The sequence below is a fragment of the Lepidochelys kempii genome, chromosome 1 (genome assembly GCF_965140265.1).
Source record: "Lepidochelys kempii isolate rLepKem1 chromosome 1, rLepKem1.hap2, whole genome shotgun sequence".
Taxonomy (NCBI): domain Eukaryota; kingdom Metazoa; phylum Chordata; order Testudines; family Cheloniidae; genus Lepidochelys; species Lepidochelys kempii.
In genome coordinates this window covers 285,953,443-286,070,815 of record NC_133256.1, presented here as the reverse complement: position 1 = coordinate 286,070,815, position 117,373 = coordinate 285,953,443, and the positions used below count along the sequence as shown (strand labels likewise).

Here is a 117,373-nt window from a genome sequence, read left to right as displayed (position 1 = left end):
TGAATAAAAGTGCCTATGGGGAGTTATACTGGTATAACTATATAAATTTAAATATACCAGTATAATTGGTAAACCTACCCCTTGTAGACTAGCCCTGGGAGATGTTGGTCAACAGGTTAATAAAATAAAAGATGGATTTGAACTTAAGTTTTCCTGGGTCTTTACTCAGGGTTAATACTTTTATAAGTCACTCTGTGCTTCTCTAGATTTAATTGATACAGAATTACAAAAGCCTTGAATGTAGAGCTGTTATTTTGACTTAAACTGTTTATAATATACCAATAAATTTACCTAGTGAGGTGTGTTAATTGTATGAATTTTGCTGAGTAGAAAAATATATGTATATTTAGTACAGATATTTATTAAAGGTTGGAGTTTCATGTTCCATTCAAACTGAGAAAATTACATTATTTCCCACAGGTACAATTTTTTAGTTTCTGCAGGGAAAAAAAAGGGCTATATTAAACTCTTGGCTTCTGTTTTCAGCAGCTGCTGCTATAATTGCCCCCAGTTTCCCAGGCTTACATTTTTCCAGGTGCTGAAACACTGCCATGGCTATGCCAAAATGTTTTCAATCATGCATGTGATTTTAGAGGCTGTGCTGAGGACCCTTTCAACATTCATCGCTCACTGTATTAATTAATTTACTTCTGAATACGTGATCAAAAAGGAAATATGTGGAGGAATTAGGTGCTGAGTGAATACACTAGTGAGAGAATGGGGTTTAGGGAGCTGTATCTTCCCACACCCTCCACAGCATCTGGGCAGGATTTCAAATTAATGTTCTATTCATCACTGGGGAGGGGGACTGGCTACCAGGATGGTCTGCACGCCACAGCCTCAAGGCAATGCAGTCTGCTTAGGAGGTGTACGGTCACCTGAAGTGTGTGCTGATACCTGCAGCACGTGATAGGAAAGGCAGCACACTGCTCCATTGGGACATGATCCAATGCGCATTGAAATCAGTGGGATTTCTTTCCATTGACTTCAATGAGTTTTGGCTCAGAACCTACAAAGGAGCAGCAGTGTGCAACTCACAGCATTGGTGCAGTTTCATGCTTGACCTGTACCAGCAAGATAGCTCTTGGACATAACATCTAGTTGGCATCATTTTGCTCCCCACCTGCAACACTTCTCCTATTCATGAGAGTAAACTTTTATCTAAATCCTAATGGCTATTAACGGCATGTAATAGAAGGTGTCATGAGATAAAAACGAATACAGCTTAAAACTTTGGACAGAGCTTTTCACCCCATCTAGAGTATACAGCATACATGTGAACATGCTAAGCATTTCATCCCAAACTCCAAAGCTAATGGAAAGCGCATGCTGTGGCTTTGCCAAATTAACATAACAGATAAACCTAGTTTTGTATATGAGTATTTTATTATTCCGTTTTTTTGCTGTGTCTTGGCTTTGACTGTAGACAGAATGATACACAGATTAGTGCAAAGAAGAGTAATGTGTTTAGTTCTGGCCTTGGATAGAAAATCAAATCCTCATGGAATATTCATAAAAGATCTGGAGAAAGGGGTAAATAAGTGTGGTGGCAAAGTTTGCAGATGATACTAAACTGCTCAAGATAGTTAAGACCAAAGCAGACTGTGAAGAACAGGATGTTAGTAATCATTTAAAAAAGGAGAGAGAATAAGATGGAGAATATCTTATTGCCCTTCTATAAATCCATGGTACGCCCTCATCTTGAATACTGCGTACAGATGTGGTCTCCTCATCTCAAAAAAGATATACTGGTATTAGAAAAGGTTCAGAGAAGGGCAACTAAAATGATTAGGGGTTTGGAACGGGTCCCATATGAGGAGAGATTAAAGAGGCTAGGACTTTTCAGCTTGGAAAAGAGGAGACTAAGGGGGGATATGATAGAGGTATATAAAATCACCCTGATATCTGCTGGGAGAGCAATATAGCAGTGCACAGACAATTTCCAGGAAGTTTTTGGAAAGGGTAGGGGACAATTTCCTGGTGCAAGTGCTGGAGGAACCAACTAGGGGCAGAGCTCTTCTTGACCTGCTGCTCACAAACCGGGAAGAATTAGTAGGGGAAGCAAAAGTAGATGGGAACCTGGGAGGCAGTGACCATGAGATGGTCGAGTTCAGGATCCTGACACAGGGAAGAAAGGAGAGCAGCAGAATATGGACCTGGACTTCATAAAAGCAGACTTTGACTCCCTCTGGGAACTGATGGGCAGGATCCCCTGGGAGAATAACATGAGGGGGAATGGAGTCCAGGAGAGCTGGCTGTATTTTAAAGAATCCTTATTGAGGTTACAGGGACAAACCATCCCGATGTGTAGAAAGAATAATAAATATGGCAGGCAACCAGCTTGGCTTAACAGTGAAATCCTTGCTGATCTTGAACACAAAAAAGAAGCTTACAAGAAGTGGAAGATTGGACAAATGACCAGGGAAGAGTATAAAAATATTGCTCGGGGATGCAGGAGTGAAATCAGGAAGGTCAAATCACACCTGGAGTTGCAGCTAGCAAGAGATGTTAAAAGTAAAAAGAAGGGTTTCTTCAGGTATGTTAGCAACAAGAAGAAAGTCAAGGAAAGCGTGGGCCCCCCCTTACTGAATGACGGAGGCAACCTAGTGACAGAGGATGTGGAAAAAGCTAATGTACTCAATGCTTTTTTTGCCTCTGTCTTCACGAACAAGGTCAGCTCCCAGATGGCTGCACTGGGCCGCACAGCATGGGGAGGAGGTGACCAGCCCTCTGTGGAGAAAGAAGTGGTTCGGGACTATTTAGAAAAGCTGGACGAGCACAAGTCCATGGGGCCGGATGCGCTGCATCAGAGAGTGCTAAAGGAGTTGGCGGATGTGATTGCAGAGCCATTGGCCATTATCTTTGAAAACTCATGGCGATCCGGGGAAGTCCTGGATGACTGGAAAAAGGCTTAATGTAGTGCCCATCTTTAAAAAAGGGAAGAAGGAGGATCCTGGGAACTACAGGCCAGCCAGCCTCACCTCAGTCCCTGGAAAAATCATGGAGCAGGTCCTCAAGGAATCAATTCTGAAGCACTTAGAGGAGAGGAAAGTGATCAGGAACAGTCAGCATGGATTCACCAAGGGAAAGTCATGCCTGACTAATCTAATTGCCTTCTATGATGAGATAACTGGCTCTGTGGATGAGGGGAAAGCGGTGGACGTGTTATTCCTTGACTTTAGCAAAGCTTTTGACATGGTCTCCCACAGTATTCTTGCCAGCAAGTTAAAGAAGTATGGGCTGGATGAATGGACTATAAGGTGGATAGAAAGTTGGCTAGATTGTCGGGCTCAACAGGTAGTGATCAATGGCTCCATGTCTAGTTGGCAGCCAGTATCAAGTGGAGTGCACCAAGGGTCGGTCCTCGGGCCGGTTTTGTTCAATATCTTCATAAATGATCTGGAGGATGGTGTGGATTGCACTCTCAGCAAGTTTGCAGATGACACTAAACTGGGAGGAGAGGTAGATATGCTGGAGGGTAGGGATAGGATACAGAGGGACCTAGACAAATTAGAGGATTGGGCCAAAAGAAATCTGATGAGGTTCAACAAGGACAAGTGCAGAGTCCTGCACTTAGGTCGGAAGAATCCAATGCACCGCTATAGACTAGAGACCGAATGGCTCGGCAGCAGTTCTGCAGAAAAGGACCTGGGGGTTACAGTGGACGAGAAGCTGGATATGAGTCAACAGTGTGCCCTTGTTGCCAAGAAGGCCAATGGCATTTTGGGATGTATAAGTAGGGTCATTGCCAGCAGATCGAGAGACGTGATTGTTCCCCTCTATTCGACATTGGTGAGGCCTCATCTGGAGTACTGTGTCCAGTTTTGGGCCCCACACTACAAGAAGGATGTGGAAAAATTGGAAAGAGCCAGTGGAGGACAACAAAAATGATTCGGGGACTGGAACACATGACTTATGAGGAGAGGCTGAGGGAACTGGGATTGTTTAGTCTGCGGAAGAGAAGAATGAGGGGGGATTTGATAGCTGCTTTCAACTACCTGAAAGGGGATTCCATAGAGGATGGATCTAGACTGTTCTCAGTGGTAGCTGATGACAGAACAAGGAGTAATGGTCTCAAGTTGCAGTGGGGGAGGTTTAGGTTGGATATTAGGAAAAACTTTTCCACTAGGAGGGTGGTGAAACACTGGAATGCGTTACCTAGGGAGGTGGTGGAATCTCCTTCCTTAGATATTTTTAAGGTCAGGCTTGAAAAAGCCCTGGCTGGGATGATTTAGTTGGGGATTGGTCCTGCTTTGAGCAGGGGGTTGGACGAGATGACCTGCTGAGGTCCCTTCCAACCCTGATATTCTATGATTCTATGACTCTATAAAAATCATGAGTGGTGTGGAGAAAGTGAATAAGGAAAAGATATTTACTTGTTCCCATAATATAAGAACTAGGGGCCACCAAATGAAATTAATGGGCAGCAGGTTTAACACAAATAAAAGGAAGTTCTTCTTCACATAGTGCACAACCTGTGGAACTCCTTGCCTGAGGAGGTTGTGAAGGCTAGGACTATAACAGGATTCAAAAGAGAACTAGATAAATTCATGGATGTTAAGTCCATTAATGGCTATTAGCCAGGATGGGTAAGGAATGGTGTTCCTAGCCTCTGTTTGTCAGAGGGTGGAGATGGATGGCAGGAGAGAGATCACTTGATCATTACCTGTTAGGTTCACTCCCTCTGGGGTACCTGGCATTGGCCAATGTGGTAGACAGGATACTGGGCTGGATGGACCTTTGGTCTGACCCAGTATGGCCGTTCTTATGTTCTTATGGAATGCAAGTCCTTTTTGTTAGGACAAATAGTATGTTTTATTCTGCTGCTGCTCTTTGGGACTCAACTCTGTGATTGCTTTTTATATCTAGCTTTTAATGTGTTAATATGGGGAGGCTAAATCCAGAAATACTTGCTCACACAAAACTCTCACTGAAATCAATGGGAGTTTTGACAGAATAAGGAATGAGTAAAGACGCCAGGATTTGGTTCATAAGGCTCAAGGTGAGAGCCTCACTCTTATCTCTGGCCTCTTGATGCTGTTTAAAAGGGCAAAAGCAGCATAAAAGGGCCCTGAAAGCTCCATAATTAAAAGGATTCCTCTGGTGCACACATTGTGAAAGACAGATGCAAAAGCTGCCTTCTGATGACCCCTTTGCAAGCCTCAGCAGAGGGCACTTTGGGGGTGGGGCTGGAGGTGGGTGCAGCGAGGGGGTGTTAAGAATGGGGCTGCAGCGGTTCTGGGAATTGCTGCCCAGGGAGACTGCAGTAACTTAGACAGGTCCCCAGGGCTCCCTAAGTTATGCAGCACAGAATCTCACCCTATGAATTGTAAAACAAGTAATGTCCAACTGTGAAAGATGCAGGTTGGCCAATCCTAGAGATATATGGGCCTGATTCTCACTTACACCTTTACACTGTCAGTATAAAGGAGCCAAAGCACTAGTATAAAGCAACGTTAGTGTAACTGAGAATTCAGGCCACAGGACTTCAGACTACAGCATAACAATAAGAGCTGTCTCACATTGCCCCTAATGTAAAGCCCCAGCTACTGGAGTCATGAGATTATGTGACACTCTCAGCTTTCATTTAAAATAAAGTAAGTTTCTGGCCCTCATGGTTATAGAAAAAAGCCTGAAAATGTGAATCCTAAGGACTCAAAATCCAGAAGGCAAATAAATGTCAGGTCTGATTCAAGATTTTTGAAAGCTTGAGGTTGGCAATACTTCTCAACCCTGACCTAGAGGTGAGTGTGTTGTTCAGTCTTTATGTTCTCCTTGATCTGTCTGTTGAGGATACCAATTAGTGTCAATAATGGTGATAGTTTTGTAATTGGGACACCTCTCCAATAAGAACTAGAATGAGACCCTCAACTCATTTAATGTATTATAAGTAAGAATACATTTTAGTCATGGGTATTTTTAGTAAAAGTCATGGACAGGTCACGGGCAGTAAACAAAAATTCATGGCCTGTGACCTGTCCATGACTTGTACTATATACCCCTGACTAAATCTGGGGGCAGAGGTGGCCCAGGGGTGCTGCAGGTGCTGGGCAGGGGAGGCCTGGGGGCACCATGGGTGATGAGGGGTGGGCGGCCCGGGACCTCTGCTGCTGCTACTGGGGAGGGGGGGTTGACGGGGCTGGCACACCTCCTGGCTACCTACCTGGCTCCACACCTCCCTGGAAGTGGTGACATCCCACTCCCTCTGCTTATAGGTGGAGGCGTGGCTAGGCAGCATGCCTCCACCTTGAGCACCGCCTCGCAGCTCCCATTGGCTGGGAACCGGGGTGGTGCCTGCAGACAGAGGCAACGCACAAAGCCCCCTGGCCACGCCTCCACCTAGGAGCTGAGGGATGTCGCCACTTCTGGGGAACCCCCCCCCCCCCGAGGTAAGTGCCGCCCAGAACCCTCACCCCCTCCCATGCCCCAACCCCCAGCCTTGAGCCCTACACCCAAACTGCTGCTGCTGCTTGGGGGAAGGGGGACAGTGGCACAAGACTGCCCCAGCAGCGGCCAGTGTGGCTGGCCCAGGGGCTGCCTGCTCAGGCAACCCCCGGGCCAGCCGAAGGGCCGCTGTAGAAGTCACAGAGGTCCCAGAAAGTCACAGAATCTGTGACCTCCGTGACAAACTCGCAGCCTTAACTATAGGTCATAATATAGCCATCTGATGATATGGGTTTCAGTCTGCCTTTGATTTTAGTCAGCTAGATATTGGGTAAAAGACGTTGTAGTTTATCATCAATCCTGTGATACATATTAGCTATTGGAACTCCATACAATGTGCTTTATGCTTTTTAACTGAAGTGTTTGTGATAATTTTAACTATTTTTTTTAAATAGATTTGTAACTGTCTCAGACCTTAGAAAATGGACACAATACACAGATTTTTACAAAATACAATAGAATAGATAAATGTGGTGGTTGGTGTCTGTTTTCCTCTAAATGCACAGGGGATTTATGGTAGTTGCTGTGTATAACATTACTAAAAGTTCCTTCTGCACTGATAAGTGTATGGACACCTTTGATTGTACAGGTACAGTATATAGTTGCCTACTCTTTATTTACACTAAATAATCACAGTTATGGAAGTATAAAAGTTATAGAAAAGTGAGTTAGAAATGAGAGAGAGACAGAAATGAGAATACACAGAAGATATATAAGCACATGTATGGCACGAATAAGCAGAAGAAAGAATGTTAGGTGTTCGGCTGCGTGTGTGCGTTCTCCCTGTGTCCTGCCCCAGCTTTGCGCAGGCAGCCACACAGCAGACCTCGAGTGCACCACCTCATGACCACAAGATTCGTTAAGGTACGAAGGCACCAGGCCAGGTTTATTGTTGACAAAGCACAGTAATAGCACCTGGCAGACTTTACGAGGATACTAAAATGTGTATGCCCATGACAATGGACGGATCTCAGTGAATGGCGGGACTTTCCATTCCCCCGTCGGCTGGACCAAGATACTCCCTCTGAGTTACATCTTTATACCCTGATACAAACAAATTAGTACTGCCTCTGACATAGTTAGTTACTACCCCCTGACATGGCTAGTTATCACCCATCACCTTGTACATGTTGGTTCAATCAAAACATCTCTATTATGTACTGTCATCCTGACCTTATCTTTTAGGAGGGGTCAATGTGTTCCTGTTATTCTAGGGGAATGCTTTTGTGCCATCCTTGATATCAGGATGTTCTGGTATCACTTGATATCAGGATGTGTTTGCATGAATAATCTGTGCCTAGCACTTCTTAGGAATGTGTATTTCTGCAATATCAGCCCTGTTTTTGCCAGATTCTGTGAGCAAGTTCTGCCTCATACCAGGTCTCTGACACAAGCGCTTATGTCTCAGGCTCTCTTCCTATTCCATTCCCCTGCTTTTTGTCTTTTTATGGGGAGGATGTTTACCTGTCGAGGAAAAGCATAATGCATGGACTGAAGGTGGCCCAGTGGGCTAAACACTGTTATGTGGCCACCTTACTTTCCCATCCACACATTCTGCCCCATATGTCCCTTACTCTGCACATACCCTCATACGACTGATGGACAGATTTTATTTTTCAATTGTTTTTAGTCCCTTATAGTGGACCTGGGAATGTTAGGCCTAGGATCATGACAGAGGCGTAGGGTGTAGAGTTGTGCTTTGATAACCTATGGGTGACATAAGGAGGCCTTTATACTTAGTTGGTGGTTGGTGAGATGGGCTTTGGTCAGGATTATAATATACATATGTGTATATGTTTGTACCTTAAACATTTCTTACACGACACACTTGGTTCAACACACCTCACAGAGTATCCAAGTATACAGATGTCCAACAGCCCTTACAAACTGTATAAGTACAAACATTTGCTTTTAAAACATTAATAAGCATTTGATTATTCCTTATAATGATTACTCATTACTATGGCAGTGTGGATAGCTAGTTCCATGCCCAAAGTAGGTGCAGTTGTTCCCTGGAGCTTGAGGAGGGAGAACTGGCCACCTTGCAGGAGGAAGAAAGTTAGCACCCTGGACAGAGCAGTGCTGGGCAGGATCAGGGAAGTGAGAGCGAGCTTCTGGCTGGCTGCTAAGACTGGCATGCTGAGGCCATGAGATAAGGGCAAAGAAGATGCTGGGGCGGCGGGGGAATGGCCCAGGGAAGTAGACTGAGAGGTTGGAGGGGATGCAGCATGTGGCTGCCATCTATAGGTCTCTAGGCCAGGACCTGGGGTAGTGGAAGGGCCTGGGCCCCGCCCTCCCTCACCTTTGAGAAAGTGGCTGGCCCAGTGGACTGCAGTACTGTCCCCTAGAAGTGGGGAGCGCATAGTGTGGGCACAGATGGAAGGTTGTGTCCTGAAGAGGATGCCGCAGTTCTTGGATGCCGCAGTTCTTGGGTCCAGGAGCAGAAGTGATGGTGGGTGAGACACCATTGGGAGTCAGTGTACTGACCTGTGGAGCTAATCTGCAAGATGTTCAGCAGGAGGCACTAGCATGGTGAGTCCTACCCCATCACAGAGATACACATATTTTCCGGTGAAATTTGAAAAGGGATGGACAGTTTCTGAAGGGGAGAAATGCAAGAAGGCTGAAAAGCTTATATGCAAATACATGTTTTCATACATTTTCCTAAGAAAACAGTTTGATCTGAAAAATCCAAATTTTCAAGGTTAAAATGTGGACATAATCTGGATGTTTGCCAGATGCCTAATCCTGTAAACATTGTGAAGGGTCTTTAGTCATACAAAGAGTCCCAATGACTTCTGAACTAATCACAGAATTAAGTATTTGCTGCATCAAGCTTTAATGCACAATTCAAATGGTTTGGTTCATTTTGCTTAAATGATAGTGCCATCTAGTGTAATACCAGCATAAAACAATCCAGCAGTGTTACCAAATCCATTCTCCTCGATCTCATGTTCCAGCTAAGGACCTTTCTGCATTACACATACAATTAAATCCAGCCAAGCATTTAGTTTCAGACAAAATGTACTGAGTCATGTGTAGGTAGCCTGGACAATGCCTGTCATGCAGTCCAAAGAACGACAAAGATTAGTCAATAAGAGGAATCTTTTAAAAAATGTGAATGCAGTGGCCATGAAAAGCATCATATTGGCAGCCTGTGATGGGGTGCACGAGACCCACACTGGTGAACTACGGGTTAATGAGCAGCTCTGGGTCCAGAAGGCCCTGCCGAGTCACCCCTGCTGGGCATGCTCACATTGGAGGCTGAGCTCAAAAGGGAGCAGCTCAGTTCAGAGAAGGTGGACAGCGAAGTGGAGCAGTTGTGTGCTGCAAGCTTCTGCAGAGAAACTGCCAGGGCTCCACACGGCTGGGACCAGGTCCCACTGCCCAGCTGCTACAGGTCTGAGGGCCAGGACTGATAGGCTGTGACTGATAGAGGAAAATCCTCCAGAGCATGAACTCCAGGGGGAATCCAAATGCAGTCCAGTGGCGCCAGTGGAGGATCTGAAACCAGGGTAGGAAATGGCCCAGGGAGCCGGCATGGGGGGAGCCACCAATCTGGCAGCACAGTTAAAATATTACTCACATGGCCCAGGGTCAGAACCCAGTGGAACAGGGAGGGCCTGGGTTCCCCTACCCCTGGTCATTGTCTCCTGCCACTGGGTGGTGTTGCCAGGTTCAGACTTCAGTCCCCTGACAGAGCCTTAAATTAAAACAATGAGGAGTCCGGTGGCACCTGAAAGACTAACAGATTTACTTGGGCATAAGCTTTCGTGGGTAAAAAACCCACTTCTTCATCTGTTAGTCTTTAAGGTGCCACCGGACTCCTTGTTGTTTTTGTGGATATAGACTAACACGGCTACCCCTCTGAGCCTTAAATTAAGGTGCCTCATCTATCTAGGGGACAGCCACCGCTCATGTAATCCTTGACCTCTTTGCTCACAGTTGCCAACTGTGAGGCAGACATCCATCTGCTAGAAAACTGACCGAAATCACCAACTCTAGTAACATAGGTGACCAAACAGACATCAGATGGTAACAATTTATAGCCCTTGCCAATCTAGCCTTGATTAGAACTGTAGATCTGGAGGTGAAGGGCTCTGGAACCCATTACTTATCCCCTGAGTCACAGATTCCCTTAGTTATAAATAAAAACTGAACAAAATGATATAATAATGTATAGTAAAGACCATACTATCAATATAACATTTCTACTTAAATAAAATCTCCTCAGGGATAGTTCTGCAGTCATCTGTTTTGAGTAGCTAGACAGTGCCAATATTATAATTTTGAACAGAGCATCAGAGGGGTAGCCATGTTAGTCTGTATCCACAAAAACAACGTGGAGTCTGGTGGCACCTTAAAGACTAACAGATTTATTTGGGCATAAGCTTATATGGGTCAAAAACCCACTTTTTCAGATGCATGGAGTGAAAATAACAGATACAGGCATAGATATGTATTGGCACATGAAGAGAAGGGAGTTACCTTACAAGTGGAGAACCAATGTTGAGATTTTCGAATGCGGAGATCTGAGCAGGCTTCATGGCTATGGTGCCTGCATGGGTAATCCTGGAAAAAGGGCGCGAAACGTAGGAGAGCAGAGTGGCAGCGGAAGAGGTGCTGCTCTGTTCACGATAGCTGAAAAACAGTAGGGAATGGTTGTCTTCTGTAGCTTTCACGGAGGCGGGAGCTCAGGACAGACAACATGGAGAAGGTCGGTAGCGCAGCAAGAGTGGGAGAGCAGAGTTGGCGGTGGAAACTATGCTGCTCGGTTCATGATGGCCAAGCAGAGTTGGCAGAAGCGTTAGATGAGGAAGAGAAAGAGTAGATACTAGAGATTACATAGGAAGATGAGAGGAAATGCGAGGTTGATTCATAGTAGCAGGAGAGCTCCGGCTGGGGGTGCGGGCTCTGATGTGGGGCTGGGGATGAGGGATTTAGGGTGCAGGAGGAGGTTCCAGGCTGGGGTTGACGGGTTCGGAGTGCAGGAGGGGGATCAGGGCTGGGGCAGGTGGTTGGGGCACAGGAGGGGGTCAGGGATGCAGGCTCCAGGTGGCACTTATGTCAAGCAGCTCCCGGAAGCAACAGAATGTCCCCTCTCTGGCTGCTATGTGGAGGCATGGCCAGACAGCTCTGCGCACTGCCCCGTTCACAGGTGCCACCCCCGTAGCTCCCATTGGCTGTGGTTCCCAGCCAATGGGAGCTGCAGAGCCGGCATTTGGGCCGGGGCAGTGTGCAGAGAGCCCTCTGGCTACCCCTACGTGTAGGAGCCAGAGGGGGACATGCCACTGCTTCTGGGAGCCACACAGAACCACAGCAGGCAGGGATCCTGGAGAAGTGAGGAAAGAGATTGACAGAGCAAGACAGGTACTCAGAAGTCACCTACTACAGGACAGGCCTCAAAAAGGAAAATAACAGAACACCACTGGCCATCACGTACAGCCCCCAGCTAAAACTTCTCCAGCACATCATCAATGATCTACAACCTATCCTGGAAAACAATCCCCCACTCTCACTGGCCTTGGGAGGCAGGTCAATCCTTGCTTACAGAAAGCCCCTCAACCTGAAGCGGATACTCACCATCAACTACACACCACACCACAGAAACACTAACCTAGGAACCAATCCCTGTAAGAAACCTTCAAGGAATTAGTCAATATGTGTGCAGCATTATCAATTTATGAAGAGCGACATGAGCATTAAGTATTATTTGTAATAAACCAGTTTCTGAGCTTCATATTAATTTCTTTAAAAATGGATGTAGTAACAAAAGATGGTTGCAAAAAATTGGTATATTTGGTTGTATCACACACATGCTATTAATGAGGCACATGATCTCATTGGTGTGTGCTGTGGAATAAAGACATCTGCAGTAAATTATTTGAAAAAGAGGCAGCAATCCCCCTGTTGGGGTAACAAATGCCTATAGGGCATGGTCTTATCTGGGGAAACAATGTAGGAAGACGTGCTCATGAGTCCCACGCTATTAAAAAAAGGGGCATGATAAGAAACAAGTGTGGAGGAGTCTGTCACAAGGAGACATATGTTGTATGATCCTCCAGGAAAATCATGGGAACAGTAGAACTAACTTTACAAGTTTTGTGTGTGAAAGAAGCATAGCGGAAGAGGGAAAAGGCCTACTCAGTCACACCAGTGTGCAACACACATCACCAAAATAGAGGGAGCCAAGGAGAAGCTGCTGAGGAGGTCAAGTTAAGATGGTCCACAGAGTTTCAGTGGTATGAGTCTTTATGTGCATATAAAAATGGTGCTGTTGGATACAGTTATGTGGGCTTGCCTAGCCTTACAGAAAAGGCTGTAAGTGTATATTTTTAAAAAGTTACCATAGGGAAAATTACTCCAGCCAGGACAGATTACGCATTTTAGAGCTCACTATTCAAAGAGTTAAATTTAAGTGTAAGAGAGAAATAAAAATTATGAAATGCACAGACCAGTCAAAAAACTAAAATAACATACTTTGAAAGAATAAAATTACAGAGAATATATGTGCATTGCAAAAACTACAAAGAAGTACTAACAACAAACACCACCACCAGAAGTATGTGTTGGGAGGTGAGTGTGAAAGACTGTGTGTGTGTGAGAGAGAGAGAGAGAGAGATTGTGTGTGCTTGGGAAGTCTCTGAGAGACCGTGCGCTGTCTCTTTAAGGTAAAGCACTCACTCACCCAGCGTTCAGACTCAGACCCTCTCCTGCTCGAAGTCCTCCAGAGCTGGGCTATCCCATCTCCCTTGCTGGAGTACAGAGGTGGGGGGGATACCCTGACATCAGCACTCCCCTCTCTGCAGGAGGGTTCTAGGAGCAGCAGGGACTCCAAGGCAGAGGGCAAGAGCAACGTGAAGCAGTGGTGAGGGAGGGGCACCTGAACACATGCTGTGGCTGGATGTGGGCGGCTCTGTTAATCAACTGCAGGGCACTACAAAACATTCCTGGGCAGCTGCCCCAGCGCGCAGCTTAGAGGGAACACAGCATAACATTTGGTGTTTTTCATAAAGCCCCAGCTCCTGGATACTTGCTGTTAACTCTCAGCTTTTTTTTTTTTTTAAGCTTTTTTTAAGTTTTTCATTCTCATGATTGCAGAGAAAGTCTTGAAAATGTGAATCTAGTATTGTCAGTCACAAACATCTAAGAATTGTGAGTCTGGCCCTCCAAATTATGAAATTGTCTTAAAAATCATGCGATTTTTTAAATGTAATAATAAATTTTAAACAAATAAATAATAAATTGTGTGTTCTTTTTATTTGCCTTCTGTTTTTTGAGCCTTTATTGTTCACTTGTCACACTTTCATGCTTTTCTTTGTAATCACAAGGGCTAGAAACTTGTTTTTTAATTGAAGTTGAGTCTTGCATAATCACACTTGTCTCCAGGAACGTAGGGCTTTAACTAAGCAAGACTGATAATAAAATCATGAGAGCTGGCAATACCGGGAATCCTAATGCCTCAAAAACCAGAAGACAGAAGTACAAAGGCCCAGATCCTCTAAGGTATTTAGGCACCTAGTTCCTTCTGAAATCATTGGATTTAGGCACCTAAGTGCCTGTGAGGATCTGGGCCAAAATGTATTTTTTTAAATCTTATGTTATTTAACACAAACTCATGATTTTTTTGTATCTGACGTATGCTATGTTAGAATGGGAAAAGGTACTGAGAAGGGCAGCAAAAATTATGAGGGGTATGGAACAGTTTTCATACAAGGAGACATTAAAAAGACTGGGACTATTTAGCTTAGAAAAGAGACCACTTTGGTGATGGTATGGAGAACAGGGAAGTGTTATTTAGCCCTTCACATAAGAACTAGGGGTCACCCTATGAAATTAATAAGCATCAGATTTAAAACAAACATAAGGAAGTACTTCACACAATGTGGAACTCATTGCTGGAGATCTTGTGAAGGCCAAAAGTGTAACTGGGTTAAAAAAAGAATTAGTTAAATTCCTAGAGGATAGGTCCATCAATGGCTTAGCCAAGATAGTCGGCGAGGCAAATCCCATGCTCCAGGTGTCCCTGAATTTCCAACTGCCAGAAGCTGGGACTGGATGACTGGCGACGGGATGCATCTCTCAAAATTGCCCTGTTCTTTGCATTCCTTTGAAGCACCTGGATCACTGGTCTGATGCATGATGGCCATGCTTATGATTTTAGAATGCTGATCATGGGCAATTTTATTCCGTCACATGGAGGTTCTTGTACCAGGCCTCATTACCATAGTATCTGAGCACCATCCAGTAACACACTAAGCAATGCCAGGTTTCAGAGTAGCAGCCGTGTTAGTCTGTATTCGCAAAAAGAAAAGAGTACTTGTGGCACCTTAGAGACTAACGAATTTATTTGAGCATAAGCTTTCGTGAGCTACAGCTCACTTCATCAGATGCATTCAGTGGAAAATACAGTGAGGAGATTTATATACATAGAGAACATGAAACAATGGGAGTTATCAATGAGACTAATGTCTATCGCATTTGGTTCATTTGCTCTCTCATCTGCTTGCATACTCCTCCCCCCCCCCGCCCATTTGTTTGACTGTAAGCACCATTAGCTCATGCTCAAATAAATTTGTTAGTCTCTAAGGTGCCACAAGTCCTCCTTTTCTTTTTGCGAATCCACATGGGCCCACGCTAATGCCCAGGGCTCCTTGCAGACACTGGGTCCTGCCTGCGCCCAACTAGTTACAGGATTAGGACCTGAGATTCAAAGCCCTTTGGGGCAGGATCTGCCCCTGACTTGCAGTCTGGGAAGCCCCTCACCCCAATGGGGCGCCAGGCTGGGGCCTGCGAGCACTGCAGTATGACGCAGAATTCTGGTTACAATGGTGGGTCCCCAATGCCGCCCCCAAGAGTGGGGGAGCCTGGTCAGAGAGCAAACCTCCAACCCGCGTCGGGAGAGGCTGCAAGGACCGCGGGTATCGCTGAGAGAAACTCCCCAGCCGGCCTGCGTGACACCCCCTCCCCCCTAGCCTGGGGCGGGCTCAGGCGCATCCTGTGGGGGCAGCAGCAATAGCGGCTGCAGTAACCGGAAGGTCCTTGTCTCCTTCCGGAAGTGACGTTGGCTCCCCCTCCCCGGCGGCGGCTCTAGACCCGGGCGCGGCGGGCGGTGGAGGCGGCGACGGCGGCCCGAGGAGCGGGCGGGATCATGGCGGACGGTGTGGACCACATAGACATCTACGCCGATGTGGGCGAGGAGTTTAACCAGGTACGCGCGGGCGGGACCGATCCCTGCGCCGCCGGCAGGGCCGCGCGACGGGGAGGAGGAGGCGGCGCAGCCTCCGCCGCCGCCGCCATTGTTGGTGTAGGCGCCCGGCCGTGGGTTTCCCGCGGAACGCTAGGCCGCTAGCGCAGGCCGCATGCGCGGGGCCCGGCAGCAGGGGGCCCGCGTGGGGGGGAGGGGAGGTCGCGCCGCTAACTCTGAAGGGGGTAACGGGCCTCAGCTCGGAGAGCGAGAGCGGCCTGCACCGGGCATCTGCCACCGGCAGCCAGCCGACTCGCTCCCTCATGGCGCCGCCCCTCTCCGCCTTATGGGGGCGTGCGCAGGGGAGAGACCGTAACGCGCCTGGCAGCAACCCCCCCCCCCCATCTCCGTCTCCCCCGAGAAACCGTAACGCGCCCGGCAGCAACCCCCCCCCCCATCTCCGTCTCCCCCGAGAAACCGTAACGCGCCCGGCAGCAACCCCCCCCCATCTCCGTCTCCCCCGAGAAACCGTAACGCGCCCGGCAGCAACCCCCCCCCCACCCCATTTCCGTCTCCCCCGAGAAACCGTAACGCGCCCGGCAGCAACCCCCCCCCCCATCTCCGTCTCCCCCGAGAAACCGTAACGCGCCCGGCAGCAACCCCCCCCCCACCCCATCTCCGTCTCCCCCGAGAAACCGTAACGCGCCCGGCAGCAACCCCCCCCCACCCCATTTCCGTCTCCCCCGAGAAACCGTAACGCGCCCGGCAGCAACCCCCCCCCATCTCCGTCTCCCCCGAGAAACCGTAACGCGCCCGGCAGCAACCCCCCCCCCATCTCCGTCTCCCCCGAGAAACCGTAACGCGCCCGGCAGCAACCCCCCCCCCACCCCATTTCCGTCTCCCCCGAGAAACCGTAACGCGCCCGGCAGCAACCCCCCCCCATCTCCGTCTCCCCCGAGAAACCGTAACGCGCCCGGCAGCAACCCCCCCCCATCTCCGTCTCCCCCGAGAAACCGTAACGCGCCCGGCAGCAACCCCCCCCCATCTCCGTCTCCCCGAGAAACCGTAACGCGCCCGGCAGCAACCCCCCCCCATCTCCGTCTCCCCCGAGAAACCGTAACGCGCCCGGCAGCAACCCCCCCCCATCTCCGTCTCCCCCGAGAAACCGTAACGCGCCCGGCAGCAACCCCCCCCCATCTCCGTCTCCCCCGAGAAACCGTAACGCGCCCGGCAGCAACCCCCCCCCCACCCCATTTCCGTCTCCCCCGAGAAACCGTAACGCGCCCGGCAGCAACCCCCCACCCCATTTCCGTCTCCCCCGAGAAACCGTAACGCGCCCGGCAGCAACCCCCCCCCCCATCTCCGTTTCCCCCGAGAAACCGTAACGCGCCCGGCAGCAACCCCCCCCATCTCCGTCTCCCCCGAGAAACCGTAACGCGCCCGGCAGCAACCCCCCACCCCATTTCCGTCTCCCCCGAGAAACCGTAACGCGCCCGGCAGCAACCCCCCCCCATCTCCGTCTCCCCCGAGAAACCGTAACGCGCCCGGCAGCAACCCCCCCCCCCATCTCCGTCTCCCCCGAGAAACCGTAACGCGCCCGGCAGCAACCCCCCCCCCCATCTCCCTCTCCCCCGAGAAACCGTAACGCGCCCGGCAGCAACCCCCCCCCCATCTCCGTCTCCCCCGAGAAACCGTAACGTGCCCGGCAGCAACCCCCCCCCCCATCTCCGTCTCCCCCGAGAAACGGTAACGCGCCCGGCAGCAACCCCCCCCCCCATCTCCGACTCCCCCGAGAAACCGTAACGCGCCCGGCAGCAACCCCCCCCCCCATCTCCGACTCCCCCGAGAAACCGTAACGCGCCCGGCAGCAACCCCCCACCCCATTTCCGTCTCCCCCGAGAAACCGTAACGCGCCCGGCAGCAACCCCCCCCCCATCTCCGTCTCCCCCGAGAAACCGTAACGCGCCCGGCAGCAACCCCCCCCCCATCTCCGTCTCCCCCGAGAAACCGTAACGCGCCCGGCAGCAACCCCCCACCCCATTTCCGTCTCCCCCGAGAAACCGTAAGGCGCCCGGCAGCAATCTCCGCCTCCCCCGAGAGACCGTAACCGGCAGCAACCCCCCACCACCACGCCCCATCTCCGCCTCCCCCGAGAGACCATAAGGCGCCTGGCAGCAACCCCCACCCCCACCATCTCCGCCTCCCCCGAGAGACTGTAACGCACCCACTAGCAACCCCACAACTCTGAGGGACTGTAGTGCACCAGCAACAATGCTTCATCTCCTCTCCCCCCCCCCCCCGACTGTAGCGCACACACAGCAACTGTTCCATATTCCTAAAGAGAGAAAGAGACTGTATTATACACCCAGCAACAAATCCCCTCCCTCATCTCTATATCCCCCCGAGACACTAACCCACACACAGCAACCGGGGTGGTGGGGCTCGGGCTTTGGCCCCCCTGCCTGGGGTGGTGGGGCTTGGGTGGCTCAGACTTCATCCCCCGCCCCCCCGTGTGTTTAGTGTAGTTTTTTTTGTTGTCAGAAGGGGGTCATGGTGCAATGAAGTTTGAGAACCCCTGCTCTAGAGCAGTACCCAACTCCTTTATCCCCATGGAAAGAGAGCAACTGTAACACAGATACAGAGCAAATGTCTGCTCTTATCCCCATAGAGAGAGGTTGTAACACACACATAAACACAGCAATACCTTCTGTATCGAGAGAGAGAGCAACTGCAACTAACACACACATACGCACCCTCCCCTGGCCTCTGGATATCCCCAGAAAGAGCAGTTTTAACACAAGCATAACAGACAGAGAGCAATGCCCCCATATTCCTGTAGAGCAGGGATTCCCAAACTTGGTTCTTGGCTTGTTCGGGGTAAGCCCCTGGCGGGCCACAAGACGCTTTGTTTACCTGAGCGTCTGCAGGTACGGCTGCTGGAAGCCCCCAGTGGCCGCGGTTTGCTGTTCCCGGCCAATGGGAGCTGTGGGAGCAGCCCCGGACCAGGCAACTGTTTCCTGCAGCTCCCATTGACCGAGAACAGCGAACCGCGGCTGCTGGGGGCTGCGAGCGGCCGTACCTGCAGACGCTCAGGTAAACAAAGCGTCTCATGGCCCGCCAGGGGCTTACCCTGAACAAACCGCAAACCAAGTTTGGGAACCCCTGCGAGTGTAGAGTGTTATAAAACACAGAGCACCAGCCCTCTGGGTTATTGAGAGAGGAACTGTAACACATACATATAGTAACAATCCCTGTAGAGAGAGCAACTGTAACACACAGCACAATACCCCCATCTCAATAAAGAGAGAGGCTGTAACAGACAGGAACACCCCGACCAACTCATAACCTGAGAGAGACTGTAATATCTACTTAGCAACAACTCCCATCTCCATATCCCCAGAGAGAGAGAGGGACGGATGGACGGACACACACACACACACAGTAACAACCCATCCCCAGAGAGACTGTAACACATAGCACAATCTCTGCCATCTCCATGTTGGAAACCTCCTTATCCCTTGGAAGTCTGTAAAACACACGATTCCCACCAGCACCAAAGAGGGGATAGAGATACTGTAGCATATGCATGAAAATCCTTAATCTACAGATGGATAAAGAAACCATAAAGCAAGCACAATTTCTTGCCTTATCCAAGGCCTCCTAGTAGGAGAGACTAAAATGTGGCAAATTTATCATCCAGAGAGAAGGAAACTAAAATATGCACTGCATTTTCTTGCACACTGCAAAAATTAATAAATAAATATTAGGAGAGAGACTTGAACTGAGCAAAATTTGTCCAGTGAGTCTCCAGAAGGTGAGAGTTGGACCAGTCCTGAGACATGTAGGGTTGTTAAAATATATACTCCTTTTGCCTCCTAATGATAGAGCTTTGTGGAAACACATCTACTTTTTTCCTGTTTTACAGCCAGTAGATTTTTAGCTATTTACTCTTTTTCTCCTTTTTCATTCATCTCAAAAAGTCTACTTGCCCTTACCAAAATTAATGTCCTGTTCTTATCAGGTTTGCTGTAACCTAGTTACCATCTGTATTTACGTCAAATGGGCTCTGGCATTGTCCTAGGTCATCATACCCCAGATTGCATTGTTTCTGCCCCAGAGCGTGAGAAATTAAATAAAGCGGCCACCCTCCTGCAGACACTTCCAGTCCTGCAGAGCTACTAATGCTCTGCAGTTGGCATTTGAGCACATCTTTTTTAGCAGGGGGAGGTTGGTGTGTGTCAGAGAGGGAGATAGGTGGTTGTGTTTGGGAAAAAGTTCTGTTTTATTTGGGTGGTGGATAGAAAAGGAACAGAAGAGTGATTATCACAAATGTTTATTTAAACATTTAGACATTTGTGATTTTTTTAAATTAATCAGTTAATCATTTTGGTGAGACTGCATGTTACATAGTGACATACCATAAAGTAAGCAGGCAATGGAGAGGACTGGTTTGTTCTCTTAGGCCTTGTCTACATGGAAAAGTTGTACAGATATAACATAAGGTGTGAATTTAAACTGATATAATGCAATTGGTGCAAACTTTTGTAGAAACACTCCAATTCCAGCATAAGAGTGCTTTCTTTGGTGTAGTTTAAGTTGGTTTGGAACTGGTTTAAACTAAGCTGAAATACTCCTACGCCAAAAAAAGTGTCCACGCAGTATTTGCACTTAGTTAACTAAGTCAATTTAATGAAACCAGTGCAAGTGTGTGTGTAGAGAAGCCCTCAAAATGGGAACACTGTGGCTACAAATATGGTGCAGATACCTACTTCCTTCTTGAAGCCATTGTTGCAAACATGGCTGCCAAAGAGAAGATGACTGAGAATATGCTGTCTCTTGCGATATGGCATTGTGATCCGGGGCTACCCAGTGCTGGGCATTCTCTAAAATCATTTTGGTTGTCAGGACAATGGCACCAAAGAATATTTGTTCAAGCTTCTTGTTTAGATATCAGTTTGCCATACCACTTTTGTTAGACTTTGTCTATAGTAAAAAGAGTTTGCCAGTATAGCTATATCAGCAAACCTTCCTAGTGAAGATACAGCTCATACCAGCAAGAGTTCTTTTGCTGAGACTGCTTAGTCCAGTTCCCCAAACAAAATAAGCTATAACAGCAAAAGGACTTTTTTGTTGGTATAACTGCTTCTACAGTAGGCCTTTTGCCAGCATACTTGAAATGTGGGACTCCCCTCCCGCCCACCACTGATGTAGCTATGCTAACAAAACTTTTAAGGGTAGGCTAGGCATTAGTTTTGACTGTCATCTTTCTTTCTCTGGCAGATTATTTTACAGCAAGGAAGAAAAAAAGCTATTTTCCCAGTGGTTTTACCCTTGGTGATGGTGTTTCCAAATGTCTCTAGAAAAGCACTTGAAGTTTGTGACATATATAACATTTCAGTGAAGAACTTCATAGAAAGCAGACAAAACTTATCGAGCAGTTTCCACTGTGTGCCTCTGATCCCAATAAAGTGGCAAATGTCTAGAATCCCGTTTGATTTTATTCTGTTTTTTCTGGATAGTACATATCCTCTCCTGTTAGGAAAAGGTTACATACTTAATTACGTCCTACCTTTCTTTCTTAGCATCTAATTGAGTCAACAGTGCACAAATAGACACTAGCTATAAACAAATCCTGCCAAATGAAAAGTATTAAAAAACAAAACAACCTTCTCTGTAAAGGCTGTGGTGTTTTTTTTTTTTAATGTGGTTGTAATGCTGAAAATTTCTGCTGTGACTAATTAGATGTGGCTCTCAGGCTTCTGGCAAGTTGCCACGTGGCCCAGGTTGTCTGCTTTTCTCTTTGCTTCAAAAATGCACACAAGCCATTGCTGTGCAATGGCTCATGTGCTTAGTAAATTTCAGAGATGTAGTGGGGTTCAGGTTGCTAACTCAAAGCTGACAAAGAAGGTCCCACCCACAGTGCACAACTCCTATAGCCAATTGATGATCCTGTTAAAGATCTGGTAAGTAGATGAAATTGAGATAATAAGGAGGTTCTCCCCAACAAAGTTTAGTTAACTTGTCTTATATTGACTACTTAGTATAAACACACTCCAGAACACTGTGCCTTTCAGTCGTTGTCTTTGTGTAATTTTCTCTAATCCCCATTTTTTTGGGCTTTGTTCATCTCATTACATTCTTGTTTGCATTTTTTGACCTTGTCACAATGCTCATTTCACTTCCTCAGACTTTGCTTATTTTTATTACTTTTCAGACTGCTTTTCTTATAAGGTGGGCAGTGGTAGTAGAACAGTAATACTTTAAAATGGAAAGCTGCCAAGGAAAATACTGATCACCATCTTATTCACTTTTCCATTTCAGTTCTTCCAGATGTGAAGTACTTCTGATTATCCTTCTTACTTCTACTACAATAGTGCCTAGGTTGTCCTAATTGGGATTGTGACCTCATTGTGCTAGGTGCAGTAGAAATTTGTGTGAAATGGTCTTTGACCCAAAAATTGTACAAGATCAGGGTGATGACTGGAAAATCCATTGCAGCCTCAAAGTTGTTAGCATTAGTCAGTTCTCCTCTGTAGCAAGCATTTTACACAGGAGCCAACTGCAAAGGGAACAGCTTGCTGTTATATAAAGTGCTATGCTGCTGCTGCCGTTGGTTTACATCACCCCGATGCTACAGGAGCCACTAGTTTAGGATGGGGAACCGAGAAATCCTGAAAGGGTTTGCAAATCCATTAAGTAAAGGGCAACTCAACTTGGATATAAGTAATTTCATTATATACCTCTCATTTGTATCAGAGACATTCCAAAACAGGTCTTTTAAGACTTCTGTTATGGTGAGCCACTATCACTTTCCCTTGTCCTCAGCTTCAGGATTCCATGCTGCTCCTCCCAATGCTGGTTGTCAAGTCTCCTCTTCTACCCTAGGCTGCTTCCATTCTACATATACACTACAGTACAACTGCCAAAATCCTTGTCCAGATTGAGAGAGCCCCCTTGAGTGCATCTTCACTAGGGAAAAAGACGTATTCTTAACTCTTGTTGGCCAACACATGGTAACTGAGGCAAAATTCTATTGAAGACAAGGCAGTTTGTAGTTTTAACAAAAGGTAGCAGGGTTTATCTCAACCTAACCCACATAAGATAAGGCCCTTTAACTTTTACTTTGCCCCCTTCCATTCTAGTGGAACTCACTCATCAGTTCCACCTGCTGATGGAATTATTTCCAGTTTCTCTCAAATCCCTTTATTAGCTTACCTTTGCTATATATGCATAGTACTCAAACTCCCTGCCCTTGCATGTAAGGCCCTTCCCAATATAGTTTTTATGATTTTTCTATCATCATCATGCCTATGAGGACCCCATAATGCCAGGCACTCTTCAAACCCAGAAGGAAAAGACTGTTGCTGCCACCAAATTGCTTAAAGTCTAAATATAAGACGAGACAGCAGATGGAAACAGACCAATTGTGGGGGACAACAAGGAAACAATGAAGATAATATTGCTCAGTATGATAGGCTTTGGCTAGTTCCCATCAGTCTTTCTGCTCTTCTCTCCGTTCGGCCAAAACTGCCTGCACATGTCATTTTGTTCAACTCAGCGCGTCTTCTTAAATGTCATCCTCTATGCCTGACTCCATCCACCTTCAAGTTTCTCTTGAAAATGGATTTCTTCAAGAAGGTTTATTAAAGCCTAGCCTTCACCTCTAAATTAAAAAACAAAAGTAATCCACAAGAAGCATGCATTCACTTAATAAAGGCTCTAAAAAAGTTGTGAATTTTTGTTGTTCAGAAGTTGTGGCCACAGTTTAAGTTGCGGTTTTGATGCTTTCAGTTCAAGTACCATAATAAAACAAACAAGAAGAATGAAGAATAAAGACCTCCCATCTGAATACCCCCACAAGGAGTCCAGTCCTGGGTGTACACCCACACACAAGCTCCAGCCACTTTTGAATGAGTGGCTTTGCCACCTGTTGCACAAGGTTGCAACATCACTCAAATTTCGCCTTACTGCTTCTCTGTCATGATGAGCAGATGTAGGTGTTTGTAGAGATGTCCTCAAAGTAGCGTGCTGTAGGATTAGAAGGTAAGGGTGCCATTAGGACAGAGTTGTTTGTAGAGTCTTTTAATCTCCAACATAGGTTGGATACCCCCTCCTCCCGAAGCTTTCAGTCCAGGTTGTGTGTGGGGCCTGAGCCTCTGTGCCCTGAGCTGGCCCCAACTTGGAGACCCTTAGAAGCCCTGTGAGGGGGCTGGCACTGCCAGGGCATCAAGATCTTTGGGAGGCTTAAGTCTCAGCTCCCACCTAGCCCCCTTACTGGGGCCTCCCCAAATTGGTTCCTCAGCACAGTTGTGCTGCTGAAGAAGGCAAAGTCCTTGAGGTTGTCTTCCTCATGCACCACCATAGCCCCATCTCATGCACTAGGTTGCGTCGGTACTTACCCAGATTTTTCTTGGTTGCCAACCAAGGTCTCAATGCTAGTCACTAAAACTTGCCCTGGCCGCCCCTCCATCATGATGGAGGAGGGGCACTAAAAGTTGCAGTGAGTATTACAAATTACAGTTTCTGCAACACAGTTACAGCTCACAATTTTGACAATGACTGAATGCGTCCAATGAAGTGAGCTGTAGCTCACGAAAGCTTATGCTCAAATAAATTTGTCAGTCTCTAAGGTGCCACAAGTACTCCTTTTTCTTCTTGCGAATTTTGTTACTGTCTTACTTATAGTCAACCTTGTCTGACCTTCTGCGTTCCTGCAAACTTGTGGTTCGCTCCGTTCTCTTGATGTTAAAACTGGCCATGGAGAGAGACCTGCACTGTTAGTAAGAACTGTTGTAATGTTTTTTCCTGCAAAAAAGGTTTAAAAAAAGATTTGAGAAAGTAAGGAAACTGTTTTTGTGTTTGTTTCATTAAATTGATGGTTAAAAGTAACATTTTTCTTCTGCAGAGTAAAGTTTCAAAGCTGTACTAAGTCAGTGTTCAGGTGTGAACTTTTTGAAAGAAGAGCCATAACATTTTGTTCAGAGTTATGAACATTTACGAACCACCTCCATTTCCAAGGTGTTTGTAACGCTGAGATTTTGCTGTACATGGACAATGCTGTTATTATCATCAACCTTTTTGATAAAATCTTCTCTAAAAAGCTTTGGGTAGCCTTACTAGAGTGCCATCATTTTGCCGTCAGGGTGCTCAATTCAGACTCTTTCCTGGCAGTTTTGGAAAACTCATTTATACTTTCTGACATTCTTTACTGCATTTCTTCACCTTGTTTCTGCCAGTATGATTCCTTTTGAGAGTTCTTTTACACCCTAAAACCTATCTTGAAGAATTTTCTGTGGTGCAATGTGTTGGGCTATTTGGGAGTGAGAGTACCTATAAAACAGGGGACAACTGTGGTTGAGAGACAATTGGGCACTAAAAATCTAATCAGAGTTGCATATTTACTAAATAAAAGATGTTTTACAATGCCAACTAACATATCTGGTAAACTTTGCTATTGGTGTGAACATTGTTTAAGATTTTATTGCTAAGTTATGACTATGGTGGGCACATAGAAGTTCCTTTATGCTCTCAGTAGGTTAAATTCATTGTTGTTCTTATTCAGCTGACATTTTTCCAAAAGCTGAATTATGAAATTAAAGCAGGAAGCTGAGCTTCATCTTCAGGAGAGGAAGTTATGGTCCTTCCTATTGTAGAGATGAGATTTCCAGGTAAGTTGGAGAGCGTGAGATTGTCTTTGTGTTCTTTAGTGCCTCAAATTGGAGGAACTGCTAAGGGGAAAGGAAAGGGGAGAAAACCTCAGTAGTCTGTGTTCTCATTTTCTCTTTGACCTTGATTCTGCAGTGTCTGGGTTGGTGGATGCAGCAGGTCACTATCACAGTTTTTTCTACAGCAGAGCCTGGTGGCATATGTACCTTTTTTGCATTTTGTGTCTGAAAATATACTGATGACTCTAGTCTTTTAGAGAAGTAATTAGAAGATAAACTTGAAAACAAGAAATAGTTTTGAGACATACACACAGTTGAATAATAAAAGTAATTAGGGTAGCCAACTTATGCTAACCATACAAGAGACTACTATAGTGTTATGAAGTAGGTGTTGAGCCAGCTGGTATTTACATAGTCCCAGGCCCCTTGTAGTTATGTAGTCCATGGGAACATGAACTTTTTTAAAAGAAAAAACACCCTACTCTCTTCCGAAATCGGCTGTCTATCATGTGACAGCACACCATAGCTTTGCCTAACAACTTGCTGCAACTTTTTGGACTTCCTCCAGAGAGTACAGTGGAAACTGAAATAGAGAAAAAGAATGTGGTAAATTCTGTACACTTTTTAAGGATTTAGATTGGTTTACAGGTAAAGATGTTTGCTTTAATATTAAGATAAGGCTGTGTAAATCAAATATGGCTTATTGGAAAATAATTTCTTTGAATTTGGAGGGCAATTCACCATGTTATTAAGGTTTTGCCCTTGCTTGTAAGGGGTCTTGGGCACAGACTGCCTGTTACTGAGTGTATGTATAGCACCTATCACAATGGGGCCTCAGTCCCTGTTGGGCCATCTAGAGTAGATGCTACCATAATACAAACAAGATGATAATCACATAAGCTCTTAGCTACATGTGGATTTTTCTTAGTTATTCCACTTGTACATTGTTTTTGGCCACTTTCTCAATTTTGTAATGTAATATTCTCCATTGTATACTGTGAGCTGAAACAGTTGGATGTGTGATGTAAACTGCAAGAACCTACAAGTTGTGCAGGATCCACAAAATCTTGTCCACCATCTTGGATGGTTCTCCTTGAGGAGGGAGTCATCGACTACTGTATTTTAGTAGCATCAGAAGGCCTTTTCTTTTGTTAAAGCGCTTGAGTATAGGTACGCTAGTACGTGAAGCTATTTCAGAAGCTTTAACATCTGAGGATTCATTCCCTCCCCTGAAAAAAGGTTGATGACACTGTATTGGTTGTAAAGGACTACACAGATCTTTCTATTTGTGATCTTTTAGGACCTGCAAATCTTTTCCACAACACTGTGTGTGCATCAATAGTTTGTATACACAGCAGGATGAGTTAGAAGAAACAAAAACAATAGTGGAAACTTAGACATTTGCCTCTGTTCTCTTCCCCCCCGCCCCCCCCGAAAAAACTGCAGCACATTTTCTTATGGGGGGGTGTCACTTATTTGTGTGAATGATTTTTCTATTATGCATTTTTCTGTTAACTTGATGTATGACTATGGGTAACAAATGTGCACAAAAATAGTAAATCCCATAGCTCTTCATACAACCTACAGTAATTGGCCAGTGGTAATTCAAAAAAATCTGTAAAGACTGTCATCCAGCCGGCTCTTCCATGTGGATCCATAACAAAGTCCTTGTAATTCTGGATGGGCATAGGGGTCTGTCTGCATAAAGTAACTTGCAGCCTTGAGTACTAAAATGAGACACATTGAGCAAGGGCATGTGAAATGGCAGGTTTAGAAAATATTAAATGAAATAATGTCTTGCTTGTTGTCCTGCATGGAGGCTAAACCACTCTGCCACGTCTACACAGGAGAACAGATTTTTCTTTGCCTGTCCAGCTCATTCTTGTTTTTGCCCTTATTTCTTCCTTCTCTGTTCAGTCAAGTGAATGTGGTGGTAAAGTCCTACTCTGGAAAATAAGTGGGGAGAGAAAAAGCTGTTTTGTTTGGAAAAAATGGAGAGGGGATGGTATGTTAAAAATGGTAAAGCAGGAAAAATTCCTAGATTTTGTCAAGCATTTCTTAGATTATTTTATTTAATATCTAAAAAGTCCCAGTTATTATGTGAAATAAACATATAATTGAGTTGAAGGGAGAAGGATGGAATTTCATATCTCTGTTGCTACTGGTTTGGTGGGCTGAAATGTTTTCCACAAAACTGATTTAAGGGGGCAACATTGTGTTTGATTTGTTGACTATTGGGGCAAGAAAATGTTAAAATTTTAATTTGACATTTTAGATTTTTGATGAGGAAAGGAAAAATGTGATATAGAGTTGCAGCATCTGATTGGCTTTATCATCCTGTCTGTCATGAAATACAGCAGTCATGCCTTAGAGATGTTTTAGGGGTGAATGGGAATGCACTGAGACTACTCTAATTAATTTCAGTTCCAAGACCAAAGTGCTTAGGTGAACAACAGCTGTCACCTCTAGGACCATCTCTTCTGGAGTTCCAGGAGACTTAATTCTTCTTTCACCCTGTTTAACATGCAAAGTTCTTCTTTGATTGATTGCACAGGTGTGTGTGGTCCCAGTGTACTGGAGCCCAGAGTTTTCTGCAGCAGTACCCATAGGGATGGCACATCTTCATGGTCCCTCCTGAAGCTGTATAAGTTGTTGCTGCCCCAACCCCCTCAGTTCCTTCTTGCTCCCAGTGGTCTGAGCTCCTGGGGCAGTTTGCTGCATGATTCTTCTTCTGTGTAGTCAGTGAGTTTAGCTCTACCTTTTCTGTAAATAGAGAGACAAGGTGAGTGACATAATATTGAACCATCTTCTGTTTGTGAGAGAGACAAGCTTTAGTGGTTACTATCCAATAGTTGTTTCTTTTCTGTTTCTTTTCTGTTTCTTTTCTGTTTCTTTTCTGTTTCTTTTCTGTTTCTTTTCTGTTTCTTTTCTGTTTCTTTTCTGTTTCTTTTCTGTTTCTTTTCTGTTTCTTTTCTGTTTCTTTTCTGTTTCTTTTCTGTTTCTTTTCTGTTTCTTTTTCTGTTTCTTTTTCTGTTTGTTTCTTTTTCTGTTTCTTTTTCTGTTTCTTTTTCTGTTTCTTTTTCTGTTTCTTTTTCTGTTTCTTTTTCTGTTTCTTTTTCTGTTTCTTTTTCTGTTTCTTTTTCTGTTTCTTTTTCTGTTTCTTTTTCTGTTTCTTTTTCTGTTTCTTTTTCTGTTTCTTTTTCTGTTTCTTTTTCTGTTTCTTTTTCTGTTTCTTTTTCTGTTTCTTTTTCTGTTTCTTTTTCTGTTTCTTTTTCTGTTTCTTTTTCTGTTTCTTTTTCTGTTTCTTTTTCTGTTTCTTTTTCTGTTTCTTTTTCTGTTTCTTTTTCTGTTTCTTTTTCTGTTTCTTTTTCTGTTTCTTTTTCTGTTTCTTTTTCTGTTTCTTTTTCTGTTTCTTTTTCTGTTTCTTTTTCTGTTTCTTTTCTTTGTTATTTTAGTAATTAGTCTTTGATTCTAGGGACTGGTGGCATGCAGTGCTCACTGGGCCTTTAGCACTGCCTGTTGTGTGGGTTGTCTGTCCTGATGGAGACCTCCACATGGGTTGTCTTTTGTGTCTCAGCAAGAGACACATTAAGAAAAGCAGTATCTGGCATTATTTCAAGAAAAGAATGCAGATTTCCAGAGATCTGCAACTCAGATTACTCATGGAGCAGGCGATGAGTGCTTTCTCAGCCTCCGAGCCCTCGACCACACACCCTGCCACCTGCCTGCAGTTTGCTACTGAGGCTGCAGTGATCTCTGGATTCAGATCTCTTTCCATGAAGAAAGAGGGTTGGTCTTGCTCTCCAGAGCTTCCCTGAAAGGAGATAGGCTGGAGCTACTTGAAGTTGAAAAAAGACTCTTCTTCTTCAAAGGACATGGAACATAACTGGGACTGTTCAGGTACTCAAGGTAGGGTTGGCCATTGACCTGCCTCCCTGCATAGTACTGGGGAGAAGATGTTGGTGCTGTACCATCAACTCCACTCCTGTTCATGGAACAGCCATTGAGTCTAATACCAATGGATTATGTTTTGGTGCCAACATTATTGATACCAATGACCCCACAAGCTTATGAGGCAGCAAACAGTTAGAAAAGGTAGGTAACCGTTTTTTCGAAGTCCTCCAGCACTTTGCCATCCCATTCTAGGCACAGTTTGTCTAGAAAATGTTTTAGTCTGCCCCCAAAAGGAGAGCGCCAGTACCAGGAGTGGGATTGGTTATACAGCAAAGAAAGCATTGTGGACCGGTACCTACTGGCTTCCCATGCCTTATGCTTTCCTGCATTGGCATTTTTGGAACATGTAACCCTATCCCCCAGGTCTCAATCACTGGCCCAGTTGAAAGGAACATTGCCATACCATAAGCAAAGCAGCTTCCAGAGCCACTTTGGTTGAAAGCTGGACACTGAGCAGCTAGTGCTGCAGGAGGAATCAATGCAGGAAGAATGGGTTTTACCTCAGGAGGATCCATCAGCTCCTGTTGGCCTGTCTTCCTTCTCACTTGATGATTCAATGATTCTGGACTCCTCTTCTCTCGTTCCAGAAGATTTTAAGTCTTACATCACCAAGTCCCTTTTGAGGATTCCTTTAGTCATGCAAGTTGATCTAATACAATTGAACACTCACAGGCTTTTGGACTTCCTTGAGATGACCCCTTTGGGGAGGGATGCCCTCCCATTTAATGACGATCTTCTAGAACTGGAAAATGCTTTATGGTACATGCTAGCCTCCTTAGCTCCTAAGTGTACAAATAAACATCATATTCCAATAAGTTGGTTCAAGTGCTTTTATTCCCTAAACTCTCTTATAATTATGGCTGCCAATGAGAGAGCATGTCAGGAGATTTAAATCAGCTCCCAAAGAAAAAGAGCCCAAGAGATTTGATTAGTTTGAGAGTGAAATGTACTATACCTCTTCTCTCCAGATGCGTATAGCGAACTAACAGGCACTGTTAGCTGGATATGACTTTGTAAATAGGAGTTAATGGCCAGGTTTACTGGCAAACTACCAAAGGATGCAAGGGAGGACAAGACCTCACCCAGCCTGCTCCTGACATCATGGGCCCTTGTTCTAGGGCAGTGATTCCCAAACTGGGGTTCGCAAAATGTTACAGGGGATTCTTGGGTGGGAAAATTCCCTAATGGTAGATAGAGATGTCCCTAGGAACCCCGGACACCCTGGGGCCAGCAGCCCGGAGCTCCTAGACTTCCAAGAGCTAAGCAGATCAAAACAAGCATATCTATCACACTAAGGAGATTTAAACTTCAAGACTCCTTATAAAAAAAATGGAAAGGGAGATGGATATTTTTTGCTGTTTTTAAAATTAAATAGGCAGCTACTATTGTTTTTAAAATTATGATGAAGAACAAGTTTAAGCTTTGTTGTAACATGAGTTGTTTGCCTGGACTGCTCAAGACCTGAATGCTTGTGCAGGAGGAACTCTTTGGGTTGGCTTCTTAAATACCTTCATGCTGTTTCACATCTGATACTCCTTGATGAAACCTAGGAGCCTTGTCTTACAACAGGCTTATTCAAACTGATACAAGCTACGAAATTGAGATCTTGGAAGAGTGTTGCCGTTTTCATAATGTAATAAAAATACTGTAATGATTAATAATAATAATAAGAGCAGTGATCTTGGAAATATAAAATTTATTTTTGTGACATGCTTATTTATACTCGGGTAAAGGAGAAAATATTTTTAAGAGGGGATTTGCGAGACTTGACATTTTAGTGAAAGGGGTTCACAGGTTGTTAAAGTTTGGGAACCACTGTTCTAGGGTGATGCCTTCTGCAATAACAATGAGACTCCCCTGGTTACATAGCTTTGGACATCCAACAAACTATAGAGAACCTTCTGTTTGATTTGGTGTTGCCTGAAAACAAGAACTGACAATGAAACTACTTTCATTTAAAGACTCTTGTGCTACCCTTTTTGTCAGTATAGACCCTCAACAGTAATATCCCTGTCAATTTTTATATGCAGTCTTGATATCCACCAAGGCAACATGATTTTTTGAGTGGGAAGCACAAACATCAGAGACAGAGGTCCTTCAACTTCACTTTGAGTCAGCCAGCTTATCCTCAGTCAGCTGTGTGGAAGCAGCCCATTTGAGGACAGCGATGCAATTGTCAACGATCTTCCTGTCATCTCCTCACCCCCTCATTTAGGGAAAGATTGTCCCATTTTCTCAGTGCTGGGAAGCCATAATGAGAGCCAACTGGATCCTAAACACTACAAAATTGGGATATTCTATCTATTTCCTCTCCATCCACCTACCCTTTTCAGGGACTCATCTCACGAGTTACTGCTTCTTCAAAAAATGCAGGTTTTAGAGTGGTAGCCGTGTTAGTCTGTATCAACAAAAGTACTCCTCATTTTTTCAAAAAGTTCAGACTCTGTTCACTTTAAGGGCCATACAAGAAGTTCCCCATCAACACTGGGGAAAGAAGTTTTACTTATGATATTTTCTGATCCTCAAGTTGAAGAAAAGTTTGAGACCCATATTGTACTTTTGAAATCTCAAAAAGTTCATCGTGTACGTGGTTTCCCTGGCATCAATCCTAGATCACAGTTACTGGTTTGCTTTCCTTGTTCTTCCATGCGATGATAGTGCCAAGTAATGGGAAGTTTCTGGGATCTGTAGTAGCAGGCCAACACTATCAATACACAGTACTTCCGTTTGGCCTGTCAGTGCCACATATGTGCACCAAGTTCATTGTAGTGGTGGTGGACTACTTGAGAACAGGAATGCACGTTTTCCCTTACCTAGGCAACTGTTAGTGTGAGGGAGATCTGAGTATCAGGTTCTCCACCACATTGTTTATCGTTTTGTCTCTTTGACTATGTGGGACTCAGCCTGGAAAAAAAGGAAAATCCAGATTAATCCTAACATAGAAAATAGAATTCATCTGAGCCCTTCTCAGTTCTATAGCTCACACCTCTCCTCCACAACGACAGTCAGCCCATTCAACTCAAGCAACTTCATTAGCTTTTCTATGGGATGTCCCCATGCTAGACATTTGTAGGGCTGCTACTTGGTCCTCTGTGCATACCTTCATTCCTTATGCCATCATGACTGCTTCAAGATCTAAAGCAAATTTTGGGAAAACAGTATTGCAGTTCCTATTTAAATAGACTCTGCGCCGCACCTCCTAATGGTACTGCTGAGAGTTATCTGAGTGGAACACACGTGCATTCACTCAAAGAAGGAAAAAATGGTTACTTACCCATCTTGTAACCACTCTGCACCGGAATCCCGAGTCACCATATTCTGGTGCAAAGGAACTCTAGGGGATTGGGGCACCATTTCCCTTATATAGCCTTGAGAGGAGCCATGAAGATGTGCAGTGTGTGTGTCTCCTTGACAGGTACAGCTACAGAAAACTCTCTGGCTCTGACATATTGGGTGCACTCTCCTCTGTGGAATATGTATGTGCAACCACATCTCAAAGAACATCAGTTACAATATAGTGGAGTCGCATCTTATGCGGGGATTAGGTTCTAAAGTCAGTGTATAAGGCAACAATGGCGTATAGTCAAAATGACCCTTGAAAATCTCTTAATTGCCCATAAAGTACAGTATACTGTACATGGTTTTGTGTATACGACCCAGTACAGTAATATGTATACAGTAATGTACAGTATAAATAAGTACATATGCAAAATATAATGTTACAGTACTGTATTTTTAATTACAGGGGTAATTACAGGGGGTCGTCAGGGCTTGATGTCGATCCAGGAGATGGAGGTGACGGAGAGCTTGGGTAACGGAGCGGGAGTCGTAGATGAAGTGGTTGGCTCTGGTTCAGCTCGAGAAGTTGATTGCGTAGGCTCATCTGCTGCTGGTCGTTTTTCCTTGAAAAACGTGGTGATCAGCAACTGTTGCTGTTGTCTCTTGAGCGGCTCAAACCTTTCTTGATACAGTCTCAAATAGTCCGTAATACTACATGTGATTTTGAGGCTTCATTCCACGGAGGGATGATATTCAGAAATTAAATCATTGAAGTGTTTCGCTGCCTGGAATACTTCAGCAAATTTATAAAGATTCCAACTTGCTGGCTCTTCCTGTTCGTTGTCGTCATCTTCGTCTTCTGTAGGCGATTTTATCAGTTCCTCTAACTTTCGTTAGTCCATGTTTCTCTATGGCTCTCAATTATTCAATTTCTTCCTCAAGGATGTCGACGAAGCCATCACCACCCACTTGCCTGGCCACCTGAACAATGCATTTCACTTCTTTGTCACTGGTTGGGAAACCCTTAAAATCATTCACACATTCTTTCCATAGGTTTCACCAACATGCATTGACTATTTCAGGCTTGATTGCATACATTGCCTGTTCAACATTGCCAATTGCATCACTTATATTAAAGGACTTCCAGCACTCCATCCCATTAAGATTGGGATCAGCATCTATAGCGCTACATATCCATGAGAATGTAAGCCTCATGTACGTGGCCTTGAAACAGCGAATCACGCCTTGGTCGAGAGGTTGGAGGATGGAGGTGGTATTGGTGGGGGAGAAAGACGTCTTCAGTGTTGTTATGCGCAAAGTGGAGTGCCGCAAGGTGACCAGGAGCATTATCTATGATCAGCAACACTTTAAAGTCAAGTCCTTTCTCTTCGAGGTACCACTTGACCTCCGGAATGAAACACTTGTGGAACCAATCCAGAAATAATACTGCCGTCACCCAAGCCTTTTTATTTGATTGCCAGAACACAGGCAGGAGATTTTTTTTCTTGCCTTTTAGGGCACGGGGATTTGCAGCCCTGTAGAGCAAGCCTGGATTTATTAAATGTCCAGCTGCATTGCCACAAAACAACACAGTCACACAGTATTTAGCTGCTTTGAAGCCAGGGGCTTGTCTTTCTGACTTTGAAATGTAAGTGCGGTTGGGCATTTTTTTCCAGAAGAGCCCAGTCTCGTCAGCATTAAAAACTTGTTCTGGAAGATAGCCCTTTTCTTTTTTGATTTTCTTTAGTTGTTCAGTGTACGCTTTTGCTGCCTTTTCATTGGCAGATGCAGCTTCACCAGTAGTCTGCACGTTTTTGAGGTTGAAGCGGTTCCTAAAACTGTTAAGCCAGCCTTGGCTGGCTTTGAATTCCTTCTCATCAGAAGGCTGTCCCTCTTCTGCTGGAGGTTTGAACAGCGCGTAGAGGCTAAGAGCCTTTTCTTGTAACATGTTGCCATCGATAGGCACACATTTACAGTTCATGTCTTCCAGCCATTAGTGAAGACTAAAAAGGCATTAAACTTAAGTCTTATCATGCACCTGGCTCGTCACCGTAGCAGTTATTGGATGCCACGGTTGACGAATTTCTCTCTCTCTCGAATCTTGATAGCACAGATGCTAGATTTGTTGCAGCCATATTTACGCACCACATTGGAGACTGACATACCGTCTCTCAATAAGTCCAACACAGCAAGTTTTTCCTCCAGCCTTGGAACGGATCGCTGTTTCTTCGGTTGAGCACCAGATGAAGTAGTTGGCTTGCGTTTAGAAGCCATGTTATATGAAAAATACGTGTCTTTAAACACTAGAATCACAGTCGGCGTGGCGAGATGCTCACACTGAGAGGCACGTGGAAACTGAGACCGACTGAGGGAACAGCAGATTCATGTCTCCCATCTCACGCTCACTCCAGGGCATACACTTATTGAGTGGAATGGTGGGCAGAATTGCCCGCACTATTTCCAGGTATCTTGTTTTTATTTTTCTCTCTCTTTTTTTTTTTTTTTGCGCCAAGTGTGTATATTTGAATTTGCATAAGTTAAATGATGCGACTCACCTGTACAGATAAGTAATCTTTTTTTCCTGGGGAAGATCTTGAGACAACACACAGATTCATATGCCAGTAATACATGGACAACACCATTATGTCAGATACAAAGAGTACCATCCCTTAGCTGTTTTAGGGTATATCTGCATAGCAAAAATTGTGCAAAGACCAGCCTACTAGATCTAGCTTGAATCTAGCTAGCACAGGTAATATAGCAGTGAAGGTAGTGCACTCTGGGCTTCAGTACATGTAGTACAAGCCTGGCATGGATCCTGGGTTTGTACTTGGCTTGTTAGCCCATTCAGAAGCTCATGTTGCTTCATCGCTAATGTTACCCACACTAGCTGGATTTAAGCTAGCTTGGGTAGGCTAGTCCATACACATCACTAGCTCAGGTATGTTTGTCAGCGCGCAGCTTTTGCTGTGTAGACATACCACTAGTGTCAGCGAAGAGCAGATGACTGATACTAAATGTGAGCAATACAGGGTGATGCTGGTTGAGAGAAGATAATGCTTCAAAGAACTCAGAACCACATTAACACCCTCCCTGGGGTGGGGCCAGCTGGAATCTTCATTGTTACTGGATGCCCAATAAATATGGCTGCTGGAAAAGAGCTCTTCTACCTGAAGCTGGCCAGGAGACTGCACCCCCTGGTCTCAGTTTTGGACTAGGCCACAATGATCCATGCGTTAATGACTTTCTGCATTTATTCTTGCAACACATTGTACGTGATTGTGGAGCACTGATGCATGTTGGTACCTCCTGTTCTCTGCCTGTGACACATAATCTAGTTTCCAGTGGGTTATAATATTTTGGTCTAATTTCAGTTGTGTTTAGTGTGCAGGTGCTGGGTAGCGTACGTGGCATATTAAGTACAGGAGGTCCTTTCTGGCCTAAAACTCTTGACTCTCCGATTGTACCACATTGTCCAATTAGTTAAAAGTGAAACAGCTTACCTACTTAATAACATAGATTGCTTACAGCGTATCACCCCAATGTTCTGCTCATTTCACTGGCTACCCAGTGAACCGAGTCAAACTTGGGGTTACAGTACTGATCCTCAAAGCCTCTCATGACATTGGCATGAGCTGGTTTAAAAGCTGCTTCTCAGTAATTATAAACTTCCATGTCAGCTGCATTCCTCAGGAACTGTGGAACTACTAAAACATGTGAAGGCTTATAAATGCAGGTGACAGAACTGAAAGCTGCTGGCCTAGAAATGTGAAACTTGTTTCTGCAGGAATTTAAAATGATCTTGAACCCAATTTTCAGAACAAAGTGCAAAATTCACCACTTTGATTTAGCTTTCCTGCAATTTAAAATAGCAATCAGGAGGGAAAGAAACAGACTCTTTTTGACTTTTAGAATTTGTAAGACCGTTAATACTGTGGTGGTGCATGCAGCCTTCATATATTTACTGACTCAATATGTGGGTGAAGTAAATATTTAAAAACAAAAGTTAAGATACAACAGAATTTTACATAGTAGAAAGGGGTTTATGTGGGGGGGATCTTGTTGTAAAATACAGAACTTCGGGTAGATGGAGATTTGTTTTGCCAAGAGAATTTTGGAGGTTGATTTCACAAGGGAGAATATGGGTGTTATAACTTGGTATTTTTAGTAGTTGTGCAACTGACTCCTTTACAGAACACCTGGAGTTTCCATAAACCTGGAAATCCTGGACGCCCCATCATCTCAGGCATTGGCACCTTGACAGCAGGATTGTCTGGCTACGTAGGCTCCCTCCTCAGGGCCAACCTACCAGCACTCCTAGCTATCTTGGAGACGCCACTGACTTCCTGAGGAAACTAGAATCCGTCGGTGATCTTCCTGAAAACACCATCCTGGCCACTGTGGATGTAGAAGCCCTCTACACCAACATTCCACACAAAGATGGACTACAAGCCATCAGGAACAGTATTCCCGATAATGTCACGGCAAACCTGGTGGCTGAACTTTGTGACTTTGTCCTCACCCATAACTATATTTCACATTTGGGGACAATGTATACCTTCAAATCAGCGGCACTGCTATGGGTACCCGCGTGGCCCCACAGTATGCCAACATTTTTATGGCTGACTTAGAACAATGCTTCCTCAGCTCTTGTCCCCTAATGCCCATACTTTACTTGCGCTATATTGATGACATCTTCATCATCTGGACCCATGGAAAAAAAGCCCTTGAGGAATTCCACCATGATGTCAACAATTTCCATCCCACCATCAACCTCAGCTTGGACCAGTCCACACAAGAGATCCACTTCCTGGACACTACAGTGCTAATAAGCGATGGTCACACAAACGCCACCCCATACCGGAAACCTATGGACTGCTATACTTATGTACATTCCTTTAGCTTTCATCCAGACCACACCACACGATCCATTGTCTACAGCTAAGCTCTACAGTTCAACTGCATTTGCTCCAACCCCTCAGACAGAGACAAACACCTACAAGATCTCTATCAAGCGTTCTTACAACTGCAATACCCACCTGCTGAAGTGAAGAAACAGATGGATAGAGCCAGAAGAGTACCCAGAAGTCACCTACTACATGACAGGCCCAACAAAGAGAATAACAGAACGCCACTAGCCATCACCTTCAGCCCCCAACTGAAACCTCTCCAACGCATCATCAAGGATCTACGACCTATCCTGAAGGACGACCCATCACTCTCACAGATCTTGGGAGACAGGCCAGTCCTTGCTTACAGACAGCCCCGTAACCTGAAGCAAATACTCACCAGCAACCACACAACAAAACCACTAACCCAGGAATCTATCCTTGCAACAAAGCCCGTTGTCAACTTTGTCCACATATCTATTCAGGGGACACAATCATAGGGCCACACTATCAGCCACACAGAGGCTCATTCACCTGCACATCTACCAATGTGATCACATCTATCAATGCCATCATGTGCCAGCAATGCCATGTACATTGGCCAAACCGGACAGTCTTTACGTAAAAACACAAATCAGACGTGAAGAATTATAACATTCAAAAACCAGTCGGAGAACACTTCAATTTCTCTGGTCACTCAATTACAGACCTAAAAGTGGCAATATTACAACAAAAAGACTTCAAAAACAGACTCCAACGAGAGACTGCTGAATTGGAATTAATTTGCAAACTGGACACCATTAAATTAGTCTTGAATAAAGACTGGGAGTGGATATGTCATTACACAAAGTAAAACTATTTCCCCATGTTTGTTTTTCCCCTCTACTGTTCCTTACACGTTCTTGTCAACTGCTGGAAATGGCCCACCTTGATTATTGCTACAAAAGGTTTTTTGTTTTTTTTTCCTCCTGTTGGTAATAGCTCGCCTTACCTGATCACTCTCGTTACAGTGTGTATGGTAACACCCATTGTTTCATGTTCTCTGTGTATATGAAATCCCCCTACTGTATTTTTCACTGCATGCATCAGATGAAGTGAGCTGTAGCTCACGAAAGCTTATGCTCAAATAAATTTGTGAGTCTCTAAGGTGCCACAAATACTCCTTTTCTTTTTGAGAACATCTGGAAACACTCTCCTCTTATGAAGTGTATGTAACCAGCTTTTCCTGCCCTGTGGTCTAGAATCCTGAAGTGGGGGAAAGCATCATGGGGAGTGGTTTAAGGGGAACGGACGTGTTATGCGAGGGTATGAGGGGAGTTTGTTATGGCAGGGCCCTAAGGCAGTGGTCTAGTCCCTTTTAAAATAATAATAATTGTAGCACAGGTAATGCCAGTGTGTTGTCACTCTGATTTTGCAGGTGAGGGACCAGTAAGTCAGATGCTAACTTCATTTGCCAAGTTGTCCGTTTATACGACTGTAAATGGAGATTAAAAAATGTAAATGGCTGCATCAAGAGGAGTCTTCAATTTAGATAAAATACTCTGGGTTAAATCTTTTCATAAATTTATTACTAGAGCTATAGCTAGGAATTTTTTTTAATATATGCTCGCTAATTGCAAAGAAGAGTATATTGCCCATTTTAATGTTAAAATGTCTAAACTTAAAGTGGACTGATAACGCAATTAAAAATGGATTTGGTTTTGCTCCTCTTACTCATTTCCCATTTCAACTCCTATTGTGATGACATGGTGGTACCAGAAAGTGGGATATAGCTGTCTTTGGAAACAGACAGCGTTTCTCTTTTATATTAAGTAGGATCATTAGAGTATGAAGTTCTCCCTTCCTGACCCTGTATTCGAGAATCAGGGATCAAGTTTAAGATCCAATCTCTGAAAAATTTAGCTGCGTGTTGTGTTCATTGCCAGGACTCCTGTAAAAGCTCAAACCACTTTCCATACCTGTTCCTTTTAATATAGGAAAATATTTACTTTTGTTTTTGCATAAGACCTGACGTTAACATGCTGCTATTTTGCTTACCAGCATCATTAATGTCAGCAACATTCTCAGAATAAGATTTGTGTTCTCTTGTTTGTCTCTATCAGTAGAACAAAATCATTGTAGGATTAAGCAGTAACTATAGGCTTTTTGTTAGTTTTCTGTTTGGTGGAATTTTTTTTAAAGTAGAAAGCAGAAGTCGTAACATTCAGATTTATATACATTCGAATGTAGATCAAATTGGGATGTAAACTGTTTCACAAGGGAGGGGATATACTGTTGCACTTCAGGTTCAAATGTGTCTGTCTTACCTCGTGTGATAATTCTCTGGGACATTTTAGAGCAGTATTTGTTTTGAATAAATATTAAAAGTATTTTAGGTAATATGTAATCTACAGCATATTTTTTTGTGTTTTAGGAAGCTGAATATGGTGGACATGATCAGATAGATTTGTATGATGACGTCATCTCTCCATCTGCAAATAATGGCGATGCCCCAGAGGACCGTGATTATATGGACTCTCTCCCACCATCAGTTGGAGATGACGTAGGTAAAGGAGCAGCACCAAATGTTGTCTATACATATACTGGAAAGAGAATTGCGTTGTACATTGGAAATCTTACTTGGGTAAGTGTTGGAATTCAGCTACACACATGCTTTTTTATTATGGGCAATCTTACACTGATCAAATAAACTTATTGTAGTTGACAGAATTTTACTAAAATATTTAACTTTTTGGCACATAATACAAGAAAAATAATTTATAGATTCATAGATACTAAGGTCAGAAGGGACCATTATGATCAGCTAGTCCGACCTCCTGCACAACCCAGGCCACAGAATCTCACCCACCCACTCCTGCCAAAAATCTCTCACCTATATCTGAGCTAATGAAGTCCTCAAATCATGGTTTAAAGACTTTCAAGGAGCAGAGGATCCTCCAGCAAGTGACCCATGCCACAGAGGAAGGTGAAAAACAGAAAAATTGGAAGAGGCCCTAGAGGACAATTCCTTCCCGACCCCAAATATGGCAATCAGCTAAACCCTGAGCATATGGGCAAGATTCACCAGCCAGATACCCAGGAAAGAATTTTCTGTAGTAACTCAGATCCCACCCCATCTAACATCCCAACACAGCCATGAGGCCTATTTACCATGAATATTTAAGGATCAATTAATTACCAAAATCCTGTTATCCCATTGTACCATCTCCTCCATAAACTTATCAAGTTTAATCTTAAAGCCAGATAGATCTTTTGCCCCCACTGCTTCCCTTGGAAGGCTATTCCAAAACTTCACTCCTCCGATGGTTAGAAACCTTCATCTAATTTCAAGTCTAAACTTCCCAATGACCAGTTTATATCCGTTTGTTCTTGTGTCCACATTGGTACTGAGCTTAAATAATTACTCTCCCTCGCCGGTATTTATCCCTCTGATATATTTATAGAGAGCAATCATATCTCCCCTCAACCTTCTTTTAGTTAGGCTAAACAAGCCAAGCTCCTTGAGTCTCCTTTCATAAGACAAGTTTTCCATTCCTCGGATCATCCTAGTAGCCCTTCTTTGTACCTGTTTCAGTTTTAATTCATCCTTCTTAAACATGGGAGACCGGAACTGCACACAGTATTCCAGGTGAGGTCTCACCAGTGCCTTGTATAACGGTACTAAAACCTCCTTATCTCTACTGGAAATACCTCGCCTGACACATCCCAAGACCACATTAGCTTTTTTCACAGCAATGTCACATTGGCACATGTCACAATGTCACATTCCTGTATGATATCCCGGTCCTTCTCTAAATTGGCAATACTTCCCAGCTTTGTATCATCCACAAACTTTATTAGCACTCCCGCTTTTTGTGCTGAGTTCAGTAATAAAAAGATTAGATAAGATTGATCCCAAAACTGATCCCTGAGGAACTCCACTGGTAACCTCCCTCCAGCCTGACAGTTCACCTTCCAGTAGGACCCGCTGTAGTCTCCCTGTTAACCAATTCCTTATCCACCTTTCAATTTTCACAAGTGATCCCCATCTTTTCCAATATAACTAATAATTCCCCATGTGGCACGGTATCAAACACCTTACTGAAATCGAGATAAATTAGATCCACTGCGTTTCCTTTGTCTAAAAAATCTGTTACTTTCTCAAAGAAGGAGATCAGGTTGGTTTGGCACGATCTACCTTTTTGTAAAACCATGTTGTATTTTGTCCCATTTACCATTGACCTCAATGTCCTTAACTATTTTCTCCTTCAAAATTTTTTCCAAGACCTTGCATACTACATATGTCAAACTAACAGGCCTGTAGTTACCTGGATCACATTTTTTTTTCCTTTCTTAAAAATAGGAACTATGTTAGCAATTCTCCAATCATACGGTACAACCCCTGAGTTTACAGATTCATGAAAAATTCTTGCTAATGGGTTTGCAATTTCATGTGCCAATTCCTTTAATATTCTTGGATGAAGATTTGCCTGCTCCACCCCAGCCCCCCTGCGCGCACGCAGTTTAGTCCTATTAAGCTGTTCGAGTTTCTCTTCTACCTCCGATATGGAAATATCTACCTCTCATATCCTCATTCCCATTTGTCATGCTACCATTATCCCTAAGATCCTCTTTAGCCTTATTAAAGACTGAGGCAAAGTATTTGTTTAGATATTGGGCCATGCCTAGATTATCCTTGACCTCCACTCCATCCTCAGTGTTTAGCAGTCCCACTTCTTCTTTCTTCGTTTTCTTCTTATTTATATGGCTATAGAACCTTTTTACTATTGGTTCTAATTCCCTTTGCAAGGTCCAACTCTACTTGACTTTTAGCCTGTCTGACTTTATCCCTACTTGTTCTGACCTCAATAAGGTAGCTTTCCTTGATGATCCCTCCCATCTTCCACTCCCTGTATGCTTTCTGCTTTTTCTTAATCAGCTCTCTGAGATGCTTGTTCATCCAGCTTGGTCTACAACTCCTGCCTATGATTTTTTTTTTTTCCCCTTTCTTGGGATGCAGAATTCTGATTGCTTCTGCAGCTTTGATTTAAAGTAATCCCAGGCCTTCTCTGCCTTTAGATCCATAAATTCTTCAGTCCAATCCACTTCCCTAACTAATTCCTTAATTTCTGAAATTCAGCCCTTTTGAAATCAGAAACCCTAGTCGCAGATTTATTTTTGTTTAATCCTTCCGTTCAGTTTGAACTGAATTAGCTCATGACCACTTGAACCAAGATTATCCCCTACAACCATTTCTTCTAGGAGGTCCTCACTACTCACCAAAACCAAATCTAAAATGGCATCCCCTCTAGTCAGTTCAGCAAATACTTGATGAAGGAATCCATCAGCTATCGCATCCAGGAAAATCTGAGCCCTATTATCATTACTAGCTCTTGTCCTCCAGTCTATATCTGGGAAGCTAAAGTCTCCCATGATCACACAATTCCCATTAGCATTTACTTCATTGAAAAGGGCTCTATCCAAATTAGATCCCGGAGGTCTATAGCACACCCCAAGCACTATCCCAGGGGAGACTCTAATAGTTTTCTTCCCAAATGTAATTTTTGCCCAGACGGACTCTGTCTTATCCATTCCATCGCTTATTTCTTTACATTCAACCTCATCATTGATATACAATGCTACTCCACCACCTTTGCCTTTATTTCGGTCTTTCCTAAACAGCACATACCCCTCAATACCTGTAGTCCAGTCATGACTGCTATTCCACCATGTTTCTGTATCCCTATAATATCTGGTTTCAATTCCTGCACCATTAGCTCTAGTTCCTCCATTTTGTTACCTAGGCTCCTCGCATTGGTGTACAAACATCTTAATTTTTGCTGTTTGGCCTCGCTCACATTCTTTACCCGATTAGGCACAGACATTCTTCTGCCAGTATCACCTATTAGACTGGTATGTATACTACCCTTCCTCCTTATGTCCATTCTCCTACCACGGCTGTATCCTTTCTTACTTCGTTTTCTTCCCTCTCAATGCTAAAATCCAGCGTGGAGATTACCTGGACATCTCCCCCAAATTCCTAGTTTAAAGCTCTCTTGATAAGTTGTGCCATCCTCCATCCTAGAAGTCTATTTCCTTCCCTACTCAGATGAAGTCCATCCCGAGAGAACTGTCCTCCTAGTGGCCATACATCCCCAAAGTCCTCCTTATAGCACCACTGCCTGAGCCATCTGTTGAGCATCATAATCTTGTCATACCTTTTGTTGCCCTTCTCTAGGAACAGACAGAATCCTACTGAAGATCACCTGAGCCTCGATTTCCTTAAGCGTCTTCCCCAGCATAACATAGTCTCCCTTAATACTTTCCAGCAAGATCTAGCTGTATCATTTGTTCCCACATGAAGGATAATTAGGGGATTCTTTCCTGCTCCCTTTTAGGATCCTTTTAAACCTCAGGTCTACATCCCGTATTTTAGCACCTGGAAGACAGCATACCCTTGTGTTCTCTGGATCAGCTCTTGTTACAGGCCTATCTATTCTTCTCAGTAACGAGTCCCCGATCACATAGACCTGCCTTTTCCTGGTGACGGTGCTATTCTCTAGTCTATTCCCTGTTCCCTCTGGCTGCAAGTTCTTTCCATTCCTATTCTCCCTTGTAATCCTCTTCAACCCATCCTGTATCCTTCTGGGGCTCATATTTGGTGTAGTCTCTATTGACTCTTCCCCTTTTGTATAGGACTAACCTCTCTTCTCTTCTTCAGTGACTACCTGCTGAGCCCCTTTATTTTCCAGCTCTGTAAACCTGTTCTTGAGGTCTGTTTGTTTCTCCTTCACTAGCCCGTCTTTTCCTCTTCCTTTTAGTCACATGCTTCCACTGACCACTTTCCTCACCCAGTCTCCCCATAGAATTCCTCAGTCCTACTTCCATCAGCAAACAGAGAAGCAGGTTTTCTGAGCATTTTAGTGAAAATCTTGGGGGAAGAATATAGTTTTGAGATGTTCATTAAAATGGAGGATATTTACAATATAAACGTTCAGTTGTGTCTTGTAGAATAAATTAAAGGTGAAAGGGGAAGCTTTCTGGGAAAGCATGGTAAGTTTGCCACCCTATTAGGGCTTTGGGGAAACTCCGAAGAGAAGTAACAGAATAAATTTATTACTATCCTAGTGCCTTATGCCTATAAACTGATCTATTTTGAATAATCCGTTGTTGAAGCTTTTACTTTTAAAAGAGAACTGTAATGTTCTTCGAGGTTTCTTTGAGAATTAATCCTCAAAGACTGTGACTTGCAGTGACTTCCCAGGCAAAACTGTTCCAAGCCTCTGTTTTAAGAGTATTTTCAGGTACTGCAGATCTAGGAACCAAAATACAACCAGGGAAATACATATTGTTGACCTTCAGTATGCTTTTTAAAAATAAAAATGTGTAAAATGCTAAATCAGTAGCTGAACTAATTAGCCTTTACTGTGACAGTTAATCTGAAAACCATTTTCTCACCCCCTTCCATGCAAAATTCTGAGTTCATGGTTGCTTCCTCTGCTAAAACCTATACTAGTACCAAACATGCAGGAAAATGCTTCATACTTTAAGTGTTTGATGTCGTTAAGTGTTGCAGTATCCTGATTTCAGGCACTTTCCAGGTAAGTAAAGTAAAGGAGATACTGATTTATCAAACACTTCATTTAAAAACTTATTTCTAGAGATTGGATTTTCAAAACACAGTGCTTCCATTGAAGTCAATGGCCAATTGGCCAATGCTGAATGTTTTGAAAGTCCATATGTAACTTTTAAATCTGTATCGTTACTACTGACGTGGCATCTTAAACAGAACTGTCTACAAAATTTTGTGTTTACCTTCTTAAGGATTGTCAAATTTCACTTTTTTAAGTGACATGAGATTCAGCAATGTATACTCAAGCTGGTATGGGTGGGGGGAATGGTATATAGGGAATTTTAAAACTTGCACACCCAGTTTCCCCTCTCTCCTGAAATTTAGGGGGGTTCTGGAGTTAAAGGTTTTCTTCTTACGCCAGCTCCTTTAGTACCAGTACATACTTATGATCAGGGTGAAAGTGTTTAACTTCAGAAATGGATAATGTTCGACTTAGACGTTTGCTTATAGCACAGTCAGATGTTGATGGATGTCACGTATCCATGGGCCACTGAAGTGGCTGATAAACTCTGCTTTTTTTTTACTCTTTTTCTGTTTTTTTCCTCTGCCATCAGTAAGTAAAACAATACTACTAAGAATCTTGCTGTCTAAAGCTTAAAAAAACCAGCAGTTCATGGTTTGGGATTTTAGTAAATGAAATTTCACTTGGGCCAGTTTTGGCACTAGTGTAGAGCGCCATGGATAAGGGGTACAAGCGTGCTAACACATCTGAAAGTAAAGCACACTATTGAAATGGTCTCGAAATTTGACCTTGTTCAGAGATGTAGGATTTTGGGCTAATAGAAACTGAGTAGTAATCTGCTTTAAATAGGAAAAAATTGCAATCCTTGAGGTATCAAACAAACAAAAGTGACTACTGAAATTGGTCAGATTAAGCCTTGCAGCCTTGAAAGTATGCTTTTGTTTTTCATAAAAACAAAACTTCTTCAAACATAGCTTTCTTTAAGATCGTGCATTATGTAGTAAGGGTAGTAATACATCATGTCAGGTGCTGTTAGTGCCATATGTGTTGTATTACACATCATTTGTCTGTTCATATATTTTAGTAATGATCTTTTTGAGAAGTAACTGTAAAGTGTCACTTAAAATACTTGCTACAAACCACCACAGAAAACATCCAGTGAGATGTACTGGATCATTTTCACAATAAAGTAAAAAGCAATAGTACAAACATACAGGATTAGACTGCTGTATTCATAGTGAAAATTGGCATCTTAATGTGTTTTGACATTTGAATATAAAAATATTTTGCAGTGGACAACAGATGAAGACTTAACTGAAGCAGTGCATTCACTGGGAGTAAATGATATTTTGGAGATAAAATTTTTTGAAAACCGTGCTAATGGCCAGTCAAAGGGGTAAGAATTTGTAATCCACGTTTTCTGCTGTTGGTCATTGATCTGCTACAGTGAGGGTGAGTGGTCCGTGTTTTCCACAGCTAGCAATGAGATGTTTACTTTTGTTGGACAGCTAACTTCTAGCAAGGGTTTTGTACCCTATTGTTTCACATTGACTACTAATTCAATCGCAGAAATAAGCTATAAAGACAATACTATAGGTTTCACTACTCCCTGAATAGGATTGCGATATTGACATTCCTTATACATTCATTTTCCTAAATTTCAGACGGTTTACTCTTAATTTTTTTAACCTCTCATCAGTGTGAATGCCTTCTTATTCTGCCTTTTGTCAAATCCCTTTTTCAAAACTTGATTTGTTAGCCTTTTATTTCTCCATTTTTATTTTGCATAGCTCTGCCAGTGCCTCTCAGTCCCTACTAATAACACCTCTCAGAATCCAGTAAATGGTTTTTTGTTTACTATAAATTGTCAATTGTGTGAATTTTGTGATATGGACAAACGGACTATTTCAATTGTGATTTAAACTATATTTGATTTAAGGTCTTCATGAGTGCCAGATTAACCCCACCCCGTGCGGGAGGGGTGGGTGGGTGGGTGTGTGTGTGTATATATTGGTTAGTTTATTTCTCACAAAAGAAACCCAACCAACCAACATTCAGAATGCAGTTTTGATTCATTTATAATAGAAAAGAAGAATCAGTTGCCTTATGCCAGTTTTATCAAATACAGCTCAATGGTGGAAGATCACATCCTTCGGTAAAATATGGATTTTTAAAAAAAAAAAAAAAAATCCTTTTAAGCTTGACTAAATTTGAATTAGCTTGTTATAGTCTAGTTTAGTTATCTAAAGCCTAAAATAAGTTTCCTTAAGAAATCCTAATTTGTAGAGGAGGAAATATTCATTCTTTACCTTTGAGCTGCTTTGAAAGTCTCTATGAGAGAGACAACTTTCCTTAATCCATTTAAGTTTATCTTTGCAGTGATTCTTTCCTCAATGAGGCTTTTTAGTTACTAGAAATGTGTTCAAAAATTGGAAATTGAAGTAAAGGGTTATAATTTTGTGGACATGCCAGCTAAATGGGCATTTCAAATTGAATGGTGAGAAAATTGTAATTCTCATGTTCATATTTACATTTTATCATTCTTTTCTCATATCTTTAGAGTTTGCGTTATGATTTTTTAAGTATCTTTAAGACTGAATTAACCAAGTTTGTGGGGAGGTTTTTTGTCAAATGTTCTTTTGCTTGTCCTGTATTTATCCTTTCTCTGGAAGGCCATCAGATTTTTCTGGTGCAAGAAGTTGATGCAGCTTCCCCCCTTCTTTTTAGGTTTGCCCTTGTAGGTGTGGGATCTGAAGCATCCTCCAAAAAGTTGATGGATCTCTTGCCTAAAAGAGAACTGCATGGGCAAAATCCTGTTGTAACTCCATGCAATAAGCAGTTCCTGAGTCAGTTTGAAATGCAGTCAAGGAAAAGTAAGTTTTCTCTTCTTAGTTGCATCGTAACTTTAAAAAACAAAGGTCCATTTCAGGAAAGGTATTGCAGTGGGCAGTCAGCCCATGATAATGTGTATGGCTCCAAATAGTTATGAAATGTTTACGGTTAGAGAAACTTGTCAAAAGATGTCTGGGGCTAATACCTTTATGGATCTTTTCCCTATAGTTCTTCAAAAAATACTATGTGCGTGAAAACATTCATACAACCATATTGAACAAAATGAATACATTAACAACTTGGACATTTGAAGACAAAATGGACTAGATTCTGATATCTGACTGAGCTCTGCTTGTTGCAGGACCTGGAATGAGATGGATGTCACTGCTCTGTCCTTCGCACAGCAGTTGGGCCATGGCATAGCTTTGAGCTGTCTGAGGGCTACTATAACTGGCTTCTGAATGCAGTGAACCCAAGGGTCTCTTCCATAGCATGAAATACTTCTTTGTTCTAGCCAAACCCCTTTCCTCAGCTGAACTCCCTATGATGGAAAATGGAAGGGAAAGAAGGTTTGATGTGCGGCTGGCTATGCCAGTCTGATCACACCAGGGGAATTCTTGAATAAGTGAGCTTTGCTGGGGCTTTGTTCTGGTGGACCAATGTAATGCAACCAGAGCAGGGGCCAGGATTTGACCCATTATATCCACTTCACTCCTTTTGAAAGGACGGAAATTATCAAGAAATAAAAACTGCACAATGGCAAACACATTTTTACATGTAACGAAATTATAAAAAATTATCAATGAACTTCTGATGTGAGTAAAAATATGAATGAACTTTTTTGTATTGTACTTTTTATTCAGATTCTATGCTTGGTTCCCTTCTCCACATGCAGGAAGAAAGGGAAAAAGGAACCAAGCATAGAGGCAGAATAAAAACAGGTATGATTCACTCCCTGGTCTTCTGGTCTGGACATGCCTCTCATTGGTGGCTGACAGCTCAAATTCACTTGTGGCTCTGGCCCAGAGAATGGCTTCTGTTTTCTCTTCTCCTTTATTATGTAGCAGCGAGTCCCTAAAAGAGTTAGTTCGGCAGGCGCCTCCATGTTTCCAGGCTTCCAGGCGCTCGCTCTCTCTCTCACTCTCACCCCCCCCCTTCCCTTTTTATCTGTTTAATGGAGAGTGTAGATATCTGTTGTAGAAGCAGCTAGACATAAGAATAGCACCATGTGATCATCCACTTCTTTGTCTGTGGACCTCTAGTTGTCTGCAGACCACATTTAGGAATCTTTGGTTTAGTGGCCTGAGCATGGGACAGATGGTTAAGAGATTGAAATACAGTTGCCAACTCCTTCTACTGATTTGCTGAAAGAATTTGGACTAGTCACTTAACTTCTCCATGACTCTGTTTCCCTAGCCCTTAAAATAGGGAGAAGGATGCTTTATAAAGCACTTCGAGAATGGTGCATGACAAGTTCTACATAAATACGAAGGGTTAGTACTCAGCATTGCTGCAGTAACTATTGAAGAGCACACAGCAATGCTACCCCCTCACCTCAAAAAAACAAAACAAAAATGAACTCGCTCTGTCACGAATTGCGGGGGGGAACCCCAATTCTTAATGTTATGGAATGATGATATACTTTTGCTTCCCCATTGCAGCTACACAATCAGGCCAGATGTCTGGAGAAGGTAAAGCCGGTCCTCCAGGAGGTGGCTCACGTGCAGCGTTTCCACCAAATAACAGAGGACGAGGCCGTTTTCCAGGTGGCATACCAGGTGGGGACAGATTTCCTGGACCTGCAGGACCAGGAGGACCACCACCTCCTTTCCCAGGTAAAGACACTAAAACCGATGTTTAATTTCTGAGCTCACCACTTTCAGTTTTTAATATAGCCAAATATTAATATAGCACACTTTCTAATTTGTTTTGGGAATTACGGAGACCCAGGGAATTGGACTTGTTTACAATATGTCTTTACTATGTCACCGGAATGTAGGATTCTATGGGAGCTCTGTGTCAGTGTTCAGCATAAGGAAATCCAACTTCTCTGGAGCCTGAAAACGCCCCTTTGATATCAGAAGTGGGAGCATGAGTATAAACAAACTTGATAACAATATTATAACAAAAATCATTAAAGTGATAATTTTGTTTAGTATCACAATGTATATTTTAAAACAATAGTTACACTGGCTCACCACTCTGAGCAGGCTTGTCTTCGCTGATACGTTGAGTTCAAGATGTCCGGTTAGCCTAGTTTGAGTGAGAGCAATAATTGCAAAGCAACACTCAAGCAGCAGCAGAGCGATTGTATTAGCAGCACAGTGTAGCTGTGGTGTTCTTCGAGTGCTTGCTCATGTGCTTTCCGTGTTAGGTGTGTGCACATTGCATGCACCATTGCCAGAGATTTTACCCTCAGTGATATCCTATAGGGCCGGCCCTAGTGCCCTCTGTAGCTGCCCGCTTATATGCCAGTATAAGGGGCACTGCTGCCACGCACCCTCTGTCCCTTCTTACCACTTGTGACGGTTGCTGGAACGACTCCTCTTGCTCCAGCAAGGCCGCCTTCCCTGTGATTTTTGGACTCTAACTTCTTTCTTAGTTATGATAATTCAGTGTGTGTATATATAGTTTTTGTAATTAGTGTTAGTGTACATAGCCTAAATAGATAGTTCCTGTCATCGATGGCCTCCTTTGCCCCAGGGGCTGGGCATGCCCCAGGCTTCAAGCCTTGTGCCTCCTGTGGCTAACCTATGCCTGTGAGTGACCTGTACTCCAACTGCTTGAAGTGCTTGGGGGAGACTCATGTGAAAGACAGTTGCCAGATTTGTCAGGACTACTCTGCGCTAAAAAGACAGAGACATTAGGCTATCCTCATGGAAGCCACTTTCAGACTAACCTCGGAGCAGAGCTGCTCCACTTTGGCGCTATGCACTTCGGCGTTGGTGCAAAACCCTCCCCCGAGCTCTTCCCAGGGGCATTCATCATCTCCAGTTCTGAGGAAGAAGGACTAAAAGCAACTCTCCGACAGAGGGCACCCGCCAGTGCAGAACAAATACAAGCAGGGAGAAGGTAGCACAGTGAGATCTGTGCTGGGCCACTCTTCCACTCCTGGGCCCGTGGTGGCACTGTCAACTCTGCCTAGAGCGTTGAGTCCAGTGCAGGACCTGACACCCAGAAGCCACCGTAGTACCAGTGATCTGACTGTTCCATTGTCCCAGGAGGGGTTCCAAGTGGCTAGGGACTTACTTTCGCTCCCAGTCCCTCGAACTCTAGGGGGATACCTATCAGCTCTGGTGACCAGAAGCAGGAGAGAACAAGGAGCATCAGGCTGCTGCCCAGCACCTTCTAGGGGTAAACTGTCCCTAATCTCGTCATCCCGATTACTTTCGGTCCACTGCTGGTCCCCAGAATTCTGGCACCACATGGAGGCAGAAGCGAGTACTGCTCCACCAGGGTCTCTGAGAGAAGACTCCTCTTCTGAGTCTAAAGAGGAGCCGTACGTCCAACCTAAAGCCAGTCACCGGTACCTAGCCTATGTGCCACCGGACTTTGGTGCTGGTCCCCCTGTTTGCACCTGGCCAGCAGGTCACTGGCCTATGCAGTGGCCTTACTGGAACCCCTGGGGGTTTCCGTTGGTACCAGCTCCTCCCTCCCATTGCTCTTCGGTGGTTTCTGAGAGACAGGCTGCTGCTCCTTCCCACTTGGCACCGGACCCCGACTTCAGTACCGACATTCAGGAAATGGCTCCAGATGTAGTTGAGGAAGAGGAAGGAGCCCATCCTCCGGTGCAAGCCGCCGCCTCCTCCCCAGACAAGGTTGTCATGGGACCCCGTAGCCTGCTTCCGCATGATGATTTCAGGACCCATCAGGACCTTCTGAAGTGGGTAGCTGCAAACCTGGGTCTTGAAACTGAGCAGCTCAAAGAGACATCACACAACCTTATTGGTATCCTGGCTGCAGCAGCTCCCTTAAAGGTGGCCTTACCCATCAATGAATTGGTGATGGGACTGGTCAAGGTCCTGTTGCAAACTCCTTCTCTGCCCCCCACCTCAGAGGACAAAGTATTATGTGCCAGTGAGGGGGGTTCAGATACTTGTATTTGCACTAGACTCCTGGTCCCTGGTGGTGTCTGCAGCAAATGAGAGGGACAGACAAAGCCAGTCAAGTGCAACCCCCAAACAAAAAGATGCTAAGAGACTGAACCTTTTGGGAAGAAAGATTTATTTGACGGGTAACCTTTAACTACATATCTCCAATCAGCAAGCTTTGCTGGGGAGATACATTTATAATCTATGGGACTCCTTGGCTAAATTTAAGGAATCCGTGCCCCAAGATTCAAGGCAGGAGTTCACTGCTCTCATGGAGGAGGTTAGGAACATGGCCAGGACCTCTCTCCAGGTGGCTCTGGATGCTGCCGACTCTGCAGCCAGGACAATGGCCTCTGCTTGTCACTATCAGACATGGTTCTTGACTCCAGTCCTCCAGGCTTCCTCATGAGGTCTAACAGTCTATTCAAGACCTCCCATTCAAAAGCTTCTCTTTTCTGGGAGTTGTCTGACACGAGACTTCATCGCCTGAAGGACTCAAGGGCCACCCTGTGATCCTTAGGCCTTTGCTTTCTGTCAGCTTCCAAGGAGCACTTCAGGCCCCAGCAGCCACGTCAGTTCTCAGTGCCTCCAAGACAAGAGACCTTTCAAAGAAAAGGGAGAGGTGAAAAACTCCAGTCCATCTTCAGCCTCTCACTTGAGTTTTCAGAGGTACTCCGGAGGGCCCAACCAAGCCTTTTAAAGGTGTGCCCGAGGGCGCTGTATCAGTCACCATTTCAGATCTGCTTCCCCTTTATTGTTTTTGGACCTCTGTCCCTCTTCAGCCTAGCATGGTCATACATAACATTGGACTCCTGGGTGCTGAGTACATGAGCAACTCCTCATCTAGGACGTACAGTCCATCCTGCGAATGGGGGTTGTGAAGGAGGTTTCACAAGACTTGAGAGGGAAGGGGTTTTACTCCTGGTATTGCCTAATGCCAAAGGCCAAAGTGGACTTCTGGCCCATCTTGGACCTGCATCGCCTCAACAGATATCTCAAGAAACTGAGGTTATGCATGGTTTCCCTGGCCTCCATCATTCTCTCCCTGGATCCATATGGTTGGTACATTGCCCTTGACTTAAAGAACATATACTTTCACATTTCTATCTTCCATGTTCACAGAAGATTTATTAGGTTTATAGTGGGTCAACACCACTAATAATTGCCCTCCGGGTTTTCAAGAAGTGTATGGCGGTAGTAGCAGCCTTCTTCAGATGGCGAGGCCTCCAGGTCTACCCGAACCTCAACAACTGGCTAATCAAGGTTGCAGGCTCACTTACAGAACAGCATCAGTTTGGTCTGAGCCACCGGGCCTGCTGATAAATGAGCAGAAGTCAACTTTTGTCCTGGTTCCGAGAATAGAATTTATTGAGGCAGTTCTCGACTCAACCCAAGCCAGGGGCTTCCTGCCCAAACCTGATTCCAGACCATATCAGACCTGATACCCAGTGTCATGGTCCACCCAATCATGACTGCTCAGGCTTGCCTCAAGCTATTGGGACGCATGGCTGCATGTACACTTGGTCCAGCACACAAGGCTGCACCTCAGATCCCTTCGTATGTGGCTAACATCAGTATGCTGCCTGAGCAGACACCACTTGGACTCAGTGCTCACAGTCCCTCTCGTGGTCCTCGCCTCCCTGGACTGGTGGAAATGGGTAATGATGGGGGTTCCCTTTGTTACTCCTCAATAGTCGGTAGCTTTAGTCTTGGATGTGTCAGACCTAGGGTAGAGAGCCCACCACAACAACCTGAGAACTCAGGGCCTCTGGTCCCAAGAAGAACTCTCCCTGCATATAAACATCAGGGCGGTATGCTTAGCATGCCAAGTATTCCTTCCACAGATCTCAGATGAGCTGCTGCAAGTCCTGACAGATAGTACTGCAGCCACGTTCTGTATCAGTAAACAGGGAGGGGCCTGATCTTCGGCCCTGTGTCAGGAGGCCATCTGTTTGTGGGACTTCTGCACAAAGCACTCTATTCATCTCTAGGTGTCGCATCTCCCTGGAGCCTGGAATGTACTGGCGGATCCCTTCAGCAGATCCTTTTTCTCTCACAAGTGATCCCTTCACCTAGAGATCATCAGGTTAATCTTCCAAAGATGGGAGCTCCCTAGGTGGACCTGTTCACTACCAGGTAGAACAGGAAGTGCCATCAGTTTTGTTCCCTGCCCAGGCACAGCCCCAGGATACCTCTCTGACACTTTCATAGAATCATAGAATGTCAGGGTTGGAAGGGACCTCAGGAGGTCATCCAGTCCAACCCCTTGCTCAAAGCAGGACCGATCCCCAATTAAATCATCCCAGCCAGGGCTTTGTCAAGCCTGACCTTAAAAACTTTTAAGGAAGGAGATTCCACCACCTCCCTAAGTAACACATTCCAGTGTTTCACCACCCTCCTAGTGAAAAAGTTTTTCCTAATATCCAACCTAAATCTCCCCCACTGCAACTTGAGACCATTACTACTTGTTCTGTCATCCGCTACCACTGAGAATAGTCTAGATCCATCCTCTTTGGAACCACCTTTCAGGTAGTTGAAAGCAGCTATCCAATCTCCCTTCATTCTTCTCTTCTGTAGACTAAACAATCCCAGTTCCCTCAGCCTCTCCTCGTAAGTCATGTGTTCCAGTCCCCTAATAATTTTTGTTGCCCTCTGCTGGACTCTCTCCAATTTCTCCACATCCTTCTTGTAGTGTGGGGCCCAAAACTGGACACAGTACTCCAGATGAGACCTCACCAATGTCGAATAGAGGGGAATGATCACGTCCCTCGATCTGCTGGCTATGCCCCTACTTATACATCCCAAAATGCCATTGGCCTTCTTGCCTACAAGGGCACACTGTTGACTCATATCCAGCTTCTCGTCCACTGTAACCCCTAGGTCCTTTTCTGCAGAACTGCTGCCTAGCCATTCAGTCCCTAGTCTGTAGCGGTGCCTGGGATTCTTCCTTCCTAAGTGCAGGACTCTGCACTTGTCCTTGTTGAACCTCATCAGATTTCTTTTGGCCCAGTCCTCCAATTTGTCTAGGTCCCTCTGTATCCTATCCCTACCCTCCATCGTATCTACCCCTCCTCCCAGTTTAGTGTCGTCTGCAAACTTGCTGAGGGTGCAATCCACACCATCCTCCAGATCATTAATGAAGATATTGAACAAAACCGGCCCCAGGACCGACCCTTGGGGCACTCCGCTTGATACTGGCTGCCAACTAGACATAGAGCCATTGATCACTACCCGTTGAGCCCGACAATCTAGCCAATTTTCTACCCACCTTATAGTCCATTCATCCAGGTCATACTTCTTTAACTTGCTGGCAAGAATACTGTGGGAGACTGTGTCAAAGCCAAAGCTTTGCTAAAGTCAAGGAACAACACGTCCACTGCTTTCCCTTCATCCACAGAACCAGTTATCTCGTCATAGAAGGCAATTAGATTAGTCAGGCGTGACTTGCCTTGGTGAATCCATGCTGACTGTTCCTGATCACTTTCCTCTCCTCTAAGTGCTTCAGAATTGATTCCTTGAGGACCTGCTCCATGATTTTTCCAGGGACTGAGGTGAGGCTGACTGGCCTGTAGTTCCCAGGATCCTCCTCCTTCCCTTTTTTAAAGATGGGCACTACATTAGTCTTTTTCCAGTCGTCCGGGACTTCCCCGGATTGCCATGAGTTTTCAAGAGAATGACCAATGGCTCTGCAATCACATCCACCAACTCCTTTAGCACTCTCGGATGCAGCGCGTCCGGCCCCATGGACTTGTGCACATCCAGCTTTTCTAAATAATCCCGAACCACTTCTTTCTCCACAGAGGGCTGGTCACCTCCTCCCCATGCTGTGCTGCCCAGTGCAGTAGTCTGGGAGCTGACCTTGTTCTTGAAGACAAAGGCAAAAAAGCACTGAGTACATTTGCTTTTTCCATATCCTGTGGCCAGATCTACTTTATGCCTTTCCTCCGATCCCCATGGTTCACAAGGTCCTCCTAAAAATCAAACGGGACAAGGTGAGTGTTATTCTGATAGTCCGGTGTGGTCACATCAGCACTGGTTTGGCATGCTCCTGGATCTGTTGGTAGCAACTCCACTCCCACTCCATCTGGACCTAATTTCAGAAAACCACGGATGGTTGCTTCATCCATACCTCACCTGCCTGCACCGAACTGCATGAATGCTGCATGGCTGAACCCAGAAGAACAGGCTTGCTTGGAACAAGTCCGGCAGATCTTGCTGGATAGTAGAAAGCCTTTCACCAGGGCTACCAACCTGGCCAAATGGATGCGCGTCTCCATTTGGGCTTCTCAGGGTGTGCTCTCTCCATCTCGATCTTCCCTCCAATCTGTCTTGGACTGTTTGTTCCACATAATGGAGTAGGACCTGGCCCTCGCGTCTATCAGGGTGAACTTAGCAGCCATCTCAGCCTTCCACCCTCCAGTGAACAGCAGGTCATCGTTCTCTCACAAAATGACAGTACTGTTTATCCAGGGGCTGGAGAGGCTCTAGCCTCAGCCCTGAACCACCCCCCTCCATCCCCCTGGGACTTAAACCTGGTTCTGTCAAGACTCAATTTTTCTCTCCCCCCCTTTTGCTCTTTTAGCATCATGCCCCCTGCTACTTCTCTCTTGGAAGGTCGCCTTCCTGATGGCAATCACCTTGGCGAGAGGGATCTCTGAAATCAAGGCCTTTTACATTGGAACTGCCTTATGCGGTGTTCTTTAAGGACAAGGTCCAACTGCGCTCCCATCCAACCTTCCTACCAAAGGTAGTGTCACAATTCCATAACAACCAAGCCATTTTCCTACCGGTCATCTTCCCGAAACTTCACAAGAACTCTGAGGAATGGCAGCTTCACTTGTTGGATATTAGATGTGTCCTCACTTTTTATGATGAGGGGACTAAACCCTTTTACAAGTCTACACAACTCTATTGCAATAGTGGAAAGGATGAGAGAGCTTCCTGTGTCAGCTCAGAGGATCTCATCCTGTATAACCACCTGTATTTGGGCTTGCTCTGGCCACCTTAACAGCTCACTCCACAAGAGCCAAGGCTTTGTAAGTAGCATTTCTCATGCAGGTCCCAATCCAGGACATCTGCAGAGATGCAACCTGCTTGTCGATGCATACCTTTGTATCCCACTACACCATCACCCAACGGGCCTGAGGTGATGATAGTTTTGGAACAGCAGTGTTGCAGTCAGTATGTCCGTGAACTCCGAGCCCACCTCCTTGGGTACTGTTTGTGAGTCATCTAACATGAAATGGACATGAGCGAGCACTAAAAGAAAAAAATGGTTACTAACCTTTCGTAACTGTTGTTCAGGATGTGTTGCTCATATCCATTCCATGATCCACCCCCTTATCCCTCTGTTGGAGTTAACCTGCAAGACGGAACTCAGAGGGATGTGCTTGGTGGCACCCCTGATACCGACACACAAGCTCGTGACTTTTGAGGGCGTTTGAATGAGCCCACCGGATACCACTGAGGGAAAAATCTCCAGCAATGGTGTATGCGGCACATGCACACCTAACATGGAGTGGACATGAGCAACACATCTCGAAGTCAAGTACTTGTTTGAACTTTATCAAATGATGATTTGCTTTTTCCAAAGTTGGGAATGCATAATGTCTCATGCACATCAAAATTGTTCAGTGAGACTTGCAAAAATTTAGTTAAAATGATCTAATTATGGAAATAACTTTATTTTCCCATTTTTCTTTCAGCTGGACAAACTCCACCACGTCCACCTCTAGGTCCTCCAGGTCCCCCCGGACCACCAGGTCCTCCACCTCCTGGTCAAGTTCTTCCTCCTCCATTAGCTGGGCCTCCTAATCGTGGTGACCGTCCACCACCACCAGTTCTGTTTCCTGGACAACCCTTTGGTCAGCCTCCACTGGGTCCACTTCCTCCTGGCCCTCCACCTCCAGTTCCAGGCTATGGCCCCCCTCCAGGTCCACCACCACCACAGCAGGGTCCACCTCCGCCTCCCGGTCCTTTTCCCCCTCGTCCACCTGGTCCACTTGGGCCTCCCCTGACACTTGCTCCTCCTCCACATCTTCCTGGGCCACCTCCAGGTGCTCCCCCACCTGCTCCACACGTGAATCCAGCTTTCTTCCCCCCACCAGCCAATAGTGGCATACCTACTTCAGACAGTCGTGGTCCACCACCAACAGATCCATATGGCCGACCTCCACCTTATGACAGGGGTGACTATGGTCCACCTGGCAGGTGAGTGCTTTTAGTGTAGTGTACTTCGTAGCACATTTATTCCATGTAGGAGACATCAGATTCTTTTTGGCTTTTCAGTAGCTTCTTTTCCACTTTCTTCACTAAAACATCTGTCAGTGTTTTTCTAGGTGTGGAAGCATCCTCAGATGCAGTGTCCATCTCGTCGTCTTTTTCCCCTCTTTAACTCAGACCTCTGTCTACCTTCACTTTTTGTAATTTTGGTGTCATTATTGACCTCCAACATTTTCTATTTCTATCTGGCATTACCTCTGCAGTGGTTTATTTATGCTTTTGCCGCAGCTCTGCCTCTAGAAATCTTCACCTTCATCTTCTTTTACTCTGACTATTTGGCAACTGTCTTCTCATGGCCTTTCCAAGTCCCACCCAGCTCTGCAGACTCCATGCTGTGCAAAATGCTGCTGTCCTTTTTCTTAACATTTATATAGTGCAGTATTTGTAAGAACAGTATAGTACAAAGAACCATAACTGTATCGCCCTCATCTTCATGCAGTGCCACTGGCCCCCATTCTTGTCAGGATCAGTATCCTTGTCACAAAAATCCTCCATGGATCCTCCACCTCCATCTGTTTATCTAGTACCAATCTTGCTATAGGTGGTGCAAATCCTTCTTTTCAACTCCTGCTATCTGGAATAGCCTTCATGATTCTCAAATCTTATCTGAAATATCTCTTCTCCTTTGCCAATACCCCTTAGTTTCTTTATACCTCCACTGTTGTTTGTTTATTCATTGTACTTGTGTTAAACTCTGTAAAGCATTTGGGGACAGTATGTAAGAAAGGCACCGTACAAAATGAAGTTTTATTGTATTTACATGTAGATCTTATGAGTTATATTGGTCATGCTTCCAGTGTGAGGAAGACATGCGTATTCTGTCCTTTTAATATTTTTTTTTTCTGTTTCTGTTTGGACATTGGTTCTGGTTCTTCCCATTATGGAATTCAAAAGTAAAAATCAATTATTTATAAATGTAATGTTCATATAGAAATTGTATGGAAATTTAGAGCATTTGATATAATTACCTTTATATATAATCATAATAAACACCAGGTCTTTTCTGGTATCCAAGATTGAGGTTGTCCACAGTTTGTAGAAGGATGGGGGAGGAAAAGGGTGGGAGAACAGGACAGAACCACTGCACTTGCTGTCCAATATTTTCATTATAATAATTTCAAAATTACAATCCATAACTATTTAAATTGTCATTAATTATATATCATAGGCGTTTCACTGGAAATAACATGTCCATAAGAGAACAATTACATATTCCATTGTATTGGAGGCATACGAAAAATAATACTCAAAACGCAGGGAGGTATGAATTTTTAGACATTTCCTCTTATGCTAAACTGGCTATAGGATCTTGTTCCACTTCTTGCTCTTAAGAGGATAGCATTGCTTATCATTCTGCATTTTCTTTCTACCAGAATAACTAACACTATTTTAGTAATATTATCCAGCAGTGAGCCAGTTTAACAGTCTCATTAACATCATCCTACAGATACTCTGTATAACAGAGACTGGCTGATAGAACACTGCAGAATTGGATGGGAAATTTTTTATCCAATTTTTTTTTTAAATTATAGGTTAATTTCCATTTCTATGGAAACCAAATACATGTGATCAATAAAATATTATTTACAGCATTCAGCGAGAATACTAGAATTCCCTTTTACTACCCTAAGTGTAAGCTTGACACTTTCTCCTTAAAATTTCTTGTTAAAACAGTAAATTGGAGCACCCTTGAACTTGACCAGAAAAATATTGGAAATTAAAGCAGAAATAAAATCTTTGAAATGTTATTCAGGAGGTGGAGCATTAATAGTGCTAGACCATATTTACTTCATCTGCTGCATAACTTAAAGTCCTGATGTGATAGTTAGAGCAGGGGACTGGGAGCCAGGAATTTATAAGTTCTAATCCCATTTTTGATATAAATTCCATCTCTGACTGTGGGCAAATCACCGGAGTCCCCTGCCTCAGTTTCCCCATCTATAGAATAGGGATAATACCTGCTGGTGTTATAGGGATGTTGTGAAGATTAGTTAAAATTTTGTAAAGCATTTTGAAGATGGAAAGCACAATATAACTGCTTCTAAATCTTCAGTATAAAAGGATGATCAAAGATAATTTAAGCACGTTTACACAGCAGATGTTTTAATGGTATTGTACTTTTTTTGCCTGCAAGTTTTGTACCACAAAACTTTTTTTAAAACAAAAACAAACAAAAAAACCAAAAACCTGCTTTCTGTCCTGTTTGTCACTTTGCTTAAAGTTGCAGACTTGAGTTGTTGATAACTGCAATGCTATCTTCACAAGCTTTGGGTTACTTTTTTAAACTTTAGTTTTATTAATTGCAGAGAAATGGATGCTGCAAGAACACCTTTAAGTGAAGCAGAGTTTGAAGAAATCATGAATAGAAATAGGGCCATCTCAAGCAGTGCCATTTCAAGAGCTGTGTCAGATGCCAGTGCTGGTCAGTAAATCTTTAGTGTCCCTCCTGTTCCATCCCACTAAAAGCAATTTTATATAATTTCCCCAGGGAAATCTTGGAGATGTGAATCCACTACTTTTTCTTTCTTTCTTTTTTAAAAACATCAGAGTGCCGTCCTGATTGTAGATATTTCTTGTGACTGACTTGAACTGTGCTCAAATTAGATTTATATGGACACTTGCTGGGTACAAATATATACCATGTTTTTAATAGCTGGTCCACAGAAGTGGCTTCAATAGCTGTTGCAGAGAAGACCAGCTGTCAAAGGATAATAGTTTTACAGAGAGATTTTTATTACATTTTAATCTCTTTAATCCACTAACATCAAATTTACTTTCTTCTTTTCAGGGGACTATGGAAGTGCTATAGAGACCTTAGTAACTGCTATTTCCTTAATTAAACAATCCAAAGTATCTGCTGATGATCGTTGTAAAGTACTTATTAGCTCTCTGCAGGATTGCCTTCATGGAATTGAGTCCAAGTCTTATGGTTCTGGATCAAGGTAAAGCTTTCCTGTTTCATTCACTAGCTGCACTCTAAATAAACAAGACCTATAAAGGATAGGAGAAAGGTATTTTATCCTCATTTTACAGATGGGGAACTGAGGCACAGAGTAATTAAGTGACTTGCGTAAAGTCACACAGGAAGTCTGTGGGAGAGCTAGAAATTGGTCCTAGATCTCCTGAAACCCAGTCAATTGTCCTAAACACAAGGCCATCTTTCCTCCCCAAACTGACCTCTGCAGCCTCATTTTAAATCTAATTTTAATTAGAATTATATTTCTTTACATGCTGCAATAATAGCATGTAAACATCAAAACAAAATTAATTACAAACTTATGAGCAGATTGATATATCATGACTATGAATGTAGTTATTAAAATTACTCTTCTTATAAATTATACGAAATCAGTTTTCATTTTTATGATAGTTATCTGTATTCTTGTCTAGATAATTATGAATTTTAAATGCCAAGAAAATTGGATAATGTTCTTCTGTTATTATAATTGTGTTGAGGCTACTAAGAGAAGACATGAGGGAGAGAGGCAGTCAACTGCAGTGGCACAGGAGCTAGCAAACAGAACTGTAAACAGAGGCCTTTGAGTGGGAGTTTGTAAGGGGAGTTTGTGGAGAAGACTAAGAGAGCCAGGCAAAGGAACAGACAGGCTAGTGAAGGAAGTGTGTGGTGGTCTGGCAGTGTTTTGGTGCTCGTTGAGGGTTTGTTTTGCTGTGCGTGGTGGTGGTTTGGTTTGGCTTGTTTCCCCCAGACTAACAGGACTTAGGTGAGACGGCTATGACAGATACAGAGGCAGCAGTGGTAATGACCCAAGCAGTGGAGGACACAATGAAGATGACTTGATGTAGAAGCTGCGGATGTACGTGATCCTGGAGGGGGTACCTGAAAAGAATTTCGTCTGCATGAAGTGCCGCCTGATAGAGCTGATGGGAAGAAAAGATCAGAGGATTGGAGATGCAGGAGGAAACTCTGGTTGAGTTTAGAAGGGGGTTTGAGCGGATGATGGAGCAAAGACATGAGGCGGCTGAAGGGAAAAGCTCAGACTTGCAGATGGAAGCAGGTCCAAAGAACTGTGAGTGGAGACTGCTGGGTGAGGAAAGTGGACAGTGGAACCATGTGACTAAGAGAACCAGGCAGAGGAAAAGATGGGCTAGTGAAGGAGAAACCGAGCTCAGGAACAGGTTTGTGGAGTTGGAAAATGAAGAAGGGGCACAGCAGGTGGTCACTGAATGTGAGAGGGCAAGGAAGAAGAGAAGAGCAACTAGTCCTATAGGAAGAGGGCAATAGTCAATGGAGATAACATCAAATATGAACCCCAGGATACGGGGTGGGTTGCAGAAGATTGCAAGGGACGATAGGAATCGAGAGGACTTGCAGCCAGAGGGAACAGGGGATAGATTGGAGAATCTCACCATCGCCAGGAAAAGGCAGGTCTACGTGATTGGGGACTCGTTACTGAGAAGACTAGACAGGCTTGTAACAAGAGCTGATCCAGAGAACAGAAGAGTGTGCTGTCTGCTGGGTGCTAAGATACGGGATGTTGACCTGAGGCTGAAGAGGATCCTAACGGGAGCGGGAAAGAATCCACTGTTGTCCTTCTTGTGGGAACAAATGATACGGCTAGATTCTCGCTGGATCATATCAAGGGAGACTATGCCAGGCTGGGAAAGAAACTTAAGGAAATCGAGGCTCAGGTGCTCTTCAGTGGGATTCTGCCTGTTCCTAGAGAAGGGCAACAAAGATGTGACAAGATTATGATGCTCAACAGATGGCTCAGGAAGTGGTGCTATAAGGAGGGCTTTGGGATGTATGGCCACTAGGAGGCATTTATGGATAGAGGACTGTTCTCTCGGGATGGACTTCACCTGAGTAAGGAGGGAAATAGACTTCTAGGATGGAGGATGGCACAACTTATCAAGAGAGCTTTAAACTAGGAATTTGGGGGAGATGGTTGGGAGATGTCCAGGTAATCTCCATGCTGGATTTTAACATTGAGAGGGAAGAAAACGAAGTAAGAGAGGATACAGCCGTGGTAGGAGAATGGACATAAGGAGGAAGGGTAGTATACATACCAGTCTAATAGGTGATACTGGCAGAAGAATGTCTGTGCCTAATCGGGTAAAGAATGTGAGCGAGGCCAAACAGCAAAAATTAAGATGTTTGTACACCAATGCGAGGAGCCTAGGTAACAAAATGGAGGAACTAGAGCTAATGGTGCAGGAATTGAAACCAGATATTATAGGGATAACAGAAACATGGTGGAATAGCAGTCATGACTGGACTACAGGTATTGAGGGGTATGTGCTGTTTAGGAAAGACCGAAATAAAGGCAAAGGTGGTGGAGTAGCATTGTATATCAATGATGAGGTTGAATGTAAAGAAATAAGCGATGGAATGGATAAGACAGAGTCCGTCTGGGCAAAAATTACATTTGGGAAGAAAACTATTAGAGTCTCCCCTGGGATAGTGCTTGGAGTGTGCTATAGACCTCCGGGATCTAATTTGGATAGAGCCCTTTTTAATTAAGTAAATGCTAATGGGAATTGTGTGATCATGGGAGACTTTAGCTTCCCAGATATAGACTGGAGGACAAGTGCTAGTAATAATAATAGGGCTCAGATTTTCCTGGATGCGATAGCTGTTGGATTCCTTCACCAAGTAGTTGCTGAACCAACAAGGCGGGATGCCATTTTAGATTTGGTTTTGGTGAGTAGTGAGGACCTCCTAGAAGAAATGGTTGTAGGGGAGAACCTTGGTTGGAGCGATCATGAGCTAATTCAGTTCAAACTAAATAGAAGGATAAACGAAAATAGATCTGTGACGAGGGTTTTTGATTTCAAAAGAGCTAACTTTTTTTTAAAAAATTAAGAAAATTAGTTAGGGAAGTGGATTGGACTGAAGAACTTGTGGATCTAAAGGCGGAGGAGGCCTGGAATTACTTCAAGTCAAAGTTGCAGAAACTATCAGAAACCTGCATCCCAAGAAAGGGGAAAAAATTCATAGGCAGGAGTTGTAGACCAAGTTGGATGAGCAAGCATCTCAGAGAGATGATTAAGAAAAAGCAGAAAGCCTACAAGGAGCAGAAGATGGGAGGGATCAGCAAGGAAAGCTGCCTTATTGAGGTCAGAAGTGAGAGAGGCCAAAATCCATGTAGAGTTGGATCTTGCAAAGGGAACTAAAACCAATAGTAAAAGGTTCTATAGCCATATAAATAAGAAGAAAACAAAGAAAGAAGTGGGACCGCTAAACACTGAGAATGGAGTGGAGGTTAAGGATAATCTAGGCATGGCCCAATATCTAAACAAATACTTTTCCTCCATCTTTAGTTAGGAGCTTAGGGATAATGTAGGACAACAAATGGGAAGGAGGCTATGGAGGTAGATATTACCACATCCGAGGTAGAAGCCAAGCTTGAAGAGCTTAATGGGACTAACTCGGGGCGGGGGAGAGGGCAGATAATCTTCATCCAAGAATATTGAAGGAACTGGCACATAAAATTGCAAGCCCATTAGCAAAAATTTTTAATGAATCTGTAAACTCAGGGGTTGTACCATACGATTGGAGAATTGCTAACATAGTTCCTATTTTTAAGAAAGCGGGGGGAAAAAAAAGTGATCCGGGTAACTACAGGCCTGTTAGTTTGACATATGTAGTATGCAAGGTCTTGGAAAAAAAATATGAAGGAGAAAGTTAAGGACATTGAGATCAATGGTAAATGGGACAAAATACAACATGGTTTTACAAAAGGTAGATCGTGCCAAACCAACCTGATCTCCTTCTTTGAGAAAGTAACAGATTTTTTAGACAAAGGAAACGCAGTGGATCTAATTTACCTCGATTTCAGTAAGGCATTCGATACGGTTCCACATGGAGAATTATTACGGAAATTGGAAAAGATGGGGATCAGTATGAAAATTGAAAGGTGGATAAGGAACTGGTTAAAGGAGAGACTACACTGGGTCACACTGAAAGGTGAACTGTCAGGTTGGAAGGAGGTTACTAGTGGAGTTCCTTAGGGATCGGTTTTGGGACCAATCTTATTTAATCTTTTTATTACTGACCTTGGCACAAAAAGAGGGAATGTGCTAATAAAGTTTGTGGATGACACAAAGCTGGGAGGTATTGCTAGTACAGAGAAGGACTGGGATATCATACAGGAAGATCTGGATGACCTTGTAAACTGGAGTAATAGGAATAGGATGGAATTTAATAGTGAAAAGTGCAAGGTCATGGATTTAGGGATTAATAACAAGAATTTTTGTGTTAAACTGGGAACGCATCACTTGGAAGTAACAGAGGAGGAGATGGACCTCGGAGTATTAGTTGATCCCAGGATGACTATGAGCCACCAATGTGATACTGCCGTGAAAAAAGCTAATGCGGTCTTGGGATGCATCAGAAGAGGTATTTCCAGTAGAGATAAGGAGGTGTTAGTACCGTTATACAAGGCACTGGTGAGATCTCACCTGGAATACTGTGTGCAGTTCTGGTCTCCCATGTTTAAGAAAGATGAATTCAAACTGAAACAGGTACAGAGAAGGACTACTAGGATGATCCGAGGAATGGAAAAACCTGTCTTATGAAAGGAGACTCAAAGAGCTTGGCTTGTTTAGCCTAACCAAGAGAAGGCTGAGAGGAGATACGATTGCTCTCTATAAATATATCAGAGGGATAAATACCAGAGAGGGAGAAGAGTTATTTAAGCTCAGTACCAATGTGGACACAAGAACAAATGGATATAAACTGGCCGTCAAGAAGTTTAGACTTGAAATTAGACGAAGGTTTCTAACCATCAGAGGAGTAAAGTTCTGGAACAGCCTTCTAAGGGAAGCAGTGGGGGCAAAAGACATATCTGGCTTCAAGATTAAACTCGATAAGTTTATGGAGGAGATGGTATGATGGGATAACATAATTTTGGCAATTAATTGATCTTTAACTATTCATGGTAAATAGGCCCAATCGCCTGTGGTGGGATGTTAGATGGGGTGGGATCTGAGTTACTACAGAGAATTCTTTCCTGGGTGTCTGGCTGGTTAGTCTTGCCCATATGCTCAGGGTTTAACTGATCGCTATATTTGGGGTCAGGAAGGAATTTTTCCTCCGGGGCAGACTGGCAGAGGCCCTGGGGTTTTTGGCCTTTCTCTGCAGCGTGGGGCATAGGTCACTTGTTGGAGGATTCTCTGCACCATGGTCTTTAAACCATGATTTGAGGACTTCAGTAGCTCAGATATAGGTTAGGGGTTTGTTACAGGAGTGGGTGGGTGAGATTCTGGGGCCTGCGTTGTGCAGGGGGTCAGACTGGACAATCGTAATGGTCCCTTCTGACCTTTAAAGTCTATGATTCTATGATTGAAGTCCATCAGGCTTCACTCAATACTAACCGGAGATATTCATATTTCTTCTAGAATTAACTCCATATGGAGTTTGGACAGATATTCAGTTTGTAGTCAGTCCAGATACAGTACTGATATTCATAGTCAAATTCAATACCACTGTCCCCACAAACTTTCAATACCTAAAATGGCTGCCACAGTTGCAGCAGCCATTTTAGGTTGGATGCATTCCCATGAGCAGCTGTCTTGTCATCGTCTCCTCAGCTTTCTCTACCTCTTCCTTTCTCCTTTCAGTCCCCAGTACTAGCGTATCTTTTCAAATGGTAAGACCAGGAAATAGATAATATTGTGCTGGGTCTGCTGCTGGAATCCTGAAAAGTGAAGAAGAAATGGGTTAATTTGGAAGAGTGGGAGCAGGGTACATATTCAATATTCTCTGAATACCAAGTCTGCATTATTAAGTATTTGGTGGCTGCTTGAAATAAACAGGTTCACCCCCTCTGTGCAGTATACGCACATGCATCTCTGTATCAAAACAAACATGTCGTTTTGTTTTATTCTCAACATTCTTGTTTGAGCATTTTCATTTTATTAAACAGGCAGAGCTTAATACATCTTAATTTTCTGGTGGTGTGTGTGTATTTTGAGTAAAAATTAATGAAGTAATTTCTTTTAGAAGACGTGAACGGTCAAGAGAGAGGGACCACAGCAGGTCAAGAGAAAAAAGCAGGCGTCACAAGTCCCGGAGCAGAGATCGCCATGATGACTATTACCGGGAAAGAAGCCGTGAACGAGAGAGACATCGTGATCGTGACAGAGATCGTGATCGAGAACGTGACAGAGAACGAGAGTATCGCCATCGTTAGAGAAGGTGGGCATTTCAGTTTTATGTTGTGTAGGGTTGATGGTTACTTGAATTAACAGTAACTACTTTGGCCTTGGGATTATTTATACAGTAAATGTGTACACTTAAGTATGGTCCAGCAGTATGTATTGAATCCTTTCCTTCTTGTAGAATCTGAAGAGAACTTTGGTAAGTAATGACAGGTAACTATCTTGACTTGATGTTGGTTTTTTCTTTTGCTAATTGCATGAATATGTAATTTCTGTGGCGTGGTGTTTATCTTCTCAGTTTTTATGGATGGGAGGATTAAATATGTTACTGAAAAAGCAGTAGTAAATCAGACTAATCAAAAGGAGTATGTTCTTTGCTTATCTAAACTCTGAAGATTAGAATACCCACAACTCTTAATCACATTTTGCAATGTCATGTAAAGATTTTAGAAATGTTTGAAATGCGATTATTTCATTGTAGGCAGTACTTGCATATATAAAATCAGAAGGCCTAAGTCCTAGAGAATAAGCTAAGTTTTTACACAGGTGAATTTTCTGTTGGTTGCAATGAAGGTTTTGCTCAAGTAAGGACTGAAAGAGGATATAGGGCTTTGTTATAAAATGTGACCTCTTAATATTTCCTGGTCCATGAACTAAATTCAGGTGGTGTCCCCTTTCAGTTTTCTGTGCTGCAAAATTGGTGATAGAATTTCTGCCTATAATCTAAAGATTGGTGAACAAATGTACAACACCGGGAATGGGTGTTTTTTTTGGTTATTTTACACTCACTAAATGTTTCAGATAAACACAGTCCTTTTTATGGATTAAACTTTATTTTTAAAAAAAAAAACAACCCACCACCAACCATGTAATTAGCTGTAGAGTAGCACTTTGGGTAGACACTTGAACTCTGGCTAGCCACTGAAAAAATGTCAGTGTAAATAGTCATTGCATATGTAACTTAGTTATATACACAGTTTGAGGATCTTGAATTGAAATTGCTTGATTTTGACAATTGAAACCAAAACCTCTCTGTCATTTGGAAGTCGTAATCTTTTCCTATCCTTGCGTATTTAGAACAGTTCTTTAATATACTGTGTTAAAAGTCACACGCAGAAGAAATGTCTCCTGACAATACTTTATTTTTACATTTACCTTACAAATTTGAGAAATGACGTTTTAATGTGGCATTTAGTCATAGAAATTCATTCAAAAGACATTAATATAGTTGGAGCAAAACTATTTTGAGAATCATGAAAATCTTAGAACGCCTTAAGTACTATCAGCCACTTAAAGTGAATGTCAGTTTTTCTTGGCATGGCTTGTAGCATTTCTATGCAGTAGGGACAGAAGTCTGACCTTAGAACATCTGATCCCACTTAATATTGGGACAATATGTATTGTCCTTGGTTCATGCATTCCTTAGTAGCTGATCCATATAGTAATGGCCTATGGAAGGGGAATCAAAGGCGTAAAAGAGGCTGAAAAGAGGCAGCTGAAGTGAAGTTGGCAGTCATATACCTTAATTGCTTAAGTGACAGTGGCCAGTGTTTTACTTTGTACTGTGTGCTATTTTAGTACAAACATTCCTGGAATTGTAGAAAAATTATTCACGTGCTTCCTAAGCATAAAATGTCAGAACAAAAAGTCTCAGATTTACATGATTGAATGTGGTTTCTTTCATTAAAGTGGATTTTCCATAGTTACCACTAATTTGTTTTTAAATGTATAGTAGAACCTCAGAGTTACGAACACCTTGGGAATGGAGGTTGTTCGTAACTCTGAACAAAACATTGTAGTGGTTCTTCCAGTAATTTACAACTGAACATTGAGTTAATACAGTTTTGAAACTTTACTATGCAGAAAAAAAAGCTGCTTTCCCTTTATTTTTTTAGTAGTTTTCGTTTAACACAATATTGTACTGTATTTGCTGCTGCTTCTTTTTTTTTTTTTTTTTGTGGCCTCTGCTGCTGTCTCTGGTACTTCCGTTTCCAAATAAAGTGTGAGGTTAACTGGTCAGTTGGTAACTCTGGTGTTCCTAACTCTGAGGTTCTGCTGTATTTAAGTACTACATGTAGATAGTATTGTATAGGAGGTAACCCAGTTGAGCTGAATGATGGTTGCTTTTCCAAGGCTTTCACTTCTTCAGGAGAAGATGAATAAATGTCATTAAATACTGTTAATTTGAAGTTCCATAAATTAAAATTAAGGTGGGAAGTTACTTTGGATGCACTTGATTACTGAAGCTTTATATTTTCATGTATTCAGACGAGGTGTCTGTATGGTGGAACTTCTATACGAAGTATAGATATATTTTCTCCCACAAAGTGTCTGAGGAAACATGGTTGCATTTAGTATTTACCATAACACTGTTTTGTTTTATTTATTTATATGCTCACACATTTTAAGCATGCTGTGTGAGATTATCTGAATTATTGTTTTATTCAACTCAGTACACATGGGATTTTTACATATGCAACCTCCCTTTAAATTTGTGTGTTGTGCACCAGGACTTCCTTTAGGATTAAGAGGAGTTGAGTAGATAAATTCCCCTTAATGAAGAGGAAAATAGACTGCAATAACTTTATTTAAAGGACAGATTTAGTGAATACATGCAAATGAGAAGTTGGTATTTTAAAAGATAACTTGTAAACAGTTTGTCTTGTTATTGTCCTATTAAAGAAGGCCAGGCCAATAAACTTTTTGTAGTTTTTATACAGTACTTAATTTCAGTAATCTTCTGGTGTGTGTTTCATTTTCACCAGGATATATGTTTTCATACTTCTGGGGGGGGGGGGGTGTTACATTAGATTTGTTTATGAACAGTAACCAAAGGTTTCCAGTCACTTCTAAAATAATAGAAATACTGAGAGGAACATTTTTTCACCCTTTATGCCAGTGTTTTACCAGATAATGCGAGTTTCTGTGCCTAAAAGATATGAATGACAGTGGTTTTCCTCTCTTTATTCCCATGTAAATTTAGTAGTGCTGTGATACCCTACTTGCATATTTTAACAAAAATGTTAAACATGCTCATCTTAGAAGGGTTTTAAAAGTTCATTGTAAAGTTTTGTATGCTGTGAAACATTAATCAGTTTTTTATTACTCATTTTGTCATTTGTATCTACTTGCATTCATATAGCTGGATTAAATTTGAATAATTTAATAAATGTTTTATAAAATTTTATTGACAAAAACCTCAAATGTACCATATCAAATTTTCACACTTCTGTTTGTACATTTAGTGATCAAAAACTAAGTTGTTGAGTTGACTTATACGCTTTCAGTTGGGCAGTTGGTCCTTATGTGCATTGCCAGTGTAATCTTGGCAAATAGTTATTTAATTTGAATGTTTTCCTGAAGTCTGTAACTTTTGCTAGAGTAGTGGTATAATTATTAATGTAAAAGTGCAGAACGGTGGTTGATTTTAAAAAAAAAAAGTACAACTTTCTGATGTAAAGTAATATTCTAGAAAATCAAGAACCTATGTGTTAATAATCAGAGGAATCCAATTTAGAGGAGGAGTAACACCAAAATGAACATGTACAAACAGAAAAGTAATGTAACTTCATCAACATTAGCCCCTGATTTTTAGAAAGGTTTTAGTTTAACTGGTGGTTCAATTATGTATTTCAGCTATTACTGTCCCATCTTAATCTCACTGTCTGGATTTTAATAACTTCTGAATGTTACACATTATTTCATTTTATGTTTTTGTTATTGGGACAGCTGTTTTCTAATTGTATAATTTTTTTTTGCACAATTAAACTGAATTTGGAATGAACTGCAAAGAGAAAAGTACACGAACATTGTAATATTCAATATGTATGTAGACTTTGTGCTCCATTTTTCATAACTTATTTCTCTTCCTGTTCTCATACCACTGTAAGCAAAATCCTTAAGCCTTCTAGTGTACTTCTGGAGTATACAGTCCAAAAATAAAGTATTTGTGTCCATCTGTGGTAAAATAATCTTGAGCAGGGGTTCTCAAACTTCATCGTACCGCGGCCCCCTTCTGACAACAAAAGTTACTGCATGACCCAGGAGGGGGACCAAAGCCTGAGTCTACCGCCACAGGCAGGGAGGCCAACGCCCAAAGGTTTTAGCCCCAGGCGGGGGCCTGTAACGTGAGCCCCATCACCCAGGGCTGAAGCCCTTGGGCTTTGGCTTTGGCCCTGGGTGATGGGGCTTGGGCTTCGGTCTTGGGCCCCAGCAAGTCTAATGCCAGCCCTGGCGACCCATTAAAAAGGGGTTGCGACCCACTTTGGGGTCCTGACCCACAGTTTGAGAACCGCTGATCTTGAGTATTAGTGTCGCTTATATTAAAAAAAAAAAAAAAAAAAATCACAAACTTGTCCTTTCTGTGTTTGTAGAAGAATATTGTACTTGATAATACATTGTTAAAGGTAGATTCCTGTTTTCCATGGAAAATAAAGTTGAATGCTCATAAGACTGACAACCACTTCACTTGTTAAATGTCAGATAAATGAGCCTGTTTTTGAGAACTTGCAATTAATGGAAATATGTTTTATTTTGCATATTGATTGTTCTTTAATTAAAGCTAATATCTATTAGCATCTCTCAGACAATACAGTAGTACTGTTCAGTGCCTAACTGTACTAAGCTTTTTGGCATTGTTTCAGTGATAGTTAATCTTGGAGATATTGCTACCATTTTTCTCAGATACACCTAGACTCTTACTTTAAAAAATATTGTACTTGGGGAAACATGATGTTAATTTGGAAACTGAAAAAGATGGCAACAGCTATAGAATGTGCAATATTATGTCTTTCTCTTTTTTTGTTATTCTATGAACATCAATAGGCCCTTTTTTGTGGAGCTAGCATTTCTCATAAGAGGTATCATACTTTTTGTACGTTTGGTTGAATTCATGAAACTCATTCTGGAGGAGAGAGTGTAAAAGAGCAGCTGTACCTCAGTGGTATGCTCTGCCTTTTTGCTGTATAAAATTTATTTTGTATTTGCGACTGCCTCTATCGTTTAAAAGTTTACAGTGCCTTTGCAGAATTTCTGCACTTTCATCATCTCCTTCGGGGATGCTCTGATAAAATCCATGTTCGATTTTTTTTTTTAAAAAAGCAAAACTAAAATCTTGCCTTCTAACTGTTTTCAAATGTATAATTTTGTATACTGTTTCTTAATCCTATTGGTATCTGATATCTTTTTTTTGTCTGCACACATTACTGTAATTTTCCTGCCAATCTTATGTTGACTACTAATGGGCCTGGAATTCATTATATTTCCATCTTCCCTACACCTTGCATTCTCTCTTTTTCACTCAGTTGTACAGTCAATATCTATGACTGAAATTTGCATTGTGAAGCAGTTCCACAAGAAATGTATCTTTAAGGTGGCTGCTTTACATTTGAAAACTGTGAAAGGGTTGGCTGGATTCAGTATTGTTCAATGAATGAATAAATTGGGTTAGGTTTTTTCCTTTTGCTTACTGTGGTTTGAGAACTAAATTGTTTGTTTAAAAAATCCAACATATATTTCCCTTTTTATGTTTCTCTGTGGCAGTTTGCTCTGCCTTTCTGTGTCTTCCTCATACCTGAATGTGAAAGATACTTGCCTAACAGCTTTTTAATTTGTAAACTAAAACCTAGTTTCTTCTTTCCAAAGAGAGAAATTGCATTTTATTTTTTAATGAAACCTTATGAAAATTTTCTGTATTCTGTAAAAGGGTATATCTTTCAATATATTGATGTCATATTTTTAGTAGTCTGTTTTATTGTAGGTAAAACACTGCAACATTAAAAATCTAATTTGTTAGGCAAATTTGTTAGAAAATGCAAATCTCTCTGCTGAACACATTCATGAACTAAGTTACCAGTTACTTTCAAAGAACAGACAAGCTGGGATAATAGAAAAGGTTTATAGTGACATGAAACTGGAGTTTGGGAATATATTTTCCTTTCATAATAGTTATTTTTGTAGGGTGGGGGTGGTTTTGGTGTTAACCTTAAAGTATACATTAAGGTTGAGCAAAGGTGTAAGGTAAGTACAGTAGTAATAGGTGAAGAAGCATATGTAAAAGGGTAGTGAAAGAATAATAGCATTTACACTAATGATAAACAGAACTGAATTAATAGAATTTCTTCTGGCTTAAATACAGAAGAGCAAATGAATTTAGAGTCATGGTTGAAACTGTTCTCTGCTCACCCTGTCGCATGTAAGTGTTACTGGAAAATATAACCTCACTTTTGGGAGGTATTTAATATTATGGACACTGGGTTGAGTTGGGGAATGAATTTCAGCCTTGAAACTGAATTTTTGTAAGATTTGACCTTTGTGTAATTACTTTTTTTTTTGTTTGTGTATAAAATAAGATAAAAGGAGAATTTTATTGCAGTACATGAACACGTTAGGAACTATTCGTATGTGGAATAAATCTGTATTTTACACACACAGCCCTCCCCCGCCCCAAATGTGAATATACTGTGATAGACTGTAATTGTTCCTTGAAATGGATACATTTGTTTAGGGTATTGCATTTATTTAAAGGGCATATGCACATAAAACCTTTTAAATATAATGATAGAAGTTCTCAGACTTTCATTTCATAGCTGTTAAAATACTTATGTGGACATGCAGAAGTTTTTAAAAATATATGTATATATTTCAAGCTGCTACTGCAAGCTCCACAAAAAAAAAAAATAAAAAAAAAAAGGACCTGTTGATCCACGTTAAAAAAATGTATATTAGAAAATGAAGATATCTTATTCTGTATATGAAAAACAAAAAAAGCCCCACACTGGCAATTTAAATAAATATATATATAATACCTTAAGAGGTGAGCAAAGTTCTTGAGATTAAGATATTTAAAATGTTAGGGGAAAAAATCAGTTTTTATTAACAGGAACACTGGAAAGCTCTTTATGGTATGGAAATAAGCAGTTCTTAGACAAGGAAAGAAGTGGTATTGCCAAAAGGTGTCAACAAAAAAGAAATTTCAATATGTAACCTTTTGCATTTTACCCTATTTATAAGCTGTTTTGTACTTCATTATTCTACTAAGTAGAACGTTGAAATGTTAATGCATACAGATTTATTTCCTACTGTAGGAAGTATTAAATCTAAGTTTGCTAATTAGCCAGAATATGTTGACAGTTTTTTTTTGTTTTTTTGTTTTTTTTGAACGAGAATTTATAACTGTTTTGGGAATTTTAGTGTTTTATGTTTCATAATTTGTAATTTAGCTTCAGTATAATCTTGACAGTCTCTTAAAATCTGCATAGAGCCCTAAATAAAAAAGTGGTGATCCGGTACAGGTTCTTTATGAACTCTAGAAAATCTAGCAAACTCTCCCATTGGGCTCAAACTTTTTATGCTAGTATTGTAAATCAAATTTATGCTTTTGGATCTGTTAACTGTCACTGTAGCAGTGCTGTGAAAGATCCACTATTCCTACATAGCATTGTACTGCAAGAGCAGCAAATTCTGACATGCAGTCTCGCAGCTGTCATTTATTTATTTGCTCCTCTGAAACATTGAGATCCCTTGTTTGCATTAATAACTTGGCTTTCAATTGCAAATGTTTGTTTTGCATGCACGTGACACCTTAGTACTATTTTTGCTATTGAAAAATCAAGTTTTAAAAGCAGCTGTGGGGATCTGATCTCTTTTGGAGGAGAGAATCCCCAAAGGAAGTCACTAGTCAATACATTTGTCACTTGATAGCAAAGTTCATGGATTTGAAAAGGTCTTCCAGGCACTAGTTCAAATTTCAGTGATTCTGCTATATGCAGACTGTAGCGTATAGATAATAACTTGTTTTTGTTTTTAAAAATTAAACACTACCAGTCATTGTGGGGGAAGGAAGGACAACTAATTAATTATTATCCATCCAACACAAGTTTGTCTCCTAATTATCTTGAACCATTTTAGTAGTACAAGAATCCTTATGACAGCTGTGCATTGGTGTGTGTTCATGAAATTGCTTCTCTAAATGTCTGGGTTTTTTTAAATGACCGATTAATGTGTTGGGTTCTTTTAAGCAACTTGATTTAAATTCTCATGAAGTTGTTGAATGTGGAAATTGTGACCTACTGATAACGTACAGTTATCTAGTTGTTTTGTAATGGAATTTTAAATGAAGCATCAGTGAATGGAATTATACCATCCAAGTATTATGTGAACGCTACAATTATATTTAAATGGTTGTTCTGGTTCCTTTATTAGATAAATTGATTGCTGAAATAATTTAATCTAACTAGGACATAGGGTGTTTTGTTTTTTGTTTTGTTTTTGTGTGGGGAAACCTGAATTCTCATCTGTATTGTATTTTTTTTTAAACAAAGTGGGTTTTTGTAATTTTGTGACAGTACTTTTTTAAAAAAAAAAATCCGGAGCCCCTATTAATTTTAGTTTCCAAATTTTGTAACATTGGCATCAAGCTGATAAATTGCAGAAAATATTGTGCACTGTTAAATATATTACTAATCTGTAAAACACCCACTTCATTAAACATTTAGTGTAGTATTTAATTGTGAAAGAGCTAGTTTAGAATTGCTGTAAATGGGTGGGTAAAAATGTAAAGAACAAATCTGGTTTTGGCAGCATCATCCAAGTACTTACTGACTCTTGCAGTATGAATACTTCAGAATATGTTCTATATAAATGTTTCCATCATTCACCGAAACAGTAGCTATTTGTTTCTTATGGTTTGGTATTTTAGTTAAATTGCATTTTTTTCACCTTTCTTGTACAACTATTAATATTTATTAAAAATAGATGTTCTAGAACAATTACTGTACACTTTGAGAATTCTCAGCCAAACAAGTAGCTACTGCTTCAATATCTTTTATTTGTGTTAGATTACATTATGGTGAAGTAGGTGCACGACTTGTGTATGTATAGTTAAGCCAACATTTTTCTGTGTATTATGGGGACTAGCAAAATCTACATCACAAATTTTGACACATTACAGCTGAAGGAAGAGGAACACCTTGCAAAGACAAGAAACATTCTTCATGGAAAGATGCTTATCCAGCGGTTTGCTTCTTGTGATTGAACTGAGCCTGTAAGGATTCATGGATAAAATGAACAGGAATAGATCTGAATAAAGCAAATCTGCATACATGGTAACCAGTAGCTATTTTACTTTTTTATGTTGCTTAACTGTTTTATTTGAGGGAAACCTGTGTGATTTAAAACTTCTAGCTTTTGCAACTTTATTACTGGTTATATACATTTGGCAATTATAATGTGCAAGCAATTGGAAAAAAGTCAAGTAAATCCTTGTTTTTATAGTAGTTTGTTCTTGTTAAAAATGTTCATATGATAATGTCTGTATACAGCACCACTTTGATTACAGTAGATGTAGTGTTGTAATAAACTCTTTAATGGGGCTGATGTGTAAAGCTGTTCAAGTTATTTGATGTTTACACCTCAGGGAAAGTCTTGTGTTCAGCAATATTTAAAGATAATGATTCTATGAAAACATTTATACTGTCTTTAAAAAGCATTGCAATAGAGTTTTTGCATATGCATCAACCTGATCTTGCGTTCAGTGACTTAAAAATACTAATGCCACTCTTTCACACTTGATTTTGATATACAAATAGGTGATTACACAAAGGCTTTAATAATTTGCTTTTCTAGCAGTTTTTACATAGATGGCCTGTGAATTTGCTGAAAGGCATGTAAAATTGTAAAAACTGCAGTTTGATTGACATAGTCTGTCATTGTTTTGGGGAGAGGAAATCCTAGGTTGATGATTGTAGTAAACTGAAAACTGTCTCCTACAACATGCAGCTGGACTAAGATGCTACAGTTTACATTAGTTTCATTTAAACTGTTAATGTTGGGAAAATGCTGGCCTTTTTGAAATACAGCTGCAGTTGTTTACGGTTTTGTGTTTGTGTTTGTGTTTGTTTAGGTTTTTCCAACGCCATAGGCAATCTGTACATAGCTGTATATTAGAAAAATGTGACCGATGAAACCAGTCATGATGTTTCCATTTTTTCAGATAATATGGATTCCAGTGGGCTTGGTATTTTCTTAACACTGGGGTTTATCCACATATCTGTGTAAAGGGGGGAAGGTACGCTTGTACATCTCATGTGCACTAGTGGGGAATGCTTTACTGCCTTAACAAAAAGTGAAATAGATTTAGTCATGAGGTTTTGCAAACTTGTCTAAAAACAATTTATTGGAAGTTGGAATTCAAACATTTTAATATCAGAGCTTGAACTAAAGAATTAAAGCAAATTTCAAATGACTAGAATTTGTTCTAAATTTTATGAAGGATATAAATTAGAACAATAGGAAGTGTGTATAACACTGAGCAAATTTACAGTTTGCTTTTCCAGACTGGTGTGGATGTTCATTCTTTAAAATATACTTTGAGTCCCTTTAATAGATTAGTCTGAGAAGTTTTCCACTTCTTCTTATACAGATAGCTTGCAGGGCATGTTTTAATGTTTTAAGCTAAGTTTCAAAACCTCAGTGGCTTCAAAAGGTAATCTTTAAAACAAATCATTGGTTTGTTTTATAACTTAATTTTATGTTAAGTATTAAGATCCTGTTCAGGAAAACACATGCTTACGTGCTTTATTGAACTGGGGCCTCTATCCTGTGCGACTGCAAAAGCTTTACATAACACTGAGACTCTTAATTTAATTTTTGTCATCTACCATCACCCTAGATTTGCTGCAGCTAGGCTGATACTATTGGACTTGCCCACATGCCTCTGCACGTTTTTATTGCTTAAATTCTGTACCTCAGGTTCTCATGCATGGGATTATTGGTGTTTGTCCAACTACTTGCTTTTGAATTTCAGATGTTTAACCCTGTTTAAAAATGAAAACTGACTTTTAAAACGTTGTATAGTGAACATTGTATCAAACAAGTCACATGACTTTTCCCTGTTTTTGTGAATAGGTGGTGGTTTTAACTAGTTTTGATGTAATTTCTTAGCTTTGTTGACAAACATTGTTTACTGTTACTTGTAATACATTTAAGGAAAGAAATAACCTGCATATACCTATTACATGGGAAATAGCTAATACCGAAGGGGCAGCAGGTAAGTAATGTATCCACATGGCTAGAAAGCTTAAACCCAGAAAAGAAGTATTTTTTAATTTCATGACTAAAATTAAAATAAGCAGGAACCAAGATTTGCTCAATTTAGTTATTTGAAACTGATGAATGATACTGTTACTCTTTCCACATTAGGTATCATTTCTTTCGGTTTCTCATCCTTCTGTAGAGACATCCATTGATAGCAATGGAGATACCAAAATATCCAATATAAGAGTTAAACTTTTAATAGAAATCTGTCTGGCTTGTTGGTAAGGTCCTAATAGATGAGGCCCCTAATTTCTATCTAGTCTCAATATGTATATAGTTTGAGTGGTTAGATAGTGCTCTGATGTGTCTTGTGATTAGATGGATTATCTTTTCATTGTGGGTTTACTTTTGTAAAATCTGTTTTGGTTTAAAGTGAAAAGATCATGTGTATATAAAAATAATCCAAAAACCCTTACAGACACCAAAAAGGAATATGTCCCCTTTTACGTTTCATGTGTGTAATTAGATCTGCAATGGAATTTGTATCATGCGTCAGTTTATTAAGCAGTACTGAAAATGTTCTGTGCTCTCTCAGGAGTTGTCAGTTTGTTAGTTTACCAGCAGGTGATGTTGCACCTGGATGATGCGTTGATTGCTATTGAAGCATTCTTTGGTATCCAATTGTATTTAATCTGCTTCTGTTTGTGAAAGGACAAAATAGTCTGTTAGGAAGTACTTCCTATTTTGTATGTGGGCATTCATAAGTAACGTTTTAAATTAACATCATATGGCTCTTGTCCAAAGGATTAAACAGTTACCTGAAATAATGGATTTTTTTTTTAAAGCAACAAAAATAAGATTATAGTCAGGTTAGCTAAGAAAGTTAGTCTGCTTTCGAAAAAGGTGTTTTTACAGACAGAAAAACAGTGGAATATATTGGGGAAACATGCACCTTTTGTTCTCATTCCCTTTCTGTTCTTTAATGTGCCAACAACCTAAATTCAGATTGTATTACACAAGACAGGCATTTGTCAATTTTTTTTTTAAATTACGTATAATTCGGCTCTCAAATGGCTATTGCATTTGTATGTGTAAGACAAAAGATACATTATTAAATTTAGGCTTTAAGTTGATTATGCGTGGATATTGTGATTTAGTTTCTTTGTTGAGCGTATTGAGGTTTGTAGGTTTTTTTAATGCTGTATTTTTTTTCAATCTCATTATGCTTAGTTGCATACCCAAGTCCTTGTAAATGTTTTCCCTAGCTGCATGTGGTTAATTTAAATGTGTATATTTGTCATTTGTGTTTCTAGTAAAAATACATGGCATTCTTTTTAGAAATACCTTATTTCTTTTTTCCTTTCCTTACTCATATTTCTGTCAATGTACAATGTACTGACTTTTTTTAATGCTATTTTTATTTGTGGAATCTTAGGCCCCTTGCATAAATTTTTTATCACTGTTTTGTGTAAACTAGGTTATGGCCTTAAAACCCTGGCTTTATGCTAGTTAAGGTACACTGTGTCATATAGCATTATTTAAAAAAATGTATGTTTAATATTTCATTTACACTTGAAAGACTTAAGACCCTAAATTCCTTTGCACTGAAATTCAGAAATAAAAACTTCATATTCTCATAGAAGAAAAATAGTGATCAGAATATACAGATTTTCCTGTAGCAGGCAGCATTCCTTATAATACGTGTCTTTTGACTTTGGAAAGAAACAGCATTAATTTTTAGGATGATCAAAATTATTCAGGTAGTAGGTGATATTATATGTCTTTTAGTGTAGTAAAATGATTTTAGCATACAAGGCAAGATTGAATGTGCATTATTCAGAACCTTTAATCTCCTACAATTTAGGGGGTTGTTTTTTACAGTGGGATAACTCCTGGTGAAAAGTTCCATATTAAAGATGCTATAATGTTTACAATATTGATAAAATGCTCTTTTTTTAAAAAAAAATAGGGATGGTCTAAAGGGTCATCTTAGATCCAGATCATTTTAGGCTCTGCTTAGAGGCTGAACGAAAGCTAAGTTTGTTTTTTTATGGAAATATCCATGGTCATATGTTCTCTCAGGATTTTTCCTGTGTCGGATCAGACATGATAAAGGGCCCCTCTAGGTTTTGAACCTTTGAGGCCAGTTGAGATTTGGAGGTTTGAGTCCTTTCTTTACCCCGAGTTATTAAGTGTGGATATTTGTGTTCTGGTGTAGATCCAACTATGTTTTAAAGTTTTTCTATCCATCTTCTGAAACATAACTAGTTTTGTTACAGGTGCTAACCTGAAGGTAGTCAAATTTATAGTTTATCTCATTGAAATAAGGAGAAATTTAATTTGAAATTTCCCAACCAAACATGATGGTAAAATAGAATAATCTTAAATGTATAGAATTCATCATTAATAGAATTGTAATATAACCAATTAATAGAGCTTGTTGACACCACAGCCCCTTGTTTAGTGTATTTTGTGTAAAGAAGATTTTGAACTGTTCATGTTGTTGCCACATGTTATGTTATTAAATATATACATTCCCATGACATCCTATAAAGCTGAGAAAATAAGGGGTATGCATTCTGAATACAAGTGATGTCAAATTCAGTTTGCTTACTATTATTGATGTCTTGAAAAAAAATAGGTAGTGTTTGAAAGGAGAATAAATTCCTTTTTGGGAAATTTACAAAGGGTAACTAGCACTGATGACTCCTTCAGCCTTATATGGTCTTCCTGTACTGTTGTTCTCCCTGATCTCCATTCTACTCAAAGGTGCAATTGTTCAAGACATAATTTTAAAGTGTGACCTTGGAAATTTTTGTATTAATAGAAATGCAGAATTATTACATTGCAAATTGTAAACTGATCTAGTATCTGTATGAATGCCTGACTCAAAAAGGGTTTTTATGAATAGTAACAGCTTCCTAATACCAGCAGGCCAAAGAGTGTCATAAGGTATTGAGTTTCTGGAGTCCTAGATTTCTCAGCAAGGTAAGGTGCATTTCTGAATACATTTTCAATTAAGGCACCTAGGATTCTAAATTAACTTTAAAACTCATTCCTTTTTCATGTTATGCTTAGAATTTTGCATTAATTTTCACTTTTCACTGGTTTTCTTTTTTAATTACCTTTCTTCCAGCCTTTAGAAGACTATTTAGCAATTTGCTGTCCAACCTTTTTGTTGGTCTTAAACTGCAATGCTAGTTTACCTTGTAATGAAGAAATAAAATTCAATTTTATTGAAAAAAAACAAAAACCCTTTGTCATTTTTATTTCGTCTAACATTCTTACAGCATTCTGCATGTCAGATTCTATCCAGCTGAGAGATTCAGACAAATATAAACAGTAATATTGTGTGTGGAAATTGACGAAATTCTTGTCTAGAAATATTTTTATTCCTTGGCCAACAGTTGCCCTTTGAATTTTGTCATCTTATTTTTAAAATAGCAAACACTTTTCTGCTCAACTTTGGAAGAAGAAAAGTGAGAGAAACATTCATTAGCTTAAGTAGGACAATTTGATATTGGTAATTTCTAATACTGGAAAGCACCCATTTTCTCACCATTTAAAAAACCTGTGGTTCACTGCGTTTCAGATGATGAAGAAAGGAGAACTTCAAAGCAAGCTATGCAAATCTTTGTCAGTGTGTTCATTTTCTTCCTTAAATTAGCGTACATTATTCAAAAGCAAAAATTGTGTGTGCCATATACTGTAGTTTTGGAGCAAAAATCTCTGCTACCTGGCATACTCTAAACAAACTAAACCCTGTCCTTTGTAATGCTGAGGATCTGTTTACCAGTTTGTCAACCCAGGAAAGATTGAAAGGGGAAGAATTGATGTTCCCTGTGTATAGTTTTTGCTGTTGGACAGTAAAGCTGTTATTAAAATTGAGATTGAGTCTATTGCTTGCAGTGGTTGCTCTGAAAGTGGTGTTTGACATGGTTCAATTAATATAGCACTCGTAAAGTTGCACTTTGCAGCATTGCCAACTTTCATGATTTTATGTTTAGTCTCATGATACCTGGTTTTTTTCTTAAAACCCCCTCTCCTGCAATCATATGTGAGAATCTCAGCTTTCGTTTAGAAAAAACAAAAATTCCAGCTCTCATGGTTGCAGAGAAAAGGTTAAAAATGTGACCTGAATGTACCCCAAAGGCTCAGAAGGCAAATAAAATGAGCTCCAAGGTTTTTTTTTGTTTTGTTCTGATTGAATGCCTGAGGTTGGCAATACTGTGATGCCATGTACAGGAAAGAAACATTCAGAAACACATGAGTTACTTAACTTTATTCATGCTTACAGCTCCACATAGGTCATAATGAAATGAATGAACATAACTCTTCTGACTGCAGAGGTCCAAGTATAATGGGTCATCTGGTCGCAAAAGCCAAATTGAAACATTCAAGCTAGCTCTGCTAGGAGTAGGCTTGTGCTACTTCTGTCTGATTTATATAAGAGAATCCAATGGGAGGCAAACAGTTCAAGGAGGATGTTTCTCCTCCTAACCTGCATCTAGAGAAACAATTAGTTTAAACCAGAAGTATCAAACATAAGGCCCAGAAGATCTTTTCCTCCCGTCTGCAGCTCCCTCCTCCTCTAAGGCATCCATCCTGCAGGTGCTACACTTCAAAAGGGCCAGAGCCTGGGAAGAGCAAGATTGCACCTGACTGGTCACAGTCAACTGAGCTCTCACCACATCTCAAACAGGAGATTCCTTCCCCACTTGTTGCCACTGTTGAGCTATGCAGCACCAGGCCCAGAAGAGCAATTGCCTCTCACTTCCTCTTGTCTCTTCCTGCTGCTCTAAGCAGCTCAGCCTTGGGGAAGAGAGCTGCTTCCAGTGCTGTGTGAGGGAGGGTCTCTTCACCCCACATTTCCTATCCTCCTGCCCAACAGTTAATTCTCTCCCATTTAAACCAATCCTGTCCCCCAACCCTGCCATCAGTTCTGCCCCTGGTCCCAGCCTTGTCTATGCAGCTTCTGGGGTTCTTCCCTCTCTGGTCTATTTTTGGAGTGGGTAAGGGGGCTGCAGCAGGTCTCTCCCCCTTCTCAGACCAGTGTTGCAGAGGGAGGGGGAAGCAGGGAAAGAACACATCCCTCCCATTGCTCACAAGAGCAGAGGAGGAGGAAGTGGAGCAACTGCCCTGAGTTGCTGGGCTCTTTTTGCTCCCTCCTGCCATGAGCTTGATGTGAGCTCCTGTGGAGATGGAGAGCAGCGCTACGTCTGCAGCTGTCCTGATTTGGCTACTCTTTCCTAGGTAGAAGGCAAGTGGGGAAAGCAGCCAATGAGAGGGGGTTTTCCCTGAGGCAGTACTAAAAATGTGTGCCTCCGCAATGTGGCTGGCTGAGACATTTTATTTCTGGGTCTGTGAAGAAGAGCTGTGTGTGGCTCAAAAGCTTGTCTGTCTCTCACCAATAGAAGTTGGTCCAATAAAAGATGCTACCTCACCCAATTTATTTCTCTAATCTATGGAATCCAACCAAAAGGGTAAATGGCCCTCACCACAGAATAAGTTTTGACACCCCTGGTTTAAACCATGCATATTTAACCATCAGCATTGTCATGCATAGAGTACTGTGGAATGAAGTTCACACAGCAACATTGTGAGCATGAATTGCTGTATAATCACATTTGCAATCAGGAATTGATAGTACTGATTAACAACAAAGGATGAACTGGACAAAGAGAGATTCCAAATAATACTTTAAACAGGGAAGGGAGGAGCCCAGTAGTTTTCTTGGGTCTTTTTTCAATGGTGCGCAGACAGGGCTTTAAGGTTTGGCATGGGACAGAAGGCAGCTGTTGCATGGCTGCTGTAAGATTAAAACTTCAGGCTTGACCCCTATAACTAATGTAGTTCAGAATCTGTTAATTTCACAGTTAAAGGCAGAATAATATCGTCAGCAGCTCTGGATTGCCACCCACTTGGCTTCTGTAACTAAAATGCAGATATTTCTCTGATGCTGCCACATGGTGGAATTACTCAGACTATGAGGTCAGATAGGACCATCTTGATCATTTAGTCTGACTTTCTGCACGTTGCAGGCCACAGAACCTCACCCGCCCACTCATGTAATAGACCCCTAACCTCTGATTGAGTTACTGAAGTCCTCAAATCATGATTTAAAGACTTCAAGTTACAGAGAATCCACCATTTACACTAGTTTAAATCTGCAAGTGACCTATCCCCATGCTGCTGAGGAAGGCAAAAAAAACCCAAAACAAACCCAGGGTCTCTATTAAACTGACCTGGGGCAAAATTCCTTCCCGACCCCAGATATAAACAATCATTTGGACCCTGGGCATGTGGGCAAGACTCACCAGATAGACACCTGGGAAAGAATTCTTTAGTAACTCAGAGCCTTCTCCATCTAGTGTTCCATCAGCGGCCATTGGAGATACTGCTGCTTGCAGTCGCAGATTGGCTATATACCATAGTAGACAGTCTCATCATACCATCTGCTTCATAAATTTATCAAGCTCAGTCTTGAAGCCAGTTAGGTTTTTGCCCCCACTGCTCCCCTTAAAAAGCTGTTCCAGAGGGAATTGAGGGCCTTTCAGGCAAAAGCAGAATTGAGAGAGAGCTTCTTGTTTTCTGATTAATTAAAGCTTTGCTGGACATGAAGAAATTTAACTTTTACATTTCTGTGCTGAATCTCAGAGTTGGAATTATTACTAGGATATCACGGTACCAATTTAACCATACATTCCTTTATTTAATCTAAAGGCTGAATGGTATACAGTTGTGCTAAACATGTCTAAAAGCTCAATTAATAAACAGTTACTATATCCATAAAGTAACAAACATTGATAAGTATTTGATTGCTACTTACAAGAGGATTAGACCCAGGGGTGTTCAAACCCATGTTGGCTGGCTCCAGCTTGGTGAAGCAGGCACTAGTAATGAACTCTTTCAGAGTGTACACTTCTATACCTTTTAACAAAAAAGCATTGTCATTACCAATAGCTAAGAATCAGTTTGGGGAAGTTTAAGGCTGGACCCTTTTCTTCGGCCTGGAGTAGACAAGATTTACAACTAGGCTCCCTTTCTGCAAGGCTTTTTCTCTTATCTTCCAAGTCCAGTTTTTACAATTAAGCCACATTCTACAACAGGGGTGGGCAAACCCACATCTGGGTATGGAAATTGTGTGGCAGGCCATGAATGCTCAAGAAATTGGGGGTTGGGGTTCAGGAGGGGGTGAGGGCTCTGGCTTGGGTTATAGGCTCTGGGGTGGGGTTGGGGTGCAGGAGGGTGCTCTGGGCTGGGACCTAAGGGTTTGAGGGTAGGAGGGGGGATTAGGGCTGGGGCAGGGGATAGGGGTGCATGAGGAGGGTCAGGGCTGCAGGCTCCAGGCAGCGCTTACCTTAAGCAGCTCCCAGAAGCAGCGGCATGTTCCTCCTCCAGCTCCTATGCAGTGGCTCTGCGTACTGTCCTGTCTGCAGGTGCCGCCCCTGCGGCTCCCATTGGCCACGGTTCCAGGCTGATGGGAGCTGCGGGGGTGGCACTTGGGACAGGGTGCAGAGGCCCCTGGTTGCCCCTACGCATAGGAGCCAGAAGGGGGACATGCCATTGCTTCTGGGAGCCACATGGCGCCACGGCATGTACAGAGCAGGGGCAAGACCCCGCTCCTGAGCTGGAGTGCTGGAGCAGGGCAAGCCCTGGACCCTGCTTCCCAGCAGGAGCTTGAGGGCTCGATTAAAACATATGAAGGGCCGGATGCAGCCTCCCCGGGCCGCAGTTTGCCCACCCCGTTCTACAAGGCCTTCCCACAACTGCTAACAGAATGTTCACTTCACACAAACGGCAAGGTGTATTTTTTTTTAACCCACGTTGTTTAACCCTTTATGTACCTATCTAAGCCTTTATTCACTTTTCTAGAAAAAAAGGGGACTCGGTGCAGAAAAGGAGGGCTTCAAGAGGGATGATGGGACCCTACTTCCTTTGAAAGTGAGAACACTCCCTTACCCTGCTTTAGTAGTTCTTTTAGCAGCAATGGCTGTTGGAAGCTGGCTACTTTTGAAGACAGGATGCTGGAATAGATGAACCATTTACCAATATAGCAATTTATATGCTCTTGTGGAGATGACCTGTCACTCTGTTTTCTAACACAAATATAGAGTAGTGGCCCCCCACAAAACCTCTGGCAGCCTGTTTGCAGAGGCAAAATCATCTCTCCTCCTCCTGATGACCTCTGTCAGCTTCAGTGAAACCACTTTGAACTCCCTCTTCCAGAGCAGCTCTCCTCCTGCCTCACTTGTCACTGGAAGAGCAGTGCAGGGAAGTCAGAGGGAGCTTCAAAACCCACTAAATAGAAGCAGGCCCTAGATTTTATCAGAAGTTCCCTTACCTGCACCCTTTGATGCATGTGAGGCTTAATTTTTTTCTAGGTGGTGTCCCTCAGGCTCCCAGCTGTTCCGTGGAGGTGGGGAGGAGGGGGAAAGAGTACTTGTGTTCCTCTGTCCACCTTCCCACAGAGCCTCTCAGGGCTGTTGCTATCAGAAGGGAACACGTGGTGTTTGAAGCAGTATTGCAGTTTGGCCTTATCCACCCCACAGGACGCAGGGAAAATGTGCAGAGGGCCAAGGCCTCGGCCTGCAAAAGGGAAGAAAAAAAGTGGAAAATTAATCAAGGACCCTCAAATTGGATTGATCTCTGGTTGAAATGATTTAAAAGGATGAGTGCATGGACACTCATCAGGAGCCCTGCTCTGACAAAATGAATCCAGCCGTTTGTAGAGCGCACAACTCATGTGGGGTCTGTACAAAGCTGACAATTCAGTTTGTTTCTTGCAGGGTAAATGAAGATGTGGTTTCTGGCAGACCACTGGAAATGTTTTAATCAAGATTAAATGTTTGGTTTGTTTTTTTTAGAGAGATGCTTTAGCACAAGAACAATTATTGGGCTTGATGCAGGACTTATATAAGAAAGTCCAATGGCCTGTGTTATGCAAGAAGGCACACTGGACTATCACAATGGTCCCCTTTTGGCCTTTCATAGATGATTTTTTTTTTTTTAATCAGCTTGGCTTTGCAAATACCTTTCTCTTAATAGTCTATCCAAACTTTGGTATTAATAAAGTAGGTGGGTCTTACATTTTCTAAGGCATGATAAATTGTTTATTTTATTTCTCACATATATTTTGGCTACATAGAAGTTACCTGAAAACATAGCTAGGGAATTGGTGATTTTTTATTTTTATATTTATTTATTTATTTTAGAAATAGTGTTCTGTGCTGTACAAGAATCAGCTACTGGGACAGTCTGCCAAGGAGTAGTAACAGTGTGGGAAACAGACACAGAACAATAAGCACTGGGGGAAGATAATTTTGTCAGACACTTGGACAGCTTGGAGGGATGGTTTTGGTGATAAAGGTATCAGAATGGCAACAGAGGGTTGGTAAGAGTGCCTGAGGTGGGAGATCAGGTTGGGAACAAGTTTTAACTGTCGGGATGGAAAGGAAAAGTCAGATGTCCAAAATGGGGAGAAGTATCATGATTTAATGACAGCCTGGAGCGGTAGTGAGGAGTTGTCAGAGAAGGTACAGAATGTAAACCTGAGAGATGAGGAGGATGGTTGAAGGAGGAAGAGTGGAGGGCTGAGGAGGAAAGAATAGAGTTCTCTTTCGATCAGGTTGAGTTGCAGCAGATACTGAGCCATAAAAATCCCCCCTACCACCTCCTTATACACAGCCTGGTATGTGCCCGATTAGAAAAACAGCTCCATTAAGCAGGTGTTAATCCGGGTGCGTTTATATTGGTGCAGCAAAGGTTGAGCAGACCCAGACCTCCAGAATCTGTCCAAAGACATTTTTCCCAATATACTTACAGAAGCTTTCTGCTGCTGTTGGAGTAAAGCTAAAGAGTAGTTGCAGATGGTTTCCAAATGTAGTTCTTCCCTTCACCCATTGATGGGAACTTGCTGCCGTTTTATTTGCTGGTTCTGTTCATCACTGCTGAATAAGTCACAGGAAAACACTACATTCCTTACTGCTTCCCTTCAGACTGCATTCATTGCACGTCTTGCACTTCTGCATCTGTTCAAAGGGACACTCCAGTTGGGGAAACTTGGAAGAGAGAAGCTCCCCATCAGGAGGGTTTGTCTACTTTACAGAGAGTGACCCATTGTGAATGATGGATGTTAACAGTGGGTGTAGCTGAACCTATGCTGAGGACTATTCAGCAGCAACTGTACACAAGGTCAAACCACGTGAAGCACCAGTTCCAAAAACTTTGTTCAGCAGTAGTTCTGCCACGCTAAGCACCAGGTCACTTTTGTAACAAAGATAATCCCCTAATAATATTCAGAACAAAAAAAATGCAGTCCAAATATTCCCCTACTTTCTGACTATTTTAAAATAACAGCCTCCTGCTGCCATCTAGTGGCTAAAATAGTTTGCTTTTAAAGAACAATAAATAGCTCTGCACCACAATGATACTTGCTTTTATAGAATTAAGATCACTGAGTTGCAGAGGGGGAGCACTGAACTTGTGCCCACTTTTCCTCTCATGCACTCCCCTTATTTTTCTTGGGGGTTTTATTACATAGAAAGGAGACCTATATGATTTTTTTTAAACCGGCATTTTTGCAATTAAATTCAAGTCTTTTCTGCTTTAAAAGCCATTATATTGATGAGACGAGTGAAAATGTGGCTTCAGAAGAGACAAAGTTGAGCACCGAGAGGGAAGGGATTTTTAATTGGACTTTTTGAAATTGTTAACACCTGTCAGACTTTAGTCAGTGTTTTGGAGAAATGTTGTCAGTGTTACACATTTGACACTCATCTGTAAAGTCCCAAGAGCTACTCCAGCAAAAACCAGGCTTGGACCTGTTCTATACTTAAAAATTAGGTTGACATAGCTACCATGCTCAGAGGTGTGAGAAATTGACTGCCCTGAGCGCTGTAGTTAAGCCGACTTAGATACCGCTAGGTCGACAAAAGAATTCTTCCATTGACCTAGCTACTGTGACTTGGGGATGTGGATTACCACAGCAATGGAACAATCCCATTTCTCATTGTAGGGAGCACCTACTCTAAGGCTCTACAGTGGCATAGCTGCAGTGCTTTAACTGTAACTACTGCTGTAGTGGAGGCATGGCCTTGGTACTCCTGATCTATCCCAGTTTTAAGAAGTCAACCTGACCGTCACCTCCTCTTCTCTCTCCTTCCCACTCACCTTCGAAAACCCAAAACAAGAGTAAAACCTTTTCATGCCTTTATAAAGCATACAAAGTTCTTATTTCTTAGCCTACCTTGTAAAAAGCAGCTGTCACCTTTTGAGCACTAGGTTCATTCAGGTTTATCTGCATAATGTTTCAGAGTATGTTTATAGTATCTTTCATGCTGAAATGATGTGCAAACTAGATACAAACAAGCATCACTTTGCCCCTGAATTATGCTTTCCAAGGTACAGAACTGCATAGACAGCAGGAAATGAAGTTTTTAGCTAAGGCTACTGTGGCAAACACTTTTACAGAAGATGACATGGGATCGGTAGACGTGTGTAGAGGAGACAGTTTGAAAGAGTTGGCCCTCTAGGGATACATACTTGAGGTTTGAGAGTCTATATGTTTCAAACCTGGTGCTTAGAACACTGAGGCATCCCCTTTTTTGGTTTACCATCTGCTCACTAGTGACAGAAACAGAACTAGCCACCATCACCTTTTACAAATTTCAGATTGTGCTTCACTGAAATGTGTGGCTTTACCTGGATGTGTTACAGCTCTTCACCCTGCAGAAAGGGGGATAAAACAGGGACCATTTATGGGTCAAGCTGTACAAGTCTCAGACTCCCACCTCAAAAGGCTAATTGGTGCCTGTACGTGATTAAAACTGCAGTCTCACCTTTGTGAATTGGTCTTCCTGGAATCTTTACAACACAGGAGTTGACAGCTACCTCTACAGTACATGCTTTTGAAACGAATGGGTAACAGAAAAGGGTGATCAAGACAAAACAGCCAACTTAGTGTCTTAGAATAAACTTTTGGAAATAACATGTGAACTAATGTTTTTAAAAGTGCTTGGAAGTGCTTATTCTTGCATGAAAGAATGTCTTATTACTGGCATTAAAATAAATGGAATCTCCCATCTACACCAATTTTCTCTATGAACAAAGTTCTGTCTTCTCCTTCTGGAGCTGGAAGCATTGCTTCCATGGATTGGCAGTAATTGTACTGTATTTTGGAGACCAGAGAAAATCATATTGTGTATGACTGATCCCCAATATGAACCCCTACTTTTTAACTACTGGCCCCATTTAATGAAGTTACTTGAAAAACTAATTATGCTTTTTATTCCAAATGAATCTGGAAATAAAACTTAATTACAGCCAGGTTGTTGTTTTAATTCAGCATTTATGGTCATAATATTAACAAGTTTGGCTTAGTATTTGTGAGCAGCTCTGATACCTCATTGAAGAGCCAGGCAAGGCTTAGTTAAAATCGCTTTATTTAAAGAGAGACCATTGGCATGGCACCAAAACAAAAAGCCCTCCCATCCCTAAGTAATAATCTGCTGAAGTGTATCACAGCCTATCAGAAAAGCTGGCAGCCTGAAGTTCAGTACCGGAGCCATACTTGTGGTATCTCTAACTGTGCATAAGCCTTGCTTTGAGAGGGCTCTGCACCTGTTCCGATTGGTTCTCTTTCTGTGGCCCTGATCCTGCAGTGAGCTATGCTGGGGTCTACCCACATGGAGCTCATCATGCAAGACCAACATCTGGGAAATTATTCATAATCCCCCACACACAAATGAATTAAAATCTTCCTCCTTTATTTAAGAAAAACCAACTCCAATTACCTCTCATTAAGCAAGTACACTTAAGTTAATGTAAAAATAATTCTGAAACCCACTGTCTTCAGTTTTCCTATTTATAAGCGAAGATACAACAAAATGATAGACCAACTCCTGAACGTCAGAACCCAACAAGTGTAGGGTTAGGGTTGATATTGCCTTCTTAGGTGTAGAACTTTTCAGCCTCTGTCTGCATCTCTGTTACAGGGAGCTCCTAAACACAAGGAGGACTGCCAGAGCAAGAAACTATTGTTCTAGCTCTTAAGGGTAATGCTATGACACAAACAAGCATTCAGTCAAACAACACGATGCAGTAGCTTTTAATAATCAATCTGTAGTTCACCATCCCTCTCTGGATTGTATCATCCTAGTGCATGACTGACCTCTTAATATTTACTTTTCCCTAGAAATAAGTCTTTCATATTCAAAATTCCCTTTAAGAGTACAGAGCTTTAAAATTATCCTTCTTTCGCCACTACAGTCCCTGTCTCAGGGTAGGAGTTGTGTGTTTCATGATTACGCTGGGTCACAGCAAACAAAGAGCGTACTGGACAACAAATGAACAGAGCCACCCACACGTTCCTACTTGTACACCGAACAGACTAGCCTTGTCCAGGAGAATTGCCCATTGTGATGCCTAGTATCAGTAACTGAGCAGCTGAATTGCTGCTGAACATGGTTTAACTGCACTGTATAACGGAGACCTGTGTGCTTCTTGTTCCATGTATCTCTACTGCTCTCCCCGGGAGTCATTGGGCATATTATTTACACTATGCCTTTAAATCAAACACAAAATACCAAGCCACTTGCCAGTTTGTACCTGTGACAAAGTTCTTCCTCTGCATTGGTGGGTCCTGCGCTTTTTGGCAGGTTTGCTCACCTCAGATGTTCACGGCAGCCCTCAGTTTGGCTGCTTCTGCTACAGGCTCAAACCTGCTGTTCACTCAGCTAACCTCATCACCGGCCAGTATGGGGGAAATGGAGAACAATCTCCACAGTCTCTGTTGTCCAACCTAGTGGGTCGGGGACAGGCCAGATCCCTTTCCAAATTAGACCTTCCCTTCTGGTGTTGCTCACAGACCTGGTCAACCACTCTTGTGTCGATCAGGAGTTGGGGGCATGGGGAGAACCCTGGCCCGCCCTCTACACCGGGTTCCAGCCCAGGGCCCTGTGGATAGCAGCTGTCTACATCTTCTGTATCAGCTGCGTGACAGCTACAACTCCAACTCCCTGGGCTACTTCCCCCTGGCCTCCCCCCAGCACCTTCTTTATCCTCACCGCAGGATCTTCCTCCTGAGGCCTGATCATGCTTGTAATCCTCAATCCTCCAGCAGCACGCCTTCTTATTCCTTGCATTATGCCCCACCTAACTGATGGGAGGTCCTTTTTAAACCAGGTGTCCTACTTAGTCTGCCTGCCATAATTGATTCTAGCAGGTGCCTGATTGCTCTAGTGCAGCCCCTGCTTGGTCACTCAGGGATCAGAAAACTATTCATCCGGTGGCCAGTATATCTGCCTTCGACCAGACTCCTGACCCCACTGGTCTGGGTCTGTCACAGTACCTCATATTTGCTTTATACACAGAAAGGCCTACTGGATCATTAAAATCAAGCCTGGGGGGCTGAGGGCCTTGGTTTTTTACAAGTAAATGTAGATGGATGATTTCACTCAAACTATTTGCAGATCTTAGAGTTTTTCTAAATCAGCTGCTAGGGGCTGGAGAGTGCCTAACTGCTGTACAAGGGTGGGAGATCATGTGCAGCAGCCCAAAAGGGGCTCAAGTCCATTGGCCTGTTTTCTCCTGCCCTTCCCCCTGCCTGCTGATAAACTAATCTGCCCAGCTGCAGCAAGAGTATGCTAATCCTGCCTGTGGAGTGGGGCATATATTCCCCCTCCATGCCAGGGAGGCCAATAGGATTGCCAACTTTGGTTGGATGAATTCCTGGAGGTTTCATCACGATTTTGTCTTTAATTCAAGTTTAATCTTTAATTCCTGGAGACTCTAGGACTTTCCTGGAGGGCTGGCAACCCGAGAGGCCCAAGCACCACCTGCTATTCTCCCTGATGCAGTGCTGCTCTGTCCCACCTCCCACCATGGAGCTGTGCATATGAGACACAGTCTGGTCCGTAGCGGTTACAGAATCACATCCTGCTGCAACGTGCACCGGCCAGCAGCACTTTTCAGTCTCATTGTGCAGAAGTTCCGTTTAATTAAGGCCTTGTTTCTCTACAGAGTCCTTTTTTTCCTCTCTCTTTTCATCAGCCCAATGCTAGTATCTCCATCAGTTCCTGACACTTATTGCTGAGCGGTCTGTCATTTTTCATGTGATCTTGCCATTTTTAATCCCAGTCCGCACTGAACAAGGTGTGGTTCAAATACTACATTTCAGTAGCTTTTACGAGGAGCTTTCATGCTGGCGGTAGCATTCAAACCTACCAATACATCCATTTCATGCATTGTATCTCTTAATTATCAAAGTTTTTTGAGTAGTTTAAAAAAAAAAATTGAGTCTCTCTCACCAATCTTCTCCCGATGCCCTCATCCCACAGCAATGCGATAATACGGCTGTGACCTGGCTTTTCTGTCTAAGGTAGCGTGCTGATGGTAGAAGGGGAGGAACGTGATCACTTTACTGTGGGGCCAAAGGAGAAGCTGAGCTTCCCTGAACTGCATAGAACCAAAGAATCTCAGGGTTGGAAGGGACCTCAGGAGGTCATCTAGTCCAACCCCCTGCTCAAAGCAGGACCAATCCCCAACTAAATCATCCCAGCCAGGGCATTTTCAAGCCGGGCCTTAAAAACCTCTAAGGAAGGAGATTCCACCGCCTCCCTAGGTAACCCATTCCAGTGCTTCACCACCCTCCTAGTGAAATAGTGTTTCCTAATATCCAACCTAGACCTCCCTCACTGCAACTTGAGACCATTGCTCCTCGTTCTGTCACCTGCCACCACTGAATTTAATACTTATTTTGCAAAGGTTTGGAGAAATGACTGTTCCGTGCACTGAAGCATGCGTGAACCCCCCTTCGCTCACAGCTGAGCATGAGGAACTAGAAGGAGAAGTGGTGCACTTTTTAACCGAAGTCTTAAATAGCCAGGCCATGCACAGGCAATTGTGGGGAGAAATTCTCCCCTCTCTGCTACTCAGTGGCAGTTACTGCAGCTCAATGGCTGGAAGAGCCTCCCCGCCTTTATATTCTCCTTGTCCCTGTTGTGGGGAGGATCCTGTGATGCACATCAGTGGATGCTGTGGTCCTATCCCTGCAGAGCAGGGCTTTGCGCTGGGCATGAAGTGCACCTCTCAAATCCTCTTCCTTCCCATGCAGTTGAACTGCATCAGTTCTGCTGCCGGAGGATCCCTCCATTGCCAGAGAAGCTGGGATTGTCCCGGAGTCTGCAAAACAGGGTCTATGGACAAACCTGCTGTAATGCACCACCTTGACCCCATGGTTCAAGGATAGTCTGTGGATCCGGGGTGGCTGAGGAATTTACCTACCACTCAGCTTATGCAACAGATTTTATCTGCTACTGTGGTTATTCTGAAATTGCACATGCACATTAAGCCATTCTAGTGAATGCTGCTGCAGTTCCCCCTGGGGCTGACCGGCCTCCACAAAGCTGACCAAACTGGGTTAGCTCCCATAGAGATGCTTAATGGTGTGACAGCTGGTTCATGTGGCCATTGTGAGATGAATTGATCTTTCTCACATCCTTCTTTTAGTCAATAAATGAGATCACCCGGTAGCTGAGTGGCAACATTTTTGGCACGAAGCAACAGGGAGGTGGGGTGAGCATGATGTTATTTAGACTAGGCAAGCCAGAGCAAAGAGCAGTAACTTCACAGTAAATGCTCTGTGCGGCAGACTCCGGTATCAGTGAAAATAATAGGGGGGAATGGAACCACAGCTGCAGCAGCATGTTGGTGTGATGCTGCTGCTCCTGTTGGGCCATCAGAGCAATAGCCTTACTTGCACTAATGCAGCTTTTGTCCTGGAGCATGGCGTAGTGTCCACCTGTAGTCTTTTCACGGGTACTAATGTTTGGCTGCCACTCCTCATCGGTGTGCGCCGGTCTATCATGATTCCCATGGGGGAGGGAGGAGCTTGTTTATGTGTAGATGAATTAACGTGTCAGAAGAATCCTTCTTTCCCAGTCTGAAAGAAAGCAGCATCTTTTACGTGCACCACCAGCCCCACCTTCTGGTTCGGAGAGCCTCCCAGATGCTTGGTCTTCCTATTATGTTTGGTAAATTACACCTATGTCTGTGGGCAGCCACATTCTGAGGTTTGGATGTGGAATGGCCACGCTGGAAGGGAGCCAATATTGAGGAATTTATCCTGTAGCCCCCTAGGCCAAGCCTTCTGGCTATGGTCCTTTGGTGATAGTGCTCAGACAGAGGCACATTCTTCTTTTGGGAATGCAGAATTGTCCTTGCTGCTCTTCACTTTCTTCATGTTATGAGGACTGTTTCTCATGCCACATCTGATCAAGAGAAACCTTTTCAGGAGGTCGTCTCTCTCTCCCCTCTCCCCCCCCCAGGGGACACCGTGATCAGTGTGAGTCACCAATAGTAGTAGAAGTAGTATGAAAATTCTACAGAGCAGTAGCCTCAGGGCCATACGGAGAGTGACTATGCCTATAATATGAGGCTTCTTTAGACTCTCAACTGCTGGGGAGGAAAAAGCTGCTCCCAGGCCATGAAATTACAGTCTAGAATCTCAAAACATGGGAGACTAATAGGCACTAATTATTTTCTGACTATTTCAGAGAGAGAGAGAAATGAAATGCACTCTCCTTCCAGAGAAATGTGAATTGAAATGGCTCTGATCAAAGGGTAGCTGAAGAAATACCATCTAACTATTGCCAAACAATCCACTTAAGGAAAAGAAAAAGTGCCTTGAAATGTTTGTTGCTAGCAAACACTTCAAGAAATTCACATGCTCAACTTTGACATTAACACGTTTCATGTATACAGAAGCTTCAGTTTAGCTTGAAAAAAAGATGTTTCGGGTATTATTAATTTTTGAGTTCAATATTTGGTACAACTCTACAGAAAACTCAAGGTGACAGGTGGAGATTAGTCTGTTTTCTCAGGGGTCATTTATGCTTTTTTGTCTGCTTGGCTATAACCATATTTATTATTTCTAATCCACACCTTGCTGCAGAACCATGCGTCAAAATCCTGACCTTTCAGAAAACAACCAAGAAAAGCAACCAAAAAAAAACTAACAATCACCCCCTTTCCAGCTTTCACGGCAGTAAAAATACCTTAAAAGTATGCACAGTGGGAATCAATTCAGTGGTGCCTTCCGGAATCTGCACACAACCAGAAACAGTAGCTCAGAGGGGTGTGAACAGCGGCATTGTTCTTAATATTACGTTAATTCTGAAGCCTTAAGATGACGTTTGAAGCATTAACATTGTAAATTATTTTAATGAGGATCATTTTAATAGAAACCTCCAGCCTATTTCCTTACCCCACGTTTCCAACGTGTTACTGCCCAAGCTGCAAAAAGCACCCAGCTGCCTATCCCTCCAGTTTTCTCCTGCCCGAAGCTCCTGTTTCCCTCTTGATAACTTCTACAATGCAGTTGTGATGAGCAGGAGGGGATCTGCAGGGGCTTGTGGGAGCCCTTTGTTAAAAGCAGGTGGCTTTGCAGGTCCAGGAGGGAGAATTTTGGCTTTTGTTTAAAATAAAAAGTGAGTCTTTAGGCCTTCTAATTGCACAAATAACCTGGAGACTATAAATTGATGTACAGTAATTGCTAGGGTAGAAAGGAATAAACAGCTTGGTTCATCTCTAAAGATCCTCTCCTGTCCCCCATACACACACTGTACTGACGTAAAATGAATAAATAAAGTATAAGTGGGTGGATGGATGGGGTGTACCTGAATAGTCATCTTACTAATTCTTCCCAAAATCCTTACATCATGCCTGCTGGTGTGCTCATAATGAAGATAACTCAGTGACCCGAGAGGGCATTTATTTCACTGGTCCTCCAGAATGATACAGCTGCTTGTTAAAATGTTTAGCCCCCTTTGAAGCTAGGAGCCAGCCAGCTGATTGATGATGCTCACTCAGGAAGCTCCTGCACCTGAAGTTGGGTGACATTTTTCAGCCAAAACTTTTTTCAGGGAAAAATGCGGATTCAGTGACACCAAAGTGTTTTGCGAATTCGTGTGGATTTCACCAAATTGTTCATTTTGAATAAAAACAAACAAAAAATCGAAAAGACTCTTAAATGTTTCATTTTTGTTTCAAAAATTCCTTTAATTTTAGCTAAAAAATTCAAGAACATTTTAAAAGAGTTAAAATCAAAACAAAACATTTTGTTTGGTCAGAAATGAATTTTGTTTTACTTTTTCATTTGCTGGAAATTTTCATTTTCTTTCTGACCCAAAACCAACTTTTTTTTCCATTTTTCAAAATTGGCAACAAACCAAAAAATCCATTCTTTATCCTGTGCTAGCCACACCCAAATGCCTGGTGTGAGCGCTGTTCAGGGGAATTCCCCCCCTGCATCCTCTAGCATTTTGCTAAGTCCTCGCATCCCACAATCCTTGCTGGCCACTGTGCTAGGGTGGGAGGTAAACTGGTACACCAGAGTAGTGCAGCTGCACAGCATGGGCGTCTAGAAACCCTCCCCTTTCCCTCTAACGCCTGAATAGGAAGAGCTGGTATGGGAAGGGCTTGGAGCCCTACTCCCCTCCATCACCACACAAAGAACATCCACTCTCTAATCTGACTCCCATCACAGGCAGGAGATACCCCCTTCCTGACCCCAAACAGCCACCGGAGACCCACTCCCACACCTCCCCCTCATGTCAGAGAAGAGCCATCTACTTTTAAGAAACAAAGGGGACTCAATTCCCAACCAACCATCAACACAGAAGGGACAACTCCCAGGCTGCAGGACATCACCCCTACCTACCAGAATTGCTGCCATCAGAGGCCACAGGACAACCACCTGCCATCATTGCTACTTCTGTCAGGAAGAGCTGCCAGGTAGGGGAACCACCTCAAGGAGCCTTCTATGAGATGGCGGGTTGGGGAAAACGTAGTGAGTCAAGAGGTGATGGGCCAGGAAAAGGGTGGTGGTGGCGTTTTCTGTCGTTGAGGATTATTTGTTGGGGGAAAGGGTGTAGAAATGAAGTTTTATGTTTGAGGGCATGGGGAGGGTAAGGGGGAGTATTTTACCCTGGGAATGGCACACTTTTGAGGGAGCCCACTGTTAAAAATGGCAGCACAGCCCTGCTTCTGAAGACTTAAGAAGAGTTAGCAAGAATGGTTTAAACTCCAGTCAGATTCCAGTGGGGTGATTCCATTCTGGCTGTCTACGTTCAGCGAGAACTTGCAACGAACACAGAATTCTTCACTGTCGTGCTGCTGTACAGTGTTTAAAGGTTGCATTCAACAGTGAATGCAATGTTCTCTGATTACAGTTTTGTAACTAGTCTGGTGCTTTGGCTTTTTGGAGAAAAACACAATATAAATGTCTATCACATACAAAGACTCAAAGGTCAGACTATAAATACCCCCCAAATCAACATTTAAAATGACAGGGTTGGGGTATTATCTTCACTAAATTGCCATGGTTGACATGTTTCATACTTCATGAAGTTAGGAATTCCTGAACAACATTGTTTAGGGCTCTCCTGGCTGGCCATACTTTGTATGGAAAAGAACTCTCCAACTTCAGGCCAGATCATCAGCAGATGTAAATTGGTGTAGCACCATTGAAGTCACGGATTTGTTCCAGCTCAGCATCTGGCCCTTGGTCTTCAGTGTTTCAGCCAGCCTGGGAAAGGAATAGCACTGCATAGCAATGCTGTGCAGAACATGTGCTTAGCCCCCACTGCCAGGGACTTAAGGAAAGGGGAAGCATCTTGAACCAGTAATCCCTTTGGTTGCACTGGTGTTGATGGCCTCTGGGGAGAGCCCCATAGCTATCAATGGGAGTTAAGCACTTAAATACCATACAGGATCTGGGCCTAGGGCTCCCAAGTCTTTAGAATAGTAGGTAGAAGAAAAAATGTGAAAGGAAAGATCTTGTTGGTCCAAAAATGGCTTGAAGGATCCTGTCCTCTCCCCATCCAGGAATAACCTGTGATTTATACTGAAGACAAGGAGTACTTAGAGACTAAGGTGCCACAAGTACTCCTTGTCTTTTTGCGGATTCAGACTAACACGGCTACTACTCTGAAACCTGTCATACTGAAGACAGTATTGGACCTGATATTACACTGACACAAATGGGACTACAGACATATATTTTTACACCCAGCTTGACAAACTTCACAGTGCTCTGTTAAAATCAAACTGTTGACAGATGAATGAGGAAATGAAACAATGTATGTTTTTCTTTCTTACTGTAAAAGGAGTTAGAAATACCGATTTAGGATTTCCGAAAAGGGCTTTCTTCATAGTGTTGTTCTCTTCCCTGCCCATATTTGCACAATTCTCCTGATTAAGATGAAAAACAATACAGTAGTGTTCTGGGGTGGGTTTTGTTTTCCTATCATGTATAAATTTAGTAAGGTACAAATCTAGGCCTGGAGGCTAAGAATGGAGCATTTTAGCTGTGTTTATGTGGAAACTGTAGCACATATAATCCATCTATGGCATTTAAATGGCTCTCATCATCGAAGTATGTGAGCACTGCATGCCACCCCCACAAGGTAGGGAGCGAAAGCACACAGAGACCAAATGACAGAGGAAATCTGTGGCAGAATGGGGAATTGAACCCCGTCTCCCCAAGCCAATGCCCCAACCACTGGGCCATCCTTGCTTTCATAATAATAAAGAACAAACCCTAAGTGAAGGAGTCTCTAGTCCATTTGAATATAGTTTTTAGCTTTAGATGTTGGGATGTTACAACATCTGATCAGAGTTCATAATCCCCTCATTTGAAAGGATTATTCTAGGGAAAAATATGTTCAGGTGAAGTTAATGCTGACGGTACATTTCAGCAACTCCAGTGCAATAAATCCCTACAAGCACCTTATCACTAGCCAAAAGAAATAGATAAACTCGTGAAATTCAGGGAAATTCATACACTGGGAAGTGTGGAAAATCATAGTTGAGGTGCCCAAACTAGACTCAACTCTGGCTAGCATACAATGTACTCAGTCACCTAAATGTGATCTCCAAATTTTTTTTACTTCAGAGTGACAAATATATATACACCCTCCCCCGAATAATGTTTGTTTCTGAACTTCTGCGTTTAAGATGTCCAATTCATTTCAGGTTTTTTTTAATAAAGTCTTCCCTCTCGGGCCTATTTTATCAGTTTCGAAGCTGACATTCCTGGGGTGGGGCACACTAGCTGGAGTGGCCCAAATCAGGCTTGTGATGGAAATAGAGTGACAACATTAACTATAGCGTGGCTACTGGCGTTCTACAGTGTTACAGAAACAGAAATCTCAGGGGCTGAGACTGTAGTATGTATACAGACAAAATTCCCATTCATGCATGTTTTTTTTAAATTTACAGATCAGAGTCTCCAAAGTACTAGAGGGATTTTAGATGTGCTATGCAGGCCCTGTTGGTATCAGTGTAAAGAATGTTAGTGCCCTAATTTAGCACACATCCCTGTAATAAAGGTGGTCTCCCACCACTGGAAAAAATTATATATTATAAACTGTTCCTTTAGGGTATAGAAAGCCAGTCATTAGTGAGACTTATTATTGTAAGTCACAAAATAGCTCTTGATCAGAATAGTAATACCTAACAATTATACAGAGCATGTCATCTGTAGTTCATAAAAGAGGTAAGTATAAATATGCCCTTTCTGTGTATGGGGAAACTGAGGCGGGGTGAAGTAACTTGCCTGCAGCCCAAAGGCAGAGTTTGAACTAGACTGTAGATCTCCTGGATCTCAGCCCAGTCCTCTGTCCACTAGACCACACTGCAGATCGAAATACATAGCAGAATTTGTAAATGCCACAGTAAATGATGAGATAATCTTTTAACCCAGCTATCAAAGTATTTGTAGTTTGTCATGCAAAGCTGCTGAAACAAAACATTTTGAAGGTAACAGGATTTTTAGAAACATGCAGATTTATATTGGCTCTTGCTTGTTCGTTCTTCCATGAACTCCATACGCTAATCCTGAATTTCAAAAGCCAGTCAGAGTTAACCAACAGGAACTGGTCTCTGATCATTAACTCTTTATAAGCCACTGTAACAGCCATCAAATGGTAACCACCTTTGGCCTGTAGGTCCTGAGTCAGAATTGTAGCAGGGATCTAGCAATAAAACACCAGGTGAGTGAGCTAGCCCGTTCCCCATAGCTAAGCGATTTTAACTTCTGGGCAGTGAGCCCAAGAGTATTGAGAAACGTCCAGGCTGCTCATGGCCTGTTTCCACATCGCTCAGGAAATGGAGAGTTCAAGTGTGGCGGAGAGGAGATTACAGTCTCACCAGCATCTCTCTTTCCTTTTAGTCTCAGTGGTAGGAGCCTGGGTTTGCTACGCTGCCAGCATGAAGGTTTTACTAATCCTGGGGCTTTTCCTCCTACCCCTGGCTGCTCGTGGGAAGATCTGCAAAAGGTGCGAGCTGGCAAGAGCAATGAAAAGGCTTGGGCTGGATGGGTACCAGGGCTACAGCCTGGGACACAGTCAGTCTGCTGCCTTGGAGGAGATGTCCATGTGGTTCAGAGGGTGGGCAGGTGATTTACCCATTGAATTGATCCTAGACATTAGAGATGGAAAACCCTCCTAGGTTATCTAGTCTGTCCTTCTCAGCACAGGCTGGTTCCCTGCAGTGTATCGCCTACAGCTGTGCTCAGTCTTGTTTAAAATGTCCCAAGCAATGGGAATACCACTTCTTCCCTGAAACCCTCCCACAGTTTAACAGATTGCACTGTCAGGAACCTTTTCTGACACCAGTCTGAGAGACCCTTCCCCCCATTCCGTTGCATTATTCCTAGTTATAGCCTTTGTACAATCCCACGTTTGATGTCTGCACCCTTCTCACGCTCTGCTCTTTGATCCTCACTGCAGCAGAGCAGGGAAACAGGACTTGGGATGCAGACCACAGCACAAGGCCAGGGTGGGAGGATCACCAGCAGCATCTCAAAACCCCAATTCAAACGGGAGAGAGAAGGGTGAGGGCCGTTCTTAATTTCGTATCATCCTTGCTAATCAATGATTATTCAACCAGTTTGTTTTTAAGGTTTGTTTACCTGTGTTCTGAGCCACAATCCAGAGAGTTAAACACACATGATGTTTATGCATCCCTGAATATCTCAAATCAAAGAATCCTTCTTTCTAACCTGACTAATTCAGATCCACTTACTGTAAATGAGGAAAGAATAAGGGTGCTTTGGTTAAAGTTTACCATCATTGCTAATATTTATGCAGTACCACCCCTGGAAACAAAGGTGAGGGCACTAGTGTAGATAAAACTTCAGCCGGTGCTGTGGTTTAAACCTATTTTCAGCAGGACTGGCCAACACAGTATTAATATGCTAATGGCCACTTGGAGCCCTCTCTGCAGTTGGTCTTTCACCATTGATCCTCCCCGTTGGAAACAGCGGGAAAGAAATGTTCCAGCTCACTTAACTGCATTTTATGAGCGTTAAGGCAAAAGGCAACCTTTATTCATTACATGCAGAGCCATTCCCTGCCAGAGAAAAGTTGACATTTCCCCATGTCTTTCCTTAGTAATATTTGTTGGTTTTGATTTGCATGTTAATAATATTTTCTTTAGAAAGATGTTTCTATCTCTATAGCATTTTACCCCAAATCACTGGTGTTTCCTTCAAAAATATAGGCCCCATGCAGTGTTCAGATGACAATCAATGGTAGAATGTAGAATGGTTTTTCTTACTCATCAAATTTAATAAGGATGTGAATCTCATCAGTATAAAAGGAATAACAACTGGCTGTGTGTACTTTGTATAAAATAATCATTTGCATCATCTACAAACCAGTGATATGGGGTGTTCAGATCCATATTTCTGTAAAATATCAAGCTATGAGGAGTTTTTATCGGCAGATAGACTACATCAATCTGTGTGTGGTTATTTATTTATTTTTTTAACGGAACCTTCACAGGGGTGTGCGCAGCAAGATACGAGAGCAGCCTTAACACACGTGCCACGCATTCTAACAAACCTTCCAGAAGCATGGACTATGGGATTTTTCAAATCAACAGCCGCTGGTGGTGTAATGATGGCAAGACTCCAAGAGCCAAGAACGGCTGTGGAATCCAGTGTCATGGTAGGTGCAAAGTAATGTGCTTGACACAGTCACATTGTTCACTCTGTGTGTGTGTTATATCCCTTTCTCCCACCATGGGTCTGTCTCTCTTTTGTATTGGAAGCTCTTCAAAAAAAGGACCATCTGCTCATCTGTGCTTGCACAGTGCCTAACGCCACAGGCCCCATTCTTGGTTGGTCCTTAGATGCCACAGCAATGAAGTTGATTGATTAATAAATAATAATAATAATAATAAAAACTAATTTCTGTATCAGTTTTAAGATGACTGATTCAAAAAAATGAAGAGGAAAATGTTTTTTTTTTCTCCCACTGTTTTTACCACTATATTTCTTTTTTAGCCTTACTGGCAGCAGACATTACAGCACGTGTAAACTGTACAAAGTGAATTGTTTGCGCTTCCAATGGCATGAGTGCATGGTGTGTTTAAAACTATTACAAGAACTAATAATAGTGACATACTTGTATGGGTCTATGTGTAAACTTAGGGGGAGACTACTTAGAGCAATGTATTTCTTGAACATGTGAGGTTCCCAGGTGTTCAAATCCCAGTTCAAACACCAAGGGAACAAATCCATAACTACCAAGAGCCTCAAGATTATGTCTCTGTGACGCAGCAGTGGGGAGAGAATGTACATCATCTGAGCCTCCTCCAGCTGGAGCTAAAAGGGAATGTGTGTTAGTTCTATTTAGCAGGATAGAGCTTATGGCACAAAACAGAGTAAATTTGATTCCATCCAGTAGAGAGCAGTGGTACAAATACACCAATCTTCTGCGGCAGGAATAGCAGCTCCTAAATGGGCCTTTGACAACCATGTGGCAACCTTTTAGGAAGTGTTGGCAGACTCAGGATTGAATAAGGCATGCATAGCTCCAGGACCCAGTGGGGCCATGCAAAGTAGTCAGGCGCTGTGCCAGGATTGGGCCAGTAGCAAATTACTTGTATATTAGCTTGGCTCGCTGCAGAAAAGTTAAAAGTACATAAATTTAAAGTGTTGTTTTTTCTGGGGGGCGAAGGGGCTCTGCACTAATGGATGAACTTGCCATAATCAATTAACATGATTTTTAACTCACACAGGGTGGTGTGGAAAAAGTACTGCAGAGGACGAGATGTCTCCTGGTGGATCAAGGGCTGCAAGCTGTAAAATGTTGGGATTTATACCGGCTTGGTTCCCTTGCAAATAAGCAGCTTTTCACATAGAGCAAAACGTTCCCTCTGCTTGCTTCCCTTTTACAATTAATCATGTTCAAAAGAAAACAAACTCAGGAGAGAGGTTTGCAGGGGAACTGACTAGTGAAATGCAAATATTTTACTCCTTGCTGGTAAGACTGTGGATCTTTCTGTGTAACGAGCTATGGTAACTTATTTTGTGTTATACAAAGTTCAAAAGATGTATGACTATATATATTATATAGACACATCAAGGTAAGTCAGATCTGTTTTTCCTCTGAGATCCTGCTACTATTTTATTGTGCTAATTAGTAGTATTATGTCATCTTGCTGGAGAGCTCACATTCATTACACTCAATACAATTACTTACTTTGCACATAGTTGTTGTGATTATTGGTTAATATACAAGAGAAACTGAATATGAGATTGGGCCCTTGAAGAACTGGCCCTGGCATGATGAAAGAAAGAATGTGAGAGAATCATGTCGTTAGGGAGACCTACATGGTTTATCTCTTGAGTATCATAGTTTGTAAAAATATGGTGGGGAATTGTAATGTGTTATATATAATTATATTCCAAAAACACACACATGGATTTTAAAAAAATCTGTTAAGGTTGTTAAGCAAATACACTCGTGTCACTCATCATATGGTTTACATAACCCAAGCACTTAATAGCAAAGCAGTGAATAGTTAAGAACACTGGACCTCTTACACTGGCCACATCACAAACACACACGCTGGTCCCAGTTTAACAAGGTATGGAAGCACATGAGTCCTCCACTCATGAGGGACACCCAGCACTCCTGCAAACCCCAGCGAGCAGATGCTCCCTCAGAGACTGTTACCAGCTGGCAGAGTTAGCTCTCCACTGGAGTTGGGGCACAACAGACAAGAGAAATCAGGGAGCTGTAATCTGATGTCTGTAATGAGCTGTCTGATGGCTCCCTCCTCTTCTCTGCTGTGACAAGTTCAGTTCTGATGCACCAGAAAATCTGGCCCGGAATACCTTCCCTGCCTTCGCCTTTTTTTTAAAAAAAAGTGTTCTTAAATGGCACAGTCAAATTCATCAACATCTCTCTGAATTCTTTAGTTCTATTCCACACACTTTTGAAGTCGTTCTGAAATTGTATAAATAGGCTGAATAGGCTGTTACTACAAGACCTTTCAGTTTGAAAAGGATATTTCAGCTTGACGGGGAATATCTGGGCCTTTACCCTACAAGCTTTACTACGGAGGGGAACTTAAAATGTTACTTCAAAACTTCCTATGCTGCTGCTGATGCCAAAAGGCCATATTATTATTGCTGCTCAGCCCCATCCTAATGGGTGCAGATTTTCCCCATAACATTTGCAGTATTGATCATTTTTATTACAATTTTACACAAGGATTATCATTAGAATAATCATATATTAATGTATCCATATCTCTAGCTGGTACATGCAAATATGCAATGACAAAATTTTCATGCCAATAGATGTCACTAATACACTTTTTAAAAGCCTGGTTTGATGACACGATACAAGTTTGTGTTAATATCCATTGGTAAAATGCACTTTCTGCTCCAAGAATATCCTATGCTGATAAACTAAAACATTTCTGGGTTTTCTGAACTGGTAAATTATTATTCTGAACTGGGTTTTCTGAACTGGTAAATTATTTCATAGAAAATCTTTTGTTTGTTTCATTTTGTTCTGCTCTAAACTGAAAGGGCAACCACAGATCATAATAAATCACAGGGAAGGATGTGTTGAAAATACTAGATCCTGATCTTGCTCCATAATTAGAGAAATGCCTAAGAAAAACAAAAACAAACAACCACCACCACCCCCTTTCTAGCTTTCATGGCAGTAAAAATGCCTTAAAAGTATGCACAGTGGGAATCAGTTCAGTGGTGCCTTCCAGAATCTGCACACAACCAGAAACAATAGCTCTGAGAGGTGTGAACGTCTCCATTGTTCTCAATGGGATGTTAATTCTGAAGCCTTAAGATGACATTTAAAGTATTAACATTGTATACAGACATCTTGTGGGCCAGGATCTTAAGTAATTCACACAGCTCTTTTATCAGCTTGAATGAGAAATTGGACCCCCTGTCCAACAGAATTTCTTTTGGGATCCCAACCCTGGCAAAGACCTTCATGAGCTCACCTGCTATGGTGGGCACTTTCATCATACCCAGTGGGATGGCCTCAGGATACCAGATGATGTAGTCTACAATCACCAGTATGTACTAGAACCTGGATGAACTTTTCTCCAGGGGTCCCACCAGATCCATCCCTATCCGTTCAAACAGTACTCCCACTGCAGGGATCAGGATGTGGGCCGTCAGCACCACTTTGAGTCCTGTGAGTTGACACTCAGGGAATGAGGCACAAAACTCACACATTTCTTGGTGGATGCATGACCCAAAAAAATATGAGGGCCATCCATTGTAGTGTTCTCGTGCCCCAGGTGTCCAGTGCAGCACTGAGTGGGTCAGGCACAGTATCTCCCGTAGAAATCTCTTAGGCACAAGTAGCTGACGCAGTGTTTCCTGCGTTTGCAGGGGTGTGGGGGGTCTCTCACTATCCAGTACAGCTGCTTGTTCTGGACTTCAAAGTGAGGCCCTTGTGGTGTCCATGGGCCTCCTTTCCTTTCTCCTTCAGGGGTGACTATTTGTTCCCAAGCATGGCTCAGGGTCTGGTCTTCCCATTGCTCCCACACAAAGTCCCCATCTTCCATCAATCAGTTATTGCCCGTCTTGTTCAAAGCCTCCGTAGTCTCACGTTGGATCACCGGCACCTCTGCCAGGTTTGAGGGGCCCTCATCTGGTTCCTCTGTCTCATCTTGATCCATAAGCCTCCTCACTTTTGGGCGTGGGTTGGTCTCCACATGGTGTTTGCTGCTCCATCACTTCAGGATCTCCCCAAATCACCTCCAGTCCCATCCCAGGGCTACCAGGGTTCTCAGGACAAATTTTTTGGTGGCCTTAGAGTGCGGTCTAATACTTGATTAGCTTTAGGAAAACCAACTAAATATGGACATATACACATCCAAATCATTGTAATTTATTTATTGCTAGCTAGTAAGTCTGTTGTGAAAAGTGATACCTGTATGTTTGTTAATATCACTTTTCACAGCAGACTTACTCAGCCCTAGCAAGCCTGGGGACAAATTAAGCCTGTGGGGGATTGGGGGAGGCAGTGGGGGTTCGGGGTGATGGGGTGAGTGGGTAGGGGGCTGGGGGAGGCAGCAGGGAGTTGGAACCCGAAGCCCTGTGGCCAGATCCCAACATCCCACAGCTGGGGGATGGGGCCCGGGATGGAGTCCGAAGCCGGGTGGCTGGAGCCTAGGGTCGGCTGTTGCACAGCTGGAGCCCAGGGCTGGAGCCTGAAGTCTTGTGGTAAGAGCCTGCTGCCCCACCACCCCTGGGCTGAAGCCCAAAGCCTGAGCCCCATCACCCCTGGGAAGGTGGGGAACTCACTGTCTGCTAGCTCCTCCAGCACTGTGCCCCAGATGTCTCCAGAGCGGGCCTAACCCCTGCGAGCAGCCCCAGTAACCAACACCAAGGTAATGCATCCAGAAGCAACAGGGAGGGGCCACTACTTTGCCACTTCCCTCCCCCCCGCCCCGCCTCCACAGCCCAGGAGGCTGTGGCAGCAAGAAAAGCCCCTGGTTGCTGCATGCCGCACAGTGGCCGCATTTGAGAAACACTGGGCCAAGGTGTCCACTAGGCCGACTGGGCATGTCGCCATATAGCCCTTCACTTCGAGGCATACCTTGGTTGCCAGGTAGGGTCACACATCCCTGTGGATACACTGGAGGTAGATGGGTATCCCTGCCTTGTCGGGGGATTCTATGAGACTGGTCCAGATAATAGCCTGACTGAACCTGGAGTCCACCAGGCCCATTGCCTGGGTACCATTGAGCCTCACTGGGAGCAGAAGATTGCCCAGACCTCTCTTCCAAGCTTGGGGGCTTGCAGTCCATAGCTACAATCCATAAAAAGGCACTCTTACCTGAAATGCCCTTCTTGTCCACATTCAAAGCATAGGCCTTTCGGGGTCCCTGCTGGCGGGTTCTTTTCTGTAGTCATGGGACCTCCAGTTGGCACATACCCCTCTCCCTGCAGCTCTTGGACTCTCCTTCATGATGCGTCAGGGCTCAGGTTCCTCCCTCTGGCCAGGGGTATTTCCTTCGGAGTCGGCCTGACTAGTGGTCCCGTCTTCTTTCCTAGCCCAGCTGCCTCCAGGATTTGGGGGCTTACTCCCAGGGTTTCTGGATCTCAGCACTCGAGTTGTCAGGTCTTACATGTAAGTGCTGGGCCAGGTAATCTTCCATGAGTGTCACCGCGTCCAACAGTGTCAATAGCTGATGGCATTTCACTCACTCTCTTCCCCTGGTCGTGAGAATCTGGGTGAATTGTTCTATCATTATCATCTCTGCCACTTGAACCTCCATCTCTTTCTCTGGGTTCAGCCAGCACCAGCAATGGTCGCATAGATGTTGGGTCACCACTCATGGCCAGGGTCTGGGAGGGTACTCCTCCTTTCGAAACCTCTGTCTGTATGTCTTGGAGTTGATTCCCAGTTGGTTGACTATGACCTCCTTCACTCTGGCGTAGGCTAGCATGTCCATGGGGTCCAGGCTTCGGTATGCTGCTTGCATGGAGCCAGTCAAGTATAGGGCCATCCAGGTAGCCCAGTGCTCTGTTGATCAGCATTCCACATTGGCTACCCACTCAAAGGTAACCAGGAAGGCCTAAGGGTCATTCCCAGGGCCCACCTTCATAAGCCTTATGGATAGTCCTGCAGGGAAGTTGTCTCTGCCTGGCCCAAGCGCTGTGGTATTAGATGCCCTATGGGCTTTATTAGTGCTGCCAGCTGTAGGACCAGATGCTTCTGTTGTGCTTGGAGCTGGACTGCCAGTTCTCATATCTGCAACTGCTGCTGTTCTTGCTTCTGCTGGACTGTAATCTGCTGCAGCATCTGCTCCTCTGGCAGCTGATGTTGGATGACCCACTGTTGCTTGCTCTCCAACACCCACTTTAACAGTTTTTATGTATCCATGATTCGTTGTCTTTATAATATTCTTAGTTCACTGTTGGTCCTTTTAACAGAATGTTGGATCATATTAAAGAAGTTCTGAATTAAAATCACAAACGAGTTTGATTCCCCATAGTTTAAATTCCAGGGTATTACTAATTAAGACGTCTCTTGGTTTTTGGAACTGTTTCTTTCCCTCTATGCCCTGGTCTACACTAGGACTTTAGGTCGAATTTAGCAGCGTTAAATCGATGTAAACCTGCACCTGTCCACACGATGAAGCCCTTTATTTCGACTTAAAGGGCTCTTAAAATCGATTTCCTTACTCCACCCCTGACAAGTGGATTAGCGCTTAAATCGGCCTTGCCGGCTCAAATTTGGGGTAGTGTGGACACAATTCGACGGTATTGGCCTCCGGGAGCTATCCCAGAGTGCTCCATTGTGAACGCTGTGGACAGCACTCTCAACTCAGATGCACTGGCCAGGTAGACGGGAAAAGAACTGCGAACTTTTGAATCTCATTTCCTGTTTGGCCAGCGTGGCAAGCTGCAGGTGACCATGCAGAGCTCATCAGCAGAGGTGACCATGATGGAGTCCCAGAATCGCAAAAGAGCTCCAGCATGGACCGAACGGGAGGTATGGGATCTGATCGCTGTTTGGGGAGAGGAATCCGTGCTATCAGAACTCCGTTCCAGTTTTCGAAATGCCAAAACCTTTTTCAAAATCTCCCAGGGCATGAAGGACAGAGGACATAACAGGGACCCGAAGCAGTGCCACGTGAAACTTAAGGAGCTGAGGCAAGCCTACCAGAAAACCAGAGAGGCGAACGGCCGCTCCGGGTCAGAGCCCCAAACATGCCGCTTCTATGATGAGCTGCATGCCATTTTAGGGGGTTCAGCCACCACTACCCCAGCCGTGTTGTTTGACTCCTTCAATGGAGATGGAGGCAACACGGAAGCAGGTTTTGGGGACGAAGAAGATGATGATGATGAGGTTGTAGATAGCTCACAGCAAGCAAGCGGAGAAACCGGTTTTCCTGACAGCCAGGAAGTGTTTCTCACCCTGGACCTGGAGCCAGTACCCCCCGAACCCACCCAAGGCTGCTTCCTGCACCCAGCAGGCAGAGAAGGGACCTCCAGTGGGTGTACCTTTTAAAATACTATACATGGTTTAAAAGCAAGCATGTGAAAGGATTAATTTGCCCTGGCATTCGCGGCTCTCCTGGATGTACTCCCAAAGCCTTTGCAAAAGGTTTCTGGGGAGGGCAGCCTTATTGCGTCCTCCATGGTAGGACACTTTACCACACCAGGCCAGTAGCACGTATTCGGGAATCATTCTACAACAAGTTTCAGAGTAACAGCCATGTTAGTCTGTATTCGCAAAAAGAAAAGGAGTACTTGTGGCACCTTAGAGACTAACCAATTTATTTGAGCATAAGCTTTCGTGAGCTACAGCTCACTTCATCGGATGCATACCGTGGAAACTGCAGCAGACTTTATATATACACAGAGAATATGAAACAATACCTCCTCCCACTGTCCTGCCAGCACTCTCCTGTATATATAAAGTCTGTATATAAGTCTGTAAGTGTGTATATATAAAGTCTGCTGCAGTTTCCACAGTATGCATCCGATGAAGTGAGCTGTAGCTCACGAAAGCTTATGCTCAAATAAATTGGTTAGTCTCTAAGGTGCCACAAGTACTCCTTTTCATTCTACAACAAAGCATTGCAGTGTATGTTTACTGGCATTCAAACAACATCCGTTTTTTATCTCTCTGTGTTATCCTCAGGAGAGTGAGATATCATTCATGGTCACCTGGTTGAAATAGAGTGCTTTTCTTCAGGGGACACTCAGAGGAGCCCATTCCTGCTGGGCTGTTTGCCTGTGGCTAAACAGAAATGTTCCCCGCTGTTAGCCACGGGGAGGGGGAAGGGTAGAGGGGGTAGCCACGCGGTGGGGGGAGGCAAAATGTGACCTTGTAATGAAAGCACATGTGCTATGTATGTAATGTTAACAGCAAGGGTTACCCTGAAAGAGTGTAGCCACTGTTTTATAAAATGTGTCTTTTTAAATACCGCTGTCCCTTTTTTTTTCTCCACCAGCTGCATGTGTTTCAGTGATCACAGGATCTTCTCTTTCCCAGAGGCTAGTGAAGATTAGAAAGAAAAAAAAACACACTCGAGATGAAATGTTCTCTGAGCTCATGCTGTCCTCCCGCACTGACAGAGCACAGACGAATGCGTGGAGGCAAATAATGTCAGAGTGCAGGAAAGCACAAAATGACCGGAAGGAGAGGTGGCGGGCTGAAGAGAGTAAGTGGCAGGCTGAAGACAGGGCTGAAGCTCAAATGTGGCAGCAGCGTGATGAGAGGAGGCAGGATTCAATGCTGAGGCTGCTGGAGGACCAAACCAGTATGCTCCAGTGTATGGCTGAGCTGCAGCAAAGGCAGCTGGAGCACAGACTGCCACTACAGCCCCTGTGTAACCAACCACCCTCCTCCCCAAGTTCCATAGCCTCCACACCCAGACACCCAAGAACGCTGTGGGGGGGCCATCGGCCAACTAGCCACTCTGCCACAGAGGATAGCCCCAAAAAAAGAAGGCTGGCATTCAATAAATTTTAAAGTTGTAAACTTTTAAAGTGCTGTGTGGCATTTTCCTTCCCTCCTCCACCACCCCTCCTGGGCTACCTTGGTAGTCATCCCCCTATTTGTGTGATGAATGAATAAACAATGTATGAATGTGAAGCAACAATGACTTTATTGCCTCTGCAAGCGATGATCGAAGGGAGGAGGGGAGGGTGGTTAGTTTACAGGGAAGTAGAGTGAACCAAGGGGCGGGGGGTTTCATCAAGGAGAAACAAACAGAATTTTCACACCGTAGCCTGGCCAGTCATGAAACTGGTTTTCAAAGCTTCTCTGATGCGTACCACACCCTCCTGTGCTCTTCTAACCGCCCTGGTGTCTGGCTGCGCGTAACCAGCAGCCAGGCGATTTGCCTCAACCTCCCACCCCGCCATAAACGTCTCTCCCTTACTCTCACAGATATTGTGGAGTGCACAGCAAGCAGTAATAACAGTGGAAATATTGGTTTCGCTGAGGTCTAAGCGAGTCAGTAAACTGCGCCAGCGCGCCTTTAAACGTCCAAATGCACATTCTACCACCATTCTGCACTTGCTCAGCCTGTAGTTGAACAGCTCCTGACTACTGTCCAGGCTGCCTGTGTACGGCTTCATGAGCCATGGCATTAAGGAGTAGGCTGGGTCCCCAAGAATACATATAGGCATTTCAACGTCCCCAACAGTTATTTTCTGGTCTGGGAATAAAATCCCTTCCTGCAGCTTTTGAAACAGACCAGAGTTCCTGAAGGTGCGAGCGTCATGTACCTTTCCCGGCCATCCCACGTTGATGTTAGTGAAACGTCCCTTGTGATCCACCAGAGCTTGCAGCACTACTGAAAAGTACCCCTTGCGGTTTATGTACTCGCCGGGTTGGTGCTCCGGTGCCAAGATAGGGATATGGGTTCCGTCTATGGCCCCACCACAGTTAGGGAATCCCATTGCAGCAAAGCCATCCACTATGACCTGCACATTTCCCAGGGTCACTACCCTTGATAGCAGCAGATCTTTGATTGCGTGGGCTACTTGCATCACAGCAGCCCCAACAGTAGATTTGCCCACTCCAAATTGATACCCAACTGACCGGTAGCTGTCTGGCGTTGCAAGCTTCCACAGGGCTATCGCCACTCGCTTCTCAACTGTGAGGGCTGCTCTCCTCTTGGTATTCATGTGCTTCAGGGCAGGGGAAAGCAAGTCACAAAGTTCCATGAAAGTGCCCTTACGCATGCGAAAGTTTCGCAGCCACTGGGAATCGTCCCAGACCTGCAACACTATGCGGTCCCACCAGTCTGTGCTTGTTTCCCGAGCCCAGAATCGGCATTCCACAGCATGAACCTGCCCCATTAGCACCATGATGCATGCATTGGCAGGGCCCATGCTTTCAGAGAAATCTGTGTCCATGTCCTGATCACTCACGTGACCGCGCTGACGTCGCCTCCTCGCCCGGTATCGCTTTGCCAGGTTCTGGTGCTGCATATACTGCTGGATAATGAGTTTGGTATTTAATGTGCTCCTAATTGCCAAAGTGAGCTGAGCGGCCTCCATGCTTGCCTTGGTATGGCGTCCGCTCAGAAAAAAGGCGCGGAACGATTGTCTGCCGTTGCTCTGACAAAGGGAGGGGCGACTGACGACAGAAGGACTGCATGCCATCCACATCTCATGGCTGCTCGGCAGAAGATGGTGCAATAGGACTGCTAGCAATCCATATCGCCTGCCTGCTCACCATAAGACAGTTCAATAGGACTGACTGCAGTGCACTTAATGCACTTAGAGCATTTTCTGTGGGGGGACACACACTCGAATATATAAAACCGATTTCTAAAAAATCGACTTCTATAAATTCGACCTTATTCCGTAGTGTAGACATACCCTAAGTGTGAAACTTGCAAGCTGCTAATTGCGTTAGTACATTCTAAGACAGAGTCTGAATTCACAGAGAGAGAGACTCAAAGCAATACTCTAACAACAGAAACAGCACCCAGAGACTCCCCGCCCTTTTGTTGTATTAACAATTGTGATTAAAATAGAGATAGAGGATGTATGTGGATGGATGCTTGGTGTGGATAATAACTGAATGATCACGAGGTGCCAGCCTAAGAACGCAGTGTCCATTGGCTGAAGGAGGCGTCAAGTGGAAATAACCAGAGGACCCCCTGGAGGGCAGACTGGAATCCACCCAACAGCCTCAAGAATGGGAGAACCAAAGAACAAGATAACATCTAGCAGCACAGAGCCGTCAGGAATGTGCCATCTGCTGATTGATTCAGCAACAGCATGATGAAGCAATTCCCATAGACTGGCATAGGAAGAAACTCCTATAAAAATGGACTCTAGAAAGTGAGAACTTTGTGGGGTCTGATTCTGCAAACCAACTTCCAGGAGCATCATATGAGCATCTGACAAGGCCCTGGTCCCTCCTCATGTCCAGGCCACCTGGCCAGTGGCTTGGCATGAGCAACTCTAAGGGTATGTCTACACTACGGAATTAGGTCGAATTTATAGAAGTCGGTTTTTTAGAAATCGGTTTTATATATTCGAGTGTGTGTGTCCCCACAGAAAATGCTCTAAGAGCATTAAGTGCATTAACTCGGTGGAGTGCTTCCACAGGACCGAGGCAAGCGTCGACTTCCGGAGTGTTGCACTGTGGGTAGCTATCCCACAGTTCCTGCAGTCTCCGCTGCCCATTGGAATTCTGGGTTGAGATCCCAATACCTGATGGGGCTAAAACATTGTCGCGGGTGGTTCTGGGTACATATCGTCAGGCCCCTGTTCCCGCCCTCCCTCCGTGAAAGCAAGGGCAGAGAATCGTTTCGCGCCTTTTTTCCTGAGTTACCTGTGCAGACGCCATACCACGGCAAGCATGGAGCCCGCTCAGGTAACTGTCACCCTATGTCTCCTGGGTGCTGGCAGACGCGGTATGCCATTGCCACACAGCAGCATCAACCCCTTGCCTTGTGGCAGCAGATGGTACAGTACGACTGGTAGCCGTCATCATCATGTCCGAGGTGCTCCTGGCCATGTTGGCCAGGAGCGCCTGGGCAGACATGGGCGCAGGGACTAAATTTGGAGTGACTTGACCAGGTCATTCTCTTTAGTTCTGCAGTCAGTCCTATTGAACTGTCTTATGGTGAGCAGGCAGGCGATACGGATTGCTAGCAGTCCTATTGCATCATCTTCTGCCGGGCAGCCATGAGATGTGGATGGCATGCAGTCCTTCTGCACCGTCTGCTGCTAGCCAAAGATGTAAAAGATAGATGGAGTGGATCAAAACAAAAAATAGACCAGATTTGTTTTGTACTCATTTGCTTCCTCCCCCTCCCCCGTCTAGGGGACTAATTCCTCTAGGTCACACTGCAATCACTCACAGAGAAGGTGCAGCGAAGTAAATCTAGCCATGTATCAATCAGAGGCCAGACTAACCTCCTTGTTCCAATAAGAACAATAACTTAGGTGCACCATTTCTTATTGGAACCATCCGTGAAGTCCTGCCTGAAATACTCCTTGATGTAAAGCCACCCCCTTTGTTGATTTAGCTCCCTAAAGCCAACCCTGTAAGCCATGTCGCCAGTCGCCCCTCCCTCCGTCAGAGCAACGGCAGACAATTGTTCCACGCCTTTTTTCTGTGCGGACGCCATACCAAGGCAAGCATGGAGGCCGCTCAGCTCACTTTGGCAATTAGGAGCACATTAAACACCACACGCATTATCCAGCAGTATATGCAGCACCAGAACCTGGCAAAGCGATACCGGGCGAGGAGGCGACGTCAGCGCGGTCACGTGAGTGATCAGGACATGGACACAGATTTCTCTGAAAGCATGGGCCCTGCCAATGCATGCATCATGGTGCTAATGGGGCAGGTTCATGCTGTGGAATGCCGATTCTGGGCTCGGGAAACAAGCACAGACTGGTGGGACCGCATAGTGTTGCAGGTCTGGGACGATTCCCAGTGGCTGCGAAACTTTCGCATGCATAAGGGCACTTTCATGGAACTTTGTGACTTGCTTTCCCCTGCCCTGAAGCGCATGAATACCAAGAGGAGAGCAGCCCTCACAGTTGAGAAGCGAGTGGCAATAGCCCTGTGGAAGCTTGCAACGCCAGACAGCTACCGGTCAGTTGGGAATCAATTTGGAGTGGGCAAATCTACTGTTGGGGCTGCTGTAATGCAAGTAGCCCACGCAATCAAAGATCTGCTGATATCAAGGGTAGTGACCTTGGGAAATGTGCAGGTCATAGTGGATGGCTTTGCTGCAATGGGATTCCCTAACTGTGGTGGGGCCATAGACAGGACCCATATCCCTATCTTGGCACCGGAGCACCAACCCGGCGAGTACATAAACCGCCAGGGGTACTTTTCAATAGTGCTGCAAGCTCTGGTGGATCACAGGGACGTTTCACCAACATCAACGTGGGATGGCCGGGAAAGGAACATGACGCTCGCACCTTCAGGAACTCTGGTCTGTTTCAAAAGCTGCAGGAAGGGACTTTATTCCCAGACCAGAAAATAACTGTTGGGGACATTGAAATGCCTATATGTATTCTTGGGGACCCAGCCTACTCCTTAATGCCATGGTTTATGAAGCCGTACACAGGCAGCCTGGACAGTAGTCAGGAGCTGTTCAACTACAGGCTGAGCAAGTGCAGAATGGTGGTAGAATGTGCATTTGGACGTTTAAAGGCGCGCTGGCGCAGTTTACTGACTCGCTTAGACCTCAGCGAAACCAATATTCCCACTGTTATTACTGCTTGCTGTGTGCTCCACAATATCTGTGAGAGTAAGGAGGAGACGTTTATGGCAGGGTGGGAGGTTGAGGCAAATCGCCTGGCTGCTGGTTACGTGCAGCCAGACACCAGGGTGGTTAGAAGAGCACAGGAGGGTATGGTACGCATCAGAGAAGCTTTGAAAACCAGTTTCATGACTGGCCAGGCTACGGTGTGAAAGTTCTGTTTGTTTCTCCTTGATGAACCCCCCCGCCCCTTAGTTCACTCTACTTCCCTGTAAGCTAACCACCCTGCCCTCCTCCCTTCGATCACCGCTTGCAGAGGCAATAAAGTCATTGTTGCTTCACATTCATGCATTCTTTATTCATTCATCACACAAATAGGGGGATGACTACCAAGGTAGCCCAGGAGGGGTGGTGGAGGAGGGAAGGAAAATGCCACATAGCACTTTAAAAGTTTACAACTTTAAAATTT

The 117,373-nt window shown here is 43.2% G+C and overlaps 2 protein-coding genes and 2 long non-coding RNA genes across 11 annotated transcripts; 2 read left to right on the top strand and 2 right to left on the bottom strand.

The window, feature by feature from the left end:
- Positions 1-7,329: 7,329 nt before the first annotated feature.
- LOC140906768 (uncharacterized) lies at positions 7,330-13,272 on the bottom strand. Its single transcript, XR_012157239.1, has 3 exons — positions 13,133-13,272; positions 10,933-11,085; positions 7,330-9,043 (listed from the first exon to the last, which is right to left on the bottom strand). It is a non-coding gene; the product is annotated as an uncharacterized lncRNA (long non-coding RNA).
- A 2,232-nt stretch (positions 13,273-15,504) lies between these two features.
- On the top strand, positions 15,505-97,966 carry CPSF6 (cleavage and polyadenylation specific factor 6). Of its 8 annotated transcripts, XM_073327814.1 has the most exons (12): positions 15,505-15,655; positions 39,832-40,041; positions 46,285-46,388; positions 47,720-47,865; positions 49,486-49,659; positions 57,621-58,125; positions 59,366-59,458; positions 60,504-60,619; positions 60,986-61,139; positions 67,163-67,357; positions 67,502-67,519; positions 76,271-79,198. In XM_073327814.1, exons 1-10 carry the CDS (start codon positions 15,596-15,598, stop codon positions 67,350-67,352), a joined length of 1,752 nt encoding a protein of 583 aa, XP_073183915.1. In that variant the 5' UTR covers positions 15,505-15,595; the 3' UTR covers positions 67,353-67,357; positions 67,502-67,519; positions 76,271-79,198. The 8 variants fall into 8 exon arrangements, with proteins under 8 accessions (XP_073183915.1, XP_073183916.1, XP_073183917.1 ...); XM_073327815.1 differs by lacking the exons at positions 67,502-67,519; positions 76,271-79,198 and adding an exon at positions 97,901-97,966; XM_073327816.1 differs by lacking the exon at positions 67,502-67,519 and having other exon boundaries at positions 67,166-67,357.
- LOC140905128 (uncharacterized) lies at positions 58,306-89,022 on the bottom strand. The gene is made up of 4 exons (XR_012156762.1): positions 88,178-89,022; positions 86,699-86,943; positions 85,184-85,284; positions 58,306-66,857 (listed from the first exon to the last, which is right to left on the bottom strand). It is a non-coding gene; the product is annotated as an uncharacterized lncRNA (long non-coding RNA).
- A 191-nt stretch (positions 97,967-98,157) lies between the features above and the next one.
- LOC140905126 (uncharacterized) lies at positions 98,158-112,375 on the top strand. Its single transcript, XM_073327821.1, has 4 exons — positions 98,158-101,693; positions 102,147-102,250; positions 103,203-103,367; positions 111,667-112,375. Exons 1-4 carry the CDS (start codon positions 101,497-101,499, stop codon positions 112,185-112,187), a joined length of 987 nt encoding a protein of 328 aa, XP_073183922.1. The 5' UTR covers positions 98,158-101,496; the 3' UTR covers positions 112,188-112,375.
- Positions 112,376-117,373: the final 4,998 nt, after the last annotated feature.

What these genes read in the sequence shown, in the direction of transcription:
- CPSF6 (XM_073327815.1), top strand. Translation starts at nt 15,596, where the DNA reads ATGGCGGACGGTGTGGACCACATAGACATCTACGCCGATGTGGGCGAG. An exon ending in TGTGTCAGATGCCAGTGCTG is followed by an intron (nt 60,620 to 60,985) that starts GTCAGTAAATCT and finishes TCTTCTTTTCAG; the next exon opens with GGGACTATGGAAGTGCTATA. An exon ending in TCTTATGGTTCTGGATCAAG is followed by an intron (nt 61,140 to 67,162) that starts GTAAAGCTTTCC and finishes AATTTCTTTTAG; the next exon opens with AAGACGTGAACGGTCAAGAG.
- LOC140905126 (XM_073327821.1), top strand. Translation starts at nt 101,497, where the DNA reads ATGGCCTGTTTCCACATCGCTCAGGAAATGGAGAGTTCAAGTGTGGCG. An exon ending in TTCAAACGGGAGAGAGAAGG is followed by an intron (nt 102,251 to 103,202) that starts GTGAGGGCCGTT and finishes GAACCTTCACAG; the next exon opens with GGGTGTGCGCAGCAAGATAC. An exon ending in CTGTGGAATCCAGTGTCATG is followed by an intron (nt 103,368 to 111,666) that starts GTAGGTGCAAAG and finishes TTTCTCCACCAG; the next exon opens with CTGCATGTGTTTCAGTGATC.